The 144,179-nt window shown below is 41.6% G+C and overlaps 5 protein-coding genes across 16 annotated transcripts; 2 read left to right on the forward strand and 3 right to left on the reverse strand.

Moving 5' to 3' along the window:
* Positions 1 to 17,083: 17,083 nt before the first annotated feature.
* On the reverse strand, positions 17,084 to 26,248 carry LOC138211460 (progesterone receptor-like). 4 transcript variants are annotated; one of them, XM_069171378.1, is made up of 9 exons: positions 25,007 to 26,248; positions 23,885 to 24,021; positions 23,547 to 23,663; positions 22,726 to 22,869; positions 22,375 to 22,581; positions 21,646 to 21,790; positions 20,494 to 20,624; positions 20,189 to 20,340; positions 17,084 to 18,328 (listed from the first exon to the last, which is right to left on the reverse strand). In XM_069171378.1, the coding sequence occupies exons 1-9, from the start codon at positions 25,885 to 25,887 to the stop codon at positions 18,164 to 18,166; spliced, it is 2,079 nt and encodes a 692-aa protein (XP_069027479.1). In that variant the 5' UTR covers positions 25,888 to 26,248; the 3' UTR covers positions 17,084 to 18,163. The 4 variants fall into 4 exon arrangements, with proteins under 4 accessions (XP_069027479.1, XP_069027476.1, XP_069027477.1 ...); XM_069171375.1 differs by having other exon boundaries at positions 22,375 to 22,584; XM_069171376.1 differs by having other exon boundaries at positions 22,723 to 22,869.
* Positions 26,249 to 27,400: 1,152 nt separating this feature from the next.
* LOC138211239 (moesin-like) lies at positions 27,401 to 36,689 on the reverse strand. The gene is made up of 14 exons (XM_069170985.1): positions 36,606 to 36,689; positions 35,676 to 35,759; positions 35,502 to 35,597; positions 35,204 to 35,326; positions 34,467 to 34,618; positions 34,272 to 34,355; positions 34,039 to 34,185; positions 33,482 to 33,578; positions 31,247 to 31,410; positions 30,978 to 31,108; positions 30,632 to 30,792; positions 30,118 to 30,210; positions 28,876 to 29,109; positions 27,401 to 27,565 (listed from the first exon to the last, which is right to left on the reverse strand). The coding sequence occupies exons 1-14, from the start codon at positions 36,687 to 36,689 to the stop codon at positions 27,401 to 27,403; spliced, it is 1,815 nt and encodes a 604-aa protein (XP_069027086.1).
* A 3,408-nt stretch (positions 36,690 to 40,097) lies between these two features.
* Positions 40,098 to 49,582, forward strand: zc4h2 (zinc finger, C4H2 domain containing). Of its 2 annotated transcripts, XM_069170469.1 has the most exons (5): positions 40,122 to 40,368; positions 41,067 to 41,238; positions 42,432 to 42,604; positions 48,263 to 48,425; positions 48,852 to 49,582. In XM_069170469.1, the coding sequence occupies exons 1-5, from the start codon at positions 40,316 to 40,318 to the stop codon at positions 48,963 to 48,965; spliced, it is 675 nt and encodes a 224-aa protein (XP_069026570.1). In that variant the 5' UTR covers positions 40,122 to 40,315; the 3' UTR covers positions 48,966 to 49,582. The 2 variants fall into 2 exon arrangements, with proteins under 2 accessions (XP_069026571.1, XP_069026570.1); XM_069170470.1 differs by lacking the exon at positions 48,263 to 48,425 and having other exon boundaries at positions 40,098 to 40,368.
* A 3,228-nt stretch (positions 49,583 to 52,810) lies between these two features.
* Positions 52,811 to 56,366, forward strand: LOC138210987 (ankyrin repeat and SOCS box protein 12-like). The gene is made up of 4 exons (XM_069170468.1): positions 52,811 to 52,896; positions 53,090 to 53,413; positions 54,032 to 54,560; positions 54,648 to 56,366. The coding sequence occupies exons 2-4, from the start codon at positions 53,129 to 53,131 to the stop codon at positions 54,791 to 54,793; spliced, it is 960 nt and encodes a 319-aa protein (XP_069026569.1). The 5' UTR covers positions 52,811 to 52,896; positions 53,090 to 53,128; the 3' UTR covers positions 54,794 to 56,366.
* LOC138210984 (rho guanine nucleotide exchange factor 9) lies at positions 55,668 to 102,299 on the reverse strand. 8 transcript variants are annotated; one of them, XM_069170461.1, is made up of 14 exons: positions 102,076 to 102,299; positions 99,106 to 100,790; positions 95,484 to 95,610; positions 95,287 to 95,396; positions 73,572 to 73,751; positions 72,381 to 72,470; positions 71,074 to 71,274; positions 69,188 to 69,367; positions 68,601 to 68,833; positions 67,466 to 67,595; positions 65,848 to 65,979; positions 63,142 to 63,385; positions 62,736 to 62,804; positions 55,668 to 60,351 (listed from the first exon to the last, which is right to left on the reverse strand). In XM_069170461.1, the coding sequence occupies exons 2-14, from the start codon at positions 100,714 to 100,716 to the stop codon at positions 60,176 to 60,178; spliced, it is 3,483 nt and encodes a 1,160-aa protein (XP_069026562.1). In that variant the 5' UTR covers positions 100,717 to 100,790; positions 102,076 to 102,299; the 3' UTR covers positions 55,668 to 60,175. The 8 variants fall into 8 exon arrangements, with proteins under 8 accessions (XP_069026562.1, XP_069026560.1, XP_069026561.1 ...); XM_069170459.1 differs by lacking the exons at positions 99,106 to 100,790; positions 102,076 to 102,299 and having other exon boundaries at positions 95,287 to 95,393; XM_069170460.1 differs by lacking the exons at positions 72,381 to 72,470; positions 99,106 to 100,790; positions 102,076 to 102,299.
* Between the last annotated feature and the right edge of the window lie 41,880 nt (positions 102,300 to 144,179).

The following is a 144,179-nucleotide window of genomic DNA, read 5'->3' on the forward strand; positions in this document are numbered from 1 at the left end:
CCTGGGAGAGGATCCATTTTCTTTCTCCCTGCTAGTGGCATCACAACCCCCCTGCTGTGCGAATGTGAAATATCTCTGCTCGCTGGCAAGGCTAAGGCTGGGGCAGAGGCAGAGGCGATACGGACTCTGTAAATTACCCAACACCTCCCCTTCTATAATTCTCCACTAATTGTCTGGAAGGCGCTGCATTCAGGTGTGGAATAATACTGACCGGGTGGCGTATTGAAATTCCACCACTCTGTTCCCTGGGGTCACATTCACAATATGCAGCCCTACAGAGCTGTGAATCTGGAGTTTAGCCTTCTGCATGAGGTAATGAAGAGCCGCACGCATTCAGAGGAGTTCCTCTTTTACCGTGATGAGGCAGTGGCACCTTTGAGCCTATTATGGCAGCACTGCTATGACAGGTACAGATGCCTGACTCCCAGACACCCTGAACTTTCATTACAGAGCACCTCAGAGGAGGTGCTGGAATCATAACAAGGACCTTTATGTTTCATCCTACCATGCCTGAGATAGAATTCCAATAATAACAGGATGAGAAGAGGAGAAAGGAGAAGAGAAGAGAAGAGAAGAGAAGAGAAGAGAAGAGAAGAGAAGAGAAGAGAAGAGAAGAGAAGAGAAGAGAAGAGAAGAGAAGAGAAGAGAAGAGAAGAGAAGAGAAGAGAAGAGAAGAGAAGAGAAGATGGAAAGGAGAGGAGAGGAGAGGAGAGGAGAGGAGAGGAGAGGAGAGGAGAGGAGAGGAGAGGAGAGGAGAGGAGAGGAGAGGAGAGGAAAATAAGCAAGACAATAAGAGAGTGGGGAAAAAAAGAGAAGAAAAGATTTTGCATGATAAAGTAGCACTTAACAAAGGCTCCACAGCAGACCCAAACAGACTCCATAGCAAGACTCCTTTCTATTGTAACCCTACTATTGAATGTATGGGCACCATGTGGGTATGCATGCATCCTCTACCACAAACTCCCCCATGATGACTAATGAAGTTGACACAGGGCTTTCAACTATTCATGACTTGAGGCCTGAATTATTTGTTGGGTTGATGTAAGCAGGCAAACTGGGTTTCCAGCGATCAAGCCCTGAAAAAAAAAAGAAGAAAAAAAAGCTGTCCCCCTCTGTGGGAATATTCTGACTAGGCAAGCCTTTGATTTCAAAAACACTGTCTCTGTTTCCTACATCAGCCCCTCACGGTTTACAGCAGCTCCTTGGGGTGGACGCTCCATGCAGCTGTGGGTATGTGAGAGAGAGAGACATGGAAGCAAAGGAAACGAGATGGAAGAGTCCAAGCTAAAGCTCATTATGCTCCTTGCTTACAGGCGTTGTGTGGATATTCTATTAGCCATATCTAAAGTGTAATTGTACCATTGGGGGGGACAGTGTTGTCGGGGGTGCCAAGCTTTCTCTCAGCGACTAGCGAAGTGTGGTAATCTCACACACCATCTCATTACAGTTTAAACCCCCAGCAGCTGCTCGCATTAGACTTTTATTACACGCTGCCGCTCACAGCTGTGCTGGCATAGCCCTGGATAGGATGGTGAGAGACGGGAACAAAGACAGACAGACACTGGGATTCCTGCACAACATTTGGCTTCCATCAAAAAAGTGGAAATATCGAAGCAGAGGGTTGTAATGATCCTAACAGCCTCTCAGTGTGATAACTCCGCGCCCCGCCTCTACCCCAGACCCTAAACCCAGGCCAAGGACGGTCGCACAGATGGACCCAGTCAAACCCAGTCAGATTGGGATTCAATCAAAACTGCCAGAGCAGTGGTCATGCAAAAGCTTCACGTAGGGACAGCTTTCATAAGCATTAGTCCCATTCTGGAAACAGTATGGGGCGGTGGTACTCTGTTATCACAACAAGCACATCTGTTTTAAACAAATGCGAGTGTGTGTGCATGATTAATGCACTGCTATGCATGAAATACAACCAATGTTCACAACAATGTGAACAACTGTATAACATATAGCTCATAATGTGTTTTATAAACGGCCTCAAGATTGTTATGATCTCGTTCTCCCCTGTTGCTCCGGAAGATTTTAACACTTAAACTAACTTTACTTGAAGGGATGTGCAGAAGATTGACATGACATTGTCATCAGGAACCAGTGAAACAGCCAATCATAACAGCTTACACTTCACACAGCAGCGTGGAGTTTAGAACATGCATCCCTCTTCCTGATCCAAGGCTGGTTCCTAATTGGATCAGTGGGAGGAAGGTCTGCCTGTGATTGGTTGTTAATATTGTGGGAGGATTAAGTTTGGTGTTATGATAAAGGTTAGGTAATTTTCCTGTCAGCCACCGTCCTACGATTCCATCCAAACTGTCTGGAGGCGCAACATCGGAACAATTCTGACTCTGTAATTGTGAGTCGGCTACTCCTTGTCTTACCTTAGGGCTGTGATGATGTGCTGTTTTCTTGCTTCGATACTGTCATTCATTTTTGGCTGCAATATATATTATTCAACAAGTATTGTGTAGCCAGTGAGGAAATGTCCCTCTTGAGCTACTGTAGGTTCAGCCAGGCGTTGGCACCTCCTACTTCCTGGGTCACCCATTAGGCAGGGTATAAAAGCTGCACAGAATGAACTGCTGTCAGCCTGCTTTTTGCTTCTGGTGTCTGAGTGCTACCTAAATGGTGATCTTGGTGATCTTGGTGATCTTGGTGATCTGGGAGATCTTGGTGATCTTGGTGATCTTGGTGAGCTTGGTGATCTGGGAGATCTTGGTGATCTTGGTGATCTTGGTGATCTGGGAGATCTTGGTGATCTGGAATTTTTAAGGTTCAGTCTTGAAGTAAAGCTTGGCTTCTGTTGGTCACCTTTTGTTTGTTTGTACCCCTGATCCAGCTCCTTAGGCCCAAACCAGGTGTTAGCCTTCCTAGATGGAGGCATGACGTTCAGGCCAGAAATGAAAGCCAAAGCTGTTTTATTTTTCTTTATTTCTGTGGTATTGTTTCGTTAGATGACCTTTGTTGGTGTTAGTTTCCTGTTCTTTACTAAACTGCTTTTGGTTTCTTCCCCCAATAATTTAATTCTCATAATAGTGTACTTGAGTGAAGGTTGATTTTCTTTTTGCTTTTAGAAATGCTTGGGGCTGGCAGCAGCGTGGCTGCCCAGACGGTGGTGGGTCTGGTGACTGGGCCTCTCACCTGCTCCTCACATTCTCAGTTGTGTGGTTGGTGGTATTTTCTTTTTTGTTTTTGCACATCCTTCCCAGTATTTTCATACAATTTTGTATTGTTTGATGTGTGTAGAGCACAGGAACTGGTGAGGGTCCTGTCCCAGAGTTTCCCCCTCCCTTACTGTCCACAGCTGCGGCCTACACTCATCATTGGCATTCAACTTATGTTTTAAAGCTACATTATACAGTGTTTTTATTGTTGTTTCTTCAAAATTGTATTATATAAATTGCCCTTTATTTCACTGTTTGTTACAGTTTAAAAAAAATGTTTTTAATAAACGTTGTAATATTGGAGGAATCTGTTGTCTCAATCCATTATTTTCTGTCACTTGTGGCTCTGTGGTTAGTTTTATCTAAAAATAAATAACTCGACCCTGCAGTGAAGATGGCCACAATTGGAATTCTCTTCAATTCTTTTCATTTTTAACTCGAGACCAGATAAAACAAAGTGCAATCAGTCTGCCGTTTAAACAAACTAACACCTCTACAGTTCACTTTGTTCATGCATCGTTGCTAACAGGCTAACCAGCTAGCTCCGGGGCTAACTATATGTTCTAGCTGTTAATGAAGTAGTTCAAGTAAACAATTCAACAATTAGTGTGGCAATGAAATGTGGCTTTTCTGTTTTCTGGTGCAATGTTCCTTAACATCAACCAGGCCAGCATCTGGGGGCTTTGTTAATTTTTCTGGCTTTAGTGAGTCTGTGTGTGGGCTCACATATTAAATGTGACTGTAGTGATCTTAGGAACTGTGTCGTTTTCCTGTTACAAGAAAATAAAACGTTAAAGCTATAAAGCTACTTGTGTTAAAGAGTAACAAAGTATGTTAAAGAGTAACAAAGTTTATTTCCTTTGAAGATAATCATTGATTTAACACGTTAACACAACCTGAGATATACTAAAAATAGGAAAGGGTTCTTGCTGAATTGACCTGAGAATTAAATGTACATACTCAGGGTACTGGCCTCTAGGACAGGGCATATAACGTACTAAAAAAATTCCATATTACCTGGCAGAGAGAAGAGTACAAACCTTGTGGATGAGCAGAAAATCACTTAAATGGTGAAGAAAAAAAAAAAAAAATCATTTAAATGTTGAAGAACAAAAACTTTTGTGACTACACTGCATGTCAAGAATGCTCTCCAGGATGTAGGCGTACATGTTTCCTTGTCAACAATCAAGAGAAGACTTCATGACCTTAACCTCGGAGGATTTGCGGCACGATGCAAACCCTTGTCAGCCTCAGAAACAGAGAGGTCAGGTTACAGTTCAGAAAAACAGACAAAAGGAGACCGGTAGAGTGGTGGAGCAAAGTTCTATGGACGGATGAAACCAAACTCCACCTCTATCAAAATGATGGAAAGAGTAAAGAGTGGAGAAAAAAAGGAAGCAGCTCACGACACAAAGCACCACGTCATCTATCACACATGGTGATGCTTCTGTTATGACTTGCACATGTATGACTGCCAGTGAAATGGCACAGTGGTATTTATTGATGATTTCACTGCTGATGGAGGCAGGGCAGGAGAATGAATGCAGAGGTTTACAGGAGTGCGCTCACACTCGGCCAAATGCATCAAAACTTAAAGGACAACCTTTCATCATTCAGCAGGAAAAATGTAAATGTACAACCAAAGAGCTCTTCAGGGTGGAAGAGGTGGAACAACCTCGACTGGCTGAGTCAATCACTTCATTTCAATCCAACCGAGCTGTATTTTATCTGCAAAACAGGCAGGAACTGAAGGTGGCTGCAGTGGAGGCCCGAGAGAGCATCACCACGGAGGACACTGAGTGTCTGCTGACGTCTGTGGGCTCAGGACTTGGACTGCAAAGGATTTTCCACAGAATACTAAATACAAATATTTTGTTTGACTTCACATGTATCTGTTCGGTTACTTTTGAACCACTAAACTTTGGGCGCTATGGTTCTATTTTAACAACCTAAATGCACATCGCATTTAGGTTGTGTCCAAATCTATCTAATAAGGACAGATAACCTGAGTCCAAGACAAGACGCATGGTTTAAAGGAGTGGTACTTGGTGCCCTAATCAATCATAGGTGTGAGTAACATAAAATAAACCAACCAGAGTGTCATCTCTCACTCCCTTTAAAAGCTTTGCCGGATTGCTATTATAACAACAGATTTACCAAGCAGTATGAAAGAACAACTCTTTGTAGAGGAAACAGATCTGTTAATGTGTAGAGTGAGAAGATTGATGTACACAGTAATACTCTTTCACCATGATCCTTTTATATTTGATCATTTGCATGATTGTGCGCTGCTGTATGTCCCTGTGTATTTAACAAGCAGTGTTTGTGCCATGTTCTTCCGCCTTTGAAAGGCGCATATTACTCCCCAAATAAAGTGCCTTTAGAGTGATAGTAAAATAGTGCGCCATTGATTTAAGAACAGGTTTTTGTTGGTCAATTGTGAAATCAGATGCACTACCTGACCAAAACCAATATGGCAGTAGGTGCTCAGATGGGTGCTTAGAGAGTATGTAAAAGTGGACATAGCTTCCAGGTCTGAATATTGAGGCCAATGCGGAAGTTCCTTTAACTGCAATACCACTGAGGACCACTGGGGGCTGGTTCCAAAGAAGTTCTGACTCTAATACAGTTGCATTCAACTACTCTCATGAAACTCAATATGTCATTATGGTGTCATTGACTAAGGTCAGTCCTTTTTATTAGTGTTGTGGCAATCCATCTGAAAATAGTTCCATCATTAATTAGATATTAGGCTTCAAAAAGCAGTATGCTTAGGGGCATATCTATTTGATTGACAGGCCTGTGGTGCAGTCAGGTTTCCACAATAGGTGGGTGGGCGTAATGTCCTCAGGTTCCCAATCAGGTTGAGTCAGATTCACCAACCGCTCCGCCCCAGCTCATCCAAATATGGTCACTTCTGGCTCCAAATTGGCAAGATGGCGACAGCCAAAATCCGAACTCAAAGCTTCAGAACTGCAGTGCAGAAACTAGTGGTTGACGTCACGGTCTGTTGTCGCTTGGATGGGCACAAGTACATTTGCTATTTAATACAGAGGGGCATTTCAAGCAAAAATACTGCTAAAAATGGACTATTCTGCTGCTGTGGTAGACCTAAACCATTCCTTCTGTTTAAACAGTACAGGTATTGATACACTCAAATTAGAGCACTTTTGTGTAACATCTTTACTTTATTTAAAAGTGAATAAGCCTGAAGAACAAAAATGTGTGACTTTCCCAATACTTACGGCCTTGACTGTAGAGTCACAAGGGAGGCAGAACAATACAAACTTTATAATGCTGATATTTTTGAGGGATGGTTAAATCAAACTGCTATACGTCACAGGTGTTTTTGTTGTTTTGTTCATCTGTCTCTTTGTATGGATTTGTATGGATAGTCTCTGTGTGTGGCTGCATGTCAATCTGCGTGTGTGCACACTCATCTTTATGTCTCACCTTGAATTCACTGTGAATGTGGCACTCTCGCAGAGGACACTGGGACACAGAGCCCAGCTGGGGAGGGAGATGAGGCACAGCTGGGGATAATTAAACCCAGCACTGTCTCCATGAAGGGGCCGGGCAGCCAGGCTGGCTTGGTGTCCCCCAGACAGAGCAGCTTGGAATTGAAACTGCACACACAACAGTCTCCCTTTGCTCCTGTTCCCCAGTCCAAAGAAAGAAAAAAAAACAACACAAATCTGACAGCAGCTCAGCAGTGGAAAGCCAAACACACAACTAAAATACACAATTCAACTTTGTTGTTGTGTCCCCAAATTAAACAAAAATAATCCTACACACTCATTTGCACTCATCTCCTCTCATCTGTGCATAGCAGTGATAGACAATGCAAAGTCGAAGCATGTGAGGAGATAATTTCAAGATAAGAGCACTGATAACACAGAGGTTCGGTGTATCAGACCAGGCCAACTTTATCAGCCCTGAATTTGCCTTGGCTCTATGAAGCTTGGAAGCCGGCCATATCACAACCAGGGATTGCCGGCATCAAACTGGGGCTCAGGTTTGTCTAATTTGAGGAATGCTTTTTCCTGTTTCTCCTCCACACGGCTGATTCATTTACAATGGCACTGCTCTCTCTCTCTCTGAGCCTCGCTGGATTCTCTATCATTGGAAATGAACAGGTTTACTTTGGATGTTGTGCTAGAAAAGCGAAACCCTCCGAATCGCTAAATATCTTTTTAAAACCCTGCACAGCATGCCAACTCAAACAGTTTTAGATTGAGTGAAGTTGACCTGCCTGCTTTTAAAAAGCCTGTACGTGGTGCGATGATAAACAGCACTTTCCAAGAACCATCAAACTCCTCGCTGTTGCCAAAGCTGCCGAGGTGGATGACCTAGCGCGCGAAAATTGCGGCATGATTAATCAGGAAAGGCTCGGGAGGAACGTTCTGCCGGCTGTGCCTGCGCTATCACCACTGTTTTCACTTCCCACTGTTTGTTTGAATAAGTTGGACTGTTGAGCGGATTCATTTGATTACAAAGGCACTGAGTTGGCTCATTAATGATGCTGTTAATGGCGTCCTCCATCATTCTGGAATCACTATGTTGTTGCACAAGCAGTCAATACAACGAGCATTTCACCGCCTTTATGAAGTTACACTTTACTGGTCTGTAAAATTTCACTGCAGACATTTTATTTGCCACTTCATGATAGCTGTGCTTGAAATATGGGCTGCGTGGAGCATGTAGGGGCATCTCCTCAATGTATCTCGCTCGGTTGTAAATAAGCTTGTCTCCCATCTCTCTTTACCAACTATTGGGCTGTCTCATTGCAACCTTCACCTGTGTTTAACTTTGTCGCCTCTCCCATAAAAAGAAATGCATTAGTCCAGCGGGAGATTATTAGCTGTGGTTAGGTCAGTTATTCTCTGATCAGAGCCTCAGTGGTTAGTCTGAGAATGTGCAATATGTCTTCATTACAGAAATCATTATAATGTATTCCTCTGTACTAGAGAGCCCTGATCACAGCAGTTGTAAGTGAACAGCTCAAGGATTTTTGATTAAATCCCAAGGTGCAGACTTTGATGAAACGGGCTTCATTGGCAGTGATATTACCATTTGTTGCCTGAGCTTTCACGAGAAATAAAAACTTAACAAAGCAAATAAGCTCCTTTTCCATTGCAGTCAATTCCAATGACAAGCAGGGACCTCATAGGAAGATGTGTCAGTGCCATAAACAACACACACAGATGCAGACACATTGAAATTACAAGACTATATGCACAGTGAACAGGTAGTTACACTGAACAATGAAAGTCCTAACATGTGCACACACCGTACCGTGATCAGCCAGGCATGAGCTGCAAAATAGACTGGAATCATTATCAAGCAGATTAGGAACAAAACTGATAAACCGTGTAAGCAGAGCAGTTCACAAACAAGTCATTTCTTTGTTTATTTGGACTTCATATTTACTCCAGTCTCTCAGAGCAGCAGAGAATGACACTCATTTCATATCTGGTAACTATTCAGATTAGCAAACATACTCTCCCGCTTCAGTTGCCTTTGCAGCAACGATAACAGGGCTCCCCTCCCTCAGACACACCCCCCCCCCCCCCACACACCTCCCAACACACACACACACACACAGTGCAAAACAAACATTTTAATTTAAGTGTGTCTTCATGTCTGCAAAAGGATCTTTAAACTGAGACCTAATAAATGCTGCAAACCATGATGGATGGCTGAACAACTTCATAGTCTTCTTCCTGCCTCGATGGAGATAAGTTGTTCCTGCGATGCTTCACGCATTGTGACGTTTCCTTCGGGTTCTTGCAGAGAGGGAACTCACTCCACCCCTCGAATCCATCAGGCTTTAGAGGGAGGCTCTATACAGCTTGTTAGAGCAACACATATGACCATGTAGGAGCCCTAATGAGCGGGGAGCTAGCCGGGAGAACCGTGTCTGGACGACAGAGAACATAAATCTCCTGTCCTGCTCTGCACCCTCGGGGCTGCACGAACACTAAAACTGTGTGTCTGCGTGAGTCCACAGAATGTGTGTGTGTGCATGCAAGCGCGCGCACACACACATAATGCAGATGACTACAACAGTATCCCCCTGGGAGCCTCATCTACTATCGTTGAAAGAAGCAGGTTGTCTGAATTATGATCTAACAATAGTGTTCCACTCTCACTCTATAAATGAGTCCAATACGGCCATATCTATCATTACCACAGGACTTGCCCTCAACTCGCTTCTTTTCATTTGGAATGAGTTTTGGAAATCAATCCAGGCAAACTTTGCTTTGCACAAACCTCCCTGCAGGTTACGATTAGTTCCCTCTGTTTTCAGATTCCCTACACATAAACTGCAAGTCGGTGGCACTGATCAGATTTACTGTCTCGCTCGCTTCCTTCCTATAGAACTGTGTCTGATAGGCCTATCTACTATATCTCAGAGATATAGAGTAACATGTATACTGGCTGTATTTCCTGAGACAGGCCTTTCTGCACTTTACAGGACAAAGAAACTGCATTGAGAGGTGTGTAATAATGAAGGTATGAAACTCCATTAAAGTATTGATTTGTGGGTGAAGTTTACCCGTTCCACTGTGCTTCAAATAAAAGCTGTCTGGCATTAGACGGAGAAAGAGCGAGAGAGCAGAGAGGTGTGGACACTGTGCTCGCATGTGTGCCACAGGAATGTATACCAGAGTGTGTGTGTGTTTGTGTGTGTGTGTGTGTGTGTGTGTGTGTGTGTGTGTGTGTGTGTGTGTGCGTGTGTGTTTGTGTGTGTGTGTGTGTGGGGGGGGGGGGGGGGGGGAGAGAGAGAGAGAGAGAGAGACAGTTTATGTGTGAGTTATATAGCCTTGGGGAGCTGCTATGGTCATATTTTAATAACTCGCAGTATGTTGGATTATGTACTGTGGGCTTGTAATATCACACCGTCAGGGCAAAGCCCGAACAGATTCTCTGTTAGCTGGCCCTTAGCAGGAAAAAAAAAACACATATCAGGGGACTTGCCAAAACATTGTTTTCAGTTCTGCAGCACTTGTGAAAATGTGAGCTCCCACATGATTCCAGTTCAAAGGTATGCCTTCGTCGTTTTGTCTGCCTCAGCACGCGGTGCTCTCTCTCCCAGCGACAATGAACAGAGCTCCAGGTTTAATAGGCCTTAAGTAGCACACCCCCTTTGCTGCCTTTGAAGAGCAAACACTCTCTCGCTCATGCACACACATATAGATGTGCGCACACATTGCTGTGTGAGCAATAAAAAACAGTGGCTAGTTCTCTCTCTGACACATCAAAAGGGGAACTGAGGGGGGTAATGTGTGGAGTGGAATGATGTGTGTGTGTGCAGGCCAAGGCCGGGATGCCATTCATGGTTGTAGTGTTGTGGCTTTAACTGCCGAAGGAGGCCTTAAGGCTGCGACTGGCAAGTTCTCTACAGTAGTTTCAACACATGGCCTGCTCAAATGCTGTTCGTATAAAGACGGAAAGAAAAGATTTGCTGCAACGTCTTTTTTTATTTGAACAAAGTGCAGAGTTCGACTGTATGAGTGTCATGTGCCTGATAGCAGCACTATGACTTCTCCATTAAAGTCACGTAGCCCTCTCTATAAAGCAATGAAGATCATAAACAACCCCGGCAAACATTGTGACTTTTGACAGGGTGAAAGTGAAGCTGCACTGAGTGTACACACAGCATGGGTGCACGTGTGTGGGTGTGTGCTCACACGTAAGCACATATGCATGTTTCTGTGTCTCACTGGAAGCGATCATATAACCCAGGCACTGAAGGAGAAGGGGAAAGTTACAATTAGCCTGCCGCTGAAAGCGAAGCCGCATCCTATAAGGCATGTTTACGCTTTACTCGCTCTGTAATTACATATGTCGTCTTTTGTTTTCTATTTCCCATAAAGCGAGAAACATAATGAGGGAAAAAGCTAATTTCTACACAGCACCGCGTAATACAACACAGTGGTGCTCTTTTTTGTCTTCAAGCTCATTTAGGCCTCGGAGAATGTCTGTGGGGGTTTGAAATGAGAGGAGAGGAGAGGAAGAGAGGACTGTAAACAGGGACATTGCTTCTCCTGATGGGAAACTTCTGTTAAGCTGTAATGAGAATGCATAATGACGCAAATGAGTTTGATGGAGTTAGACATGGCAGCGCCTTCATTCAGGAATATGAAACCCAAAAAAACCTATAACAACCCCCCCCCCCCCTTTCTTGTTTTATTCTCTATGATATCCATTTCAAGCCATAAGTGCAAGAGAAATGTCATCATTAAATGTTTAAGGCAACATGTTTCATTTTTTTCACAGCCATTCCCAATAGGGGGAGACGATGAAAAGGCAAGTACAAATGACAAAAAAACAAAGACGAGGAGTGGCTGCTCCTAATGGGACTATTTTCAGCAGCTGCATTAACAAGCCTGTTTGATTTCCTTCGCCTAAGTGAAGTTGTCAGCCCATGTGTCCGGCGGGCTATGTTTAGGACCTCTAAAAGAGCTGTGTGTTCTGGCGCCGGTGGATAATAAATGCTAAATAGTTAACCTTACGTCTCTTTCCCCAGTGTTGCTCTACGGTCATTCTCAAAACAGACCGAGGCATCCTCCTGAGCTGAGGGTCAAGAATCCATCAGCAGTAACATGCGTTTCCACACCGGCTCCGTGAGAAACAGTCCTGAGGGGGAATAGGAGAGCCGCCTGCGGTCGCGGTGAACGACTCTCAAAATATCATAAAGCAACATATTGCTCTCAATTGAATCTCTTGTGTTTCAAATTAGGTTAAAATACTTGTACCTCTCTGAGTGGGGTTCTTTATATATGCAAATGTGTGAATACTGAATTGTCTCCTTTCATTTCCATAATGTGAATCATGAATACGCCTCAGATTTGCTTGGTTGATTTCCAGCTATGCTCGGAAACAAAATCCATATTTGGCACAGTAAAAAGGCGCAAAGATGAAAGTTTTAATTTTTTTTTAAGGAATACCACATTACACACACACACACACACACACATTAGACACACATAGTATGTGCACGAAAACACACCTTTCATAGACCAGTGTGTTGTGAAAGACCCCTATGATTGTGGATTACTTCACCATGACTGTTTTGATGAAAATGTATTGCTTCGTCCTTGGAAATGTGGCACAGCAGTCGATGCGGTTCTGGGGACATGGAAATACTCTTGACTGTGAAGTCAACAGACTAAAGACGCTCTTCGACTGATGAAACAATAGAAGAGGAGGAGGGCAAACATTCTTCTGCCGAGTCGGCATTATTGGATTTGGATTGTAACATGGTAGTATCAAGTTAATGCTGAGAGGGGCCTGTGAATATCACGTCGGAATCACAATAGACAAGGACCGATTGTTATTGCACCACACTACCATTAATAATTCAATCATTTGACCCGTGACATGATTTCCCGTAAAACAATATTCATCCTCTGAGGGCTGATAGAGATATTTGAAATCTATGACTGTGTGTGGTGTGTGTGTGTGTGGTGTGTGTGTGTGTGTGTGTGTGTGTGTCCGTTTTGACCTTCGCAGTATGACACAGAACCGTTGCCTGAGGCTGCAACTACAAGTATAATATTTAGAAGGGAGAGGAGAAGGAAAGAAAAGGTGAAGAGAGACAAGATATCAGAAAGTGTGTACCGCAGCTGAAGTGTGCTGCAGCGTTTCCCCGAACTAAAGATGTTCATCCCCTAAAGGTGCTCTAGTAAGCATGGTACATAAATGGATGGTCTCAAACAAACTATGCACTTAAAAACTGAGCAGTACTCTAAGAGTTCAGCTGAAATTCAGAGCGATGTATGCAGAGTGCATTAAATATAAAAAACACAGGGTGAGAGCAAGTGGAAACAAAACCCCAGTAATAACATAACACATAGTTTTAGGGATCAGTACTGACAGAGAAAGCGCTATTGTTCCAACTTACAGACACAAAGACATACACACACATGTAGATGAAAGGAGGGACGTAAATGCACACGCAGCCGCACGTACACACAAAATAGCAACACGCTCACATGCATGCGCAAGAAAAAAGCAAGGGTGCCATCTATCAGGCTGCAGTTGGAGAGCCTTGGAAGGGGAAATCTGTCCTGTGATGGCTGTAAATGAGGGCTGTGGCGGCGCTGTCACATTGCATTTGGCTGGGACGCAGGAGCTATGAGGGCCTATGAGGGGCTACAAGGAATGGACTCTGTGTACTGATATAATGAACTTGCGGGGTGGCTGGAGCATGGGCAGACACTGGGATTCTGTCACAGCTAGTGGTGCTCCACTGCTGCTGGCGTGGAAGGAGGGAGAGGCAGAGAAAGAGAGGTGGGGAGGTAAATTGAGTGCAGCAAAGAAAGATTGAGGAAGAGGCAAAGGCAATGATCAAGACAGAAAAACAAGAGAATGAGAGATAAAGAGAAGGGCCGGGAAATCACAGGCAGCCCTGCAGAAAAACACGGAGCTAAATGCTGTTGGAACCAGTGAGGCAATGCCGGTGTTATACCAAAGAATATTTACTCTAATTAGAGCCTGCTAATGTGTCTCCAGGTATAAAGGCTGTTGGTGCTTTCCTGAGAATAATTAGAAGCACAGGGCTTGCATTGTCCAGGAGAGCTCCGTCAGAGCTCCCTTTGTACATCATTAACAGTTCACTGACAACAAAAGCAGAGTTAATAGAATGTAATGTGGTCTCCTCACCCATCCGTTTGTTCAAATGGTCATTAGGGGAATGCAGAATAATTCCTTCCTTCTGTGCTTCAATACAAAACTCAGTGACTCCTCCCTCCTCCCATGTTCCCCTCTGCATTTTTTTTCCAAAGTGCTTGCCTCCATTTTCCTCGTATTCCCCTTAATGGAGAATTTTCTGCAGCCTGTGTCCCACATATCAAGATGATAAACATGATTTCATGGAGCGTTACAATCATCAATCTTTGTAAAACACACGAAATCCTCCATAAAAGAATTAAATCTGTTTTGGAGAGACAGAGCCAAATGTATAGATTTACAATTCCACACTCAAGTTCCCCACCATGTTTTAATGCATCATAAACACTTGGTGTTTTTTGGTCTCTGTTCCAATAAAAACAGAGAGCGCGGGGGTGTAATATCTGGAGCTGGGGGAAATTAAAGCTGAAGTTCCTCTCCTCCTCGGTGCACTCCCAGCTCACACACACACACACACACACACACACACACACACACACACACACACACACATACGCACGGTTAATCAGCAGCCCAGAGAGAAATCTAAGACCACATCTACACCCAGTGGAGGGAACCTGATACAACCACATCGTCTCCCCTTCCCACATTCCCCTCTTTCTCTTAATCATCAACACACACACACACACACACACACACACACACACACACACACACACACACACACACACACACACACGCACACACACACATGCTCCTGCTGATAAATTAGACGCAAGGTTCAGTATGATTAAGTAAAGTTAATGAAGACTGAAAGTGATCTGAAACATGATAACCATAGAAGGGAAGTATTTGTGGCAACATCAAGACTGCATTAGAAAACCAGTGGACACTTTTTTTTCCTATTTCTGCCTCTGCTGCTATTTCCAAAAGTCCTTTCAGTGTGCGGTGACAAACATAACCCTTCTGACTGGTGGAAAAATAAATCATACTTTCAAGTGAAGACAAATGCCTTATCCGTTGGGAGTAGCCGCAGGCTATAGTCATAATGGCCTCTCTTTCTCCGGCTCCCTTCCTCTCTCTTATTTCTCTTTCTCTCAAGGCGGGGAGTTTCCCTGAACTAGTTTTAAATGTCCACAAACCAGCCTTACGCAGCATTAAAGCTGGTTCAGGGCAGAATCAGTAGCAATAATACATCCTCTTTAAGACTTATTTTATGATGAACTCCAGGATGGTGAGAAGCACTTGAGTTCCCCCGGAGGCAAAATGGCTGCTCAGCAGTTTTTGAGCAAACAACAGAAACCTCATCAGTCAAATCTTTAACCATTAAGACACAGTCATGCAACACAAAATCATGGATTTCCTAACACTGCAAGCCCTGCGTGTTTGGCCCGGCTCAGGCCTGGTCGGGGCAGACCAGCTGCAGGAGTCTGTCTCCTCTCCTCTCTCCCCTCATCTGCTCTCAGTGCTATCAGGTTGCCACTCCTCCTCCTCCAGCCCATTACACAGGCCTCTTTATGCTGTGCTAAAAGCTGCTCATGTTCAAACACTCCTGGGAAAAGCTCCTTAAAACATGTCAGGATGAGAGGCCCCTGTCTGGTAAAATATTAATAGGAAGTTAATTGGTTGTTAATGGACTGGTGCTTGGGTAGGAATCACCCTCCATTAGGTAGGCCACCGAAACACCCCAATCAGAGGTGTCATCTTACCACCTCTACAATCTAATTGGTTTCCGGTCACTGTAGCTGTGAGTTGGAGTAACCTAGTGTTAAAGACATTATTGCTTGAGTTTTGTGTAAGCTCCAGTATGAAGTATTGTTCCCCATGTAAAGCATATTTCCTTGTGATTTTGGTATTAGGGGTGTTAAGTTACTTTGGGGCCAAGTTTTAACGACCTCCACTTCTCTGTTAATTGTGCACTGTTTTCTTTTGGGTCATCCTCACTCATATTGTACAGTCTTTTTGTGTAAATCTTCCCTTCATCTACACATAAGGAAATAGTTTGAACTTTTGTTTTTTGCATGCAGGGTAACTACAGCTTTCTGTGGTTGCCTTTACCCAACAGGAAAAAAATTCCCCTTCTGCTAGAGTAGACATGTAATATTGATGCAGAGCCGACTCGGAGAAACACAGAAATCAAATGGAATCTAAACTAAGTTCAAATGTCGACATCAACACATACATTTTTGATCATTGCAAACCTACAAGACGCCATTCCTTTTAAAGAAAGCCGCAGGGGCATGTGTAGCAAGGAATATATTTAGAAATAAGTGATATTTCAGCGTCTCTTTCAATCCCAGCTCCGTTCAGCTTCAATTCATTTATGAGAGGGACAAATACTTGTTGAAAGAGGTTGTTCAGGAAATGGGACTTAAAATGGCGGTAGAGGTTACCCAGACAGACTGTTTTTTTTTTTTTTTTTTTTTTTTTTTTTATAGATTGGGCTTTCAAATGCACCATGTAACTAAAATAAGCCAACTCTTAACGTAATGTAATTTTCTCTCAAGGTCTACAGACAATTATACATTTTATAAACTAACAAAAAAAAAATCTATACTTTGCCTCATATCTATGTTTTTTTTTTAATGGAAAAGATAAAAAAAAAACAATTCTGATTTAATTTACAAACCTCTGCTGGTTGTATACTAAGTTAAATAATTACTTTCATATTATGTATTAAGTTATCCAATCCTGAATCCTGCTCTTTTCTGTATTCTTCATTTACTGTTACCCTTTAATGCAATAAGGTCCACTCTCGTGACTCGGACTATTTAATGGTAACCTCACTCGAACATTGAGGGGATCCGTGTCCAATTACATTAAGAAGCAAATGTCAATGGATCCAGCAGATGTTGTCCTACACTGTTACCGAATGTCGTTTAACTGATGCAGGGAACACAGCCACCACTAGGTGGTGTTCAAACACAGGCAGCAATTTCAGATGAGCAGACATGGGTGTTTCTTACAGGATGAATTGATTAAATATATCAGCTAGGTCTCCCACTATGATCAACTGAGTGATGTGTTCTGGTTTCCTGCTGTGATCTATTACCTGGCTGGGAGGAAAGTGGAATAATCCTGAGAGTGGGGAATGCAGTGGTGGATGTGTGATGTTGTCATCTAGCCAGTTGAATGCATCGCAGACTGTAATTAATCAGGCTGAGAAACACATGAATATAACTGCATAATCATTAACCTGCTCTCAAAAGAGATCATGCTGTAATTATATTTCTGCTAAAAGGAAAAAGCGACCGAGAGGCAAACACTCACGCTTCAGTTTTATTTTTTTATTACATGTTAAGCTATAAATGTTGCAACAACAGAGCAGATTCTTGACTGGATCTTTAACGCTTAGCAAAACTGCAATAAGCTACAAGGAATACATGATGATACATACCAAAGCATTTGCAAAGAACACTTTAAGAAACTGTAGAAACAGTATGAAATGTCCACTCTGGAAAATATTTTACTTGAATAATGTTTTGCACTCAAAAACTTTACAAAATGTCACCGATGGTGTTAGTCGACTGATGAGTCATTGGAGTATTTTATCCATTTACTGCCTTCCTTGTTTCTAGTGTGACCTTTTGACATCGGAATTCATAAATATACATCAGAAATTGGCATTACTGCAGTCACTGGCACCTTAAAATTGTGTTCATTTTGATGACACCTAAAACTATTATTTCAATATTATTTTTTTTATAGATGACAACAGCTTTCAGAAATGTTTTTATATGCCTTCAGGCGAAATGGCTTTGGTTCTTAGCATGCATGTCACAACCGATTATTAAATGTCAATCAAATTTGTTTTTCATCTCAGACGCACACAATAACATTCATTGTGAAAAAGCCATTTAAAATGTCATACTACTGCACACAGACAAGCTATGGAGATGTGAGCTGTGTAAACGTCTTTTTTTTTCTCTACTGTCTTACCTCTCAAAATGAAATAATGCCTGTCATCAACAATGAATGTGAAGAGCTGAAGATTGTACATGGCAGGAGGTGGACCATTCATCAGCTCGTGTGGAGAAATGCATGCAAGTGTTTTAATCAGCTCCAAAAAACATTTGATGTGTGTGATACAGCGAACAGGCAGTAAGGTAAACAGAGTAGATGTAATTAGATTACATAACACTAGAAGAATGTGCTGTCTTCCCTTCTGTTAGTGTCCACTAACAGAAGTGTGTGCCGCTCTCCAGGCAGGCTCCTTTCATCTCATTAGATAGAACACTCTTTCTGGAAGTGGTCGAAGAGGGGGCGGGGGGTGAATGGCGGTGGGGCTGGGGGTGGTTGGGGGGGGGGGGGGGGGGGGCAGAGCCCTAAGGACAGTTGCGGAGTTGCTCCCTCTACGCCGTGTTGTGGAAAAGAATGGGCTTGACCATGCCTGAGAGAATCTTGGGCACATGGACACTCACAATCTCTGAGATCATCTCCGGGAAGTTGACATGCATCTGCAGGGACTGAGCTTGGATGAACAGATCGTAGGTGAACTGGTGCAACTTCCTCACAATCTGAGATGAAGAGACAAAAAAAAAAAAAAAAAAAAAAAAAAAAAGAAAGAAATCTGTGAGAATTTTCGCAACAAAAATGATTAAAAAAAAATAAAAATAAATGTGTACAGGGTTGAAAAAGAAAACACAGTCTGGCAATAAAAGACATAACAAATGACACTGAAGCCTGTCTTTTGACACGGGCCTTAAGAGATAACATCTTTAAAAGCTAATAGTCAGAGCTCCGCAGTTAGGGTAAAGCTGAAAAGGTTCTCAACCGAAAGTCCTGATCAGCTCTGGTCTTCTGTCTAAAGGGCCCTGCCAGACAATCTCGAGCTGCCCTCCATCTCATGAGGCACAAAGCTGAGCATTTAAGTGTAAATCCACAGTGACAGACAAGAGGCTGAAACTGCCGCAACTCAGGAGTTCTTCTGGTCATGCCCATATCAATGAGGTTTCTTCCTTTGTCAAGTCAGTGAAGTATTAAAAGTTCAAACTGCATTTAAGGAGGAAAGTGGTTGGTATACACCCTCTAGTGGTTGCAACTACGGAGGCTCCTCATTCATGACTCATGTTTTAGCTATGTAGGCGTAGTTTTGGTAGTAATACAAATATAGCCACATAGGGCAATAAACTGTTGACTATAACATACACTATGATAAAAATGATTGCTAAAATATTTGATGTCAGATTCTCAGGCCTTCTGAAACCTTTATGTTGATGGTAGTGATAAATATATTTTTAAAAACAGACAACTCACAGCACATCCTGACATATCCATATGTTGTTCAGATAAAAAAGTGTAAAATTAAAATTAATTTCAGGTTCTAGTAACTTTATTTATCTTGGCTACAGGATATTCCCAGATGTTGAAGCTAAACTAATGATGCAAAAGAGAAAAAAAAAACACATCATGACCCTTTAATTTGGTAACATACATGAAGACATATCTCACAAGTCTGTTGTTTGTAAGTGAGAATACTTTTACCACTTTTCTGGCCTCTACTTCAAATTAAATAATATATAAAAATGGAAAATCACTGTCAGACTGTTCTTCATTAAATCAGATAAAAATACAATTCATCTCATGGTTTTTAAACTGTAAAAGTCTGCTGCTATCGTTCTTTTAAGGTATTTGAATAACAGTCACGTTGACCTGATAAAGAATAAGTGTTTCTAAGAAATAGTTAACTATCCACAGATGGCTGAACCAATAAAAATGATATGCAGTATTATTTCAATGGCACACAATTTTATAGTTCAAATATTAAAAGACAGAACGAAGTCAGTCAATCGACTCAGTCCTTTTATTGTTTTAATTTGCCCTGGATTTTATCTGGACAAATAAAATCTGGTCAGGAACCTGTCTCCCTTCCCAAATAGGACAGAGAGCATGTTTTGTTTCTCTCAACGGTTTGAGTACGGATGGAAAAACTCACAGCGTTTGTGGGTTTAAAAGTGAGAAATAAAAGCTAAAACACGGACGTACATGCAGAGCAGCTAAAGTTAGAATAAAATGAAAAATAGCAGGTGTAACACTCCACTGTCTGCTGGCGGAGGCAGTACAGAGACGCTGAAACAGCATCCAAAGTGGATGTGTAACCCAGGTTATCATTTAGAAAAAAAATACAAAGCTATTACTTATGTCTGGATGTTTGCAACTTCTGTTTGCAAATTAATAAAAATAAATGATTGCTTGAATTTTAAATGTAATAATAATTTTAACTATAAAAACGTCTTTCCTAGTTAGTTGGGAGGTGCACTTTGATCTCCATTATTTTCTGCTTAAGTAGGTCTGTGACACGAACTAAGATGACATTTCTATAAAAGTTCAGTCACAGTATGGTGCGTTTTCATGTGTAATGGAGTGGCGTGTATTACCGACTGGAGGTAGTCCAGCAGCTGCGTGAGCTGAAACAGTCTCTGTGTCCGGGTGGTCTCTCCGCGGTGGCTGGACAAGCGGTCCAGCTCCTTGATGTAGGAGGTCCGCAGCTCATCAAAACAGTGCTGGCTCTTCAGGCCCTCCACTGGCACTGTAACCACAAAGCCAGAACACAACAATAACTCTCACAGACTTTATCCATCCCATCAATTCTCTGAAGTATGGCTGCACTCTAATGTAGTCATATTTCACTTGTTGAGTTGACATTCAAGCTATTTTTTAGACATAGTCCCAACTGACTCACTGATGCTGAAGAGGACCAGGGCCTTCATGCAGAGGAACTCCTCCTGGGTAACCTTCAGCATGCAGAACCTTTGGGAGAGCACCTTCATCCGCACACAGTGTTCATACATACTGGACACTTGCATCCGCTGGCTGTGTGGAAGGGTCAGGGGGAAAAAAAACAGCATGAGAGGGGAAGAAGGAGCACAAAGTGTGACAAAAGATGAAGTGTGAAGCCAGGAGAGGGTTAGACAGAGAGAAATATAGAAAGGAGAAAGACAATTAATGGTATCAGAGACAAGAGTGGAGAAAAAAGAAAAGAAAAAGCAGCCGAGGTGAGGAAAAAAAAAAATGAGTTAGATGGATAATAGAAAAAGAGAATGACAGAGAGGCAGAGAAAAATGAGGGTCAGCAACAAGGGCAGGCATATCCATTACCATGCAGGTCAGCAGCAGCCCAATAGAGTGACAGAGGTCTAATGCAGGCGGAATGAGTGTTTTGCTAATGTTGCACAAAACACCAGCCAATTGAAAGCTGCTCTGAGGGCCTGTGACCGGCTGCACAATCCTGAGCCTCTTTTTGCACAACACAGTACTGATAAGAGACAGCAGTATTATTTATCTAAATCATGTACAGTGATTGGTAACACAAAACTCTGCGTTCAGTTTTTAAAGTACAAAGAAAAGACAAAAGACGGGAGTGGAAGTGTCAGAAACAGTTTTTGATCGAGGCTGGAAGGTTGCGGTGCAAATCATAATTTATAAAAGTGAAAAAAGTAACGTCTAAGTGCTGGAGCGGATCTTGAGAAGTGATGGCTGGTTTTGTAAAGATAAAATGGAATAAATCATTTGAGGTGATCCCTCTGCGGCCACATTTATCATAGCAGCACACGCTTGTTTACGTTCTCGCCTAAAAAGAGACATTCAATCTTCAGTCTTCCTCTGAAAGTCTGTATCCCACTGAGTCTTTCTTTCCAGTCATTTTGACAGGCGAAATCTAATGAAACTAAAATAAACAAAAAAAAACTCCGTGATTATTACAACTGATTAGGCCCAAACAAACGTTCCTTTGTTTGTTACACACACAGTGTCGGGTTTGGCAAACTATTCTTAACTTGTGGATGTTAAATTTCTGGAAAACTTGCTGGGTAAAGTAAAGATTATTTGTGACTTACTCATTGAAGACCAGGTCTGGAGCAAAGTAGAGCATGGAGCTGTTAGTAAGTGTGTAGGACCTCCAGCCCAAAGCAAACACCATCACTCCCATCCACGACAGCTGAATTACTGACATCTGATCATCCACATGGAGGTCCCGGAAACCTGTCAACAACAATCATCTTTATCAAAAGCATAAAACAAGTCGTAAAACATGATACAATAACCATTATCCGCACAATTTAATTCATAAACTACTGATAACAAACAAACAAACACTGCACAGTATTTCCAGGCTGACATTCTTGGCTTATGTAAGAACATATCCCCCTCTAGTGGTTAATACTGGAATAAATTGTTTTGCATGGCACAGAACTCGCTGGAGCACTGTAAGTTAAACTGGTTCAAAATTCCAGCACGATGCCATCTTTTGACTAATGTATTGAGGCTTTTCCCAGTTTTTAGAACAGACTTTAGATACATTTCCTGATTGCTCAATTGGTCATCTGAGTGGCTGTGAAGCTTATTTTACACAAGTGAAGCTCCTTTCTGCGTGATCCTTAAGGCTCGCTGAGTGCTTACTCAATATTGTTGACAACCCAACCTTCCTGTGTTACATTTTGCAGGAGATATAGATGGTTTGTCTGGCGATAAAGTGAACCTGAAACAACTACAACAGCAATTTAATGAACAAGGCCTGTTCATAAACACCTACTTGCATATTGTTACCTTGGCTCACACTCGTTTACCTGGTATTGCCTTGGCCCAGCGTACCACTGTAACCAGCTGTCTTTCCCCCAGCTCGTTGAGGCTGGTAAGCAAGGACGCAGGGCTGTCTGGCTGCGCAGGGTCGTGTCCGGCATTGACCACAGCTGGCTCAATGGCCTGCAGGATGCTGAGCAGGGACAGGCAGGAGCGCATGGTTGGGGGAATACGGAGAGCCAGGGCCTGCGATGCTGCTGAAGATACACAAGCCAGAATGATACACAAATCAGAAGAACAGCAGCAATAAAAGAAAGTATCAAATCTTTTATTGCAAAAGTATTCTTAGTGGTGGGTTAGCGTGATATTTGCGCTTGCGTGCCACTAATCCGTACCACCTTGAGCCCTGGCAGCTGCATTTCCAGACTCCAAGACTACATCTTTCTTCACTGCCCTTTCTTCTTTCTCTCCGTGCCCCCAGGCAGCTGGGTGCAGCTCCTCCTCTCCGTTCCTCGTCTGTCCGGCTCCCTTCAGCCTACGACCTGGTAGTGGCCACACACAATACGAGACAGAGGAGCGAAAAGGAGCCAGGAAGAGTCAATTACAACTTGTTTTGTCTAATTATTAGACAATACATAACTGAGAAAAAAAAAATGCACCTACTACAAATGGGGCTATATCAAAACCATGTCAGAAAGTTTTTGATCATTGGCCACCAGGGGTGAAAAAAAAAAAAGAAGAAGCTTTTTTTGACCCCTGTTGAAATAAATTTGCAACACTGTATTCAAGCTGGAACAGCTCTGACCAGTGAATGCAAGACATCTAGTCTCACATAATTAGCCTTTTTTTCGACTGCAGTTTGCCGGTTCTGGAGAATGGACAGACTGCATCCATATATGTTTCTGTTATAGGGGGGGGACCCTTGTTTTTTTGCATTTCTTACATCTAATCACAGTCATCTTGGAAGTTCAGGATGCAAGCGACATGCCCTTGCAAAATAATGTCATTTTGCTGGCTCGGGGGTTGTTGATGTTTCTTGTTGCTGTCGGGAATTTGAAAATGGTCACACACACACACAGCAGAAGGGGAGGAGAATGTCAACTGAAATAATCGGCCAATGGCATGTTTATGCCAACATTCTCCACGCGGTGAGACAAACTATGAAGTATCCTCACCCCATTAACCAGACACACACTTTTCTTTCTCCCTTATTCTTTACCTTTTAGACTCATCCCCGACATGAAGCACCTCTTTAGGCGACACGAAGCACAGTTTTTCCGCCTCAGTTTGTCGATGGTGCAGTCATTCCGGCTGGCACACAAGTGGTTCTGCTTACCTGGAGGCACACAAAAGTCCTGGAGGATGAGGAGAGCGAGTTCAACAGTGCCTAGGCTTCCACTCATAGCAACGATATGTGGGTGTTTGCTGATAACAAAATAACTGGTCCTTATAAAGTCAGGTCACTGTGCCCTGTCTGCATGAGAGAGCAAGTGGGTGTAAGAAATTAAATCAGTGGACGATTCATTGTGTGTGCGCGCCAGAGTGTGTCACACCCACCTGCAGCGGCCCTCTTGAAGAATACTTTGCAGCTGCCACAGGTGACCGCTCCATAGTGACAGCCCGAGGCGTCGTCGCCGCACACCTGACACACTCTCCTGTCTGACAAGTACACACCTGGAAAAAAGCCGTCATGCCTGGGCATACAGACAGGCACAAACATAATGTTGTTATTTATGTTGTTTTTAAAGGATTCAAAAATGGCATACAAACAGTTGTGGCTCTTTTAGCTAGAATAAGCCCATCAAAGTATGAAGGCAGACAGTCAAACAAACATTAACATAAAACTTGGTTCACTGGGTCTGTCTTTACAGTGTTCAGCTGGCGGTTAGGACATTGAGTGTCCTAATTCCTTAAAACCAATCCATTTACCCCTCATGACTGACTGCATGACAACAAGAAAAGTCACTTTCCAGACAATTAAAACTGAAATTAAAGAATGCCAGAGAGACTTTAAAAAAAAAAAAAAAATCAGTAACTGCCAATAAAACATCTTCTTCCATCAACAGCAGGTGCCGTATTTCTTGCTTATAGCGACACTGATACATTAACTCATACTGCGTAGACACTTGGGTAGTTCGTCCCAGCACAAATTTCAGAGATTTCTGGAAAGGCGGCGATAAGATGAACTTTGATTCACTTTAGCTTCATGCTGAAACACTTTGTTGGCCAAGGCCAGCTGGAGCACATGGGGCTGTTAGAGCACACATGATTTATTGCTGAGCAGAAACTGAACACACTGGGCTTCTACAATGTATCAATGGAAGTAATAATCATATAACATAATAAGCAGGTTTTTTGCATGGCGAAGTCCAAAGATGCCCTGTGGCCCTTTAAAGATATGTAAAGAAATTAAGTATGAAATCCAGTTAAACAGTGCACCTTCCATTATAACTGAAATTTTTAATAATCACACTACTCTAATAGAAAATGACAAAAGGCTTGATGGAAGCCACAACACACACGCTCACGCTGCAACTGCCCTTTTGTTTCAGGTTGGAGACACATGAGAAAGATGAGTGTGAATGAGTGGCACAAAAGAACGTGTGTGGCAGCTCTGCTCTCCTGACCTGCTACAAATGAAAGGAAAGTTTCAACAAATCGTTCAAATCTGGTATTTACCTGAAAGTGCGATCTGTGCAATCCACCCAAACTGAAGGTTCAGTCTTGATAGTGGAAAAACTGGTTTGCGCTTGAGGAGTTGCGCTTGAGTAACTTTCCACTTGGCCATAGCTTTGTGCCATCGCTGGCCGTATACCACCTCTACCACCCTGATCACTCCTGCTGTACCAGGCACAGTGACATTCCTGCCTGGATCCAAGGGAGATTTGCCCGCAATTACAATATTTACGCAACAAATTATGTCCGCCGGATTCGCCTCTTTGCGGCTCGGATCGGTCGCTGAATGCGCGCTCATTTGCGCACCATACACCCGGGGACTCTCTATATAGGCTTGAATTGGCAGAGTAGGCAGGATACGATTTCCAAGGTACGACCTCAGCCACAAGAGACGGCGCGGACAGCTCTGCCACCGGGTTCATGAACAGATTTGATTCCTTGCAGACATATCTGGATATCACCGAGCCACGCGTCAGCGTTTGCGCGCTGTCCATTTCGCCCGATCTGAACAGATCCATGCAGCTCACCTGCTCTATGTCATGACACACTTCTCCAAAGTCGTCCTCTCTAAGACTACTCTCACTCGGGATGTATCTGCTGCCTCCTGAGTTGATATGTCCAGCCGTCCCTAACTCCGGCACTCCGCGGTAACTCTTGCCCACAGTGGGATCGCAGTCTGCAAAGGCGCTGCTGGAGCACTGGTTCATGTTATTATTATTGAGCGGAGCGGAAACTGAATCCAAACCCAAAGACACTGACACTGCTTTACTCAGCTCAGAAGTCGGGCACGCGTAGATATCAGCAGTATCCAACCGATCCCTTTCATTCATTATAAAAAGGTTTGATGTATCTTGTATGTCGGACAAGCTCGAGCGAAAGGCCATCTCCGGCTCACGTCTTGGAGTCAACGCAGTGCGCTGGGGCACAGAGAACAAACAAAACAAGACTTTCCAGGCGAGAAAACGCCTACCCAGTGAGACGCCACTCGGGTGTCTCAGCAGATGGGTAATTCAGATCAGTCGACGACGTAGGTTGCACAAGGGAAGGACGTCCCGTCAATCTCGTCCACGAAAGAAGGACTAGTGAACTTTTCCTGTCCCCATTTCCAACGCCGTAGCTTATTCCCACGTAACTGAAATGCACATCCTGAGTAACTGATAGAAATCGCGCAAGAGGACGTTGACCTTTGACAAGTCGACCGGTTTAGTGAACTGGCCCGAATGTAACTTATTAGCTCAATTGAAAACCTCCAGTTGCTGGGTGCAAAAAAAAAAAAAAAAAAAAAAAAAAAAAAGTACGCATGTCTCGCGAGAATAGCCACGAGCAGTGTACTATAGCACACCATTGTACGACAGGTTGCTGCCCTGCTTCTCAGTGGTACCTTGAGTTATGGCTGTTTCCTGCTTATTTTAGTCATGAGCTCGCTTGTAACGTCTAGCTCACACAAACAATTGTAAATGCAGGATAAGTATAGCCTGAATAAGGCGGGCTGCACAACCACTGATTTTCAAACAGACAAATAAAGATGTAAAATATATTTAGCCTGGTATAGGGGTGGTCAGTGTAGGGTCAGCAACAAGACAAGGGTGTAGAAAAGTCAACTGACTTTCTGAAGACTTTTATATTAGATTACATTATTTAACTATTATCCAGTAAAAAAAAGAAATTAAAAAAAGGACAAACATGATTTTTTGTTAGACAGTCGTTGCTGAGCTGTTTAAACCCTCTTTTACGCAGGGAATGAGAATTCACTCATGCAGTGACAGGAGATGAAGTTAGAGTTCACCAGGAGCAGTGTAACTTTTTATTTACTGTTTATTCATATTACACACTTGTATCTGAACGTGATAATTGGCGAGTTTGCTTCATTAGGCCTGTTGAAGGTGAAAGTCTCAGGAATGCGCACAGCAAACTGATTGTGTTTCTCTGCATTTTATTTCTGAGAGAAAGAAAAAAGGATTTCACATTTAGTTGGAATGATAACAATTGCCTTAAATATCATTGCTTCAATTAATCAACATTGATAAGTTTTTCAATAGGGCACATTGAAAATGCAATTGTGTGTAATCAGACCTGACAAGGACAACAGCAAACCTTTTCATAAATGAGAGCAATATGTTCGTTTTTTCCCCCTGTGAAATTAAAAATGTATTTCCAAGGACAGTTGTCATTTGTTTTAGTCACTTGTTTACCAATGAAATCATATCATGAACATCAAAGCACAAGAACATATAGTGTATAATATAATTTGTCATCATATTCAAACAGTTATTTCAGGTTGACTTACTATTTTTGATAATCTGTGTCTGTATTACTACACTACAATCTCTCAGTGTGTCCATTTCTTCATCTACCCTGATCTCGCCTTCAGTCTGAGAGGGCCAGCAGCAGATTGCTTCACATGGACTCAAATTCATCAATGCGTTGCTTAGTGTTGCCCTGACGTATCTGACGAAGGGTCTTGTATTTGTCACGGCCCGCTTTTACATTCTCAGCATGTATCAGGTCATTGTGGGTCTTTTTGCTCTCGTCTACAGCTCCAGCCAGCTCAGCGCTCAGGAACTGAAAAAGAACACAAACATACAGTGAATAAAATCCTCTTACCTGAGACCAAGGGACTATTCAGATGCCTCATCCCTCTCCCCTACACTCCCCTTAATCCCATCTGGAAACACTCTATTGTCCGTAGTTATTAAGTCCATTTTTGTGTTGAGTCATCTGTACCACATCAAATCTTGTTTATGGCTGTGAGACAGACACCATGCATGAGATTTGCAACTTGAATGGAACTCAAAAGAATGATAATGTCGCATCAGTGTTTAATTATCTAAAGTGCACTTATTTCTGGTGAAACACAATTTGTTTTGTTAATTAAGCTGACATCTTTTCTGGAGAGTCAAAACCTTTGTATAACTATGTCAACAAACAGCACAGAGAAAGAACCAAAACACTTTGCAAATCTTTAACAAAACAACAGAGTAGAAAGTGTGATAAAGTCCCAAGTATGGAGGAGGTCAGGTGTAGTTGGATGGAACAAACACAAGACTTTCACCTGCTTGTCTGGTATTCAAGTCTGTGAGAAAGCAAAAGTCAATGTGGGTATCTTTTAGGTCATTTTTGTAAGTAAGGTACAAAACTTATTTAACTTATTAAAGTTACTTCAAGTAACTTGTGTAGCATGTAATGCAACATACCTAAAATGACCTTTTTTTTTTTTTTTTTTTTTTTTAACCCAAACCATGACGTTTTTCTAAATCTAATCACATGGTTTTCGGGGGTCAAACCTATAGCACCTACACACACCCTCACACCTACAGGGGAAGCAAAACGTGACATTGATGATCGTGTTGTCTACTGACAGGTGTATCAAACACTAGATTCCCCATCTTAGTTATCCTGCTAGCATGCAAACAGTTACTAACAGTGAAAGTCATTATAATTCATTGATTGGTATGGGTATCATTAATGTTAATTAATATTTCAGTCTTGTCTAAAATAGTGGAGTGCATAGCAAACAGCTGACATGGTTCATAGAGCAACGGAGCCAGAAATGTATTGGCATGAGGGAAGTTTGTTCCTCACTTTAATGCAGTCTTGTTTTGTTGGATCTATCATCTACAGTACTCAAGAAAACTGGCCATTTACTTACTCTCATTAGTTTCAGCACTTAGCTGGGGTGATTTCTAATTTACAGAACACTATTCACAGATCCTGAAGCTTTTTAATTAGAAAACTGATGGCATTTTGTGATTCATTTGTCTGCAGGACAGGACTCCAGGACTGTTAACCTCCATCTGGACATGACCTCTGACCAGAAAGTGATAAAGAGATAGGCAGACTGTTTAATAAGACATCTGCCTACCTGATCTTACCTTGAGATTATTCTGCAGTCTCTGGTTCTTCTGAGCCTCTGTGACTCTCTCCTCCTCGCTGCGATCTCGGACCATGCCTGGATAATTCAGCTCAGCACTCGCCTCTGCACTGCTCTCGTCCGTTTCGTCGTGCTCGTGCATGTGAGGATGGACTGAATTCTGGATGTGGACACCCGTGACTTTAGTCTTCAGCTCCTCTTTGGTTCGTTCCAAATCAGCTTCTACCGTCACCGCCTGTCAACACACACGACTTGCAGTGAAGCGCTGTGGTTGGATATTTATATAAAAGTGGCCCTGTACATTTCTTCGAGAAATTGATATTGCCTGTTCGAAACATGGGACAGCCCATTCCAACCTTACAGAAAAAACACATGCATTTCCCATATTTTTCACATGGGACACGTGATTTCATGTATCACATATGTTTACCACATGTTCAGTATTTGATAACATAAGGAAAATAAGTGGAAATGTTTTCACATGGGAATCTACATGGGCTTCACACATTACACCATGAAAATGTTCCAAAACCACGTTTCACATGTGCACAATCACATGTGCTCACGAGTTTTTTCACGTGAAATTCACGTGATTTGTCTGCAAGCAAAAAAGCTCTGTGCCACGACACTAAACTAAATAAATTGTCTTTTTGAGAATAAAGGATAGCAGGATGGTCTTTAGTGACATCTGACATTTTTACCTCTACATGTATTTAAAGGAGCTTTAGAAACTGTATCTTTCTTTCTCTGTGAACATTAGCGAATACATAAATAAAAACAATACGATGGTGAGTCATTTAAGCAAGCAAGCCTTCCATTTCCTGTTAAATCCCTTTAGTATTGCACTCACTACATAGTTGTCTTGTATGAATAGTTATTTCTCAGCATTAAGTTGTGCGCCAACAGTCTCCAACTTCATTAGAAAACAGAAATAATAAGTACTTTCATATCATGTGGACACAACACGCAAGTTCAGTATCGTATTCCTTATGTATATGCTAAGTTGGTTTGCATTGTCTTTACATGAACTCAAAAAGTAATTTTTGCATTTACATTTAAGTTTTTCCTTTACCTTTCAGGGGTTGAGGTTTGCTGTATGGTTGGCGCAAATACAGTGACATGGTTAACTTAAGGTTGATGCTTTGCTTCAATTTTACCCAGAACTAGTGTTAGAAATCCCTCTTTGCTCATGTTTGATTCATCCTTTCTCTCTTTTGTGGTTCTTTCTTTCATTCACACTCACCCTTTTCTGCCATCTTTTTGCCTCGTCGTCCTTTATCTTCTTGGCGTCTTCCAGCTGTGAGATCTTAGAGGTAAGATCTGCTAGCTCAGTGGCCTATACAACCGTGGACACAAATGGAAAGAGAGTTAAGAGTGCTCCTGATCTCAGGTCATTGTGCTCTGGTTGTGCGTGCAACTGTGTCAGAGAGTGTGAGTGTGAGTGTGTGAGTGAGTGAGTGAGTGTGTGTGTGTGTGTGTGTGTGTGTGTGTGTGCGCGGATGTGTGTGCATGTGCAATATACTGCATGTTTATAAGCAGCACTAGTGCTCAGGTTGATGTCTTTCAACTGAAACTGATCTATTTTTCTGTCAAAGAAAATAATGAATTTAATGAACAGAATTGTTTCTGACTTTGATGACTTAATCTACGAGTCACAGCAACAATGTAAGTGAATTGAACTTTAAGATTTTCAATGCTTTATGTTAAGAGGAAATCCACTTAAAATGAATGAAAAGGTGTGGTGCATGAATAACTACCAAGCTTTCCTGGTTCTTGATCTGGGTTTTAGAATGGTGTAGCAGGGCTGCTTTTGCCTCCACTGCAGCTCTGCGGTCCTTGTCCAGGCGCTCTGCCTCCTTCTGAGCAATTGTTCTCTCCTTCTCTAACTCGAGCGCCCTACGAGTCTGCTCCTCCAGCTCTGAAATGCCCATGCCCAAAAAACACATCCAACACACGCCCATCAAACACATCCCAACATGTCCACATACTATAAGCTTTACAGCAACCCTGAAGTCAGAAATGTATTGAGATATCAAGCTATACTTTAACAGAATTAAATAAAGCAAAAGTTAAGAAACATTTGTATTCAGAAAGTTGTCAGACCATCTTGAGCTCTTTTTGTCTGTTCTTCAATCTGTCTCAATCTCTCCATCAGCTCCATGGTCTCATGAGCAATCTTCTCTGTTTCCTTCTCAGCGTTTTCTCGCTTTTTTTTCTCACTCTCGAGCAGAGCCCTGACAGGAGAATTGTGCATAAATACACATCTGAAAAAAAAACTTTATCTCCTGACAGTTCTTTCTTAAAGCAGCAAAGCAGCGAGAACACAGTGTAAACTGTGAAAAATAAGCCTTCATTATTTTGCCCTTCCTTACCTCTCCTTTTGCCTCTTGTTCTTCTCCTCCCTGGCTTGGGCCTTCATCTGCTGCACCTCGATGGTGTCAGGTTTACGTCTGCGCATGTACAGGTCATGATTCCCCATGCACAACGCCAGGATGCGTTTGTTGATGCGAAGACGAGGCACATAGAAAACAAAGTCCTGGATCAAACAAGAATCAGCGTCAGTGATTGCCCAAGGGTTGATTTCTGATGCGTCATTAGTACATATGATCTGTTTTACAGTTAAACATGGTTTAAAATAATCCAAAAGGATACATTTGTTTTTTTTAAATGTCATTAATTTCCCCTAAACTCTTGGAGTAAACTCCTTAAGTCTGTGCATGCAGTCAGAAGGCAAGTTGGACCGAGGGACTAAACTAATGTTTGCAAATGAGATCAAGTAGCAGCTGCTCTCATTACACTGCTTGCTGTAATTTATGTATTTGGACAATTTTCACCAGTTACTAAAATACAGGATTTTCTCACACCTCCTGTTTACGGCCCCCGTGAACAAATATGAGCAGACATATCTTTGAAGACGTATTATATCTGTAGGATCTTGTACGTAGTTGTGAAAATGTTTACTTAAAAGCTGCTAATGCTCAATAAATTGAGAAGGAACTCTAGGCAGGCCGCTCAACAGAGACTGCCCTCCTTGCTGTCTCTGAGCAGCTTCACACTGCTGGAGCAGCCTCTCTCCTCTGTCCTGATCCTTCTTGGCCTTTCCGCTGCATTTGACACAGTGAACCATCAGATCCTTATTTCCTCCTTCAGGACCTCGGTGTCTCAGGCTCTGCTCTCTCCCTGTTCTCATCCTCCCTCAACGACCGCACTTACCGGGTAACTTGGAGAGGATCTGTGTCTGAACCTTGTCCTCTCACTACTGGTGTCGCTCAAGGCTCTGTCCTGGGTCCCCTCCTCTTCTCTCTGTACACCAACTCTCTCGGCTCTCTCATTCACTCGCATGGCTTTTCCTACCGCAGCTATGCTGATGACACCCAACTGATCCTCTTTTTTCCCCGATCTGAAACACAGGTAGCCGCACGAATCTCTGCCTGTCTGACTGACATCTCTCAGTGGATGTCCTCACACCACCTGCAAATTAACCATGACAAGACTGAACTACTTTTCCTTCCAGGGAAAGGTTCTCCCACCCTCGACCTGACTATTACCTTTGACAACTCCGTGTTAGCCCCGACCCTGACTGCTAGGAACCTCGGTGGAACACTCGACAGTCAACTCTCCCTTACTGACAACAACACGTTCCTGTAGATACATGCTGCACAACATCAGGAGAATACGTCCTGTTCTCACTCAGAAGGCGGCGCAGGTTCTGGTCCAGGTTCCGGTCCAGGTTCTGATCCAGGTTCTGGTCCAGGCTCTGGTCATCTCAGGTCTGGACTACTGTAACTCCCTCCTGGCAGGTCTACCTGGTAGTGCCATCCGACCTCCGCAGCTCATCCAGAATGCAGCAGCTCGACTGGTCTTTAACCTCCTAAATACACTCCCACTACTCCGCTCCTCCACTCCCTTCACTGGTTACCAGTAGCCGCCCGCTTCCGTTTCAAAACATTGGTACTTGCGTACCGTGCTGTGAACAGATCGGGTCCAGTCTACATCCAGGACATGGTCCAACCTTACACCCCAGCCCGTTCACTCCGCTCTGCTTCTACCAATCGGCTTGTTGCTCCTTCACTGTGAGCTAAACACTCTACAAAATCACAACTGTTTGCTGTCCTGGCTCCTAAATGTTGGAATGAACTCCCCAACGACATCAGGACAGCAGAAAGTCTGTACATCTTCCGCAGCAAACTAAAAACACATCTCTTCAGACTTTACCTTAAATAGTAGCACTTAAAATGGCATTTACTTATAGCACTTTGTAGTTTGGTTTTCTTGAAGAAATTTGTACTTTCTTGATTCTTGTTGTTCTGGGTTTTGTACCCTCATGGTTGAATGCACTGATTGTAAGTCGCTTTGGATAAAAGCGTCAGCTAAATGAAATGTAATGTAATGGAGCAGCTATGTAATCCCATCCACAAGCATTATTAATTGAGTTAAGCTAAAATAAGCTCCTAGTTCAACATACCATGAAGTTGCACAGAAAGGCATTGTGTTTGTCTGACTTAAATTATGTAAAACTACCCTTTAATACAGCCTGGCAGCAGCAAATACATATACTGTGCTTTTTCTGTACAGTAGTTACCACCATTAATACTATTTTTGCATACCGGAGCTTTCTTGTCAATCGGCTTGATGACGAACTTCTTGTCATTGAAGGAAATGTTTCTGATCTCACTCCAGGGGAAACCAATTTTTGGGGTCATCCTGTAAAATATTGGTATTGTTTATCGTATGGTGGTGTCTGGTGAATTGTTAGTACGTTAGCTTGTTAAAAATATGAAATAACACAAGTTGGAGAGCCGACAGTTATTTTGCAGATCTATGAGGCTGAGGCAGTTGTGCTTTGAGCTAAACACTAAAATCAGTGAGTAAACATGCTCACAATGGTGAAAACATGTTCACCATTTCAGTCTAGCATATGAGCATGAAAGAATTTACCAATTAGAACAAGTACCAAAACACAAAGTAGTTTTTGAAGGTTATGTTTGAAAACATTGGACAAAAACTTTCAAAGTCACACAATATCCAAAATCACAGAATCAATCATCTGGGGACAATAAATGTCTGGACAAAATGTAATGGTGATCCATCCAGTAGTTTTGGTGCATTAGCTGGCAGACAAATTTGGATTTATAGAAATCTGAGTTCTTGAGCTGTGACCTACTTGTCCTTTTTGTCATAGATGTTCAGCCCCAGCGCATCCACTCCCAACCACAGCTCAGATCCTTTCTTGTTCTTGATGTTGAAGTAGTTGACCCCATACATCTCCAGGTCCTGGGCTATCTTCAGGTACTCCACCATGGCATCTTCTCTATGGTGTAGAACAGTTCAATGAGATACAAAACTCCTGTTTATGTAAAAAGTGCATCATTGCTTTCTGTTGTAAGACTGCAGTACCTCAGCAATCCTTTGTGCTCCTGATGCCACACCTGGATTCTTTCCTCCCACTGATTCTTGTTCAGCTTGTGCTGCTCCAAAACCCTGTTTTGTTTAGGTTTTTTTTTTTTTCCCCCAGTAAAGAGGATACCAGTTAGAATTCAGATGAATGAAAAAGGAATTAAGGTTACTACTAATCTGATCAGGATGCACTACCTCTGTGGCAGCAGCTTCTCTCTGGCCAGGTATCCCGGTGCGTGATAATCTACCTTGTAGTCTCCTTGTTTGACCTGAACCGCATACGAGGCCAAGAGCACCGCAGTCTCAGGTGGACAGTAAATGTCATCATTAAGGATACACTCTTTTACCTAAAACAGAGAATAAACACAAACATGCTTGATGTAACACACAAGTCCCTTATTTTCTATGATGTTTTCTTGTGTTGGTGTTAACATGTCTCACAGAGAGGAATGCTATGTCTTCTAATATTTATCTCGTGCACCTGGATCAACTTTTTTGTGCGCATGTACACCCTTACGGAAAACCCATAAGGCTTTACAGATGCTGCGGAAATCACCCTGGAACTGGTCGTTAAGATGGGTTCAACATTTTGTTTTGACGGATTCCTCACTTAAGATTGAGCCTATGGGGCAGCCTTCTTACATTAGACACACTATTACTTACATTGTGTCCGCATGTTTTTAAAGAAATGTATTATTCCTGTTATGTTAATGCAAATATTGCTTCTGTCATCATTATTATGGCCTTAGCATCGATTTAAAAGGTGTGGCTTCCTTGCATGGTATGAATAACACGTGGTGCCATTCAGGAAATGACTCACAATAACTAGGATAATTCATTATTACAATCCCATGTCTCAGTGGTGCAAAGTGACAACATGAATTCATTTTAAAAAGCCAGTTCACTTGTTAACTGATGTACACATCTCCAACCTGCAGAAAGAAGAGGCGCTGCGTTGCTTCCTGGATCAGTTCATCACCGACATCCTCAGGGTAAAACTTTCCCCTGAACTTAATCAACAAAGGGTTGTCCCTCTTAACATCTTGAGCTGTCACCTGGGATTGACATCCCACATCGGAGGGATGCCAGAGGAGTAAATACAGGCTAATTAGTCTTAAAGTATGACAAAGTTGCAGTAGCAGAACCATCATTACAATTGCATCTTCATGCAAATCAAAGGGAGTCAAGTATATCCATCAAGGGATGTAATGGTGCAAACTTTCAGCTCACCCTCTTGTTCAGCTTGAGCCAGGTGGAGAAGCTTTTGCTGTCCTGATACTGAAGGCCAAAGAACCATGTTTCTCGCAGCCCGATCGTCTTCACTATCTACACACATCAAGGAATACGATCACAATCACACGTGTGTCTGTCGAAGCACCTGTTTGATTGTAATGCACAGTGTACCTGGTCAAAAAGCTGTTTGCCAGTCGTGCTGGGCAGAATGGCAAACTCCAGCTCTGCGTCCATGGTTGTAACTCGGACATTTATCTGCCGGAGAAAACACTCACACTCAGATACAGGAGGAAAAGGTCCCCTGCTGTTCATTCATCTGTGTTTCTGGAGAAGCATCAAGGAGCAACAACTGGGTGGGAAAAAAAAGAGCACTACCAAGTCTGCAATAACATTGTTTGTTTTTTGAAACGATGCTACATTTGTTGGTTTCTTTGACAGCAAAATGACCAAAAAGAGTGTTCCTTACATTCTTCTGTTCAACCAGGAGCATCCAATCGCAAGAGGTTGGTGGGGACTATAATCAAAAAATGAAGCCCACAGTGTATTTTAGAACATAAGGTTCGTTCCATGACGCATAAGTATTAATGATGGGTCAAAACTCTGACACCATACACAGAACATATTTGCAGTTGTTGGTACAAACTGACTTTTAAAATAAAATTTAAAAAAAGCAACATAGAGGAGAAATTGTTTGCTCCATTTTTCATAAACCTTTCAAAAAAATGTGTTAAGGTTTTTGTTATTTATTATAACTCATAATAATATTAATGTAGCACAGTTGTTAGTCTTGCTAACACAATGTTTCAATTAGTACTTCTAAAAACTGAGAAAGGAAAGCTTAATTTTGCTGTTTTGTTCGATGAGACAACACTGCAATGATTCCAGGAACACTAAGGCAACAAATCAGAAACATCTGGCTTACAGACATTGCATCTTGATATGTGCTGCCCTAACGTTACTTATAAAGTTTAAGAACTATAGAATAATACCTTCTAATCAGAGCAGGTTCACAAATTTCAGTCAAGTTGGAATATAAATGTTCAAACCACACATGCCATACAATGAAAATCAATACATATACAGTGTACGAAAGCTACTTACAGTTGACATTTGTCTTTTTCTTTTCTGTAGCCGCGACACTTCTTCAGAAAGGAGCCTATAGTAGCTTTTTCTCTGCACAGTCATATGAAACTGCTTGCAATACCTACAAGGATTATACTGAATGAGAATGGACCATTGTATTGTTCCCAAGCACTTCTCGTCTGGTTAATCTTATGACAGCCCCGGCCAAAATGTTTTAAAGAGGCAGCCCTTCACTTTCTGTGAACACTTCTCCTTCAAAACTGATTAGTTTTTGACTGTGTATCATTTATGTAGACAGGATTTTTGTTTCTCAAACTTATGAAGAGACAAAATCAACAATAACGCAGCAGCACCTTATGTTCCTGTGGCCGTGAAGGTGCCATTTAAAGATTATAATCTAACAATCCTTTCAATTGATGTTCAAAGCAGATGTTGTTATGGCATACAGTGAGTTGGGGTTTAATATGGAGGTGATTACTTCACCAGCAAATAAACCTCAGTGAGGAAAACATGTTGAATTAGTGCATTTATTTATTTTCCTTGATTGTTAAAAAGTAACTTTAAAGTATCAAGAGTAAATTATCTTCAGCTCTACAAATACAGAACTAAAGATGTTTTGTATGGAGTATGAATTTGAGCTACTTGGACTTCACTTGGACTTTCTCGTTTTATATTTCTAGGGGCTTTGGGCTTTCTTAGCTTCAGATCATGGCAAGACTGAACGTTTCTGAAGAGGCAGTGCAGGGCACTCCATAATGCTTTGCAGGAAGTAGAGCTGTTATAATTATGGTGCAATCAAGCAGACCAAAAGTGACCACACTGTCAGAAGATCAATACATCAAGCCATAGAAAAATGTCTCAGTCTACAAATTTAACACAATTTGTTAAAAAAAGAATGCAAAACTTAAAAAAACCCGCAAAAGTCCAAATGCTTGACTAAGACATACCAGCATTTCACAGAGGCTGATGGACAAAAGTCCTTTTTACTAACTGATTTGAGTTAGAGATTGTAAGGAGACAGCAGGAGACAAAAAGATCAAACCCACAGTGAAATATGATGGTGAGAACATTCAAGTTTGTTTTGTGTTCTGTGCAGTTAGACACTTGCACCGAACAGGCTCCATTCTTCAGAGACAGGCTCCACTGTCTGCTTTGCATATTTGAGCAGATTGATAGTCCAGCAGGACAAAGAGCCCAAACACACTTTGAAGCTTTGGAGGACTACATGAAGACCAGAGAACGGTCACTATCCTCCACAGTCACCTGATTTCAGCCCAACTAAACAATTATAACTTGAACTAACTTGAAGACTGAGTGGGCCAAACATCGAGTCAGCTTGAGTACTGTTGCTGCCATAAAAGCAAGATTCATATACAGTGGTGTGAAAAACAAGGGATAAAAAAAATCCAAACCGACATGGCCCTGTGTGAAAAAGTGTTTGCCCCCTCCTGTTAAAACACAACGTAACCCTCGTGTTGTCCTCGGGTCAAAATGACCCGCAGCTGTGTTCAACCAAGTTCTATTTTATTTCTATATTTTTATATTTTTTGGGATCATTGGTCATCATTCTTTAAAGAAACCCTCACAGCCTCCTTGTCACCAATGATCCCAAAAAACATGAAAATAAAATAAAACTTGGTTGAACACAGCTGCGGGTCATTTTGACCCACAGACAACACAAGGATTAACTGTGGTTTATCACACCTGAGTTCAGTTTCTCTAGCCACACCCAGGCCTGATTACTGCCACACCTGTTCTCAACCAAGAGATCACTTAAATAGGACCTGCCTGACAAAGTGAAGTCGACCAAAAGATCCTCAAAAGATAGACATCATGCCGAGATCCAAAGAAATTCAGGAACAAATGAGAAAGAAAGTAATTGAGATCTATCAGTCTGGAAAAGGTTATAAAGCCATTTCTAAAGCTTTGGGACTCCAGCGAACCACAGTGAGAGCCATTATCCACAAATGGAGAAAACATGGAACAGCGGTGAACCTTCCCAGGAGTGGCCGGCCGACCAAAATTACCCCAAGAGCGCCGCAACGACTCATCCGAGAGGTCACAAAAGACCCCACAACAACATCCAAAGAACTGAAGGCCTCACTTGCCTCAGTTAAGGTCAGTGTTCATGACTCCACCATAAGAAAGAGACTCGGCAAAAATGGCCTGCATGGCAGAGTTCCAAGACGAAAACCACCGCTGAGCAAAAAGAACATTAAGACTCGTCTCACTTTTGCCAGAAAACATCTTGATGATCCCCAAGACATTTGGAAAAATACTCTGTGGACTGACGAGACAAAAGCTGAACTTTTTGGAAGGTGTATGTTCCATTACATCTGGCGTAAAAGTAACACCGCATTTCAGAACAAGAACATCATACCAACAGTAAAATATGGTGGTGATATTGTGATGGTCTGGGGCTGTTTTGCTGCTTCAGGACCTGGAAGACTTGCTGTGATAAATGGAACCATGAATTCTACTGTCTACTAAAACATCCTGAAGGAGAATGTCCGGCCGTCTGTTCATGACCTCAAGCTGAAGCCAACTTGGGTTCTGCAGCAGGACAATGATCCAAAACACACCAGCAAGTCCACCTCTGAATGGATGAAGAAAAACAAAATGAAGACTTTGGAGTGGCCTAGTCAAAGTCCTCACCTGAATCCTATTGAGATGTTGTGGCGTGACCTTAAAAAGGAGGTTGGTGCTGGAAAACGTGTGGCTGAATTACAACAACAACTCTGCAAAGATGAGTCGGCCAAAATTCCTCCACAGCTGTAAAAGACTCATTGCAAGTTATTGCAAACGCTTGATTGCAGTTGTTGCTGCTAAGGGTGGCCCAACCGGTTATTAGGTTTAGGGGGCAAACACGTTTTCACACAGGGACATGTGGGTTTGGATTGTTTTTTTCTCCCTTAAAAATAAAAACCTTCATTTAAAAACTGCATTTTGGGTTTACTTGTATTTTTGACTAATATTTAAATGTGTTTGATGATCTGAAACATTTAAGTGGCAAACATGCAAAAAAATAAACCAGGAAAGGGACAAACACTTTTTCACACCACTGTACATAACACTGCTATATTAAGTTAATGTACATGATTTTACTCATTATTTTTACAGTTTAAAATAACTCCATATTATGCTGCTTTGTAATACATCAGTAATTAAAATCAAGCATTATTGCAAATAACATGGCACACTTGACAATGGCCAGTCTGACTTTTACTGTTAATAGTTCAATACTGAAATCTTCAATGCGTTTTCCGTTTTTGATTGTAGGACTTTTAGAGTAATTTCTTCATTGTAATGTTCCTTTAACTTCTTCGGAATAATTCTCTCTCCTAAATGTTACGATACAATCATCAACATCAGTATTTCAGCTTGTCCTGTTCCTTCCGGTGTCCTGGAGCTTTGCGGTGAATTGTAATTGTTGCATTTGATATGACTTGCAGTGTGGAGTGCGGCTATTTCCATCACGGTGTCGCACAATTGAAGTGGAAACTTTGTACCTCCGTTATTGGGGGGTTGCGTGTCGCTGGCTGAAATTCAGCCTCTCGCTTCGGCTCGTTCGACGCAGCCGCGGTTTCCAACGCTGCGGACGCGCGCTCGTGTGTGTGCGTGCTCGTGTGCGCGCTCGCGTCGGCTATTGTGTTTTTATCAACAAGGAGACCACTGGGGCCTTCCGGCTAACTGAACTGGCCAGCTGAATCACAAGGTGCTGCGAAACCATGGCGGACGAGCAAGAAATAATGTGCAAACTGGAGAACATCCTGGAAATACGGTAAAGGTCGACTGGTGATGAAACGTAATGGTTGCCAGATGTTTGGCACGTCCTGGGAAACGTTATCTCGGCTAATGTTAGCCGACCGACAGTGAAGCCCCCTCGGCTTCGCTTTTGTTACTGAGCTAGCTCATGTTAGCCTGCCTGCTGCGAGTCCTCTCTTTATAAGCTGTTTTTTTTTTTTTGCAGTTCTAGTTTTACATCAGCTTATCTGTGACAGGGTTTGGGAAGAGGGCTAAATGTGAGATTCATACACACGAGTTAGGGGTCAAATCGCATGTTGGAGCGTACGTGTATAAACATTCCAGATGTGGAGTAACAAAATGCCAGATGTGCGCCGCTAATTGTTGTTTTGTGCAAGCTCGCTACTGAGCTTAGCTTGTCTGTTAATAACTAATTAAACAGGAGTTGGAGAATGATGTTTGTTTGCCCAAAAGTGTTTCTTACAGCAACACTTTTATATAATAATAATAATGCTCGTATATATCATAAATGAAAGTACACCTTACATGCATTCATGGATGGAGTCAATGAATTGAATTGGACATTGATGCAGGAAGTTCTTACCCATTCAAAGCACTGTATAATAGATGGAAAATAATGTGTGTTTTTAGACCCTGTTGTTGTGGGGAAGAGAAATCTGTGTCTTTTGCTGAAACCTGACAGCTGGTGTCTTTTGTCTGCGCCACTGTCTGCAGGAATAAGACTATCCAGATGCAGAAGATCAAGTCTCGTCTGAAGATTGAGTTCGAGGCTCTGGAGTCTGAGGAGAAACACCTGAAAGAGTACAAACAAGAGATGGATCTCCTTCTACAAGAGAAAATGGCACATGTGGAGGAGCTGCGCCTCATCCATGCTGATATCAATGTGGTGAGTGGGGGCTCAGGCTGCACGATTGTGGATGAAATGAGAACCACTATTTTTTTTGTTTAGAATTCAAATCATGATTCTTCCTAAAGATTTGGTTTCAATATCAATGTTTAGTGCAGCCATTTACCTGATACAGAAGAAAACTCAACAAAAAAAAATCAAATGACGTCTGATACAGGACCAATCATATGCTGAGTTCTGCCGACCTGTTCAGAATTACATTCACCTGATGAGATGTTCCTCATATTTCAGCCCATTTTGTCTCAAGAGTTTGAATTTCACCCATTTTTTAATGGCCTAAACTGAAAGAACAGTGAATGAACTATCCAGCAGTGGCAATCACTTCTGTTTAAAAATGTATGCACAACTTCTCACTCAATAATGACCCTTCAAATCCAATCGAATTGTTTTATCTGCACAATTTATCATCATTGATGAATCTTCTACTTTGCCAAATCATAACAGTGTCTGACAGTTTTTCTTGTAGCTGTGCCCGGTCCTGCGAGGTGCACGCAGTTCTCAGCGGGCGGGCAGAACTCTGCATAACACTGGCACATCAACTTTGGACAATTAAAAGGGAACGCACTTCTTTTTTATCTTAGATGCAGCAACTTCATGAATCTAACATTGGCCCTGAAAACAATCAATTTCAGTCTCTTGTCTTGTTTTATTAAACCCAACCTCTAAACAGCTATTTTTCTGTGCGTTTTCTTTTTCTTTCCTTCTGTTCCTCACTCGCTCCCACTGGGTTTCTTTTCTTTTCTGCTGGTTTCTGCTGCCCTGCAATACGCGGTGTAACACTGCTGTTGTTCGTTAAGGGGGAGTCTGGGAGCGCTTGTTTTGATGCAGCTGATGACCAGAATGGAAATGTGGCAGAATCCATGGCATTTAGAAATGAGATTGAATAGGGGCATGAAGAGAGATTGTGATTTTAACATGACTAACTGCGCAGCCGTAGGGCTACTCTCATAGATGGACACCCTGTATAGACAAAGTGAAATTGTAGTTCAGCATTTTCAGATGAGGACAGTTTCACAACCGCATCAATAACCGCAATGTATGATAAAGATCTGATGAATGTTTACTGTGCCTGTACTCCTCCAGTTATTACTCTATGTTAGGTGCAACCATGAACAGATCACAGTGAGTGTTTTATACGCATATTTCTCAAACATCAACCCCCGTCTTTTTAGATGGAGAGCACCATCAAGCAGTCGGAGAACGACCTGAATAAACTGCTCGAAACAACACGCCGCCTGCATGATGAGTACAAACCCTTGAAGGAGCATGTTGATGCCCTCCGGATGACTTTAGGCCTCCACAGACTCCCTAACCTCAACGAAGAAGAGGAGAAACTCTCTCTGGAGTCAGTACACCCGCACCCACACACACACACACACACACCCACACACAAACAAACAAACAAACAAACAAACAAACAAACAAACAAACAAACAAACAAACAAACAAACAAACAAACACACACACAAACAAACAAACAAACAAACAAACACACACACAGACACACACACACACACACACACACACACACACACACACACACACACAGTGCATGAAAGATCTGCTGAAATTATTTTAAACAGATGTTGCTAGATGCAGTTTTAGTTCATTTACAACCTTGTTTTATGACATCTTAAAATATAAAATGTTCTTGTTAACATTGACGTCTTTACTGCCTATTAGGCACACTTATTGTAAGTTGGAAAACATAGACTGTATTTGGGACTAAATATGAAAAAAACATTTTTTTTCAACATTTACTGTTTGATATACTTAAGCATACAGTGAGTAGTTTTCATTCAAACTTGACTGTCAATGTGCTTTTTTCACATACACATTGTCAAAATCCTATAATCCACAAACACAAAGTACTCTCATTTTAAAATAGTGTTTTTAAGGCACAAATACAAACATCATCTACCATGTAATCATCCAGATTCTCAGACGTACAGTAAAAGACAAAGACATTAGAACTTAATTTCTAGTGCAAAAGGAAGGTGGAAAAAACACAGCAGCTTGCAGACTATCTTCATGTTCATGTATCATTGTGTAGTAACATTTAAGTAGCATGCTTCACAGAATGACAGATCATAATTTTGGGTGATTTGACACCGTTACAAACAAAAATGTTATTTAAAACAACTATTTACGCATTCAAATTGTGTACCATGAAAAGCCCTAATTTAACCAGGCGTAAAGGGTTATTATGAGAAGTTACTTTTATTTATAGGTGATAAGTATCGATAAATGTAGCGTATGCCAAAAGAAAAAAGGCTCAAAAATGAAACCGTGTGGAGCTCGAACATGTAATCAGGGACTTTGAAGATGTTTCAATAAGAGCCACTTTGGTGCAGTCCTTTAAATACCAACCCATCGCTTCAGTCTAATATTACGGATACTTTGATGTACTATATCAATATTTAATTACAGCCAAGCGGTAGTAGCAGCAACATGCCCAAACTGACTGCATCGCTCAATAAAGTATAATTTATGACCCCGATGACACACAAAGCGATGAGGCAGCAAGGGAATTCAAACTTGACATTGTTATTATTATGCTGTTATCATTTAAGACTCGAGCAATGGAAGACAGTTAAAAGTGGATCTGTTTTTGGCCTGTGTTTAACTTTTTTTTGCGAGGAGGACAAACAGTTTTCTGTTTGTTATATAATTTTGAAAAGTTAAAGAGGAATTTGGTTGACCTGTCGTTAACGGGATGAGAGGACAGTCTTATTTGAGATGAATCATTTGACAGAGGGAGATCAGCCCACTGTAACTCATTGTATTTTCATTAGCTGGGGAGTAACGGTAAAGAAATGAGGAAATCCTTGATTAGATGTGCTTAGCTCTACTGAGAAGTTAGTAGAGGTTTTTCTGCGTCACCTTTTACAGAAAATGGTCACACAAATAAATGCTGTACAAACAAACAACACAAGATTAGACAAACAAGTAAGATACTACTGAAATAATGAATAAGAATGTCTTGAGTTGCTTTTTAAAAGCTTCCTCTGAATCAGTAAAACAAAGGGATATTGCCTTCCTTTTTGGTGTTGCCACTCCTTAAACCCAATCTGAGACAAGTGCCAGGCACCACCAACAATCTCTGTTCTGAAGCCCTGATCTGTAAAAGCTCTGAGATATATTGGGGTGTAACTCTAAAACTGACAGAAAGCCAATGCAGTGGTTTTAAAATAAGAGTTATATCAGGTCACTTAAATTAGTTAAAAGACTTGCAGCTGCGTTTTGGACTGATTGCAAACAATTTAAAGATGATTTGTTAAGATGGATAAAAAGATAATTGCAATCATCCAATCGCAATAAAAGAAAAATAACGTGAAATAAGCAGGAATAATTAGTTCCACTTCCACCTCTGGGAAAAACAGATCTGAACTTAGCAATGTTCCTTAGATGAAAGAAGGAAGAGCAAGTCAGCTGGCTGACCTGACAATCTAAAGACAAGTAGTGATCCAGGATAAACCCAAAGTTAACCAAACTAGATTTAACAGCAGAGCTCAGGGACCTAAAACAGTGTTTGATCCTTGGGCTGGTGCTATCAGGAGCTATGGTAAGAGTTTCTGATTTGTCATTAGTTATATGTAGAAAATTACCAGTCAACCAAAGCAGTGAAGTGAGCAAGTAGATGAAGTTCATTTAGCTAAAAAGAACAATAAAGCTGAGTATCAGCAAAATACAAAAGTTAAGAAATGTTGTTAAAATTACGTATTAGTTGTCCAAGAGGTAGCATGTGCAAGCTAAACGTAAGGGCTCCTAAAACAGATCCCTGCGGGACACCACAAGGCAGGACAGCCTTTTCTGACATCTAATGATTAGTGGAGACAGAAGGTTAGAAATGTTTGGCTGTCTAAACTCCATATATAAGGATACTTGGGTATACACGGTTTGTCTTTGATTTTCTTGTTCAAAGACTTTAATATCTCCTTCAAATGTCCACATTGCACCACTTTTCTTTATTATTAAAGCAGTGACTGCTTATAGAAATTGATAGACGGGTGGTTTTGGATCTGAAGCATCACTATCTAAGGCTGAAGTGCAATGTCCATTTGAGCAAGTACATATTAATTTGTTAAAGTCCAAGAGGTTATCATGTGAGCACACACAGAATACATTTTAATACTTAAAGTTGCAACAGTGAACAGCACAATGTTGTAGTTCGTGTCTGTTTTAGAAGTTGATTTCATGGGTGAATCTGGACATTTCTGCCTTTTGCTGAAAATGTGGTTTAACCAAAGTAATTCAACAGTAAGGATTTACTGAATTTTCCCACTGTGGGATTAATGAAGTCAATCTTATCTTATTACACAGACATAAATATGGTTATGAAAAGCAAAGTAATAGTTTTACTGGTAGTTCTTTTTGTAAGGTTATGAATAGTGCCGTATATTGGAAGGGAGCTGTTTTATTGGCTGCTGTAGTCGTGTGACCATTTTCGTTGAAGTAGAGATGATGGTACACTAGGTCGTAAAAATCTGGTTCCTCCTGCTTTGTAAAGACATTTTGGATCACATCATTAGATCATATTGCTCAAATGTCAAGGGCGAACAGCACTTCTTTTTCTTTTCATGACCATGGTGTCAACATGATAGACCTAATCCTTCAAAGAAGACAAGCTGGTGCTGAAACCAGAGTACGATCAAAAATGTGTAAGACCTTTGGAGAAGTGAAAGTTGACACACCCCAGTCAGGAGGCAGTTTATTTACTACCGTGCCGTTGAGTGAATATCGTTTCCGTTTACTGTTACTGCCATCTCTGGTCTGAGGTATCCAAATTCTTTTAATATTAGTCTGATTTTCATCTTGAGCAGGTTTTTATAGCCCCAATGTCAGCTACTGGCAGGGACTCGTGTTACTGGAAAAACGTTTTCCTCAAATGCCATGAATCCATTCACTTCCACTGTATTTAGGTGTCTACAGGAACAACTGTAGAGATCTGTAAACCATGGCAATTTAAAACAACACCACAGTATCTGTATTCCTAGATAGTATAAGGAATAAATAGGAAAATATGTTCTTATGATTTAGGTTTAAGTGCCTTAAAATGTAGTAGTATCAATGGCTATTAGAGGCCAGCCTATTTTGTTCTTAAAACTTGGTGGTGTTGTGAAGGACTTCTGAATATTTTCATATTTAAAGAAAAGTATCTGATAAGTATTCTCCTGATGAACTGGTCATCTGGCCTGTTCATAAATTCAGGTCCAATGAAATTCCCCCTCCGCTTGTCCAGACTCTCCGGCTTCAGAAACTGGTTAAAACGGTGGTGACGAGTAAACCCATTTCAAGCTTCACCATGTCCCTGTTATCCACAATATTGGAGATACATCAGGGGTCTGACAAGTCGACTCCCAGCAGCACAAACTGCAGGCTCACATCCATCAACAGAGGATGATAGTACGATTTACTCGGGAGCAAATCATAGTTGATGGTCCGAGAATTCAACAGGGACATTTTTGGACTCGGAGACTGTCAGGTATACCAAGTGAAAGCTTCGTTAATGTCTTCATCCACATATTGCTATTTAGGAAAGTGCAAAGGGAGTGGAAGGAGCCTAATACATGGTGCTTTGAATCTCTAAATACAGAACAGCGTGCCACTTGCCAAGAGGCCGTGTAATGGTTGACTGGTTTATTTATAATATGTGCGATTGATAGCTGATAGCACTAAGGATCACGTTCTTGTTTTGGGTACCCTTGAACAGTTAAAAACGGACTTTTCTTTCTTTTCTCTTTCATTGTATGGACCAAAATACAGACCCAGTTTACCTGTAATTATTCCTCATTCACAACACGAGTCATTCCTGCTGACCTTTTGGATAAACCTTCTAGCCTGTAAGCACATAGGGAATCCAAAAATGAATGCTAATTTTGTTGTTTGTATTATTTTATACACCACAAATGAAATGTTTTCATCATGAATAAGAGGCTGTGGTTGTGAAGAAGAGTGCTGAACCAGTGCTGCTCTATATGCTGAAAGCGTCGCTGGCAGGCTGGCTTCTCCGGTCGGCTGTATATTGTGTGGAAGTTCATTTCTTGCCAGGTGGTGGTCATTTCTCTTTTCCTTCTTGATAACTTGCTCCTTGATGTTCTCCCGAGTAGATGATATACTTTCAAAGTTTTGGCATGTCACTATTCAGGTTTTGTTTTTTTTGTGGGTTTATTTGCAGGTAGAACTCACCACTGAGAGGGATTTATGATGTTGGGTGGGGGAGATGTTAAAAACATCATTTGCACACATGTCTTGAGTAATTGTACTTAATAGTAATAGTTCCTGCTGTAATTGTATTCCAAAATGTGATGGGGCAGTTTTGGAGAAAATTGAATCACACCTCACAGGGCTGCGGGGTGTTGGGTACATTTTAAGATGCTCTATGAGGGTGATATATCGGCAGAAAAATGAGCACTATCCACCTCAGTAATGGCAAAAAAAAAAATCCAACTCAAATATTAACTAAGATGAAAATAAGAATAGCGCAGACTCCATATCAACTAAACGTGTATTAATTGATTTATTGTAACGTGTGGTGCACGTGAATAAGCTTTAATGTTGTCTGCATCACGGTCACAGGAAACATAACACATTAAATTCGCTCTGCGAATGCTCAAAGTTCGACTCTATCGCAGACTTATTTTGAGAGAAACCAGAGTAATGAAATGGGATATCACTTCTTTTTTTTTTTCCTTCTCTTTTTTGAAAATGGGCCAGTCAGGCATAAAGTCCAAGGCCACATTTCTTTCCCAGCTCTCCTGCCCACACACACAGACACACTTGCATGCATGCAAACAGTCTCACAATGACTGTGCTTTTACACAAGAAGAGAATACTCTACGATAATGTCCGTCCATTTGCGTCTCCTTTTTATTTGATTTCACTTCTCCTCACCTCGTGATGCATAGTGTAGATAGGGTAATCTCAACTGTGATATGATTCACAAGCTTTAAATAGGAATCACATTAAGCCGGGTTTCTCTCTCTTCCTTTGCTTTGAACAGTTACTTTGAGAAGCAGAAAGCAGAATGGCAGAAGGAGCCACATGAGCCCGCCATCCCAGAATCCCTTGCTGCTGCCGCGGCAGCAGCGCAGCAGCTTCAGGTGTCCAGGAAGCAAGATGCCCGCCAAACAGCCACCTTCAGACAGCAACCACCACCTATGAAGGTATTGATCCAACTGACCGAGAACAGCAGCACAAGATGATCGTGGATGGTCTGATGTAATAATAGAACGGCCATTATCATTTAAGCTTTTAGTTGCACTTTATTAGGCTGCATATTTTATCTTTATAATGACAAAGCATTGAATTAATAAGATGTGATTGGCCCCTACTTGTGCCATATATGGATGTCAGAAATAATCTTCAGTGTAAATGCACAGTATGTAACTTCTGTTGCTAGGTTCTCTCAAAAAGACAAAAGATGCAACGTAGGTCTCGTCGTTTTTAGACATTTTATTGCGGAAAAAGTTGCTACACCTGTTAAATGCAATAAAAAAATAAGCTTAGTCAGATGCTAACTGCTTGTGTTGCTTCCTTTTCTCTACAACACAAGAACGATTGCTTGGTCTAAATTCCTCCCCTCTCTCCAGGCCTGCCTGTCCTGCCACCAGCAGATCCATCGTAATGCTCCCATCTGTCCGTTATGCAAGGCCAAGAGTCGCTCCCGCAACCCAAAGAAGCCCAAGAGGAAGCCAGATGAGTAGATCCTACTCACACCTTCAGCTCCAGTAGGGTTTAAAGGCAACTGGTCCAATACACTGATCTAGGATCAGCCATGTACGTTTCTCTACATGACTGAAATAACAGGTCTGTGCTTCCGGACGATTTCCACCCAGTCCCCACTTTAACAAATTGTCTTAGTAACTTGTTCATAATCTGTCAACAACTGATGGAGGATCTGGTGATGTCATTATGTTGTTTGTGTTTGTCAGTGTTTTGGATGTGTTTATATGTAAGTGTATGACTTCCATAGTAGTTTACTAGCCCCTAACCGTTGTAACTGTATTAATGCAAAAAGGAACCTGTCCAAATAATGTTGCCCCTGTTGCTATCGTTTATTGCCTTAGATATCTCCTGTTTTGCAGCGCATGCCTGCTGCCACGGCTGTCTGTTGTGTAGCTTTTTTTTTTGTGCCAATATAAAATCTAATAGATTTATATTGCAACGCTAAATACAACACAATGTTGTTTTAATGTTTACAGTGTTCAAGTGACCACCAAAACTGGAGGGAAAAAAAAAAAAGGCCAGACTCATTTGCTTTGAATAGTGTTGCGTGTTTTAACTTTAATACGGTGATAGGAAAATAAATTGCTGTTTTGTACTAACCTTGTTAGCATGTTCTTTTTACACCCAAAACAAAGACGAGACATTTGTCTCTGTTTTTTTAGTAGTGTGAACGTAAACACAGCTGCAGCTGAGCAGGGCAAATGGGTGGGTTTTGCACACTGTTTGAAAATACTGAGGTAGGAATATGTTTGATTCCACCACATCAATGTCCCTTTCACTGCATTAGTACTGTGCCTGTCATGTCTGCAGCTATCTGTCTGAAAAAGGACAGCGAGGTCTTGCTAAATGAGTTCCTGTAGCGTTTTTGTCAGGGTAACCCCTCATTTCATCTGTTGCCAGGGCAACCCCACGTTCCTTAGCGGTTGCTAAGGCAACCCCAGGTTGCTGTGACCCGCATATCTACACTGAAGTCGTTCCTCCCATATCCAGCGAGGGGCATCGGAGGGCTTTGGGAGAGTTTTGCACCAACTTCCCCCGAAAGTGTCCAAACCTGTGACGGAGAAGGAACCCGAGAATCACTTTGATTAATCCAAATAAATGTGAGTTGGCAGTTTGGCAGGTTTTCCGCTCAGTTGACTTGCTCTTAAAGTCTGTCCCTCCAGTGTGTGTTTAGTCTGCCCTTCAGTGTTGGGAACTGCAGTTGTGTCTTCTTCCTCCTGATAAATGTGTCCAAGGCCAGAGACGCCTGTTCCCGCTGGCACTCCGCGCAGACGGCGGGATCGTGGCGCTCCACCTCTGCAACCTGTCGCCAAAAATAAACAGGCGGAGGCCGGACATGAGGCCTACGAGATTTTAATAAGTAGAACTGAGTCACACGAGCATGTTTTCTAACCGGTCTCGTCCTCTCCTTGAAAGTTTGGAGTCTCAGCATTGTAATGAGTTGAAGGGGGACAGGTCGGTCTTCGGGACCTTGACGGAGGTCTTTCTGGTGCGGAGGGACGTTTCTCTCCCCGTGACCTCTGAACTCAGCCCCGGCTGCAACTTGTCTTAAAGTTCGGGTCCCGCCACGTCCATTTTTAAGTCTTCTCCTGTCCTCTTCAGGGGACTGAAGCTTGTCTCGGACACGAGAAATCATAGCTTTGCAACACTTTGTTCTCGCCTCCTCCTCCTCGTCCATTTTGTACATTCGTGTTGTGTGTGCTCAGGTTTAACGTGACACGGAGGCAACCGACGCCACAACGTTTAGTGCGTTGTTAATGGCGGCAAAGTAAGCGATGGGCGAGACAATACATGAACCAACCTTGTCGGTAATGGAGCAACTTTAAACTACAAACACGGTTGTAAAGATAATGGCTTTCCCTTTCACAAAGCAGTGTTTACTCCCTTCTTTCTTTTAGTGTTCGCTACAGCTGCACTTCCTGCCATCAGCGCGTCTCTACCGCCACCTGGTGGTCAACAACGTGAAGGAGCGGCAACACGGACACCAGTGGCGTTGCGCAATCTGTCTGTATGGCTCTGTGGTGGTCGAAGTACTTAGTCCTCGTGTATCTTAAGTATCAATATTGTAATGTAAAATACTCCATTATAAATAATAAAAAAAAAAAAGTCCTGCATGAAAATCACACTTGGTAAAGTATTTGCACCCAAATGAAGTTAAAGTATTAAAGTACTGGGTTGGTCCCTCCGGTTGATAGCTACATATAAATTCATTCGATTATTAATATTGAAGCGTGTTTGTTATCATTCGATTTTATTGAAATTCATTCAACACATTTTACAATTTATTTAATTTCTTTTATACATGCATCACCTGCCCAATGCAAAGCAAAACAACTACAGGTTTGAAAACACTGCATGTAGTAACCTTAGGCTTACACGTATATAGCTTGTGATTTATTGGTTTTTCAATAAGTGGCTGGGATACAGCCCCACCCTCTTTACAACAGACATGGTTCACAAGTCACGGCAGGAAAAGCACAAGTGTGTAGAATAACATCAACCATGGCTGCATACCACTTAGTTTTGCCAGATCCTGAGCCTGCGCAGATAGTGCAACGCTGACTCTGATGTGGTTTACTGGAAGCCCTAATGGAACATTTAATATCATTAGTTATACCTGTCTATTTGCAGCTTTGACAGGTCAACATGTCTGCCGCACAAAGAGTCTGTTGTGCTTCAAATTAAGAGCTGTTTTTATCTGGAATACATCGATGATAATAGAAAAGAGAGAAGCAATACAATTTTGTAAAATACAATTTTTTAGAAAATGTAGCTTTAAGTCATGATATATAACATAATGATTCCGTGAGTACCTTTTTCATCAAAGACATTTCTAACATGTCAGCAGGAAAATAAGAAATATGTTGTAATAAAAAATAATGAGGGCTTAATTCCCTGAAACCACTTCCAGGGCCTGTATTGTTCGTAGTGGCTCACTCTCATGTTTTATTGGGACACTTGAAAACAATCCTTGATGTTGTTAGTGAGGCCAAAATGCCTGCTGTGAAAAGGCCAGATGTATTTCGTTAATTTCTCTTTATTTGACACTGTTCTTGGTGATTCAGGAAGCTTTACATTAAAAGCAAATTTTACATGTCCACATTTAATGGTTCTGTTTCTTTGTGCTCACACTAACAAATAAAACCTTTCGGTGTGTTTTGCACAATGCTGGGAATGTGGACTCCTGTGCCATCTGCTGAAAGAATGTGGTGTGTCTCGGCTTGCCTTCTAATCGTGGGGCAGTATGAAGACATGGGAGGGTTTGGCAGACAAACAGCTGACTGGCTTCTCCTCTAAAGCTTTTGACAGTCACGCAGCTGACGCCCACTAAAATGGCTGCCCTGGTGTAAATCAGGGAAGCGGGGTGATAACAAGACGCGTATAATACTCTACCTGCCTTTCCCGTAAATATTTTGCACTTATCTTCACACTGGGAAATATAGAAATACAGCTGTGGGATATAATTCCCGTGAACATACCACACACTGAGCCCAGACGGAGACACACTGATGTCTCAGTTAGAGTCTGTCTTCACTGTGTATGCAGGGGAAGACAACAGCACAGCTGCCAATCAATGAGTGTCACAATTCTATCACCTTTCTAATTATAAACATCAGTACTGACTCTCCCAGAATGGAAGTTTAGCCAGGCTCATCTGTGGCCTAAAATTAGCACCCCACTATCCACCCCCCCAGAAAGGAGCCCTGGCCTATATCAGTTAACACACACACACACACACACACACACACACACACACGTAACATACTACACTTTTCACAACTCCTAACTGCTGCGGAAGTATCACACACGTCTTGGAGGACCTTTCTTTCTTTCCTTCACGTGACTTATAATGGAGTTTTGAAACTTTCTGATATCTTTGGAGACACCGTCAACAAGCGGCAGTATGAGGTAGGCGTCTCGTTGCAGTAAATCATCTGTGTGCTTCTGTTGACACACTGATTTGTGTGTTGTTTGTATGTTAATGGTAAGCAGCTTTCTGATTCAGTGCCATTGATATTCTGGAGCGACCCAATGACAAAAGCATGTCAGCCGCGTGCGAGTGTGTGTTTGGGTGTATTATCGTCTCTCTCTGCCACTGCAGATGGAGGGCTTTTGACGTGCTCTAGCCTGGAGTCACGGTATGGTTCTGGGCTGCGCTGTCAACATGAGTTTGATGGACATTTCTAAGATCTTCTCCCTGCTGCAGCCTAAGGAGGAGGATGAGGACAACGAGCAGTGTCAGGCCCTGAACAACGCCGTGAGCAGCGACAACGTGGCTCTGCTCTCTGAGCTCCTCTCTCAGGAGGATTACAGGAAGTCTATCAATGCTCGGAGTGGGTGGGGGGTCCCCGTCACCCCTCTGCGCACCGCTGCTGCTCTGGGACACCTGAGGTGCCTGGAGTTGTTGCTGGAGCACGGTGCAGAGGTGAGATGCAGGCAGAGCTTTTTGTTGTGCAGCTTTCAGTTGAAGGTGGTGAGATTGATCTTTGAGTGGGTGTGGAGGGACAGCTGTGCCTGCTGGTGGGTGTAATGGACTAAAGTATCCCACTTAATAACCTAAATCACATACTGCACTCAGCCATCATGAATTTCATTTAAAAAGGCAAAAAGGTGTCCCTTTAGGTCTTTTTCATTTATTCAAAATGAAGAGTTAGAAATAAGGTGTGGGCTTTTCATTACATTTTATACTTTGGACATTAAAGCAGCAGTGATGAATATTTTAATATGAACACTGGATCAAATGTTTAAGTGTAGCCTAATATGAAAGCGGCCACTAGTGACAAGCCCACACCAAGTTATTATGCAACTCTACAGTTTGTCTCAGTCCTACAGTCATTTAAGCAAGAGATTTGAATCAGCAACATACTTTCTGATGTCCACCTTCCCACCCTGAGCCGGACATCGTTGTTGGGCAGCAGTAGGCTACTTCTTTATGTTCTTGGCTCACCAAAACACAGTTTGTCCATAAGTTTCTTATTCTGTTAAAACCTGCTGGTGTTTTTTTTTTTTTTTTTTTTTTTTTTTTTTTTTTTTTTTAATGCAGGTAGACAGTTTGGATGTGAAGGCCCAGACGCCTCTGTTTACAGCTGTCAGCGGGAAACATCTGGACTGTGTGGTGGCCCTCCTGAAGGCCGGAGCTGACCCCAACGGCAGCCAGTACAACAACTGCTCCCCGGTCCTGACTGCAGCCCGGGAGGGCGACGTGGACGTCCTCCGAGAGCTGCTGCGGTTCGGAGGCGAGGTGGACGTCAGGCCCAAAGTCCCCGAGTGGGCCTCCAATGCCACAGCCTGCAGGGGGCCCCTCTACATCTCAGCTGTTTATGGACACCTGGGCTGCTTTAAACTGCTCCTTCTCCACGGGGCCAACCCCAACTACAACTGCACAGATGAGAAGATGCTGGCCCGGATAAAGCAGCCAAAGACAGTCCTGGAGGTGTGTCTCCGTTATGGCTGCGGGGTGGAATACATCCAGCTTCTCATAGACTTTGGGGCAGACGTGTACCTGCCGACTCTCATCATTGACAAGACTACGAAGCAGAATGAAGCTCTGGCTTTACTGCTCAAAGAGAGAGGTGAGACACTGACAGTAGATTCATTGTAGTGTGGATTACTTTAACATGTTGCTTCACCTTTGTTTGTCACTTATGTTTCTGCACCAGTTTGTCCCAAAACGCTGATGTCGCAGACTCGACTGGCAATTCGAAGATGTCTTCCATTTGCAAACAAGGAGCCTGTAATTGACAGCTTGGACGTCCCTCTGATCCTGAGGAACTACTTGAAGCACGACAACTCAGAACTCATGTGACGCTTGTGTTAGCATCAGTCGATTGGCCAGTGCCTTTTTTAAAAAACATTTTTTTTTTTTTTACCTCAGTTCTCGTATTCTCATGTCTGGGTAGCTTTTCCTCATTAATGTTGGCTATGCAACCAATTTCAGTGTGTACACGGTGCAATGAAAAGTTTATGTCGGTAAATTTAGCTTTACAAAACTCATAGAGTTGACTTTTAGTAACACTGGATAATCCCGAGGGCCTCCATGTTGGGAAAGCTTGCCTGTCCACGTGAAGTGTAACACCACGGTTGACCACTAGAGACCACAGTAGCACTGCACATTGTGCTTGTCCTAACTCAAAGCTTCTCCTTTGCTGTTGATGCTGCTCAATAGCGCCTTTAGCTCTCTCACAGGTGACCTCACACAGTCGAATATAATCTCACTCCATTTATTTAGACATCCAGACACAAGTGAAGTAAGAACACACACACTAACACACACACACACACACACACACACACACACACACACACACACACACACACACACACACACACACACACACAAAGCATCACACCAGGGTGTCTCAGATCTCCCCCTGAAAAACAGTCTTTGGACTTCAGAACAGCAGGAAGTGAACAGCCTACATTTCCACACAGCCAACTGGGAGCACACATTTGCACAACTCTCATTATTTATTGATTATTAGCAGGGCTAACATTTATGGTTGGAAGTTTTTTGTGGCTTGTGAACACTACCCTGATCATGTGACCCTTAAATATTCCTTGCGTAATAGACCCAGGAATGAATGTGTTAGCTGTTGGGAATGGGCCCTGCAAACAGGAGGTGATGTCACACGACAGGAAACCCAGCACAATGCTCGCACTCACACACATCGACGCCTCAGTTCTGTAGAGGTTTTATTTTCAACAAAAGTACAGCTATATTAGATATGGATTTATTTTTTTTTACAGCGAAGTACAACATATTCCCAGTGCTTCTGATTACATCAAAACATATAATGTACATACAGTTAACAGCTCCACTCTCCCATTCACAGTTTCTGGATTGAATAGGCAATATTTTTCATTTCTACAACAAATAAATCCAACTCAAAGGCCAGCAAGAAAGAAAATGACAAATATTTGCATATGGTGACGAGGGTTATGGATACCGTGAGTGAGTTTTTCTGCGATAGGAAACAAAACCCAGACCTCAAACTACATGGTAATATACAATGAAGAGTTTCCAAATGTGGGATGCCAGTCTTCTGTCGCTGTCATTGGACACCACATGAACGTATGGCTCAGTGAAGACTTGTACCCTGACTATTCTGAAACAAACACAAAGACTGCGACTGCGAGGAGTTCCTACTAAAGATGTTGCGATGCTAAACGTGAGCGATGTGCACCCTGGGCTAAAAGGAATGACATCAATGTGAGCAACCTCTGATGCATTCAGTTGACAGTCTGCTAACTTGGCTGTCTTATGACCGGAAGAAAAAAGAGAGAGAGAGAAAAAAAAAAACAAAAAAAAAAACTGCACAGAAGGCTGTCCTCTCAGCTCCCAGTACAAGGTCAGATTGAATTATGTAAGAAAAATAAAACCAATATATACATCCTTGAAACAGTGTGGCCAGAATCTAATACTGCTCTTAATAAATACACGTGAGGAATTCATTTGTGATGTCATGTCATTGTACTTCAAACAATCATCTCTTAAGTAGAAACAAGAGCACGATATGAATTGCAGTGAAGTACTGTGTGTGTGTGTGTGTGTGTGTGTGTGTCTTCAGGATTATGTTTATTTTTAGCTCATCCCGAGAGGTTTTCGAATATATTCAGCTCTTCTGCTCGACTACAAATCTATACACAAACACCCATGATCAGTGCTAACTTCTATTTGGTTCACTGTTGTCATAGAAAAAATTATACCCGTTTTGCCTCCGCAGATATTCCAAAAAAAAAGAAAAAAGACCAGCAGTCATGACATGACAGTGCGGGTTGGACTTGAAATAAAGAAAATTAAATCATGTTACAGTTGATAGTACCCATTTTACGTGGGCAAAGGGAACATCAGTGCCTTTCATCATCATCAGTTCAGTCTTTGATTCAGCATGAGGAAAAGATGTTCCCCCCTGGACAATAAATTAAAAAAAAAAACAGAAGCTATAACCTGCGATGTGTCGTGAGCGGGAGACAGGTGGACAGAGAAAAGAACTCCCTTCTTGTGAGATGGCATGGTGGGTGGGGGGGTCGTCACGAATGAACGGTTTGGGGAAACAATTTCAGGTGGAAGTTTAAATGAAACTAAACAATCTGTTAAGAGTTGCCTTAAGTCTCATGCAAAATATTGGATGCCACAAGCATGCATTTACCTGGTACTGAGGTCTACCGCACGCTAGAACTGGAACAACATTCGTCTCCAACGCAAAATACCAATATCCAAATATATGATCTGTTCTTTTTACAGTATTTACAGTGTGTAGCTGATAAAGGTAAAATAGATGATTCTTCTTTTGATTCACTCTTACTAATAATATACTTTGAAATGTGAAATCTAACTTGACTAATGAAAATCTGTTTCCTACTATATATTCAAATTAAACCATCTTTTGGCTTGTTAAATAGATAACAATAAATGTAGCTTCTAAACATCTGAAATTAGAATAAAACTTCTTTTTGTGCAATAAAACTGCTGCTATGTTAAGTGTGAGAGAATATAATAAGGTGTTAGAAGTGTTTCAGTCAGACAGCACAGTATCTACTCATATGGAAAAAAAAACAAAAACAAAAACAGGCCTGACCTCTAAGTTTCTGTCCGAGTGGATCTCATGCACCGGGGAAAAAAAACCCAGAGGAATTCCCAGTGTGTATGAGACAGGGAGAGAGAAAGGAAGAGAGTGAGAGATGCACTGAAGGGAAAATACATGACTAATTCAAATCTGCCTGTGAAACTGAATAGATAATCACGAGTGGAATGCTGGAAGGCACTGTTAGATAGCATCTCTCTTCTCCGCAGCAGAACGGGCCAGCAAGTGCGCGTGGTTGTGTGTGTGTGTGTGTGTGTGTGTGTGTGTGTGTGTGTGTGTGTGTGTGTGTGTGTGTGTGTGTGTGTGTGTGTGTGTGTGTGTGTGTTTGCCTGCATGCTTGTGTCTGTATGTTGGTACTGGTGGTAGTGTTGAGTAGGGAGGTGGAGGTGGAGGTGGTGGCGGTGGGACGGGGAGGAGTTGTGGGCGGGGTGGGGAGCGTAGCACGGGACCTGAGGTTATCATGGCCTGGGAACCATATCTTTTTGTTGTGCCAGACGAGGGAATAATCTTCCACAACAACCTCACTGGGAGCCGTCTCTACAGACACCAGCAGCCAACTCACCCATTTCTCAACTTTCTTTACTGAAACAGAACATAAATTACATAACATACAAAGCAATTCTAAGGTCTTTTTTTTCCCAATAGGTTATAAGGCCTATAAGAAGGCAAACAAAGGACATAGAACAATATATAACTCTTTCATATCACGTCGTAGTGAATAGTGAAGATATATAATGATATATCACATTGCACAAGTTGTCATACTGTATATGTACTGTCCATCAGGTAATAATTCAACACAAAAATGTACTCCTGTATCTGAGGTCAAAGTAAGATCACAAATCATGGACAGATGTCTCACTTACATTCCAAGTGTAGAAAAGAATACACCTTCATAAAGCGTGTAAATCCTCCTCCGGTGCTCAGATCCGTCTCCTGTCTACCGCCTCTGTCGAGGAGCTCTCAAACAGCAGCTTCGGGGGGGACTTCGTTGATGAAACAAATCAATGTGATCAGGCCCCACTCCCTTTTGTAAATCACTTAACGGCGCCGCCGCAGCTAACTGCCAGAACATGGATCAGATCTGGAGAACAACGTGACGGGGCGGAGAGCCAAGGTTTGAAGCTGCAGTCTTTAGAGATGCATGAATCTGCATGCTACACATTAAATTCACCTTTCTGTCTGCCTACGGTACTCGCTCACACTGCTGCAGTGGACTTTTTTCAGTACGGACATGAATTTTTGTCCACGTCACTTCTCATTAATAATTTTTAGACCATTTCCCCCTGTGCTGGTAGGCCTCTTACTGTAGCATCATGTTTGTATCGCTTGTACTCAAATCCGAGGGAAAGTACTGAATATGCGCTGTGCTTTTTACAGTGTGAGCAATACAAAATTATCAAGTTAACTGAGGAAGTCTTTACTTTTACAGCAGAAAAAGAGATAGTATTTAAGACCTTGGCCAATGCATCACCTTCGCTTTCAGCACTCGTTTCCGGAGGTAGGCGGTGCTCTTTCCAAACACCCAGTGAGCTGCCAGCACAGTGCTACAGGGGTGGTCTCTGGGGAGAGAGGGGAGGGGCTGCGACACGAGGCAGGTGGACCACAGCCTGCCTATCTCCTGCTCCCAGCTGTTACATCTGAGCGGCAAGCTCTCCATCAAACGCCACGCACAGGCCCTCGGTGTGATCGGATATGAATACCCTGTCACAAGCGGTTGGTGAGAGGATGTAAATACGCTATTGATGTTCCGACGATTGATTTGTTCCCTGACCCGTCATATCGCGGCCAATGGCAGGTTTCCAAGAGAATGAAACTCTTCCTCTGAGAGCCAGCGACTCACAGAGGCTGAGCAGGTGGATGGAGAGATAGAGAGGACGAGAGGGATGCGGAGACGGAGGCGAACGCCGACTTTGTGAGGAGAGGTGGTGTTATACGCTAGAGAGACGAGCAGGGAGCGAGGTGAGTGAGGAGGAGATCCAGATGCAGACATCAGTAGAGCGGAGATGGCCGGATCAGCCTGTGATCGGCGGGGGGATGAATCGAACGACAGTCGAGCTCGGCAGGTCCTTCGCGCACTCGCAGCCGGGAGCTGAGGTCGTCACTATTCAACCTCACATTCAGAAGTATGCAACACACAATCTCACATAGCAGCAAAGCAAGATCTCAGCTTTAGGACACAATCATACTACCGGGAACGACCTGGCGGGGCCTGGTGTTTCTTTCCAGATGAACAAAAAAAATCATTGAAATCATATGACAATCTCAACAACTCCAGGACATTCAGATGGCGTGATTATGCAGAATCCAAAGGGAAAGAGTTTGTGACAGTTGACTGAGCTGGAGAAGCATGATAACTAATAACGTTACTAACATATATGAATTGTAAAGTTGTATTTTTTTTAATCAATTTTTCTTTAAAATCCAAGTCTTCAGCCCTCTTGCTGCTTCCAGTCGCGCTCTATATTAACATTGGTCCTTAACTTCGAAGTCTCTTGTGTGTGTGTTTGTTTTTCATATTTTTCTTCGTCATGGGACATAATCATCCAGTGTTTAGTGCTTCTAAGAAAAATAGCTGGTCCTTCAGAAGAGTCTGTGTTTCTCTATTTCTTAAATGGAGCTAATCTACTAAAATTCTGCCAGAAAGGAGCCTGGCCTCTTTTGGATTGACTGAATTCAAAAACCTCTCCTTGTGCCATGTCCTCCGTTACCTCATACTGCCCCGCACTGAGGGGGTCCTGGGGGGGCGGGTATGAGGGGGGCGTGCACCTGTTTACACCTAGGAAGGCAGGTGCAAAGAGAGCAAGAAGAGGAGGGGGGGGGGGGGGGAGTTGTGAGGTGAAGACAAGGAGGCAGTGCAGGGCACAAAGCGAAAAGAAGGAAACAGAAGGGAGGTGGATAAGCAAAGAGGAAACGTTATCAGTATTGGATCTGAGACAGACACAACAACACAACATCGAGTCATGCGTCCACACACAACAGGCACAAAGACATACAAAATGAGTCATTGTTTAACATTCCTGCATATTAATCCTGAGATATGATACAGTATGATCATATGATGGAAGCTGAATTGAGAGAAACTTGGAATTCAGCTCTTGCAATGACACAAGGGAGACTTCGGATGCTATTCAATCAAACGCCGTCGCAGGCAAACAGGGGAGCCGACAGATTACATCCGATACGATGATGACACCAGGCATTTGGACAAAGGGACACGGTTCCTCCGTTTTTGTCAACAGCACATTTGTTTGAATAGCACCCTAGACACTTGAGAAAACAATAGCGCCAACAGAAAGCTGTTAATATGCATTTAACTACAGTCTACGATTAGCTACAGTCTACAAGCATCACAACTATGCTAGTGTAATTCATAAATAGATACAATATTTGGTGATGAAATATTCAAAAGTTGCCATGGCATCTTAGAAAAAAATGAAAAGATGAGAAACAGTGTCTTTTGTTTCGGGTATTTTGCCAAACACTGTTGTAGCAGTTAGAAGGGTTCGGTCTATTTGTGTTAGTGGGGCCTGTTTATCTTGGATAGTCAAGATAATGCTTGTAAACAGATTGGACTGTGACTGCATGCTCCAATGCCAACGTTAAAACACAACGCCTCCCAATGCTGCTTAGCAGTTGCCATGGCATCTTATTGTGCTAGCTCTAAGGAGAACTCTAATGCATATACCTTTATCATTTTCAAACCATGTCCATACAACATGGCCCTCTTTCTCAAGATGAAATCTATAAATGAATCTGAAATTCAAGAGAGTACTTCACCTTGTGCCAGCCTTGTACACATACAGCACTTAGAAACACACAACATTTACTCGTGACAGACATCTACAGGGATCCTAACGTCAGAGAGAACATTCCAGCAGTGGTCATTAGTTCATTAATACCTTAATGGATGGTCATGCTTATTGTGAAACTGGCGAGAACATCAGTAATGGCCAATGTACAAACATCTAGCCTAGCACTAAAATGATACCAACAGTTAGGACATGGGGGTCCTCTGCCTTTGATGCTCTGTCATGAACTGGCTTCTTGAAGAACTCGTTTGACGTGTTCTTCTGTTACTGAGATATCGGCAGGCGTTGATGAGGGTCAATTTGTCGCTGTCAGACTTTTCAAACAACATCACATAACAATCACAAAATTGTTAGAAAAGATGGAATTCTCCTGACTTCAAGGTGGCATGTTGCGCTGTTGTGCTCAACGACACAATACAAAGTATGCCTCTATTCTCTTATGTGTTACATGCTGTTAGGGCTGAATATCATTCCACAATTTTGAAACAGATACCGGTGTTGATTAGACACCTTGACTTTGACACAGGTTCCTGAGCGATCCTTTTAAAAAAACAACAATAACTATTTTATCGATTCCATTTGAACAAAAACAATCGTACATAACACTCTACGGTCCAAATCTTTATTTTTCATGCAGTTTAGAGGGGGAGAGAATAACTCACGTGTTTTAAAGGAAAACGTGTTAGTATGGATGTAGTCTTTGGTATCTAAATTTGGTACCAAATGAAAAGGCATTTTTCGGTGCTTAACAGTGCCAAAGCAATTCAGTCAGTGCCATAAAAGTGTCCAAGGTTTGTACCCAGCCCAACATGCTGTATTAGGAGGTGAAGTTCAGTGTCAACGCGTTGTTTTTTGTTTTGATATGGAAATGGAAATGACAGCACCAACATCCACCCTAACTTAGTAAAAGAAAAAAAAATTCAAACAGCTTTCTGAAGTATTACATTGTTTCAAGACAAGCGTGACACAGGACCCACATGTCATAAACACTGGTATCTTCCTTTAAACTCAATACTTCATGCAAACAGCCCTCTGTCTTTTCATTGATGCTTAACAGATGCTTTACAACTTGTATCACGTCATCCTCATTTATGGGCTTACAGACATTTAACTCTGGAAAAATATTGGAAGTGCTTTAGCGAGAAGACACGAATCCTCTTGACTTTTCTGGCTTACTGAGTACAAGGCTAATCTAGGTCCATTCATAAACAAAGTATGTGCTAAAAAAAAACGTGTGAAAAGTAATAAAAGAGAGCAGGTTAAGGGAAGAGTAAACAGCGATGAGAAGACAGAGCAGACCAGCGAGGAAAAAAAAAAAGGGAAATCACCTGATATCTTCTTGTTGCCTCACCTTTCTGTTTGGTCACCTTTCTCACTGTCATGGCTGCCTGTCGCTTCTGGTACTCAGAGATCTCAAAACCTACAAACAACAGCAATATTGTGTGTTAGACAGGTGTTCAGCACAGGAGCCCGCAGATCCATTTCAACTGCAAGAATTGCCTTTTACTGACGCTGAAGAACAGACGGTTTAGCTTTTCAATATAAAGCCCAAGCAAAGAACAAAATCTGCCCCGCTCTTAATAACGTGCTGTAAGATGAAAACACTGGCTGAGGTTTTAGTGTTACATCTACTACACACGTAAGTTCCCCCTCCAGTGTGCTTCAGCAAATATAACGTGTGACTAAAGCTCTGACGCCCATCGTGAATGAAGCTGGTGGTTTCCAAACCGGGAGGTGCAGAGAGGTGTGTGACTAACCGATTTTCTCATCCTCCTGCACCATCTTCCTCTCCTCGTGGAAGGCCCTGAGCCAGCGGATCTTCTCCTCCGGCTTCTTGGCCAGGAAGATGTGGATCTCCTCGCTGTCTTTGTTGCACAATTTAAAGGCGTTCTTCACACTGACATTGAAGTCGTCGTCACGCCCGTCTGTGGCGTCCCGCACCTCGTAGCGGTCCATGTCGATGCGGCCCTTGTAGTACAGGATGTCCCGGCGTATCAGATCCTGATGAAGAGGAGGGGAAGATGCCTGTTAGTGTGTGCGTGCTGAACCTTAGAGGTGTCAACAAGCATCCTTCCCTTGGTACCCTGAGAGTCTGTCTTATGCAACCCTTCCCATCTGCTGCCCAAATATACAAACAAACACCTTTCACACACGTTGCAGGATGCCATATTTCTCAGGAAATCTGCTCGTCGCTTCATATCACAATAAAGGTAGAAAGTCATATTTCAAAGAACGGCATGTATACTAGTTTATCAGGGACACCAGTACAATTTAATGCACAGCCACACAACACTGTGATAAATCCAATCTTTGCAAAGCTTAAAATGATCAGCTTTTTACCACAGATTGCGTCAGATAGGTGTTTATTCAACTCAAGTCATTTTCTTTCTTTAACAAAACAGCTGGAACGAGTGCACACTGTTTTTGTAGGTCATCAATGACTTGGTCTATTAAAAAAAAAAAAAAAAAAAAAGAGTAAAAAATGTCACTCCCACTTAATAACTTTTTATAACTAATAATGTGGTTGTTTTTTTTTTTTCAATCAAAAGCCCAAAACCTAAAGATATCTCATCTACTACAATCATAGAAAACCAAGAAAACAAACAATTATTCACATTTGAGAATCTATGTTTCTGAGAAAATGATCAATCAGTGATCAGTATTCAACACAATCGCTGCTTAACTGAAGAACTGCTAAAGTGGCTAACTGTTGCAGCTGTATTGGACATCATTGTATTATTAACCTGGTATTACCAGATTCAAATTCACTGCGTGAGCAGATGGGTGTGGCCACGCTTCACTGAGGATTGTTTCCAGTCGTTGCATCCTACTGGCTGTAGACCTCGGGTTCATTTAGAAACTATTGGAGCAACCTCTAACTAATTGGCATTGACCACCATATGACATATGTTGTGCGCCGAAATTCACCAAGCTGTAAACAACAGAGATCCTCCCCCAGTGTGAGGATTGTGCAACGTCATGTTGGTAAATGACCACTGCAGACTTTTTCTTTTTTCAATTTGAGGCATCGTTCGCGTTCCGGCTTTAATTCCTCGATATTTGCCACAGCTGTTCGGATTGCTTCATTTAGCTCTACCACCATCGGAGCTACGTTCCCCCGCTGTTTGCTGATTGGTTCGCTCTTCAGAGTACTGAGCGAACATACATGCGAATAAGGTTTCCAGACTACGATGACAGCAAAGACCGAAGCTGTGAGCAACAAGTGGGCGGAGTCAGGCTGTCGTAGCATGGGGTGTTTCTCATATTCTCTCCACTTAAACGAGTCCACCGCCACGAGCAGCTATAACACACGGTGTGTAGGATAAACTAGAGGGACATAAAGATCACTGACTAACAACAGTATGACAATATAAATGTGAATAAAAATAGTTGTGATCTGACATGAATAACTGATGATTTTCTCCTTCAGTTCAGAGATCGAAAAAAGTGGAACACTCTGCATGTTACTTCCACACGAGTACATCCAGCACAAACAACTTTAACTAATGCAACTTTTATAATTTGCAGGGAAAAGATGGGCACTTAAAACAATCCTCACTGCGACCCCTCCCTCAGGATGAAATGAACATCCTGTCACACTACAAGGTCAAGGAAGGTAAAAACAAAGAAAGTATCAGGAGTCTTTTAATAAGCGTGCAGAGACAGATGTGCATCTTTGTGCTGATAAGGAAGAGATGAGAGGAAGTGTGCTCTTAACACACCCCGAGGGCGGTTGGGGGCCATTACACATGTTGTACTGAGGATGTTGGATAAGCAGGAGCAAAACAAAGACTGGAATTTATAATTTAGTGTGTCTTGGAGCCGACTCTAGCCGGTGGACCAGAACAGCAAAAACACATGGTGATCTGCAAAGCAACTGGAGTTCATGTCTGGTGTTAGAGATGTTCAAATGTGATAGAGAGGGGGAAGATGAGGAAAGGGGGATGGATAGAAAAACAGAAAGACAGTATATCTGTGTCTCTGTTAGTTTTTTCTGTGTTTGTGTGTGTGGTCATGAATTTTTGTTCCTCTGCGTGCTTGTGTGTGTGATGAGGATGCAGTTATTCAGCCTCTGTGAATGTTTGTATCTAAGTGTCTGTCTGCATTTGTGTCTGTATCCCGGTGCATGTATTGAGTTTAGCCGAGCGTGCAGATTGGTCTGACAGGAGAGCACAGCCTTGGTGCATTAGAGCCCAAACTACCATCGCTCCTTTTTTTGTGAAAAGTGCCGAGGACTTGAGCGCATCTTGTGCTGGTGCGTCCCATACAGCATTACGTAATCTATTTTCAGCCTTTGTCTAGGCTTGTAAGAAGTCCCATTGTCTTCCAGCATCTCTGTTGTGATCCAACAACTTTCAAGAACACAATCTGAGGATGTATTTTACCTGATCAGCTTGTTTTTTCCACAAACAAGTCTTCAAATACAAAGAAGAAATTAAACAAAGAGAAGCGAGAGCACCTACCTTCTTACAGAGGACCAGCTGGTGATCAAAGAGGAAGAAGACTCGCTGCTGACTGCGTCCATACGGCTGATAGATCCATGACAACTCCCCAGTGTAGATGAGCTCCGAGCTCCTGTCCAAGATATCATCCCCCTGGACATAAACACCGGAAAGCAGTCAGCAAATGAAAAGTACACTCTTCGTACAGTAAAAATCGCTTTACTCATCAAACTCAGCCTGTGAAAGCAGTTACACTGAATAATGTCCTCTGTGGTTCTGAAAGATCTTTCACAAATTGGAGAAATTAAACCTGATGATGTCGCAATTATGTCAACAGGGTGTATCAGCTTGGCTATCAAGATACATATTATAAAACATGGCTGTTTATTGATCAGGAGAAGGATAACAAAAGATGCTAACAAGTTGCATTATGGGAAATGTAGAATTCAACTGGTAACTAAAAGTCATTAAGTCTGCTGGATCAATTTTGAGCATTTTTTTTAATGCAAGTCAAACTACATATCTCCCAACTTTGCAATATAAATTGCTTGATTGCTCCTTTAAAGGTGCAACATAGGATTGGTAGTTTAACACATGAATAATAATAAATTAAGAAATAAGTTATATTAAAAACTAATAACTAATAATAATAAAAACTAATATTATCCACACAATGTGGAGAAATGGCAGTCTTGACGTTCTGTCAAAGTCATTTTTGTATTGCTTTGCAGGGATATGTACTGCTCGCCCCGGCTCGTCCTGTCTCCTAATACCACCTCAATAGGCGATAGTGAGTCACTGCAGCGTCCAGCCTACCCTCAGAAGAAGTAGCACATCCTCACCTCTTGTTCTGATCAATGGAACGGAACAGCAAACAAACCTCTTGTCCAAATGTTGCTTTTCACTGCTGGAGTTGGCACTTTGCAAGAAAATTAATGAAGTTTGATTCTGAATTTGCGATGTTTGTTTTTGACTGATTTGACAGCTGTTAGGTTAGGTTAGGTTAGGTTAGGTTAGGTTAGGTTAGGTAGTTACTTTATTAATCCCCGAGAGGAAATTTTTTCGCTACAGCAGCATACAGAAGCAATAAGATAATAATAGAATAATAGAAAAGCAATAAAATAGCAGTAAAATAGCAGTAAAAAATATAAAATATAAAATGCACAGTATATATCTATATATATTATATACAAACAACCAAGAAACACAGTCAACAGTGTTATTGTTGTGTGATGGATTTTGCCAGAGGTGAGTTATTGTACAGTCTTATTGCGGTCGGCAGGAATGATCTCCTGGATCAGGAATGATCTCCTGGATCAGGAATGATCTCCTGGATCAGGAATGATCTCCTGTATCTGTCCTTGTGACTTTAATGCTAAAGTTAGCTATGTAACGATAGCTAATAAAGGTAACTAATTGTATAACGTTACTGACAATTAATATGTTAAGTTAGCTGTTTGTTGTAAATCATCTCATTGTGTATTAAACTGAGGCAATTTTATGTAGCAAACAAACCAGGCAAGTCAAGATGCCCTTTTCAGTTCGTTAAATAGACCAGCATTTAAGGGGTTAAATGAGTCATTTGGGGAATAATAAAAGTATAAATAAACGTTTTCACAAAGTCCATAAATGCACATACCTCCCAGTCCAGGACCGAGGCTTGCCACTGAGCGATCTTGTCAATGTTCTCCAGCCTCCTCTTCCTCTCGTTGATTTGCTGAGTGACGTTCCGCATTACTGCCAGGGCTGCTGCCACATATCGATAGTCACTACAGACACAGCGTACACATAATTACTCCGGGGTGTTTAAGGGTAGAGTTATAGCTCTTGGAGGTTGGCCACTCAAAGACATGTAATGTTGCAGTCGTGAATGATACAGAGTAGCCTCTTAAAGACAGGGTTATAAACTCAAGCAACAGTAGTAAGTCTGCTGGAACACGCTGCTATTTAATTCTAATCAGCCACTACCTCGGTTCACAGTTAACTGTGCCTGCGTGTGTGCTAACTGAGCTGTATTTATCCCTCTGGCTCCGATGTGCTACGGATCCAGTCGACACTTTGGAAGATAATGTGTGTGTGAGACAGTGTTGTGTGTGCTTGTGTGACAGAGACAGGCCTATATCTGGCAGATCCTCCGCTGCGCCTAACAGTCAAACACTGTGATCTGGCAGGCCTCGCTGGCAGAGCTGGCACCTGTCCCTCTCTGGCTGAGAACGCGTGGTTTGTCAATGACCTGGAGCTGGCTGAGACAAGCTGAATCACTTACACCATGTTTCTGTGGGTTTGCACGTGTGAGTTTGCACATCTGGAGGCTCACGTATGCATCTGTGCATGAGAGCTCATCTGTAAATGTTTATATTGTCTGCTGTGAATGCGGCGTGTGGAAAATGTTGATTCTTGTATGTGTGCCAGAAAAAGCCCCATTTCATATTTAATCTGTAAATCTATTTATACACACAGTTTTGGGAGATATGAAAATGATACGACTTGCTTATGAATATTAATACTGCAGCATGCAGTATATTTTCAATACAACTAATATTCCTTGATGAGATATTTCCTCCCAAAACATTGATATAAAGCTGGTAAAACAGTGAAAAACAACATTTGTTTCAGTTCTTTAAAGGATAATTACCGCTTCTGCAGAATAAACCCAACACCTGCAACAACTGCATTACAACACAATGCATCTGGATGCATCAGCAGTGGCTTCTTTTTAGAAACAGCAAGACATTCAGTAGATCGAATGTGATCTCGGCCACAGCGTACAGTACCTGTGCTCCTGTGCGGTGTATTTAAGAAGCTCAGCCAACTGGAGAGGGTATTTGCAGATTTTCTGGACAGGGGTGAGCAAGAAGCCGTCGATGGCAATGTCAATCATTTGCTGGAGGAGGCGACAGGCCTCGAAGAAGTGCTGGTACCTGCCATCCCTCATCAGTTTGCTGAGCTCCATACAGGCATCCAAGTGGTTGTTACAGTATTCTGAGTAGATCCAGAAACCATCTTGCTGTAGTGTAAAGGAGGAGAGAAGTACACGATCAGAGAGGATTACAAGTAACGTGCTTAATAAAACATGCAGGGAAGAGGACTGCCGATGTGCACAAAGAGTGGCTACAGTTTAAAAAATGTTCATCAGAGCTGTTTCCTCAAGATCATGACTTAATTAACTCCTAATATTGCGATAAACGGTTTGCTGATGACTTAATTATCCCCACAACTTAGATAACAAGATAATTAAGTTCAGATCTTGAGATAACAAGTATGAGTAATAAAAGCTGCACTTGGCTGGACACTGTGCGCAAGTCGATTTATTTTTAACCCTCACTTTTTATCAACTGTGTACACAAAGGAAAATACTCACGTGTTCTAAGAAGCATGGCCCGATTTCAGAGAGGTGCGGCTCCTCTGTGTTGTACTGTTTCTCCAAATCTCTGACGAAACCCATCTGGAAGCGGTAGATGTCCTCAATGTTCCCAAAGATGACCTTCAGCTGGTCGTCATTAAACATGTCCACACGCTTCCTGCACTGGCGCAAGTAGCCCTGCAACAACATGGTTACAACTGTGAGGCTTTGTTTTAGTTTAGATGAGATAAAAAAAAAAAAAGAAAAAAGATCCTGTATCATGACATGGCTGCTTGTAGTTAATGAAATGCCCTGAAGCTGTGGCACTTTGTGATGAACATCTGCGGAAAGTTATCCATGTTTTGTATCTTGAAGGTAAGCTCGGTCTAAATAATAATAATTCAAACAGTGAATTCACATAACTCCATCTGAGAAGTGTGACATTTATTAATACAATAATTACATAACCATTGCATTCTATCAAGAATCAGGAAATTATGAACACCTTAATGTTATTTTGACCTCAGGTGAGCAGCAGTTTTTCTTATGATTACCTTTCCCCTATGACTGTCTTGTCATATCCGTTTTCTAAACTGAGATATCCATGAACGTCACTGGACTTCTTCCCTGTGCATGTGCCTGAGCATGTTTATGTAAATGTGAATGATGCAGGACTCTCCCATGAGCAAGAAGCGTAGAGGTGGTGAGGGAGGTGAAATTTACGCTTTATTGCAACTATTTTTAAACATTACGCTTCACCTGGAATACAAACAGAGGGTACACAGAGGATTAAGGAAAGATGATTAGATAAGCAAATTTCCACTCGGATCCACCCAAAGTCAAACTGCTGCAAAGGTAGATTGTTATGTATTTTCACATGACCGCTTTGCACACATGCAACGGCGCCAGGTGACAAACAGCTTGAAGCAGCTTGAATTTTTCTGCCAGAAAAATAACTGGTAGCTATGAAATACTGTATGTAACACTAGATTGTATTCTTACAATCACTTATCTTCTATCCCCATAGTCCTTTATTTCTATTGCATGAATTATCATGCAGATTCAATTCTTTTGTCAGTACTCACGTGTAATCACTTAATTTGATTTTTAAACAGGTAAATAGGGCCAGTTATGCTTACAAAGATAAAACTGTTTACAGAGGTAATACCACTATAATGAATTTACACATCTACAAATAAATACATGAATAAGACTACACTGTGAAGGGACATCATCCCGTGTAAAACAGGCCCATACGTACATACAGAGTATTTAGCTACAGACATACACAATCTGTGAAAATCCAACATTTTAAAAGAATGGAAAATGATGTTGATTCAAAAGCAGTTGTAGGCATATTCAAATGTTGTATATTGTATATGGGATGTAGGTGTATCCAATTGATTCAAAATATTATGTTCAGATTTCCAATTTAGATTTAGCTTTGGCATTTTGTTTTGTGGCTGTATAAAAGGCTTGCGGTGCTAAAAATATAAGAAATGCCAGGGATTTTTGTTTAATTTTATTAGGTGTGAATTCTAGCTTGTCACTTCAGCATGATTCATAATATCATGACAAATTTAATCTGGACTGCCAGGACGACTGTGTACAGCTGACATATTGTGGTTTTGCATTTTACAAAAAGCACATTATTTTTGGTCTGTGTTGCAATCGAGAGAAACAATATGCCTGAAATAAAAGTGTGAATGTGGGAGTGTTACGAATTCATTCTAGATCCCCGTGTTGCATCAAAGAGGCCGCTTCTTCTTTTATAGACGTTTCCGTTAATTCAGCATTTTACCACATACTACCCGTCCTGCCCTGACTGAAGGTATTAAAGCAGAGCCTGGAACAGCAGAGTGTGTATTCATGGGTGTTAGTGGATGTGTGCACATGCTTAGTACCTCACAGATGTCCTTGAGGTGTTTGATGTAGTGTCTCTCTGTGCTCATGATCTCATTTATGACGTTGGCCCTCATCTGGTCTCGGTTTTGGAGGGGCGAGCCCAGACACAGACAGTCATTGGTTGGATCCAGGTGCCCGTTCTGCACCTCGCTGGTCCCCTCGGCTGGCTCCGCTCCCCCATCTTCCTGGTTCACCCACAGCTGAGGACAAATACATTCACACACACACCCACACACACACACAGCCACATGCACTTGAATAAGAAATGTGCACTCTTAAGTGTTAAGTGTAAAATCTGATGAAGAAAGTATTAGTAAACAAATCCATGTATGATCCTCATCATTGTTATCATTTGGTATTTATGTCAGTAAGTTTTTGCCTTAAAACTGGTAAAAGCCGGTCTTCAGTATGAGCATGAATGCACAAACCCACACACACACGACATACATGGACACACACCTCACACACACACAGAGCTTTATTTAGAGGGTCTCTAGTAGTTTGGCAAGTGAGTAAGACTCTCGGTCCAGCACGTCAGAAAGGGAAGGTACGTACTGCCAAACACTCCAGAGTATGAAAAAAAGCCTCTTTTTAAAGACTGAGGATATTCTGAGGATTTTCAGTGCCCATCTTTGGCCCTGTGTGTGATTCCAAAACAATCTTCCCCGCTGCACACACGCATGCACACCACCTCACGATTTCCTCACACGCACTCATCGACATACGCTCTCACTCGCACACAGGCCCACATACGTAGCGTATTCCACTCTCGCTCATAGAAAGGGCCAAGTGAGCGTGGTTTCAGATGCCCAGCAGCCAACACCTGATGACACACAGTTTGCCAAGAGAACATCAAAGAACCAATGGGTAGAATGCCAAACACAAGATGAGAAATGCAGCGCCACAGACAAGCAGAGTGACGGGTGGTAGAGCACTGACTGCAGACGAGAACTAGGAGCGCGGCATTAAGACTGAGAAATAGTCAGAGTCAATAGTAAATAAAGTACTGAAGTAAACGATCCACATTTGAAATAGAAACCATAAATGTTAGAAAGAATAATTATTCCAAAATCTATCTAATTCTATGTGAATGCATCTGCAGAATTTTAGTAAGAAGACATTTCACATTAGTTTTACTTTTGACTCATCAGTTCTGCCTCTCTATCGACCCCGCTGAAGAATGATGTGAACGTCATGGGTACGTTAATGTTTGGTAATGTCGAGGGCACGTTGCGTGGACAGACTGGAGCGGGCGGGTGGGCGGGCAGGCTGGATGGGTAGATGAAGCTGGGAAAAAAAAACGCACCTTTGACGTGGTGTTTTGGAACCGTGGAGTTGCTATGGGGTTGATATAGAAAACCTGTTTTGTTTGGGGCTGAGGAGGGTGGGGTTCCACCTTGGAGAGAGAGAATGACAGAACAGAAAGATACTTTTTGGTTGACAGTCAGTCAGCCTGTCTGCCCTGCCCTCTCAGGAGTGAACATGGAAGGGTGGACGGGTGGGAATGGCCATGAGGAGTGTCTGTGGGGGGGAAGGGTGAGGGGTGCTCTGCTGTTGGAAGCCTCCACCTACTTCAACGATGCTAATTCTTCTTTAATGAAGATACAAATCCATTCAAAGCATTTTTAAAGATAAATAAAAAAATAAAAACTTAAAAAAAAAATGTATGTAAATTAAAATGTATTAATTTATGTCTGATATCATAGTTACATAAAAAAACGACATCTACACCTCCCCCCTCACTAAATAATTCACAACCCATAAATATGCAAATATTGTTCAATTCAAAAGACTATTTACTGGATACAAGATGATTCAGATTTAAAGTTGCCACATCACACTTTTCTGAGCTTCCAACTGGACCAGGACGGCCTTCAAAACAAGCTGAGATGTAAGAAATCACTCTCGTAAATACACTGTATACCTGAGATTTCAGGTGATCTCTGAGAAACTTTCATTTCCTCTGAGAAACTTTCAATATGTCTCCATCCAAGAGGAGTGCGATTAGAGGATATTAAAATTTGAAGAAGTGTGGGACAGCATGTCGTAGCTGCATCAAACCTGTGTGATGATTTAGATGAACTGAGATTCGGGTCATGTTACCACGTAACGTGAGGATGTTGTAAACTCGTTTGGATTTCAAGGGTAGGAGTTGAAGGTGATGCCGAACTACAAAGGGGGGGCTCATCAGCATCTTTGTCTCGTTGTCCCTGAACACCCGATAAAGGCACTTAGCTAGCTGTTCTCTGATCTCCTCAGTGTTATGGATTATTAAAATAAAGCATTTTCTAACTGTGTATCTGCGGAGCAAGCTAATCATTGTGTGTGTTTTGCGAATTTGTGTTTGTGTGCATGACAGAATGATTGTGCGAGACTACCTTCCAGAATGTGTGTTTATTATCTTGTGTGCATATGTCCATGTGCCTCCATTTCTGTGTGTGTGTGGGTGTCTGTTGTGTCTGTGGTCGCTGGCCAGCCATGGCTGCAGCTAACTCACCCGTACAAAGCTGGCAGGGAACCATCCTTCCTCCTCATCAATCTGGCCCCACCACCAGTCTTTGTTGGAGGCGTCCAGCACCTTGATGACGTCACCGGCCTTAAACGCCAACTCCCGGTCCGCCATGGTCACATGGTCCCATACCGCCTCAGCGTTGACGATTGAACCTCCACTTATCAACTGAGGAAAATGGATGGAGAGACAGGGTATAGCTTATGCTTTATTCTCTTTACACGAAGACACAGCTGTGGGACACACCACGACACAGGAAGGAACAGATCAATACGATACAGACCCACGTGATCTAAAACAGCACATAAACCAAAAAGGACACTGATTGTAATACAGTTACAGCTCTCATTTTGGCCGTAATTTGTGCGAATCCTTGTTGTTAAACCCACTCAGATTACTAATGGATGCAAATGCACACCCTCAAAGCCAGGGCCCACTGGCAGCTTAGGGATTGCATTGCAAATAGAACAGCACAATAGCTAACACAGACCACAGTGCAACACAACAAAATACAACAACACAAAAAAGGCAGAGCCATTAGTGGAGAAACAACACAGTGTTCAGAAGCACAGCACCAGTCTCCACACAGGGACAGTAATTGGCCCATTATGACATTAGAATAATTACATGTGTTAATGTAATATAAATGCTGAGGAGCAAACAAATGTGAAGGGATAATCTCCTTTCCTTCACACTGTCACTGGGGTTTGTTATTTTATCTGCAGCACAGTCTTCCACAAAACGTGGAAGGATGACTCATCAAATCTTTTCTATTGATTTCAACATCATGAATAAATAATGTGGACATTATGCGACACTGAAAGCAAACGTTTAAATTGTACAACTGTGTGAATGTACATGAGCAGAGTATTATAGGGTGTGCATCAACTGGGTATGGTAAAGGCATGGAAGCAAGTCAGGTGATTCTTTAGTATTCTTTAGGCGGTTTGGAGAGGCTAAAGGTTGTTCTCATTAAAGGACAAGAGACAGGAGACAATGTTCTCGCGACAGACCCGAGCCTGACATCATCAATCTACAGCCTCGCCATCTGTCACCCCGACGACTTTGTTTTGTTGCCTTGAGAAATGCACACCCATGCACACGTGCAGCCACGCCTTTCACGTTGTATGCGTTCAAACTGTGTATGCATCAGTGGCACGGTTCCAACTGTTTGTTCCAATTGTTCTCTCCACAGTAGTGTTCATCAGAACTCTCCAGTCCAGAGCTAACCATGCATCCCGTCCCTGGGGCTGTGGGCAGAGCAGCCAGCGCTAACCAAGCCTGACAGGAAATGCTCCGGCTCTAGGTAAGGAGTTATCAAAGGCCTGGAGACAGGGGTGTCACATGGATGGATACAAAATGAGTTATTTGCGTGTAAGACCTTTGCATAATCAACATCAAGCTACTGTTATTTTTTTTTTTTTAATAATTTAGCTAATTGTGCTTTTTTTCTTTGATAATTAAAGATTATTTTGCCTCCTAAAAGATAATAAAACCTTTTAAAACCTAGCTCATCATTCTGGCACAAAAATGCTATTCTACCTTCCTGCTGGTGCAGTGTGTCCACGAGGAAATGCAGATTGTGTGCGTGTGTTTGTTTGTATTCATCCAAACCCCCCCATGAGGATCTAAACTCTCAGACTCAGCAGCTATGTTGGCCCTTCAACCTGTAGACAAGCCCACTTCCCTGAGACAGCTACGGGGGCTATAAGACAATCAGTGCAGAGGAGTGAACACAGGGAGGGACGTCCATGCCTGGAAGGGAAAGAACAGCCGTCGTCATGGTGACAGATGAGGATGCTTCACTAGTATTGACAAGATGATGGGATGAAGCAAGGACACTTCAGGATGCTCCAGAATATTTCTGTGAGTAGTCACACACACAAAAAGTGACCACTGCGATATCTCTCTGTTACGAAACATTAAAATGACACACAATGTTTGTCTGTGCACAAATGCCTCTGCGTGCAGGTTTTAGATCAAAGATGTCATTGAGCAGCTTTATTCAGTCAGGCATCACTTTGGACGGGGAGCTGGGGTAGCAAAATAGCTGGAGCCTAGATCTCAAAGCTCTCCACTACAGGAAGAGAGGAGGATTACCGCAAAAACATGTGTCACGCTGTCATGGAAACAGGGCCAATGGATATAACTCAAAAACGTAAAAAAAAACAAAAAAACATTTTTGTTTCAGGAAAAGTACTTCAATTTAAATCTAATGTATCGTTTAATAAAAAAAAAAGCATGCAGGAGTAACGAGTGGAAGGTGAATCCTCTTGATCATCATCATCTGCTACCAGAACCTATGACTGAAAGAGCACCATAGAAGAGCCCATAGCGGAGATGAGCCTTGACACTGAGGTCAGCCATGCTTCTTGCCCTCTCACCCCCCCCCATCCTCCCTCCAGCACCACTTCATTTTCAGCCTCATTCACTACGAGCACAATCTCTCTAGTCCCCATCAATCTGCTGTAATACAGGCAACAGACAGAAAGAGCGAGGGAGAGACAGATAGAGATCCATTCACAGCCAATGTTCCTCCCTTCTCAACTCTCTCCTTCCCCTCATCCCTCCATCCTCCTAATGAGATCAGTACTGCCCTCTCCAATATATTGCATCCTTTTTCCCTCAACATGTCTGAATAAATTAAAAGCATTACATAATCAATCTTTCCCGTTCCTGCCTTCGCACAGCCCCATACCTAGTTTGATCAAATGGCATACAGTAAACACACAGACAGACACAAACACTGAGAGGTCCTGCTCGTCACACTCATCATTACCTGTGTGTCTACCAGCTGTAATGACCTATGTCATCATTACGGTTACACTGCAGTTACAACATCAAAGATCAGAGGGCTGAGCAGCCGTCTTTAAACCGCAAAACCTGTATTTGGGTCAATGCAAATGAATGCAGAGGAATCAGGAATCTTTCCCAGTGCATATAGATTTATGACAATGCTTTCTGTTTCATGTTCCATCACAGACATGGAGCCTGACGGGGAAAGATGTAAGAAAAGAAAGCCGATTCACTTGCTTATATCGCCTTTGCAGCACAACACATCAGCATTCACTGCACTGGCAGATCCACTGCATTCCAACATCCTCATCTGTCTCTAGCCATAGCAGAGCTGCACCACAGCACCTATAGCATCCCTGAGCACACACGAACACGCACACACACACACACGCACACACACACACACACACACACACACACACACACACACACACACACACACACACACACACACACACACACACACACACACACACACACACATACGCCTTTAGCCAGCCTTACCATGTTTGTGACATGTAACTGTTCAGAGAGTGTATGCATGGAGAAGTCCGGTTCATACAATCATGATAATTGAATCCCTTTCCGAAGCAGTCGAGTGATGGTCCTCCGCAAGAGCTGAGTCTGAGATGTCAAGTAACAAGGTGCTGTATTCCAGAAAGAGGCTTCTCTTTCCGACGCACCGAGTGAGTCTCGCGGTCCGTCCTCCCTGTGTCTGCCAACCCGGTTATGTAATACACTTATACCCCGAGTCTGGGAGCCAATCAAAGATGCTCTGCCTAAAACCGGTGAGAAATATACACACATCGTCACACACTGTTGTCTCGCTCGCGCACACCATCTGCACATTGACACTTCTGACTGCACAGCATTTAACAGAACTCTATTAGAAGGCACCTGCCCTGGAGGAATCACAAATGTGTGAACACTTGGGACGTGTGCAGGACTCAGATTCAAAGAGGAACAACAGATAACACCCACTCAGGATCTCTCACACACTACTTGCCACGCTCACACGTGAACACACACCTGTGTTATCACTGCTTGCCGTGCAAGCCGTGACCACTGCAGTGCACATTATGATCTTGTGACATTATATGCATGTTTACAGTCCTGTGGGGTCTCTGCAAAGGAGGATGTTTATGCGTTGTAACACAGTGATGAAAACACCAGCCCACATGCGGTGGCATGTGATGGAGATATCTGTGTTCGTAATGCATGGCTGACAAACATTTCTCCCTAGACCTACACCTACATCTACCACTTAACTACACACACACACACACACACACACACACACACACACACACACACACACACACACACACACACACACACACACACACACACACAGAAAACACACAGCACTTAGCTTTGAGTGCGAGAGAGGACGTACAGTATCTTCAAAAAACCTGGCCAGTCTACCATCCCTATTAATAGGACTGTCATGGACAGCTCTGGAGAAGGCTTTTCGCATATCTATTTCTGACATTCATTCAACATTCATGACACCTGCCTCCAATCCTTTATTCCACCATGGCACTGCATTTGGAAGAAAAGGAAAAAAGGTGTTTTTTTTTATGTGTCATCTGCACCTGACAAACCTTTTCACTCTTTGGACATTTCATGTGAAAGAAATATATCGATAAAATTATAAATTTTTTATTAAGCACTATTTAGAGAGTATGTGTAATAATGTGTGGGCTTCAGAAACAGGTTCCATACTGAAATGGTGCAAATGGGAGAAATAAGAATAATGGGGGTTATGAAATGGGAGCTGAGTTTAGCTGAATCTAAAATGGGGGAAACCTGGAGTGACGGAGGCCCTCCTTTATTAGGCCTAGCCCTAACTGCTGTTGGCTACAGCTCAGTTGAGATTAACAATGATCCTCCAGAGTCTGTGATCAGCAGCAAAAACCTCACTGGCACCGCTATTTGCTAGAAATATCACATTTACTTCTGTGGAGAGATCACTGCACAGCTATTAGCTGCCATATTGTGGATGTGGCTACAGTGTATCACAATAGAAAAAAAAAAAACAAGTCCTGACGCAGCAGTAGGCTGTGGTTTAAAAAATACGCCATCAGATTCATTTTTCATCTAAAAATCAAATTATCATTCAATAAAATTCATCAATGCGCATAATCCACAAAATCCAACATGGAGGAGAGGGGAAGATCGACGTGGGGGGGAGGTGGGGGACATGTTTAGCCTATATGCGGGGAATATGAATTTCCAGTCACCACAGCAAAGGTATAGAGCATCACAGATCTGTATCCGCACAACTACGACCACCACCAGACAACACTATCTTTTACAAACGGTGAGAGGACACAAGACATAACGAAGGATTGGGGAGTGGGGGGGGAAACAGAAATACATTATGTTGTACCAACGTCATTCATTTCAACGCGTAGCCGTGATGGAGCGCCGGGTGTCCCCGCTCTCGACCAACGCGCACTGCCTTTCTCTCCTCTCCTGTTTGAAAGAGTGGTGCGCTGCGAACCGGGCCCCAAGCGCAGATCCATTAACGAGTACCGAGGAAGAACATCAACAGCACATTCACAAGCACCAGAACCGCGATCACCGTAAACACCGCGCAAGTCTGGACGTCCAAGGCCATGGCGCAGCGCTGCGGGCCGATGATGAGATGTGGTCTCAGTTACGGGAGGTATTCAGCTCCCCCGTCTAGACACGTAGCCTCAAAGCGACCAAGAAATCCACCATTACAGTTAGGGAAGAAATGAAAAAAAAAAAAGATGCCCCTAAGTCTCTTCACACTACGCGATGGAATTCATAAAGGCACGGGAAGAGATGCATCATCCTCACCATCATCATCGTCATCAGTCTGCACCGCGATTTCTCCCCGCTAGTCAACACCTGCCGGTGTTTCGCCTCTTCCCTTAAGCCGAGCGACTCTCAGGCCAATAGATTCTCAACGCAAACAAGAGAGAGGCTGTGCGCAGGCTGTTCGCAGCTGCCGAGCTGCCTTCCGGTGAGCGGGGACCAGGAAGATCGGCTGTGAGCCTGAGAGGCGGTCCTGTGTTAATAGTGATCAGCGTTCTGCTGCTCGACTACCGGCATCAGCCATCACCTAGAGTCGGGGGAGGGGCACAGCCAGCCCATCGCTGACTACATCGACCACTGAGACCAGAATCATAACCTCATTCATCTCCCACCCCATCAAAAAATATCGTGGTGGTGATTTATCATTTATCATTAACAGCCAGCGATGAAGGAGAATAAATGTCAAAATAATGGATGCATGTTCCTCACAGTGATCACCATCGTATCATTTTATTGGCATAATGTTCGCCTTTTCTGCCAATTTATCTGTGGCAACCCATTAATCAGATACACTATGCCCAGCTGATATGATATTCAACCAAAGGTACACTCTGTATTGCCACCGGTGCACCACAGAAACATCACTGATGCAAGCAGCAATCACTTAAAGTACCATCTCTCAGGTATTCCTAGGTTTCTCTATAGGATCAAAGATGTTTGATGACCAGTCCTGTTTAAGAAGAGAAATTCTAGAATCACTAGCATCAGTATTAATCAGTAATTTTACACTAACTCAAGTTATCACATTAACAGTGCTGTCACTATATTGGTCCAATGTGCAACTACACTGTACAGGGACTCAAGGTACAGTATCATAAACTATCTTGCTGTAAACATTTTATTGCCAAATTTGTCTTTTTTCACAGACGAGCAGTCTTTTTACTTTTTTAAATTTTTTAAATGTATTTTTCTTTTCTTTTAGAACTTTAACAAAACACAAAACCTCAGAGATTCAATCTTGATCCTTTTTAAGGTAAACCGAGTGTGATGCAGCTGACTGTCCTACCTCACAGGTCTACCTTACATTTCTGTTGTCTGATGCAGGTTTCAGTTTTCTTTACTATTCATTAATGTGGTTCAAAGATAAAAGGAAGCTAATACAAAGAAAGACAGGAGGTTCATTACACAACAAGCCAATGCTCTTACTCCAACTATTTATATGAAGACATTGATGCTAAAAAAACAAAACTGGTGATATAAAGAGGACATGATAGCGACATCACTTTTGTGGTTGCCATTATGGCATTTCATTCTAGTATATACAGTTAATTAAAAAAGTAGCAGTTGCAATAGATTTTTAGAATTGAGGATACCCCTAGACTTAGAGTTTACATATTACACATTAAGTTTTGGGACAAACTAAAAACTGAGGAAAATGTTCAGAGACTGCTCCTACTGTCTCTCAGCACTGTGACGTGAACGGAGCAGGAGGAAGCTGTGACCTTCTTGTGTAAGTATTCCAAGTATCATCACTTGATCAACATCAGCCCCTGATTTACACATGTTTTGTTTGGGAAATTGGCAACAAAGACCCTTGATTTCCCTCCTGGAAATAATATTATATTATCTTAAAACGTTGAATTTGGGTTTGGCAATAATCAACAGAAACAAATGGATTTATTAGTAAAAAGACAGGCACGCGTCCTAATTGACAATGTTGCTAATGAAGGATCTTTTCTTGTTTTTTACACAAGTGATTCTAACTTGTTAGAAAGGTCCACTTTCATACTGCTGTTGAGATGCTCTTAAGCCACCTGATAAACTTCACAATGCACTAGTGGAGCTGTTCAGCGGCCAAAAGATCCAACTGTAACTATAGTAGCAAACTGTGAGCGTAAAGCTGTGTAACAGTGTGAGTGTGCAGCAGGACACTGAAATAGGGCGCAGAGCTCAGCATACTCTAAAATAAATAAGGTACAGAAAGGCTGGTGGAAAGGTGAAACATGCACAGCTCCAAACTTCTGTCATCTAAACTTAACTAAAAGAAAACTACACTCAGTGTCTGAACTCTAATTTATGAAATGGAAAATATATTCACAAGCACTGAGGATTTGCTCAATAATTATTGTGCACTGCATTTCCAAGACCCTAACAAAAGTGAGCTCTACTATAATGCAGTAATCATGTGATGCCTTCGACCTAGAAAGATACGATGACACATACTTTACAAAAGAAACAGAAATAAAACATGGCAACTATTTCCTGAGAGTCACACACATTCAGAAACCAATATAATGATATAATATTGGCCCAGTGTAATTTAAAGGAAACAAATGAGCTGTGTGACGTTGGTATTCCTTCAAACTAATGTTTTATGGTGGTGGGTACTAAAGTTGCAGATTGTTGTGAATAGTCTGATCAGTTATAGAGAGAACATATGTAGTCTAGTCAGCTTGAAATCATGCTGATTACAACAGCAGGCAAACACAGCCTAATGGCAGAAATGAAGTATCAATATATCAGATGAAACTACTCGTGCAGCTGTTCATTCATCCTCAATATGTTCACAACTGTCATATTTGAACCAAAACATTGCGCTAAACAGGTTGTAGTTAGCACTAGTTTAGTCAGGTTTTTACACTAAGAGGAAATCGGTAGGTGGGGTGTAACTAGCAAGATGGTGCCGGCCAATATCCGAACTCGAGGCTTCATAACGGCTGTTCAAAAAACAATGGGCAATTGACTGTTGGTTGCCACTTTGTGGCAATCCACCGTGACATCACTCATTGGTTTGTGAACTGCCGTTTTGAAGCTTTGACTCAGGCATTTTGGCCGTGGCCATCCTGGCTGTTTGGAACCAGAAGTGACCATATTTGGACGAGAAGGTGGAGCTGGGGATGAGTGAGGGGTGGATCAGATTGAAACCGAGGTCACTATGCCCGCCCACCTTTCCCAGAAACCTGACTGCATCACAGGCATGTCAATCAAACCAGACACACCCCTGAACATACTTCTCTTTATGACCTAATATCTAATAAATGATTGAATTATTTTCAGAAGGACCACCAGAACACTGATCAGAAGGAGTGAATTTAAGTTACGACGGCATAATGACGTGTGGAAAACATTTACTGACTTAGTATTTCATTAGAGAAACTAAAGCTGTTTGAATGGGAAGCTATTGGAGACTGAGGTTTTTTGGAGCCAGCCCCAAGAGCCCCTCAGTGGTATTGCACCTCAAGGCATTCTGCTTTGGGATGTCCATAGGGCCAACATAGACAAGTGTAGTTGTGGGTTAATATATTTTCGCTAAACTATACCTGTTTGGAACATATCGAGCATATTGATGAATGGTAGCAGAGGGGATCATGTCTTCTGGGTCTTTCTATGAATGTTTAGACATTTTCTGCCCACAAAGAAACTGACACTGGAATTAACTGGAACTGTTGTGAATCCAAGACCACACCTGATGTCCTCTCCAAAGGAGCATGGAAAGAACATGTTAGAGTCACTATACAAACCTACAGGAGGAGAGTGTTTGATATTCATATCATCGTTTTTCAGTGTCGTGTTCCTTTAATGCTCAGTGTTGTGAGTGAGTGGACAAAATGGCCTTAGTTCCCATCTGATGCACGTGTTTTCCATTGGCATGCACATCATTATTTTGGCTGCTATAATCTCAGTGATACTCAAGGTGAACATTGTATTACACATGAGCGCATCCCAGCCTGCAGCACTTGTCCTGGTGTCGGGGCCTCTCATTGTTGGCAGATTATGAAATAAGCACAACATGATTGTGAATGAAATCATGCAGGAGAATCACTTCAGTACCCATACTCCCAAACCAGTCACCACCTAGTCAACCCTTCAACACACAGGTTCACACACCCTCTCCCAACGACAGTCTTCACATTCAGCTGAGAGCTTTGGGATGGATCAAAAGATCTCAGAATAAGTTTAAAAGAATAACACCAAAGGATTGCAATATATCAGTATTTTTAAAGCCATAAATAATTTCCAGAGCACTTTCTGCACATACATGCTGATAAAAGCGATGGCTCCTGAAAGCCAGGCTTTCAGTGAGCAGAGAGCAGTGCGAGGCATCACAGCTGAGATATGACAACCGTCCTCAAACAAGCTTTTTTTTTTTTTTACTGCTCTGTGCTTGTGTGCGTGCATTTGTGTGTGTGTGAAACACAGAGTGAGCAATTACATAAGCCTGCCCTACCTCTGTAGGCTCCCTCTCCAATCTTCCTGACATTTAGACAACAAAGGTCACATCTGAAAGTCTAAATCTGCACAGACACCAATGCTAATATACTCATACATATCCAAGTGGGAGGGAGAGCTCGTGTGAACAACAGGATATCTCCCACCAGCAGAGAATTGCATGTTAAATCTGTCAGAATTTAATCTAACTGAATGTATATTACACACAGAAAAAGCACATACACAAGCGCATACAGCTAATTCATGTAAGTAGCATCATTTTCAGGGCTGTCATCATTTGACTAACGTGAGGTAACAGTTCCTGAATGTTACTTTTTTCGATACAAATTTTAAAAGTACAATTTAAGAAAAAGAAAATTACATTACACATTATGGTACAAACCTTTACAAACCTTTGTTTAGAGGGGGAGAGGTTAAGGTTATTTTGTATAGCTACAATTTACAGATGTCTTCTAAACGCCTCAAATGCAAGTTATTGGTAGACACTACAAAGAACCAATGTTCCTTAAGTGGCTCACATGGAAACTCTCACAAGACGCTACGACTTACCAATATTCCCTAAACAAGTCACATGCTGTCAGTAGAACCTACTACGTCTGCATACAGTGAAGCCTCCGATTATGGCAGCGTACTCAACTAACACAGGTATGTAGCCAAAAATTGGAAGTAAGAAGTGAAATGAGTTATCCTAATGTAAGCCGTGCCTCATCTGAAACCAAGTTATTCTATTGATGTGGGCGGGTCGCCCAAGTTGAGGATGGGAAATACTGTGGCTCACTGATGCTGAGAAGATTTATTGTTGCTAAATGGTAGTTATGTATATGCATTTTAAAACAAAAACATGTTAGTGTGGATATAGCTTAGGTACGGAATGTGATAAGGTATTTCTCGATAGTTTATGGTATAAAACAAATTTGGTCAGTCCCATAAAAGTATCAAAGTTTAGTAACAAACCCTATAGACACCATTCTTTTGTTGTCGTTTGAGGCTACTGATAGCTTACAATCAACCTAATATCTTTGAATTTGACCATTTCAATGCCCACAACCTTGAAAAGCTTCTAAACAGTCTGAAAATTATTAAAAACACTTTACAATATAATGCAGTCCAACCTAACAACAGCACAAATTACTGTGGAGCTTCTTAAAAACTTCAGTTTTCTAAATGTAGATTAAAGAAAATCAGAAAAAAGTAGCAAGAAAATGACCTATGGTTGTGTATTTTCTTTATCACCATAAGATGTCCATTACTGCAGCCACTGCACCAAAGTGACAGTCATATTCCTGATCTCACCCTTCACCCTGTGTCATGTGAAAATGAGCCAAAACCCCTTCCACAGAAGCAGCTGCTAACCACTTGACTGGGACATCTTTTCCCTGAGAGAGAGCTACTCCAGTGCAAATCGGCTACTGTGGTCCAATTAAGCCAAAGGGAGAAAATCATCTGCAAATAGCAGAGGTCGATCTAATATCATCAAACCAGACCCTGTCCAGACCTGAAACGTGCCTCGGTGTCCCGTTAATCGATATTACAAACAAATGTGAGAACAAAGCACCTTCTTTGAACCAGGTAGGTTCAATGCTGCCACAAAAGCATGATGTAACTGTACCACTGCCACAGATCACTGATTTCCAATTCATGCCGCAGGGCAATCTCTGTTCATTACAGTTAGTAGTATGAAGCTATGATATAGGCAGGAAGCTTGGGGACTTTAGGCAGCAGTCATTTGCTACAAATATTGACATCACCCATGACTGTCACACTGAAAAGCACCTCCTACCTCGAGGTAAAAGACAGTAAAAATACTCCAGACCCTTCCTATTTCTTATGCACTAGTTTAATTCCATCCCCAGTCAGAACTGCATGTGTCATACTCTCTAAGTTTAATTCATGAAACATCTCATCTCTATCTGAAGCCTTTCTGTGAAATTTTGCATATGCAGTGAGCGCTGCTGGACATCCATTTGTTATACAATTAAACTGTGTCGAAATATAATGAAGAGCCTGAATTCCACGAGGCGCCTCTTTAAAACGGGCACTGTTCATTTACTCGTCTGAGATCAGCTCTTTGAGATCTTCTTGTTGTTGTAATTGTTGATCTACTTTGAGGTCCGTACTAACTTACTGGCCTCTGGCTAACCGGCTCCGTCTCTAAAAAACCTCCTCCCTGAATAAGACTACAAGTTCCAGTTCGAGCAAATGAATCTGTTTGTGGTCAGTAGGTATTCAGCTAATGGGAGGCCAAGTCCACCACACCCATTTCCCCTACAGTCTGCTCCAATTCTTTTCTTCCCCTCCCATCCCCACGGCAACCACACTGACTTCCTGCTTCCTCCCAGGCCTTCCAGCCACAAAAGTGGCGTAAAAATAGTTCGCTGCACTTTTCCTGAACACTCTTTTGTCATCATTGTTCAGACATCAGCTGTTTATTCGTTTAGCTCAATTTGGCTTTTCATGTAAAGTCAAGTCAGCGGGTCAGAAACAGAGTAAGATAGATGAGCTAGAGGAGGGAGGTCATGCCAAGTAGGGTGGAGAAATCAGGGTTAAATATGTTGTACATCTAAAGCAATATCACAACATTCCTAGACCTAAAGGCGTCAAGAGAAATATTCCTGGTCATGCATTACGGAACCACGGAGCCGGCAAAAACGAGTTGTTATTTAATGATAAATCAGTGCAATATCTGTGTGTTGTGGAGACTGTAGAACACCATGAATCTGCCCTGCGACTGTTCTGTGTGTCAGCCCCTAGTGAGGCTGCATAACATTGTGCAGTTCCAGCAGAACTGAAGACAGAAAGTCTTTGAATAAACACAGGCTGAACTCAGGCTATATAAAAACTCTTGTGGAATAAAAACACGGTTTTGAAGACAAGCTTGCAGTAGAGATACATATAATTTTAAACAAATTTAAAGCTATAGTGCTTGAATTTTACACAAGCGTCCATTACATTAAAGCCCTTGCCAAATGAGTTCACACAATGCTGATTAGCCCTATCGCTGCCAATAAATCTCTGGTTATTTTACTGTACACTATATGCAGGTTTTAAATATGGTGTCTGGTGAGACATTCTCATACTGCTTTTATACTGGAAGTATAGTGGACATGCTGTGTTGAAAGAGTCTTTACACCAGAAACATCTGCTGTATGAGCCAGCTAACTTCTGGTTTGGCTAAGTTGAACAGGGATGAAATAATTCAATTGTTTGGCTCTTGCAGAATTTCCAAATGTTATCAGACCAAATGGATCAAATTCTGACAGTGAAACGAGTCAATCTGCAGAGGTTGGGATGCTCAAAACACAACATTTTATCCACCGTTTTACAGCCCCAACAGTCGCAGCAGTGTAAGGTACTGCAGAGCAGATGAATTAAGCACATGTCGAGTTTTTGTGTTTTAATACTGTGCATGCCTCACCTGTTTTAAATACACCTGTGATGGAAACTTGTGATTCTACTTTGAGTGAAGGAGTTTCATTGTGGCACTAATAAGATGAAAACAGATAACTGAAACTCTCCTTCTCTATCTATAATAATCCAAATAATATTGTAATCTCTTAGGCAAACTGTCAGTGTTTTGCTAAGCTAAGCAGCTGCTGCCTGTAGCTTCATATTTCTCCCACAGACTTGTGAGTCGTGTCAATTTAAATAGTATATTTCCCTAAACATGAAACTATTTATTTACAGATGACTGAAGAAGACAACAGTGTATATTTCATCACATTACAGTTTAATAAAAAAAACATGTAATTAAATGATCATGTTATGGTGCTTTGTTTATACTTTTCCTGCATACTTTTATCAGCATTTTTTATTTATTTGCCATCTTTGTCCCTGAACAGTGGGCTCCTTTATTTTTGCTATTGGCTCCTCAGTTTAAGTCACCTCCTTGAAGCATCTCAAGAGTAGAAGTTACATTACTTTAACAGTTTGAGATTTCTGTAAAATTTCCCAGAGGGGAACCAATGTTTCTAATAAAACACACTGTAACAAGCTCCCCAAACACAGCACTGGAGCAGCAAGAAAAGGGAGGCATTAAAGAAAACTGTTGAAAACACAGTCTCTTCTTTTATTTATGTTTCTGTTCAGCATCAGTGCCATTGTGTACTTAAATAAAGCCCTCAGATTGGTCATTTGAGACCCCAGCTGTGGCCTGAGGGATAAAGTAAAATGACCTATGGTAGGATTTGGTTGGCTGCTTAAACTAGCGCTGCTTTTCTATGCTTTTTCTGTGCTGGTTGTGAGTGTACAGAGCGTGCTCGCTAGTGTCATCATTCATCAGAGCACTGTCTGCCACCTGAGGTCCAAAACACGAGGAAGTATGGGGAGTACTGCTCTCCTATTCTTCCTGAGTTTTCTGACTACTGCATTTCCGTGCAGACTTTGCTGGGATGTCTCTCCAGGAGTAAAATATTCTATATTTAGATGTTTACTGTAATATTTCTTGTGAGGCTACATCAGAGAGAGCATTTGGCAATGAAGAGCCCACTCACCCACTCTAATCAACTGTCATGCCCACTACAGTAGATGCTATAGATGTGCAACTATAAATGGGGTGAATAGTTACAAAAACTCCACCCGTCCCCTGAGCTAAAACGATTTTACATTCTCACTGCCTCCTCGCCACAAAAATGCAAAAGCAGAAGAGCAGATTGAAATGCAAAACTCTGCAGTGAACCCACATTTAAGTGAAGGCATGTTTGGCATTCTGTGTTTCTCAGCACCTTGCTTTTTGTTGATAGGTCAGTTCCTGCCATCAAAGACTTCGCAGACTCCATCTGATCCATCCTGTAAAGCATTCACTAACAAGCTTACCATCTAAAATATATGACTACACATAGGCATGGATGCACACAGACAAACGTGCATGCTCTTATACTCACACACACACACACACACACACACACACACACACACACACACACACACACACACACACACACACACACACACAACGGGCTGCAGGAAGCAGGCGTTTTCACATGCCTGGAGGGAGGAAAGGAGGAGGGGTGGGGGGGCAAGGTGAGGGAGCATAGAGAAAAAAATAGTAGGGGGTTGGGGGTGGGGACTTGATGTGAGGAGAGGCGAAAACAGAGATGGAGGTGATGGAGGGAGGGATGACGAGTGCTGAGGTCAGGATGAAAGGGAGGCGGATGGAGAGGGGGAATGAGGAGAAGAGTACAAGGAGCAAGGGGGTTGCATAATACGTGTATGTGATGGAGGGTTTTCTCTGATGCCGCATGTGGTGTAGCAGGGAGCCAGGGAGGTCAGCGGCAGAAAGTTAAGCTAAATAATGTACACAAGAAGTGGCAGCTGCCAGAAAAATCAGGCCCATCGTTCACAGAGTCCTGCAGGATACATTCTAACTAGCAGCACACTGTACAGGCAGTTAGCTTCTGCCTCATTATTTTAAGGCAGGACAAAGAGATCAGGGCTGGAGCTACGTATTTTATTCGGACAACAATTACTCAATTGGGTCCTTAGTGAAAGTTATTGAGATTAATGCCCTCCCCCTCCCCCACATACTAATAAAATAAACCAACCTATTGATCACTTGATGTGTCATTGTTGGTACAATTGTTCTGAGCTCATGAAAATGTCCAAAATGACTGTATTACAGTGCAATCTACATGAGTGTGCTTACTACTCCTATCAATGAATGGAAACACTATTCAAATAAAAAGATTAAGTAAATGTGAATTGTTGCAAATGAACAGAGTGCAGCACATTGATGAGCAGAGGGAACCAACAACCTTTGTGAGTATTTATTCCAAGTTACATCACTTGATCAACATCAGCACCTGAGTTACAGTACATGTGTATTTGTCAGCAGTGATATGTGTGCATTTGCGATTTCACCGTGGACCTAAAACTTGAGCAGAGAGCACACATCCAAATTTTTATCAAATTTTGTGGGGAACAAAAAGAAGTGGAATCTGGTGAGTAGCTGTGGTGGGGAGCGATGATTGTGTGATTGTGTGTGTGAGCGTGAAACTCGTGTGTTTTAAATGTGCTGTGAGGTTGCTGTCATGTTGGACAACTCACATCCCGTCGTGACAGTTCGGATTGTTTGCCCCGATGGTTTTCCCTCAGACGCCTCAGAACGTCACAGTATAACACGTTGTTGACAGTCTGACCCTGAGGGACGAGTTCACAGTACACAACCCCAGAATGTCCAAGAAAACCCACCTGGTTGTGCTCCGGACCTGACACGCCGCCTTTGTTATTGGACATTGACAATTTGCCCTCCCGGAAACGCGAATGTCACTCAGAGCACCTCACCCAGCTCATTGATACATTACAGTAAACTTTCGGAAGCATTTCAAGGGTCTCTGTTCCTGATTTCCTGGGTTTGACACAATATTTGATGTGCGCTGTCTGCTCAAGTCCATGATGAAATGGCAATTGTGCACGTACAAGTGGGCACAAAAATGTGTGTAACACAGGTGCTGGAACTTGGGATGATTCATTTGAAGTTTTTGATCTCACCTTGTATATTATTTCTTTGAAAGTGCTGACCATGAATAAAAACCATAATAAAGGTCACGCAATCTACAGTATCTACTTTTCTTTATTAACAACTATTTTTGTATCTTTGAACTTTTGCTAATTAGGTCATTAATGTAACATTAATGTAGCCACTAATTCAATGCAGTAATTAAATTCTGAGTTTCTTGCAGAATTATTATTTGTCTTATATTGTCACTTGACTGCAAACATATAAGGGGAATATAGATCCAGGAAGTTGTAGAGCTACTTCCAGGTGCTATTAAACAATAGCAGGACCTGAGCCACTCAACTTCATACCCTGCATTGTACTGTAGAGTAAGTAGTAATAAGATAATTAATTATACAATTATCAGTTATTACTGTATTAGAGTTGAGTTATCAGTGGAATTAAAACACACATATAAATTCCACACTTTCACTGGGAAAACAAAACTGAAACACAGTTTTCCCTGTGGGGTTTCTACTTTAAGATGCTGCTGTCAGATAATGATTGATCATCAGATATTACAGGGTGACTGTGTTGACTTAAGACCAGAGAACGCCTTGACCCAGAGTGTCTCCCTGTGAAAATAAACAGTGGACAACACAAACAGTGGGCACTGATAACTGCAAATCAGCCAGGGAAAACTATCCCAACTGATAACTGATAAGTGCCAAAGTGGCCTTCAATAGTCTCACAGCCGAATTCAGTGTATCTTGTGGAAATACTGAAACCATCCACCAGTATGTCCCCACTGTCCAACAGTGGCAGCAACAAAACATAGTTTAAGAGAAAATGCTAGAAAAACTGCCCGGGTGAGACGTGAGCTCCAAGAAAAGCACAAACACAAATCTGTGCGTGCACAGGCCTGCACGATCTGGCAAAATGCAGAGTATAATGTGGAGATTCTGTAAAACAGGATATACCAGTGAGTCAGATAATTAATACACACCACTGTTCTTCCATTCCCAGGGAACATGCAGCCATCTGAAAAGCGGAAATGGCTTTCGTAGGGAGCAAAGGAAACTTTCTCTACGGTTATATAAGCGCAGGGCCCTGAGCCTCTCTGTCTCCCTCCACGTAATACACACACATACATGGAAGCACGGAGTCACATGGCCGTGAATACATTCTGAACGACTACACACACGCACACACCTGACAGGCATGTAAAGCCATTCTTTGGAGGAAACAGCCTGGGGAGGCTCTGACACAACCACCTGCTCAGATTCAGCCAGTGGCACAAATATTTAACAGACCGCCTGCCACATCCCACGAAACAGCATTAGCTGGTGGCTGCAGTAAGTCACAGCAGATACGAGCCTGCACCTTGGCAGGGGAGCAACAATGAATGAATGCTGATAAAGGATTTTAGGTCACCCGTGGCTCAGAGTGTGAACTGTACATGCATGCAGTTATTTTGACGAAGAACTATTCCCATGGTTTCTATCGCAGGACTCGGAAATAAAACCTGGGGTGAAACAAATGCTACACATTGTGTGTTTGACAGAGATATCACGAGTCGGTGTAATTAAGTTGTCAATGACTCATATATCCTGACAGAAGAATTCAGAATACACCGGATACATGTGAAGAGTGTGTATCATAAGGGGCTTACAGGCTAAAGGACACATATCCAAACCAAATCTGTGTGTGTGGTTGTATTAAGAAATATAACATGAGGGCTGGTGCTTCCCAAATGTGTGTGCTTAAGGAGTCGTTCAACCCAGCACTGTCCTTTTTCATCACAGAACCTATTATTTGCCCAACTAGCCACTGCCTGCTGACTCATGCGTAATAAATAGATAGCATTGCATAATATGATTATGACCAGACAGACCTAGGTTGGCCTAAACTTAATCATATAAGATTTCTGTTGAAACTCTTAATCTGCATGAAGCCCTTAATAAGACAGTCCCCCTTTCTGACAAGTTGACAGCAGAGCTTCAGGCACAGCATTAGTAACACACAGGAAACTGTCCTCTCATCTGCATAGGAATTAAAGGCTGCTCCTGCCATAGCTTTGTCAGAGAATAGAAGAGGAAGAGGAGAGGAGAGGAGAGGAGAGGAGAGGAGAGGAGAGGAGAGGAGAGGAGAGGAGAGGAGAGGAGAGGAGAGGAGAGGAGACTGGGGAAAAAAATCCATTTAAATGAAAGGGAGAAGAGAGGCGTCAGCATTAGCAGTTAATCCACTGCAGTGAGAATGCTTTCTCTCTGCCTTTGGCCTCTAGGCTCCAGTAGTCATCCTAACAGGAAGACTGTAACATACACTCTGCTGTATAACTAACAACAGATCCAACCATGACGACCTGATGAGATCCATAGTTTCCACCATCTGACTGCACCACAGTCATGTTAACATGTTAACATGTTATGTCGTATCACCGTTGCCATGCAACTATGCAGTATAGACATACACGCATATGTTGCTGTAGGTGTCTCTTATTGCTTTTTATAATGAGTGATATCAAATACAATGACAACAAATATATATTTTGAGTCTGCTACAATCGAACCTTCCTCACCATTCAAACACACAATTATGTGTCCATGTGTCCTACCCCCCAGGGGAGGGCCACGACACAGCAGCTCTCTTCCCTTCTCTCCCACCCCTTTTTCTCTCCCTCACCCACACACTTTCTCTATTTAGCTCACGCTTAAAAAGGCTGCCTAAAGATAGAAGCAAGAAAATGAACAGGAGCCAGCGAGTGTCATGGCAACAACGTGCAGCGGTTCACAAACACTATTTGGATCAGCAAGAAAAAGTTATAATCAAAGCAGAAATGCAGTAGTGTCACGTCTTCAAAGACACGGTTTATAAAATGTCAATGCAAAGACATTCAGGGATTGAACGATCAGGGCTCATAATCCAACAGTTTACAGCATCACTGTTATTAAAATTGACTGTTTATTGTACTTTATATACTGTGGTAAATCCTCACTGACTCCTTGTAAATAGTTTGAATTTGAGTCCATTTAAAATTGAAGTAGGAACACAGCTTTGCAGTAGTGGACTGTAATGAATATGTATTCATATTTTTGAATGAAACATGCAATGAAACACCCTCACAATGCACTTTAAAAAGAATAAGCAATGTGGTACTTAGTAGAGATTCAATTTAATATAATGAAGTGATATGTGAATAATTATGAGTCCAATGTATTGTGGTTCTGTTGGTGTAGATGGTGGATGCAGCCCCAGAAATGTTCTCTACCCTGTCAGGATATTTTAGAAAAACTCTGTCTTCTTCCACTGGAATCCCCGCGAGGCCACTCGCACATCAAAGCATCGATTCTGAAATGCTTGGTTTCACTTCCTGAGTAGTATTACTCCCAACATACTGACAAAGACACGTTCTCGTAGACGCTTCTCAGAGATTCCAGCACGCTTAATGTCATTCCTCCCTCTGCTGTGAAAGTTAGTCAGTTTGTCTGCATGTGCACTCGACAGATTAAGCGACACATCTGAAATGCTTCGTGCCCAGTTCAGGGTGAGTAATGGCCTAAGAGTACAGCATGACATTAGTCCACATGGCCACCATCTTCACGGGTCACTTCCTTCATTATCTGATGAAACACTGACCAGTGCCTTGTCATCTCCATATTACCAGTATCAGTGTATCAGTATCAGCTATTTATCAGTCATACTTCAAATCAATTTCACTGCGTATTCTATTTTTTTCACATGTACTCTGCTTTCTGTATCTCTTATCTATATCTATATGTGTGTGTGTGTGCATATATATATATATATATATATATACAGTGGTGTGAAAAAGTGTTTGCCCCCTTCCTGATTTCCAATTTTTTTGCATGTCTGTCATACTTAAATGTTTCAGATCATCAAACAAATTTAAATATTAGTCAAAGATAACACAAGTAAACACAAAATGCAGTTTTTAAATGAAGGTTTTTATTATTAAGGGAGAAAAAAAAAAAATCCAAACCCACATGGCCCTGTGTGAAAAAGTGTTTGCCCCCTCCTGTTAAAACATAACTTAACTGTGGTTTATCACACCTGAGTTCAGTTTCTCTAGCCACACCCAGGCCTGATTACTGCCACACCTGTTCTCAACCAAGAGATCACTTAAATAGGACCTGCCTGACAAAGTGAAGTCGACCAAAAGATCCTCAAAAGATAGACATCATGCTGAGATCCAAAGAAATTCAGGAACAAATGAGAAAGAAAGTAATTGAGGTCTATCAGTCTGGAAAAGGTTATAAAGCCATTTCTAAAGCTTTGGGACTCCAGCGAACCACAGTGAGAGCCATTATCCACAAATGGAGAAAACATGGAACAGCGGTGAACCTTCCCAGGAGCGGCCGGCCGACCAAAATTACCCCAAGAGCGCAGCGACGGCTCATCCGAGAGGTCACAAAAGACCCCACAACAACATCCAAAGAACTGCAGGCCTCACTTGCCTCAGTTAAGGTCAGTGTTCATGACTCCACCATAAGAAAGAGACTCGGCAAAAATGGCTGCATGGCAGAGTTCCAAGACCAAAACCACCGCTGAGCAAAAAGAACATTAAGGCTCGTCTCATTTTTGCCAGAAAACATCTTGATGATCCCCAAGACTTTTGGAAAAATACTCTGTGGACTGACGAGACAAAAGTTGAACTTTTTGGAAGGTGTATGTTCCATTACATCTGGTGTAAAAGTAACACCGCATTTCAGAACAAGAACATCATACCAACAGTAAAATATGGTGGTGATATTGTGATGGTCTGGGGCTGTTTTGCTGCTTCAGGACCTGGAAGACTTGCTGTGATAAATGGAACCATGAATTCTGTCTACCAAAACATCCTGAAGGAGAATGTCCGGCCATCTGTTCATGACCTCAAGCTGAAGCCAACTTGGGTTCTGCAGCAGGACAATGATCCAAAACACACCAGCAAGTCCACCTCTGAATGGCTGAAGAAAAACAAAATGAAGACTTTGGAGTGGCCTAGTCAAAGTCCTCACCTGAATCCTATTGAGATGTTGTGTCATGGCCTTTAAAAAGGCGGTTGGTGCTGGAAAACCCTCCAATGTGGATGAATTACAACAACTCTGTAAAGATGAGTCGGCCAAAATTCCTCCACAGCGCTGCAAAAGACTCATTGCAAGTTATCGTAAACGCTTGATTGCAGTTGTTGCTGCTAAGGGTGGCCCAACCAGTTATTAGGTTTAGGGGACAAACACTTTTTCACACAGGGCCATGTGGGTTTGGATTGTTTTTTTCTCCCTTAATAATAAAAACCTTCATTTAAAAACTGCATTTTGTGTGAAGTGTGACAAACATGAAAAAAAATAAGAAATCAGGAAGGGGGCAAACACTTTTTCACACCACTGTATATAAACGCAGTAACCACATGAATCTGTGTTTATGTGTGTGTGTGTTTAAGGGGTGTGTCCAACTCACTATGTTGACCTGTAGTGGTTCTGACCCAGGTCTTAGCATCCTCCTCCTCCTACATCTACCAGAACCTCCGGATCTCAGACGCACTGACGATGACGACTGACCCATGTCTGCTGGAGAGACACACAAACAGTCAGTTGAACAAACACACATCCATCAACAATGTACATATTAATGCAAGTCAAAATATAAAATGATACCTGATTGAGGCAGGAGCAGCGCCAAGGCAGTGAGCGTGCTGGGGGGCAGGGGCAGGGAACGACACCGCTGCAGAGACGCCCTGTGCGGGGGCTCTAACGGTGACACACCCGGGGGGCGAGACAAGGCCTAGAGGGTACTGAGTAGTTAGGACATCGCCTATATTCTTATACACTGTTCACACCCTCACACACACAAGGTTGAATGCACTTACTCTCCTGCCCTTCACGTTAGGAACAAAAAAATCTTCCTCACTGTCTTGTCCCCTTTTTTTTTTTTTTTTTTTTTTTTGCAGTGAATTAAAGTATTTCACATCCAGCAAGTCTATTCTGGGGCATTGGTCGGTGTACATGCCCTGCAGCAAACCATGAGAGACTATACATCATGCCAACCAGGCGGTCTCTCAGGTTAAAATGAACTGACTCGGAGTTAGGGCAATGAGAGGTAGAGCTTATGGGAGCGATGAGGCAGAAAATTGGCCACAGAGAAAGACGGAGGGTGAGGGAGAGAGAAAGAGAAGCCACAAAGAAAGAAAGAAAGAAAGAAAGAAAGGGTGTGAGAGAGGAGAAGAAAAAGAAAGGGATAGGAGCAGTGAGCTGAGGGGGAAAACAGCATCCAGAAATACAGGCCTCAATAAAGGAGGTAGAGCATGCAGGCATTGTTGTCGCTAAAAGTGAGTGGTATATAAATACCGGGTTAGTACTGGGCTGCCCTTCAGAGTCTGTAGTGTGTGTTTGATTCATTATGGGCTTGAGCTATATTTATCAGAGTTGGTAGAGACTACTGGTGAGACTCAGCCCTCCTACTTCAATTTTTTTGACAGCAAGATGAGATACATTTATGTGCACTGTATATACATACATTTACTTTGTATATCTGTCTATGTGGGTATATTTATAGGACTGCTTTTTTGTCAATATTTATATGTTTCAGTGAGTTTATGCATGAACGCCTGAGTTATTTTAACATCTTACTCTGTGTTGCAGCTCCGTGGACTGTGTCTCCCTAGTAACACTGGTCTCTATGACAGAGCAAGGCCTGGCAGCCATCCGTCTCTGCCCTGGAGAGTGTTGCATGCTGGGATCAGGCCTGCGTCTCCGCCGGGACAGTGAGCCGACCTCACTGTAATGGCTGTAGAGATGTCGGTCTGGGTTGGGCCTCCGCAGGTCCAGTACGGCTGAGGCCGGGCGAGGGCGTGGGTGCAAGCGCCTGTGAGGTACAGAGGTCTTCTCTGTGCTAGAGTGGGGCCCGGCTGGGCCCGGCTGTCTTACACTGCAGCCTGTCTGGCTGGCAATCTGCTCGCACAGCTGTGATTGGCACAGATACTCAGCGGTTTGGCCCAGATAAAGGTGCAACAATGCATTTCTTGTGTAGGGAATTGGGAAAAATGTCTCAGTAGATTCAACAAAATATAGCTCACATTTCATTTTAAAAGATTCTACGAGCCATAGGCTCATGTTCCTAATTGCAATTCATTAGTAGCAAATCCAGCGCCAAGACTGTTGGCAGTTAAATTTCAGAGATTAAAGTACAAAAGGCAGGTGGATTTAATTTTTTTTAAAGTTGGTAATTATGGAGGATTTTCCAAGGGACATCACTTTGCCTAGATAGTGATTTTCAGTCGCATATGCTGGTGTGATAATGTACAACTTAGCAAAGCTCAGTGTCCACAACATTCAAGTAGATGCTTCCTACTTTTGGTTGCCAATGATAAGCACCGTTAACAAACTTAAAATCTGACTTGATGACAGGCCAAGCAAAACTTAGCTGTTGCATCAATCAGGGAGGAAAAACATGCTGCTGTCTGCACTCATCCAAAGATTGTTTATGCGGTCAATGAAGCATCACTCTGTAACACCACTGTACTATCGGAGAAGGCTGAGTGTTTCTATTGTACCAAGAACTCCCACAGAGACTTCTCGAGTAAAACAATCAGCTGATCACATCAAGTTCTGCAGTCAAAATCCTCCTGTTAAAACTGCATTCATGTCAGATTAAAAAATTAAATGGATCAACTGTGAATTTTAAATCAGGGGTCTAGAGCAAGAAGCTATTGGATAATAAGCTGTGCCAAAGTCAGTACTGTATCTAAAGGTGTATATACATATTTAATGAACATGTCTTTTCTTCTGCTGCATTTATGTTTATTCTTACGAGGTACATTTAGTACAGAATTCCTTGAGATGAAGTTCTGTCCTATTAGGGCTGTAGTTGCAGGTAATAAACATTAATCAGGCGGCCACTCAAAACTGTACCTGCCTCTATAGCTGACAGATTTCAGTTGGAACTTTTGAGCTTTAGTTGTTTAGAAATGTTGTCACTTTCAAAAGTTAAACTCCAACTAGAAAAATGCTCACTATGGGGTTTACAAGGATTTAGATTAAATAAGTGAATGCAACACTGTATAAAACTGGATTGGATAAAATGCTAAATGCTTCCAACCCGAGTTTCAAAAGCCTAAAAAAAAAAAATCCTAAGACTATGCTTTTTGGAAAAGGATTCAATAATCAGTCACAGTGCATTTCTGTCCTTTTTAAGGCTCAAAGTACACATTTAGTCTCAAAATCTTCCAGTCACTTTTTCCATGTCATATACTGTACTGAATGTATAATGTTAAAGATGAGTGTTTCAAAAAGAGACAACTTCTGTCTTTTTGTCCCTATATATATATATATATATATACATATATATATATATATATATATATATATATATATATATCCCTGCCTCCAATTCTTTTCATTTAGGGGCCTCAGTGCCTTCAAAAATGAATGTGTCTAACCCTTATTGTCAGACTGAACGTTTGCACCCTTCTCAAAACCCCTGCTCCTAAAGCCCTTGCCTTTGCATAATAGACCCCTATGAAAGTGTGCTGAGTATTGAGATGTCATATCTCATTTTGTCATTACGAGTCCGGGCTAACATGTCCTGACTCGTTGGTGTGACTGGAAGGGAGATGACTAATTCATCCAATGGAGTGAAAAGGGAAGGGTGCTGTCATGAAGCGCAGACGTCACCGAGCTCTAGGGTTGCCGCAGTTACACAAAGCCAGCTCTGTGGGAAACGTAGGGTTTCCTCACAGCCTACATTAGGTTGGCTGAGCAGGAAAGGACAAACTCCTTTGGTATAGTGTTGTGTACCTTTGTAATTACTATTTCCTCTTTTCTCCAACAGATGGGGCAAAAGGACAACGGCAGAGTATGGTGCCCAAATCATGTCCTCCCTGTCTGGCGCTCTGAATGTTTTTGTTTCGCCCTGACCACCCTGAATGTACCACACCTAGTACCTACACATCATGAGGAAATGAGTAACAGCGCTGCTACCATTTACATTCTAGCTTGCTGTTGATGATTTTAAGAAGCAAAAGAATGACCATGGTTAAAGCAGTTACATTCATGAAATTTTGAGCATTTATGCAGTAATTACGTGACGCATGCCTCTGGCAGTGTTAATGATGTGGAAAAGCCTGCAATGGAATGAGGTTATGGCATAAATATGCAACACATTATAAATGAAAATGCTATTTTCTAGGTAGAAACACAACCGTAGTTTAGCAACCTAAATTACTAACTTACTGAAATTCAGTTGATTAATACAGCTCATTCTCTAATTAAAGTCACGTACCTTAAATATTTCCTCTGTGGAATCTGTGGATGCCGGTACGCTATTGGTTGTGCTCTCTTTATCACTTTGTTGTGATTGGACATTCACTTCCTGTATCTGGTGGGAGTCAAGTGGAGCATCTTTGGAATCCTGCTCATTTCCTGTCTGTCCCTCTACCTTTGCCTCTTCACACGGACAGTTCAATTGATCCCTTTCAACCTGTGCTTCTTTTTTAGCCTCTGTGCTTGCACCTGAATGAGGGATATGATTCTCTACTATAGCTGTGGACCTGTGGTTTGTCTCTCTGTCAACAAGTTTGTCTGTAACCTCATAACTCTGAAAGCCATTGACAGCTCGAGATCCTGGGCATGCCCTGAAGGCTTTCAGGACCACCGTAGGGGATCGTCCACCTGTCACAGGTGCTGGAGTCTCGCTGTCAAAGCCGCTGGAGTGTGAGAACTTAGCAGTCACTGGTGATGATGGGATGGGCTGGGATTGTGCAAGTCCTTTATTGTGGCGTGTCAGAGACACACTGTGGATGTTGTCCACTGTGCGCTGGGGGGCCCGTGGGGAGCTCATCGGAGTCCTCTCTCCCTCTGGAGGCGAGAAGGAGTGTGATGTTGTTCGCCACTTTCTGGCTGTCTCTGCTACACTGTTGAAAAATTTGAACAGACCACCAAAGTGTCCCTTGGTGTCCGAATGCTTTGGGGGCGGTGGTTGAAAGTCCCTGACACTCTCGAAGTCTACAGAGCCATAGTCTGAGTCCATGGTTTTGTCCAGTGAGTGAAGCTCAGAGTCAAAGCTCCTTTCTGAGTAGACAGGGTTTGTCTTCCCCAAAAGGGAAATCCTCCTCAGGTAACTCCACACATCTTTGTGCCTTCTTCCTCCACTGTGGTGGTTCCTTGGGCTGCCCTTACTGCTGGGCTCTTCACAACCTGCAGTGGTTTTGTTGCAGTTGGCTGAATTGTTGTGGCTTCTTTTAGTATAAGAAACTCTTTCAGAAGGTTTACAACCGTTCTGAGTCCCAGCCTCTCCCATTACAGTGGGCTGATGGCCATCCAGAGGAGCTGAGAAGTCAATGTCTTCGAATGAGCAGTCAAATTCTGCTGTATGGCCAGCATATGAATGCCTCTTGCCACGGTGTCTAAGTGTGCCCCTGCTGGACTGCTGAGGAGTCCCAATATCATGGCAAAAAGACTCCTCATCCAAGAAGGAGCTAGTGAATTTGGCAGTGGACAATTTACCTGTCTTCCCTCTAAACACAGCGGGGGATTTAAGCTTCTTAAAGGAGCGAACTTTGTCGGCAAATGAGAGTTTAGGGATGCAAGCCTCTCCAGGCAGGATCATGGAGTGGGGTCTCCTCTCCAGCTCGGAAACAGCTCTCTTTCGGTTCAAGATCTTCCAGATACCCCCTGTGGCACGGGGCCTCCGATTGACCTCCTGTCTGTCCTTGACAGGGGTCTGAGAAGAGGCAGTCTGGGTCTCTCCCTGCCCCTCTGCAGGCCCAGGCCCAGTCTCCTGAATATAAACACTCCCGGTCTCATTTTCCACATCCAGAGAAACATTATACACTCGGTTGACAAACCCATTAGGGTTGTTGCTCTCAGGGGCAGGATTGTCTGTCTGTTCCATCCTCTTTCATTCTACAGTGTCAGCTATCAGTTCCAATGGACATCATGTTTCTGGCCTCTCTCTTTCTCAAACACCTGGAGGAATAAAACCAAATTTTTATTTGGGAGTTTGACATTATACTGACTGCCTTGTCACTTTATATCAAGCTTATTCTGTCATAACTTGTTCAGACTGCCTGTAGATGTGTGTCATAAATGCAAAATATATTATATTAAATGTGAAGCATATGTAAAAAGCTATATTATATCCACACTGCAGGTCAAATGTGCAATAATAAGTGATACAGTGCTACTTAAACACAGTGAGAGCATTGGAGGTGTCATTCTGAGATTCTCAAAAGGAATTCTGTACCACATGTCAACACCCAACGCCCCTTCCCTCCCTCATATTTGGGGGAGGGAATAATTATCCAAAGTAATTATTTGAGACTCAATCCCTGTCCACCATTAAAATCAGGAGGCTGTGTTGTCATGGAAACACTCACTACAGAGATACCTGGTTATTTCAGGCCTGCTCCAACTCAGATTAAGCTTCTTCTGAGGAAGAGGATGCTCAGTGGGGCTACCTGACCACATGTTAATTGCCCCCATTTTGTAATCCCTTTAATGTATGGAAGCATTTTGTGTAATTGCGGCCTCTGGTATGCACCTCTGTTGTCACATGAGATCATAACTACTAAATATGTGTTTCAATTAAACCAGCCTTTTAGCAGAATGTCACACTTTATTTTATAAGCTGTTTTTTTTTTTTTTTTTTTTTTTACTGCTCATCTTTTCAGGGTAATGTTTAAAGAAAGTGACTATAAAGCCTTCCAAAAAAAAGTGCAGAAATGTCAGGCATAGTCCCAACACCACTTCTTATTTTAGCATTTAAATGTAACCTGTGATGTTTCTTCGTGTTACTTGACTATTAATATTTTTGTTCAGCCTACTTGGTGGAATATGAACAATTAAAACACATATAACCAAGGTATTTTTGTTGTTTATGAATTTCATTCTTAACAGAAGACTTGCGCACCAGCTCAGTTCCCATGTAAAAGCGCAGATTAAACCATCTAACAGACTGATAGACAGCTTTTTGTTGCGTCTAACAGTTATCATTATGATAATATGTGACGTCATTAACATGGGTTTAAACGCTAGTTTATTTTGTTAAATTGCTTTGCAAGTTATTTAGGCAGTTTACGCTTCGTGGAAAAAAAGGCAATAACGACTTAAGTGTCAGTATAAGTTCGCTAAAAGTACGCCTTAAAATTCAATAACTTCAGAAACTCGCTCAATAAGTGATAATAAATGAGCTGTACTTTCCTTTCCCCTTTACCTCCAAAAGTGAAGTTAGCTGGTAAAGCTGTTAACTTACCCGCAGAAAACGTCCCTCCGGTTTAAAAGTTCATCGCCGCTGCCGTCCTCGGAACTTCAACACCGGCTAAACTTGTACTTTCCGGGGTTTAACTTCTCTCCATGAGTTGTGCCGTGGAACGCGACTCCTCTGCGGATCCCATGTGTGTTTGGCTTCTTTCGCCCCAAAACTCCGTCAGCTTTCATCAGACTTTGAGAAACTCCCCCGAGTTGGACAGACCGGTGAACTCTTGCCCTTAAAGCTTCTGCAGACGCCGACACTCTGATTTGTGATAAAAGCTCTCACGCAGACAGAGAAACAGACACAGATACGCACACACACACACACACACACACACCAGCACACCCTACACACACACACACACACACACACACACACACACACACACACCCTACACACTAAACAATACAGACACTGAAAGGGCTTTAATTCTGTTAAAAAATAATAACAGCATGTTCAGAATAAAGGTTTTAAATATTACATGAACATTATACTGGATGTTTACTGCGCTTTTAATCCGATTTATGTCCTTCACTTCATTGAATCCCAGTTTATTTGCCTTAGCTGTTGTAGCTCATATTAATGTCTTATACTTACGTTTTTTTCTCTCTCTATCTCATTTGTTGAATGTATTCATAAGAAAGCACTTATAATTTCTAAAGAAACATCAGTGAAAACAAGTGATTGACTGAACTCTGGTCTCACTCGCTGATCTTCCTTTGGGATTTGTACTGAATGTGAAAATCCTTCTATTGAAATGACACAATGGGGAGAGGGAGCTCAGGGGGGGAAACTGAAGGAATTCACAAAACTAAACAGCTCCCGAGCTCCACGGCCATGAAAGAGGAGATGGTGGAAGAAGGGGGCCTAAATTTAAACATTTCCTCTTTGTCCTGTTTTGGGCCCATTGTCATCGCATGGCGTTCTCCCTTCTGCACAGGAAGGAGTGGATCTGACATCAACGCTCTCAGGCTGACAATGCCAGGAAGTCTGTCTGACTGTATGTAAATATCTCTGTGTGTCCATGCTTCCCTTGCTTGCCTGCGGAGCCGCTCTCTTGCTGCCTGGCCCTCTCCCTGGAGCGGCTTTAAGTACTTGAGGGTGTAGCAGTGGTAGTAGCAAGATGGTGATTTACATGCTACACTTCCCCGATAACTCATCCACAACTGTCATGGCGAATTACAGCAACCTCATCTTCAAATGACCTCTCCTATATGATGAAGCATCTTTAGTCTTTGGTCTTCAACCTAATATGCTTCTTATTTATTTATAAGCATGCACCTTTACTCGTCTGTTTCAGGTTCTTGCCATTTCTTGTTATTTTTCCTCGTAGTTTTGTGTTGACTTTCTGTTTGTTCCTCTGCTTGGCTTCACACTCCCGCACTTCTTCCCTCCCCTCCCTTTACTCACTCACATCCTCAGAAACCCTGAGCAGTCTTCCTGCTGTCCCCGGGCCGTCACAAAAGACATCCTGGCTCAAATGTTGCAGCTTACAGTTGGCTTATGCACACATAAAACTGGCCTCTTATCTTTTAGAAAATAAATTCATCCAAACAGTGTGAGTGAGAGAAAGCAGAGGGGAACAAAAAAGAAAAAAAGAAGATGAGTGATGAGAATGGAGGGAGACAAATGACAGATTTATAGACTCTCAGACATGTGTGTCTGAAATGATAAGTTTTGTTGACGTTTGGCGAGCCGTGTACATTACAGCCAGTTTACTTTGTTACCTATTTACTGTGAGTGTTGAGCTCTTTGAAATGATGTCATTGGCTTGTCGTTTTCAGAACAATCGACCTCTTCCTCCTCTTCCTATGACACGGTCCACACTTGTGGGTTTGGGGGGGAAAGATTACACGGAGACAAACACTCGCTGAGTTTAAGCCCAGCTGTAATTATTTCACCAGCCTTTGTCAAAGCTGCTGAGTGAAAACAGGCTGCTGTGAAAAAGCCAGCCAGACGAGGAGGGAGGGGAGCAGGGGTGGGGGGAGGGTGTGTGGGTGTGGGTGTGTGTGTGTGCGCGCGTGTGTGTGTGTGGGGGGGGCAGATATGTTGTGATATCAAATGAAAGGCTTAGTAAAGCCTGGGAACTGGATTCAGGAGGTGTAAGTCATGTGAGAGCAGCTGGGAGGTCGCTCACATTTTGTGCAGGTGTTTGGGAACACTGAGGCTGCAACACTGTGTAATTTCACTGGATGTTCTTAGATGGGGAGATTTGCTGAGTTGGAGGGAGACGCTGATGAGATGTCGTGAGCGTAAATACACCATGGCTTCTCCTACACTGCCATGTTAAAGTTCTCTGGTACACCGCTGCACATACAGTGGAAGATTTTTTTGCCCACTTTTGATATAAAAAATATGTCCAGGTCTCCTTGCCTCCGGCAGGAGAAGTGAGTTTGAATTATACTGACATTCCTGACATTCCCTCTGCACTGACCTGCATACTTGCCTGGCTTGGGTGCACATGGTACTATGCCTGTAACACACACACACACACACACACACACACACACACACACACACACACACACACACACACACACACACACACACACACACACACACACACACACACACACACACACACACACACACACACATTTGAGCCCATCCTGCTGGTTCACACTTTGACATTTGACACTTTGATCCCAACTGCAATCAGTTTGCGGTAGTCAGTCAGTTTTTTTTAACACACTTACAGACATGTGTACCAGCTCACCTAGTACCAACACAGACAGCTGGAATGTTAACGTGTGGAAAGGCCTGAATGCATGTTGGTGATGGGACAGTTTCACAAAACAACTTATCTTTCAGCCATCTGAGACACAGGAGTGTGTGTGTGTGTGTGTGTGTGTGTGTGTGTGTGTGTGTGTGTGTGTGTGTGTGTGTGTGTGTGTGTGTGTGTGTGTGTGCAGCTTTCAGCTGGGGACTTTCAGCCATTATCAGGATGAATCTGAAAACAGGAAGGCGGGTTCCAATAAACAAGACGACCGGAAGACAACCACAGTTCTACTTCCTGTTTTAGAGCAAGGGAGGAAACCGCAGATTTTTTAGGAATTCAAATCCGAAGCAACTTCAGATAGACCATCTTTATAAAACATGAAATGCTCTTTTTGAAAAAAGAATTTCATATGTGGTTTTAGCGTTACACATTTGTAGCTTTTCTGTTTTGCGGATGTCAAAACTCAAAAAGATATTTCCCCTATTAGTCCTATATTTGTGTAATTGTTTATCTTGCGCTGTATCTCGCTATTCAGGCCCTGAGCTGAGCTGAACTTGGCTGTGTTTGTGGCTCAGTAGCAGTGGCAGAAACGCAGCCAAGCACACTGAACACCGTTGCCTCTCATCTGGGTGCTTCCAGCTTCTTTGGAGAGCGAAGTCTCTGAGTGGGAAAAACCCTGTGATAAAGGGTGGGATTATAGTCAGCTGGGACGGGATAATTTCACTGAGAAGAACAAAAGGAGATGAAACTTTGCAGATCATCCTGCGTCTCTTCAGCACAGTGTGTCGGTGTAGCTGAGCAGAGTAAAAGGGCTGAGATCTGAGGCGTGATAGTGCACAATTAGTCGTGTGATTGATAGGATTCCACATTGAAAAAGTTCTTTTAGATTTGTCTGTTTTCTCTCCTTGATGAATGTTGACCTCTGACCACATCATTGTCTCTGGTCAGTGTCCGCCGTGATACTTTAGCCATGGAAATCAAGCTTTAGCCAACCCAGTTGTTAATGGGGATGGAGTAATAGCCATATTACAAGGCCTATCAATCATCACTAGATCCCATTCTTCTCTCTGGGTCTTTTATCGTGTCCTACTTGGTTAGTGTGAAGCCTTCTTCCCACTCCCTTTCTGCACGGGCTCTGTCTTGTCTCCAAGAAATGGAACAAATAAGGGTGAAAGGCTGTCATCGTAAGCTGACTTTGAACAAGTAGAGCAACCAAATGATTAATTCTCCAACAGTTCCGGGAAGTTTCTCCAATACATCCGCTATTTATCTGCTAGTTACGTATTTGGTAAATAGCCTACTGTCCAGACAAAATGATTTGATGGGAAATGTTTGTTAATGTTAGCTTCAAGAATGTATTGTATTTATTTTTGTTTGATGGCATGGCACATCTTAGATTACAAGGGCAAAACCTATTTAAGTACAGTACATTGTAAATTCACAAAATCGTATTCAAAGTGTTCAGCATTAAGCAGTAGGTCAGTTGTTTAAATGATTGTAGTGCAAGACACCAGTATTTAAAGACTCTGTCAAATGAACAGACACTGTGTGTTTTGGAGTGTACATTTACTTGTGTCGCCCTTTAAACAGACACATGTATCCTCACCATTACAGGTTGTAAGATTTGCGAAAGATCCAGCAGAAATACACTTGGGTGAAGAGAGCCATCTAGAGGAATCACTGGAAACTGTTTTCAATCTAATTTACCAACAGGATGAGGATGGCTGTTTTTCCACATGTTGAATTTCACATCTTTAAATGCAAAACGCTCAGATAACATTTTTGCAGACAACGCCGCACGTCACTGAAATGTGCTGTCACTTTACCTGTAAGTACTCTTAAGTGTGTGTGTAAGCATCTTGTGTATTGCATGTTACATACCAATCTGCAGTTGAGGGCCTCTTCCACATGGTGGCACTCTGGCTCTGTCCAAGCCTCTGACTGCTTCTCGCAAGTTGAAAAAGTGGATTATAAAATAATCCTTTATTATTAAAAATCAGATAGAACATGCATTTGAGAATATTGTCTATTTCAGGAGTAATACCACACATGCAATTTCAGTTTTCAGGGGAATCAAACTGATAGAGTGAAAGTGGAGGAATTGATCTGAAATGACAAAATGAAATTGAGCAAATTTGCTGTGTGGATTTTAATTAACTACTAGAGTTCCGAGATTTGGTTCAGTCTCTCATTGGATTATTGGCTACTGTTAGATAGCTTCAATAAGAAACTGCTACCAGACCCGATAAAGGGTTGTGATTGTGCTCTGCACCTGAATTTAGGCCCACTATTAATGAAAGAGGAGCCTTAGGGCTTCGGGGTCCTCACTCGGTAATGCAGGTGTAGTTACATGTACAGTAATTCCACAGAAACAGCCAGAATTCCTGGCAGCATATGTGCTACTAAGAATTCTCTCTATCGGGATTCAGCCTTTAGCCGTGTGTCAATCAATGGATCATGGTCATATTGCTGAGGCTGTGACCACAGATACATTTTTTGAGAAAATGTGCCTTGGGCTAAAAAGTAATTTGGTGTGAAAATAAAGAATTAGACCTCGGAGATGTGGCTAGCATTAGAGTTCGATGTGATTAAAGCTACAGGCATCGATTGGATCTCTGTTACAAGGTACCAAGCCTTGGGATGTTCTGCAGAACAGCCGAATCGCTCTATTCAATTTCATGATTTTCCACTGTAACACTGCGAGATGATTTCATTTGCTTTCCACTTTTGCAAAGAGGTTCAGTAAAGAAAAGCATGATCTCACACTTGTGCCGGCCAATTCCATAGAATCCAAGGATGCCTAATTGATACAAGCTAGGTAATGGCTTGGTTTAAATTAAAAACTACAAGTCAAGTGGAACTTTCTCATTTAATATTCACTGAAGCACATCGTCCTTGCTTAAAGGCTTTAAGAGGCAAGATAAGAGGCCTTTTAATCTGTATATGGGAGACATAGCTCTGTTTCAGCTCTCAATTCCAATCAGTCAAGAAGAGGATAAATCAGTGGAGACAGTGTTCATTTGTGTTTATGTGTCCCGTATGTGTTTATCCATTTTATACCTGGGTGCACATTCATATTTTCCTGCCTGCTGATAGGCAAGATAAAGAAGTATCCTGGCTATTAGGAGGACAACTGTTGAAGAGGTTAGAGCCCAGCACTCCAAGCTGAAGCCACTTTTGCTTTTATGTTAGCAGCTGTCCAAGTCCAAAATGGCCAATTAGCATCATTTCTCTGCTGGTGGTGTTAATGTTAGTGAAACAGAGAATGAGTGTGTGTGTGTGTGTGTGTGTGGCGGGGGGGGGGGGGGGGGGGGGGGGGGGGAGATGCTGACAGTACCGGGAGCAGATGAGGTGGAGACAGCCGAAATAAGCTGGGAAATAAAAACATATTTCCATAGCATGGAAATCAGACAACATCCACCATGACAGAAGGTGAATCCATCATCTGCAAAGGAAATAGATTCTATTAGATGGGTCCCGCTGGTGTGTGAATATACACAGAGATTGTTTTTATGGTAATAATAATTGTAATTGCAATGTTTCTGAGTCCTTTCACATTAATTATACAGTGTAAAATACTGTTTATATATGTATATACGATATATGGCAAGAAAGGATAGAGAGAAAGAAAGAAAGAAAGAAAGAAAGAAAGAAAGAAAGAAAGAAAGAAAGAAAGAAAGAAAGAAAGAAAGAAAGAAAGAAAGAAATGTGTTATCTCTGCATATTCAACTAAGTAAAGATGCATGTGTTATATTATTGAGAGTGAGATGAAGACTGATTTCTCCCCGGAGACTCCTCCACTGATCTGTGTCTTAGTGTTTCAGTCTGATCTTTGCCAGGAGGTAAATGCTGTTAGAGCTTGAAAGATTATGCATGCATTATGTCTTATGGGAAATATCCGATATTCACTCAGAAACAGCAAGATGTTTTAATCAAACTTTCTTACAGTCTAATCAACGCAAGTCAAAGTGACATAGTATGAATGCTAAAAAAAAAAGTAAATACGGCTCATTTTCAACTCCTCCAATTTTGATAATCCCCAAAGGAACACGTTGCTTTACAGGGGACAGCCAGTGCAGCTCATAATTTCACAAGAACGACAAACAAACTTCCTCAACCACAAGGTCTAAGTGAAAGAGATGACATTTCTCAGGTTAGATGAAAGATTGTTTTGTGTCTTTTCATCAGGATTGATAATGCTGCGTGCAGTATTACATGTGGGCGGCTTTGGTTGCGACTGAAAAGGAATATAGAGTCTGTTTTCTGACCTTTCATTCGACTACCTAGACCTCACCAATGGATTGACATCAATATCACTGTGTTGTCTGAAAGAAGAACTAAGAAACACAAAAAAACAACCTCACATCACCTTAGTGACAGAGTCGGATTGTGGATAATATAAAGCAAACAGTGGCGCACGGGTGTAAAAACACCTGCATGACAAAGGGATGAAGCTGAAATTAAAAGGCAATGCAGATAAAAAGAAAGAAAGACAAATCAAATCATTTGCAATATGTAAGTTGAGCATCCTCCATGGTCCACTCTCAATCCGAGGCCATGTTTATTCTTATTTTAGGTCCTTGCATGTTAAATAATCAAGCACTCCTCATGCTGGGTTTATTTTCATTTGATTAATTCTAATGTGGCTTTGCCCAGGCTGTGATAACAATGAGGGTTGCATGTCTCACTGCCTCCATCTGTTCTACTAGAACATGTCTGGGAACACAACATCACCAGAACACCAGAACGGTTAATCTGCCTTATTTACTTCTCCCAATATGGCTCCTTTGTCACACACATCATTTGTCCTCCAGGATAAATATTTCCCCAGCGTCGGTGCTCACTAAATGTTGATTTATCCTCAGCCTGTTAAACCGGCCAATCTGCATATGGCATGTTTGTGTTTTGTCAGGATGCATCCACCGTGACAATATATACTATAATTATCATCTAAGTGTGGCAGCAGAGCTGGAGTCCATTCATTGGCATGCACAGACCTGTGTGTGTGTGTGTGTGTGTGTGTGTGTGTGTGTGTGTGTGTGTGTGTGTGTGTGTGTGTGTGTGTGTGTGAGAACTGAGTTGTCATTTTGTGCTATGGACTGAAGATATCATGCCTGACAAAGGCTGATTTAATAGAAGAACAATTGAATGTTGTCTGATTTCGTTGTAATGAACGAGATCTCGACTCATTTTGCTCTCAAAGGGAGAGATATAAGAGGGGAGTCAGAGGGAGAGAGGAAGAGATGAAGATCTGATTCGCCATCTAGCTATTTATGTTGCTGAAACAAAGAGAATTTGGAGCAGGCCATTTAACTTAATGCTCTCTCTTCTTTGCTAACGGTCTGAAGATAATTAGTATTACTAATCAAAACACTTGTGTCTCCTCTCCCCTGTTGTGTCATCTTCCCCCAGGGCCTTTGTAAACTGTCTATTGCTATGGAGGCCACTCAATTGTTCCTTTTATGTTTCCATTGGATATACATGAGCACAATCTAATGTATTTCCCATCTGCGCTATTTATTGCTGCAGCCTAAATTTACTCAGTTCGTCGTTCTGGTGTGAGTCACCAAACACCACCTAAAACCTCTGAAGTCACCACCTTATTTTCCTGGTCTGAAGTCAAATATATCAACCACTCTTAACTGACAGATGTGAGTTGGATAGATGCAGGTATCCAGCATCATCAGGAGAACCAATCATCACAGTAACTGATTAGTTGTCGGTGGCACCATAATTCAGAGATGAAAAATAGGTCAGTTAATTAGTTAGTGAATTCGGATAATTGCTTATCATTTAAATGATTTATAAAAACGCCAGAGATTTGTTTACTTGTCTGTATTTCATCTAATGTTAAAAAGGGGCTGCAACTAGCAATTATTTTCATTATCGTTTCATCAGTGTGACACATTTCTATAATTCTATAAATCAGACAATTCTACAAAACAGTCTCAAATGTCTCAAATGTCATAACATTATGAAAAGTTTTATTCTGAATATGTTCAAACATCTTGTTTTGCCCAACCAACAGTATAAACCTGAGGGACATAATAAACGTGATCCAAATAATGTTTGACATTTTTGTGTTGTAAATTACTTCAATGAATATTGGATCATCAGAATTGTTGCTCTTATATCAAATTCCTTTTGATGTGGAAGGCACAGCGCTGTCTTTTGAGCTAAATGCTAATCTAAGCAAGCTAACATGCTATCAATGACAATGCTAACCTATCAATGTTGGCTGGTATAATGCATGTTCTTAGTCTGGCATGACACCATGTTAACATTTGCTAATTTAAACATCTGTGGCAAATTTCATAGTAATCCATCCAATTGTTGTTGACTATCGGACTTCCAATTTATTTTGGAATGTAGGCTACAATTAAAGTTCACCACATGAATTTAAACCAGGGTGTTTTTGCTGAGGCAACATTGATAACCACAGAGACCCTCATCAAAAAGCAAATATACATAAAACAGAACAGCTATAAATATATAAATGCAGAGCAACAAGATGAATTGACAAGCTGCTTGAACTCAAAAGGACAGGTAGCAAAACAGCTGGTTCCTTTGAAAGCGGTATCTTTGTTGAGGCAGCATTTCCCTCTTGATGACACTCAGGATGGTGGATTTGGCAGAGAGGAAGGAAATGATTGTGTGTGACTTCATCTCAATAAAATACTGCCTGTCATGGATTATAGATTAATTAGTTTGTCTTTACCTGAGAGCAACGAGTGGAATCCAGTGGTGAAAAGACCAATTTTACACATCTCTGATTAAATAGTGTAAAATTACTTTTTAGAAATGTGAGCCTCATGGAAATTGTGAAGTTAGACTTACTGGGCTGTGCATTTTGAGGTTACAAAGCAATTTCTGTACAAATATAGAATACATAATAAAATCTTTGTCTATATAAAATGAATAAGAATTATAATTTAAATTAGAAGAAAATATAATTTGTGCCTACAAAGATATCTCTGACTATATGGGAGACAAGGCTTATATACAGTGGGTACGGAAAGTATTCAGACCCCTTTACATTTTTCACTCTTTGTTTCATTGCAGCCATTTGCTAAAATCAAAAAAGTTCATTTTATTTCTCATTAATGTACACTCAGCACCCCATCTTGACAGAAAAAAAACAAATGTAGAAATTTGTGCAAATTTATTAAAAAAGAAAAACTGAAATATCACATGGTCATAAGTATTCAGACCCTTTGCTGTGCCACTCATATTTAACTCACATGCTGTCCATTTCTTCTGATCCTCCTTGAGATGGTTCTACTCCTTCATTGGAGTCCAGCTGTGTTTAATTAAACTGATTGGACTTGATTAGGAAAGGCACACACCTGTCTATATAAGACCTTACAGCTCACAGTGCATGTCAGAGCAAATGAGAATCATGAGGTCGAAGGAACTGTCCAAGGAGCTCAGAGACAGAATTGTGGCAAGGCACAGATCTGGCCAAGGTTACAAAATAATTTCTGCAGCACTCAAGGTTCCTAAGAGCACAGTGGCCTCCATAATCCTTAAATGGAAGACGTTTGGGACGACCAGAACTCTTCCTAGACCTGGCCGTCCAGCCAAACTGAGCAATCGTGGGAGAAGAGCCTTGGTGAGAGAGGTAAAGAAGAACCCAAAGATCACTGTGGCTGAGCTCCAGAGATGCAGTAGGGAGATGGGAGAAAGTTCCACAAAGTCAACTATCACTGCAGCCCTCCACCAGTCGGGGCTTTATGGCAGAGCGGCCCGACGGAAGCCTCTCCTCAGTGCAAGACATATGAAAGCCCGCATAGAGTTTGCCAAAAAACACATGAAGGACTCCCAGACTATGAGAAATAAGATTCTCTGGTCTGATGAGACCAAGATTGAACTTTTTGGCGTTAATTCTAAGCGGTATGTGTGGAGAAAACCAGGCACTGCTCATCACCTGCCCAATACAATCCCAACAGTGAAACATGGTGGTGGCAGCATCATGCTATGGGGGTGTTTTTCAGCTGCAGGGACAGGACGACTGGTTGCAATTGAAGGAAAGATGAATGCGGCCAAGTACAGAGATATCCTGGAAGAAAACCTCTTCCAGAGTGCTCTGGACCTCAGACTGGGCCGAAGGTTCACCTTCCAACAAGACAATGACCCTAAGCACACAGCTAAAATAACAAAGGAGTGGCTTCGGAACAACTCTGTGACCATTCTTGACTGGCCCAGCCAGACCCCTGACCTAAACCCAATTGAGCATCTCTGGAGAGACCTGAAAATGGCTGTCCACCAACGTTCACCATCCAACCTGACGGAACTGGAGAGGATCTGCAAGGAAGAATGGCAGAGGATCCCCAAATCCAGGTGTGAAAAGCTTGTTGCATCATTCCCAAGAAGACTCATGGCTGTACTAGCTCAAAAGGGTGCTTCTACTCAATACTGAGCAAAGGGTCTGAATACTTATGACCATGTGATATTTCAGTTTTTCTTTTTTAATAAATTTGCACAAATTTCTCCATTTCTGTTTTCTTCTGTCAAGATGGGGTGCTGAGTGTACATTAATGAGAAATAAAATTAACTTTTTTGATTTTAGCAAATGGCTGCAATGAAACAAAGAGTGAAACATTTAAAGGGGTCTGAATACTTTCCGTACCCACTGTATAGTATAAGATACTCCGCAATATCTTTGGTCAGCTCCTACTCTGCCAGGAATGGAGTCGTGACGTTCTCAAGGTTTCTTTCATTGTGAAGTCTTCGTTCGATAAAGTTTCACCGCTGCCACAATGCAAAGGCACTCCGAGACTGTCAAATCAATGGCTTTACAGGGGGACTATGTGTCCTTTTGATGTTCTTATATCGTGGGTGTCATGTCAGCGAAAGTTTCTTGCTTTTCTTGTGCTCTAATTTACTTTTCAACACCTCTATTTGTCCAATACTGAACCTTCCTCTCTCAAGAAATCCCAGCTCTTTGACCGAGATCTCCAGTTGAGCACAGCTGTCAGAGAGATATTCCTTTAACATATGCTGGACGTTAGGTGGATAACTGCAAAGATCACTGGTGGAACTACCTGCGGGTTTTTCTCCAGGCCTTCTACTCTGGGATCCCATTACAGCAATCTAAACTGATACAAGCCGAGGTATCAACAAGTCATCCCTTCTTGTCAGACTCTGTTCTCTTCTCCTCTACCTGGTCTTCTAGTTGTGCAACACACGTGTAGAAATGTTTTGGCTTTCAGCCCTTAATGCACTAAATGTTGATATGAAAAGTCACAGAATGGTTTCACTTTTAATCACAGATAATATTCTCACCTTAAGCCAAGCTCTCTGATGGCATCTGCTGTTCATACCCTCTCTAAAGTTGCCTTAGTGATTTAGAGTAAATCTCAGGCCTCTGGTGCTCCACTTCTCACCCACTTGACCTCGGTTACGAAGCTGTCGTCGAGAAGGTATTGTCCGCATTCTTCTTTTTCCTTCAGTGATGTGCCCGACACTGGTCGCGTTCAGCATGGCAGCCTCGTCGCCCAGTTTGTTGTGGAAATTCTGAAATAAAGATTCACAAAAGAGAACTTGTCTGTCTTGGCTTTTATCACAGATGCAAAGTGGGACCAAAATGTCACAGTCAAACGGACTTGACAAAATGGACCCAGCAGGAAGAATACTCTCACAATTTATTGTCCCTCGCTCCACTCTGCCCCAGTATCAGCAAGGCAAGCTACGTCTAACAATGTGTCCTCATGTCTGCAAAGAAGGCACAAATTCTAAAGCAAGGATGCTTCCCTCACAAGAATTTAAGAAGGTGGCGTTGTTGTCTCCCGATGCACAAGCACATTCACATATTGAAGCATGCAAGTACAATACAATAAAGCATAAATAGGAGAATAATAGATTTTCCATTACAATGGACTTCTATTTTTTTGTCATGCACCGCTGCAACAAGACAAATTCCTTGTATATGAAAACTTACTAGGCAGTAAACCTGATTCTTACATTACCCATGCAAGCAAAAATTCAAAAAGCTGGACAAGACAGTTCTTCCTCTTTTGATCTCACAATATCCAGAATCCATTGCACTTATTGCATTCTGTTTTCTTACACGACCATATAAAGCCAAGATGTCCCCAGGTGGGATAATCACTGGAGCTGCTATAGGCCTATACCTGATGTTTGAATCCATAATTATGTCTGCTCACCTGACAAATGTACACACATCATTGCAGGGATCAAACAATTGATAAACTATATTTGTAAATTAGGGAAATTATGCATCCAGCAAGTTTCTATTGTGAAGTATTGTACACTGTTATTATTATATTATAGTTTCTTCGAGATTATTAAAGTCAGTACACATTTTAACCGTTCTGTTTTCAAGCTTTGTAGTATGCTTGAATTTGAATATAATCTTTGAAAAATGCTTGTTTTTCAACATAATCAGGTCTTTCATCTACAACATCACTCATGTAAACCAGATACTGTATCTTTTCATATTCATTAATTCATCTCTTAATATTTCAGAGGAAACAGGTCAGTCGTCATACTTGTCTGTTGTCTTCCGGGTTTTGGATAGGTGATCAGTCAAGACTGTATAGGTGTCTATAAATAATAGTGATGCTTACTTTGGGATGTTGTTCAGAACACTGAAGATAATATATAACGTTGTGTATACAAAGAGGACATTCCTTATTGACTGCTCTTCTAAGTTGCAGTGCAAACATCCCTTCATAATATAGAGAATTCCAACATTGTTCTTATGTAACATTTTCAACAGTTAAACCAGCATTAGCATAAACAAGCCACGTGTAGATTAGCTCAGCCTCTGTATAACAACATTAACAAATCAACCAAAGGCAGTGAAAGGCTGCATAAGTATCCATTCAGTCAGAAATATCTGAGCTGTGTATAAACCCGCTTACTTATGTACTTATTCTTGCTATTTTGAGTGCATGTGTTTACACTGGCAAGTATGGCAACATGTAGTTTAGTATGAGCACTGAATGTAGCAGTTTTATTGCAGGTTACAGATTAGATACCTTTTTAAAAATGCAGGAGTTTCCCTACGATTACAACACGTGTTGTGTTTTTTCACAGTACATAGGCCACTATAGCACCACTATAGGCTTTATTTGACCAATATTTATGATTATTACTTTTATGCTGGACAGAGCATTTTTAAATAAATATTATAATGATAATAGTCCAAAATTGCATAACAATGCAGAGTTTTCAGTCAAAAGTGATGCAACTATTTGAATTACTTCATCAAAATAATGAAACTTTTTTGACAAATGCGTTAAACTGGACAATCAAACGACATAGCCAAGAGCTTTAACTGGTAATGTAATGCATTAGTTATTTATCTTGTAATTTAATTACATAATTTATTTTCATATAGCCTAACACATTAGGCTACTCCCCAACACTGACTATAATTGCCTGGATGGTGTACTTTTAAGAGGCAAAACGTTGATTAATAAGCTCTGGGCACTAATTACTCTTAGTTGTCTCCCTCTTGACTGAAAGGAAGGGACCACCCATCTATTTTAAAACTGCTGAAATTGGAAACTAAGGAAGCTTCAATTGTTGCAATAACTGTGTGATTTCCAGACACAAATGTTTTTTTTATTTTTTTTCAGATGTTGTCGGACATAAGCCACTAACATGTGTATTTTGTGCATAAATCATTTTGGGCAAAAGACATGTTTATTTCCAGGTAAAGTGAGCAAACAAAGCCGGCAGGTATTTTGGCGGGTGATGTATTTAAATGTTGCAGTCGTCATTTCAGGTAACAGCACAGAGGCCGTGCGCGATTTGGGACAACTCCTCTGTCGAAAGTCACCCATTAAGCAAGTCAAACTTATTGCAGAGTTGCAACACAGCTGTCGTTCTACTCACAGTTAGTCAAAGACGCACACAACTCAAACCACTTGGTTTGCAGAAGGGACACTGACCTTGTTTACTATGATGGAGTCGGCACTCATCAGGCGTTCAAGAGGTACGAGTTTAACGTTTTGTAAAACTTGTTTGCTACTAAGTAAAAGTGCATCGTGCTTTTTATTTATTTATTTATTTTTGTGACTTCACTTCAGTAAACAGCTGTATAGTATCCCACTGCAGCAGGATCTATTATGTGTCCAAACTGAGACGCACGTGACACAGGTGACACACCAGCAGTGACATTCATATTTACGTTGTGTCATCGTGATCTTTAACCTAAACACTTCACCTTCACAGCAAACAGCCTGAGTTGTTGTGTACAAATCCAGTTTATACAGTGAATTCATTTGGAACAAAGCAGCTGTGCTCTGAGTAAACCCAGCACCATCGGAGCTGTTAGTACATTTTATTTTCAGCAAAAAGTCCAAAGAGTCCAATAATCATACTGAATAATAGACCTTGAAAAAATTAACAGCCACTGCAGTAGTTTTGCATAAAGGCTTGTATGTTTGAGGTGTTGTATTATTGTCTTTTGGGATTTCACAAAGCTTCAAGTTGAAATTTTCTGTTTTCAGATCCATTATAAATGGTTTTCTATCCAAATTACCAAAAGGTAGAGAAATGGACAAATACAGCAAAACACACATCAGACTCCTGTCAAATCTTTCTGCCTATTTAAATGGTTAGATTTAAATTTGAAATATCTGACAAAAAAACTGTCACCAATATAAAAGAGGTGAATTTATTTTTTTATTTTCAAAAAGACATTTAGAAAATTCAGATAGAAAATCTGTTTACAGAAACAGAGCTATGGTAACTCTGGACAATTCACATCTACAGAACATAGTGTGCACAGTTTTCACCAGAGAAGCAGTCTGTGTTTCTTCAGTCTGCAGTGTGATCTGAGCCATGACCTCACTAAACAAGGGCTCCTCCTCCTCCTCCTCCTCCTCCTCACACATCCCGGTTTAAACCCCGGGTACGCAGCATTTTTAACCAGCTGCTAAATTTCATTAATGTATTCCGTAATTAATGCCATGTGGCAATTATCTAACCTAATGGAAACCTCATCGACAGAGAAAATCAACATGTTTGAGTCCAAAGTATCTGTCATTTAAATTCTATTTGGGATATACTCTGTAATGGAGCCTGTTAATGGTAGCTCATGAGACCTTGGAGTCGCCATTATTTATAAACTGTATTTAGTTACTTGAACATGATGAACTCTAAATGTAATGAGATTTGATAAAAGATTCAAAAGGTTGTGGATTTGATAAGTGGATTTCATACAAGAATCGATCAAATTCTATCAAACCCCAATCCTACACACACAGCATTCATCCAATTTTCACCTAGTGGATTTTAGCCTCTATAACTCTGATAAATCTGCTGTCATCACCTGATAAATTGAACGACAATTTTTCTTAAAATTTTAAACACCATGTTTGCTAAAGACAGATGTGCTGAGAGGTTGGTGGAGACCAAACTAGAGATACTGAAAAAAAGAGAACAAATAAAAGAGGTAGACGCAGATTTACTAACAAGAATACAATATAAAACAAAACAAACAATCTTGCTTGGCATTTATACTTCTTAGAATTTTTTATTTATTTTGTTTTGTCATGTATAACCCAATCGATTGGATTGGATATTTGAAATGATCTTCTCAATATGGTCATCAAACACTTTTGACAAAGATACGTTATAGAGGCTGTTTTTTTTTTTTTTTTTTACAGCTTAGAAATAAACTTTACTGTCACAAAGGTCATAGGGAATTTAACTATTATAAGTAAAAACGCAAATATAAATGTGTCTGTATATATATGTATTATTACAATTATAGGAAAGCTTAATTAAGAAAAAAGTGTCAAGTATATTTAGAATGCTGCCTATAAAAAAAAAAAAAAAAAAAAAAAAAAAAAAAAAAAAGACATGGATATAAAATGAATGCAGCTGTGCAAGACAGCCAGTCTGACAAGAAGCACAGCTTTTCTGCATCATAAACATCTTGGTACAACACAACTTAGTTGTATTTTTCTGTTTGAGGTTGTTTGATCCTTGACTAACAGTTCCTGCAAAGATATTACAGAAAACAGTACCAGATGGGTCCTTGGTTAAGTCTTTCCATAACTTACTTTTCCCACCCTCAGCCATCTGTAAAATTAAATAAATAAATATGTATGTAAAAACATGAGACATTAACTGAATTATATATTTCAGCTGGAACCAAACTAGTTTGCATTGCATGTCATATTTTATATGCTGTTCTAAAGATCTTAATCTTCACTTATGATAAATTTATATTTAAGTATATCAAAATAACTACATAATGAGTGCAGTCACTGGCAAAATATCTGATGTCACCTCCACTATGCAAACCACATATTCTTTTCTCTAGCAGGCTGGTTATGAAATTCATGCTACAGCTTTATTCTGAACTGCTTTTTAAATGGATTGAACTTTAATCAGAAACACTTTTTTCCCCCCATCAAAACATGTGCTCTTTAGCTGTATTTGGCTGTTAATGTGCAACAGGCACAAAGTAAATCATGATTCTTTGCTTTTAGAGTTTAACTTTTGTAAATGCAACGACTGGAGTTTTTCTGTATATTCAACTTGGTGTGAATACACTTTTAACATTATCTAAGGTACTCACACATTAGCTTCCACTCGACTGCAATGCTATTAAGGTAACTATTTTATCTGTGTCAGGGACAGGGTTATGTTCAGAGCTACATTGAAAAAAGAAAACAATGAGGTCATAGTTTATTAACTTTCTAGCAATTTCACAAACTACTCAGCAACACAGAAGACATCGCTTAACTCTTCACATGCTGTGTCCAGCTGTTCTGCTCAGCTGTGAGTTATGTGAATGTACTGCAAACAGTGTTGAGAGTATTGTAAACAATGGAGTTAAAGTGTGCTGTGCTGGACAAACTATGTGATGACATCAGTTACAAGCCAATATAGGCCGATATAATCAGTCGGGCTGTAGTCTTTTTTTTTTTTTTTTTTTTTTTTTTTTTTTTTAATGTCTGTGACATTTCTGTGGTCAGTAGTGAGTAGTGGTTATACTCGTGCCTTCAGGAGTAGTTAGAGCTAGTAGCAGCAGTTTCCTTTTGTGTCATTTCCGCTCCAATTGGAGACATGTCAGTGTTGTGTTTGCTCCAAGTGCAGGTATTGACATGATGCCAAAGAATTAATTTACCTCACTTGAAAACATTATTATTCATGAGCCACCTTTTGCAGCTAAAATGACTGATCATCCAAAAAGCTGTTGAGGGCTAAGCCTGGATCAAAACCGAACAAGACGGTGAGAATGACTGTGACTACCGATCCCGGGAGACAAAGCAACCTTGATGGGTTTCAGACACTTCTGGTGTCTGACAGGGTTGTTTGGTGTCTCCCTTGTGTCCTTATTCATGAAAGTCCTCTCAAAAAAACAGATCAAACTGGCCTTAGTGCTCCTTGTCCTTGATAAAAGAAAATTATATCTAAATAAAATATGAAAAACGAGCACACTTCAAAGTTTTTGCGTGCTATTTATTGTCAGATACATGCACGGTACGTGACAGCTGGAGAGGCAGCATGTGTGTATTTGAAACAAGAAGAAAAAAAATTGTTTGCTAATTTGGAATCTCATGCATATTCAGATATTAAGGTAGGGCAGCCTCACACTTGAAGATGTTTCCGAATGTTCCAGCTTTACTCATCTGTCACAGACTTTGTACTGCACAAGAACTCTACTGGGGGAAGGTTCATATGTTTTGCAAAAGACTCCTTTCAACACGCGTTTTTGCCAAGCCATCAGCCTCTTAGCCAACTCGGCTGTGATATGGCTGTTGGAACTTGTGCATAATAAGAAAATGGTCTTAAGTGTGAAAATATAATTATTCCTCATTTAGCCAGTCTTCTAAACTCATCAGTACACGTTCTACCATAGAGGATAGGGTCGTCCTGCAGCTGCTGTGATTATGTACAATATACACTCATTGTGTGCATATGAATAAATCAGCTGCACGTGTGTTTGGGTGCGTACATTTGTATGTGCGTGTGTGGGTGTGTGCCCCTCTGAGACAGGATTAAGTGAAGATAGAGTTTTTCAGAGTAGAACCGATCTCCGCGAGAGACGGGGCTCTCTGGGCTCTTAGTGCTGAGCTCCAGTTCTTCTCCTTGGCATTTCCCTCCCACTCCTTGCAGCACCCTGCTTAAAAACTGCGGGGCCTTGGGATGGAACCTGGATACAGTACCGTAGTCTTCAGGGTTGTGGTTTCCATTTGAAATCAGCCTGAAACCCCTCTTTTCTCAGAATAGCAAAAGAGAGAGAAAACTGCTAATGGATAGATAGAAGGATATATAATACTTGCGCATGCTTCTCCTGATCGCCAGCTTTGTGGGTGTCAGGCTTTTTAAAAACAGCAAAGTAAAAGTGAAGTTTTATGCACAGGCGTGTGAAAGATGAGCAGAGCGAGTGTAGAGAATGTCCCTGTCATATTCGAGTGAATACCCGTGATGTTTTGTTTTTCATAACCCGACGTCCGTGGGAGAGTGAAGGGACAGTTTTTTTTCTTTTCTTTTTTCTTTGCGCACAGAGCAAAATTGCAGAGACAAGCAGACATTACCTTGCAAAGTCAAGACCCAACATTTGCAATGTGTATTGACATATTGATTTTCCTTGGCAGCTATTGGCAGAAGGAGTAAGGAGGATGGGGCTGTGTGTGCGGGTCCGCAGGAGCTCGGTGAGATCCAGGCAGCATTATGCACACCAAGAGAATGAGGCTTAGCATATATTGAGTGTTTATGCTGCAGAATAGAAAGTGTGGAGCACCTTTGCTTAAACTCACTGACTGTTAAATTGGGCTTAACTAAAAATCCCTCTTACACAAACAGAAAGTGATCCACAGGCTTTTTTTTTTTTTTACCTTCATTTTTTTTTTTTTATACAATCTTTTTCATGTGGGCATTTTTGCTTTACATGAAAATATCTTGGCATATGTGTATATGAAAAAGCTCAAGAATGAGTAGATGAACGATAATGTGTTGAAAGAGGTGATCTGGAGGAGAGTGAAGGATATCCATTGTTTGTCTTCTTAAGGGCAGGGCACACATGGGGGACAGAGCTGGAGTGTATGTGGATTAGAGTGAGGCTCTGTCCTGAATATATAACCAACCCAAGGTCTCCTCTCCTCTCCTTCTCTACAATGGCCATTACAGGAGTTGTGAGATTGTGAAATATTAACATCCTTAAAGTATTCTTACTGGACATCCTTTTGATGTGAGGAAATAACGAGAATAACAAATGGCGAGTGTGTAGCTTCTGCAGTTGGCTCACGTTTCTTGCCTGATGTAAAATGGGTCAAAGGGAGAAATCATGGTTCGAGATGCATATTTTATGGGTTTGTTATGAGTTTGGATGGAGATAAGTGGTGTATGTCAGAACATATTTTGATACATGATGGAAAAAAACACTTCAAAGATAGACGTACAAAATAAACCAGAGAATAGTGCAGCGTAACTTAAATGACAACAAAGTACTGTATTTTTTTTTTTTACAGGAAAAATACATTAGAGTACATTTCCCTTTGGAGTACTGGAACAGTTTTTCACTAAACTAGACTTTGTAGTGAGTGAAATATCAAACAGACTAAATGATCAAACGGCAACAAAAAAAAAATAATTAAAAGCACAAGCAGTCATTCATGTAGCAACAGGACTTTGCTCCCTCAGCTCAGGTTCGGTACTGTGTCATGCTTTGTAGCTGCATATACTCTCTCTTAAACACCTGTTTGTGTGCCATGCATTTCAATCTGCTTGGTTCTCTTATTTGCAGGCAATTATGAGCTTAACTCAGGAAATCTGTGCTTTGGCTGGCTAGAGCACGCAGTTGGCATAAGTAATAAGGAACAGGACCAATCGTGTCAAATCTTTTTTTTTATTGTGACATGTCCAGCAGTCTAAATGAATGCATTAGTTTTGCAGGATGACGAGGGTCAAACGGTACGTTTCCAGTATGCCCGCCTCCGTCACTGACCTCAAGCTGATAAGAGTCGAAGGAAATGATTGCGTTCGATTTGCACCTCGCTGTATGTTGCTTAGGATTGATTAAGGCTCAGCGACATATGTTACTGCACACAGATAAAATGTGTTTCTCGACTGGGCTACGGGGTTAGTTTGAATGGTGTAAATCAGGCTGCTAATCAGACATACAGTACACAAAGGTTTGAGAAAGGGGAACTCTGAAAAAAACAAAAAAACATTTTCCAAACTATTCAAATATAAACATCTTGTGCATTTTGAATGTTCATTTAAAGACATCATTTGTGAAATTCTCTTTCTTGCTGAGAGTTAGATGAGAAGATTGTTGCCACTCATCTGTCCATGAATTAATCTATGCCAGCAGCTGCTTTGCTTAGCCTAACATAAAGACTGGAAAGATAGGATAATATCTAGCTTGGCTCCGTTTGAAGATAACAAACGCAGCAGCACCTATGAGGCTCACTATATAACAAGTTATATCTCATTTGTTTTTACAGATTTTGTTACCTTTGGTCAGAGGCAGGTGAGGTGCTCCCTCCTGTTTCCAGTCTTTATGCTAAGTTGGGTTAGTTGACTGCAGGCTGTAGCTTCCTATTTACCACAACGCATTCTGAGTGCTATTGATCTTTTCGAGGGAACAAGTGTATTTTCCAGAATGTTGAACTATTTGCTTTAAGGCTGAGATCACAGTTCGGCGTTTTCTTTACACTCACACTTCCTCACAGTGGGTAAGAATGGTTGCCTTAACATGCAACACTATTACAGTACAGCACCGTGGCTTTATTTGAACCCATCTCTCTATTTATGTCCCTGTCAAATAAAACATCATGCAGTTAAGCAGGGATGTGTCAGGTGAAACACATACACGTCTCTGTCATCTGTTAGTGCCTACTGCGTCTCTTCATGGGAACACACACACACGTAAACAGATGTGCACAGTAACACAAGCTGAGAAACTACCGCATGCACATGTAACACATTGCAGTTGTATTTCAGTTGGTGCTGGAGGGCTGATGGTAAGACACAGCTTAGCTACCCCCAGCTGAGCAGGCATGACTTCGCCTGAGTTTTACAACTAGCCTTATTGATTTACTCATTATCTTCTTCACAGGCGATCCCCCTGTAGGGGATCAAAGGCCATCACTCTATTCTCTTTTATTCAGCTCTGTTCCAGAGCCCATTCTGACCTCCCTGAGGCCCCAAAGAAAAATCATTCTAAGGGGCCCTTCTACCTGACCATGAGCCACGGACACCATTTACCACTGCGACACAGTCACACCCGACACCCCATTGTTCCCTCTACAAGTCGTCCCTCCTTTGAAACAGTTTGCTCCATACATCAGGAGATAGATCAGGAGAGAACACACGTTTACCCGAATGATGCTCCTGCAGTTCACTCTCATGGTGTTTTGTTATTTTTCTTTTTGTGACCAGAGGGATAGTTCCACTTCATCCTCTCATCAAAGTGTTAAACATTGACATTGTGTAATTTGTTGGGCCCTATGCAACCTTTATGTAACCCGTGCAGTGAGTATATGGGCCTCCCGGCTCTGCTCTGTTCTATTGCAAAAGAGAGCTTAATATCATGGCACTTTCACTAACAATAACAATATAACAATATTTTCCCAGTGACCCTTCATGGGATGACGATTAGTTTGGTTTTATTTCAATGTTTTGAGATGTTTAACACTGAGACATACGTTTTAACCTTTCACCAAATACGTATTTGTACTGAAAACAGCTGGCACCGTTGTTTATGAATTATCCAAATGAACCAGAAAATGAGATTGGCAGGGTTGGAAATTGCTCGCTATTGACTATATAGTGCACTGCATTAATGTGTAAATTTATTAGGGCCGCACCTTACTAATTGTTAGTTCAAGCCATTAGTCAACAAGTTTTTGCATGTTTATGATATTAATTTAAATATTTATTATTGAATCAGTCATCAGAAAATGCTTTAAGTTCCAGAGCTGACGAAGATTGTTATCTGTAGCATTTGTAAACACTGTGCTGCATTACAGAGAAATACATAATCGTAATAATGAGCTCTTAAAAAATAGCTTTTCCAACAACGTGCATGAAGAAAGCTGCCTGTTAGCGACACTGATAACGACATACTCAGTAATGATTCTGTATGTGTTGGAACAACCAGCAATCAAAGACTGTGTATAAAAGTGAATGTAGCTTCCGGCTCTGAAAAATGTGGAAATGTGGAAGTACCTTAACCTGTGATACCACCGGGTGCCGCTAGAGGTTGGCTCCAAAAAGCCTCCGGCTCCATAGACTCCCATTCAACTAGTTTCACCAAATTCTTAGTCAATAAAATTTCTCCACGAGTTATCTCGCTTTTATCAGCTAAAGTCGCTCCTTCTAATTGGTTTTCTGGCTGTCATTCTTAAAATAATCCCGTCATTAATTTGAAAATAAGCCTCAAAAAGAAGTGTTTTTGGGGGCGTATCTGTTTGATTGACAGGCCTGTGGTGCAGTCAGGTTAAGGCTGTCGGTGGGTGGGATGTAGTATCATCGGGACTAGCATGATGGCGCCGGCCAAATTCTTAACTCGAGGTTTCATAACTGCCGTTCACAAACCGATGGGTGACGTCATTGCTGGTTCCTGCTTGCCAGCAGTATGTTGTATCTTAGCATAATAGTGTCTATGATTAGGCCACTGACAGATCATTATTATATTATTATTATTATTGTCTGCGGTAGGTACACTACTTTTTGCTAAGAATTCCACAATGCAGTGTGACTGTTTATGACTAAACAGCTGATGGTGTTGATGATTATTACAGTAAGCATCCGTAATGTCAATTACCTGCTCACTCTTGAGTCAACTCTTGTGTCTGTTAGGGGGAGCAGTGAACGAGTGAACAAGGAGGCGATTTCAGATTTCTACTCTGTTCGATAATTTCTGAAGCGCATAACCTCTGGCTGTCTTTCTACATTCCAGATTTTTACATTATATGAATTTTGATGCATTCATTGACAGACTCAGCTTGAGAATCAATGTGATATTCCTTTGTTTGTGCTGATGGTATTAACAGTCAGCACAAATCACATCAGGAAGGAACTGTGTCATTGTGCTGTAATTGGAATTATGCAAATAGTGGCAAGGCAGGACTTTGTAATAACCACACTTATTCATACATTTCCTTTTTTATTATTAGTTCACTCTGAGGCATGGACTTTTTTTTTAATCATTTATGTGGTATTCATTATTTTCTGTCGCCACCTTATGTTGCTTTTATTGTGTTGACTTGTAAACAGAAGGACATGAAAAAGCAAGTGCATCCTATTGAACAATGAGCAGGGAAACAAAGTTAGCAGTCAAAGAAGCTTTTCATGCATAAGTGTTGATTTCTCTGGGGAAGATCAGCAGGCACTTTTTCTCTCCCTCCCAATTCGATCCTCTCCTCCGCTGCTGTAAAGTTAGGCTCTGAAGAGACGGAAGAGAAATCCATACGTGTCTCTGTCTGGCCATTGATATTCTCCTTACTCTCTTCTTTTCCTCCACACCTCCATCACCCCATCTCTCCCTCTCTCTTGTTCATGCTTTCTCAGATGGTCCGCAGTGGCCAATCCATCCTCACGCCCTCCACTGGCCAGGTCAGGACATCCAATATCCCATGGATTCACACTTTCTCTCCCTCCCCAGCCGCCTGCACCCAAGGACCACACCAACAACCCACCCACTCCTACTCTCTGTCTTTGCTCTCCTTCAACCTCGCATCAATCTCACAATCGTCTCCCTTTTTCTTTTCACCTTCTCCACCCTCTCTTTCTGCTGAGATGTTTCTTTTTTTGCCCTTTTGCATTGTCTGCATCGCTGCCTATTTCTCTTCTAAACGCATGAGGAATACTTACCTGCAGGCAGAGGATCACATAATGGTCCTCCCACCCACTTCCACTTATGACCTCCACTTAGTCTGAATAATCAGAAGAGCTTTATTTTCCATCATTGTCTGTAACACATAAAGCTTTTGCTTGATAAAAGATTTTTTTTGTAATACTGTTTTTAAAATACACATATAGATGCAGTGCTCAGCGCTCTCATAGTACCGTAACACATCGCAGGAATGTGACTTTGTGGTCTCTCTTTATGGGAAATATGATGCAGGGTAAATATGTGGTTTGTAGGTCCACTACATGTTAGGACCTTTGTGCAGGGACACAACTAGCCTCTACCCAATGTGGAGCAATGCAGCAATGCTTTATTTACATGTTTATCTTCTGACTGTTCTTCTCGCTTTCGAACTCTAACCCCTGATAAATCTATAGTGACCTGGCCTTGCTTGTGTGCGAAGCTTGCAGAAACAAACTTATGACTGGACGACGAGTTGTGTTGTGAGCTAACATCAACCTAACTGTCGATGGTCAGTAAATGGCTACCTTTAAGCAGCAGGCTGACAACTTTGCACAAGATGTAATATGTGCCATTAAGTGCTGTAACATGTAATGAGGACTGATTTTTAGAACCTGTCCTCACACTGAAAAAGGCAACATTGGTTGACCAACCTATAGTTACCTGGTTGTCACCAGCCAGCCCCCCCACCCCCGCTGACAGAGAAAACTCAGAACTGGAGTTATGTGCGGTAACTACTAAAGCGTATTCATTTACTTCGTTCCTGTCCGCTCATTTCATTTCAGCTCAGTGTGATTATCGCTTATGCACAGGCCGTCTGCCTTCGGAGAAACACTGTGTGGGAAACCAGTCAATGGTGACTTATTTTAACGTGGGTAACGTATGTAACGTAGGTCAATTACGCAACATAACTCATGTTACAAATGTAACATTGGTTGCTAAGGTAACAAACATTGTTATTTTAACCAATAACACAATCTTTTTCTAAACCTTTCTGAACTGCTACCTTTTCACAATGTTAACCACACATTGCTATTGTTACCATGATGATGAAGGTCCAGAAAGCATATTGCTAGTGCTCTTCAATGGTCAAGTTACCTGTTCTGTGACTTAGTTGTGAGGACATGTTGGTCTTTTAGAGGGTGCTTAAAACGCTTATGTATTGTTTTGGGAGTCAGTGGTAATTGACCTGTTGTGTTGTTTTAATAAGGATTTGTGGGATTTTAGATATAGATATATAGATACAAACAGGTTTGTTGCAAAGGGAGTCAGGAGCGTAAAAGCTGAATACAAATAGAGAGAGTAATGACGTTGGGGAAAATGTGTACAGGTACAGTATTGCACATATAGCATATTGGACTGGCTGATAGTCATAAACCCACTTTATTATGGGAGATAGAAACAGCATGTCTTTGAGGTAAAAGCAGAGAAGCCTGCACTGGACTGTGTTAAAAGCACTTGAAAAATCAAATCAACAACCTGACAGAGCTATCTGCAGTTTTTAAGTGTGTGCACACTTGAAGCATAAAAAGTCTGGCATCCTCAACACTAATTCTGGCCTGGTAAGCGAATTGCAGTGGGTCCACATATTTGCCTGCCAAAACTGTAAAATGCTCTGAAACAATCTTCTCTAAAGTTTTCATCGGGTGTGAAGTGAGGAAAAGTTTGTAGAGGATTGTTTTTGTTTCAAAGGATTGGATGTCTGATATAAACAAAAAAAAAATGCTCTTCCACGGCAGCACCTGGTGTTTGGCGTTGCGTTTAACTGTAGCCATCATTTAGGTCAGGTTGTGGCTAACCTCAGTCTGTCGTAGCAGCACCCAGTGTAAGCAGCGGAAGGTGATAAAATTAATGTGCAATTTAATGTATACATAAACTCACACCTGGGTTGGCTGGTAATGCTACTGTAACAGTAAGGCTGCTACTTTGGGGGTAGTCTAAATAGGTTTCGTTAATGCAGCTACTTTCCCTCGGCCCGACATAGAGAGGAAATTAGACTGTTACACACTGCCACACACAATCTTGGTTGAGTTCCAGCGAAAGAATTAGGAAATTAGGTATAAAAAAATAAAAAAAACTAGGATAAGTACAATCACACAACCCAGACCTGATTTGGACAGTACATGTGTGGTACTGGTTGGCATAATATATAGTCGTATAAAGGAAATTAAGCAGCAAAAATGTCCTTATACTTTTTCTTACATGTAATTTGCCTCCTCGAAAGGTGATAGCATTCAAATATTGAACCTTTTGAGAGAAGGGGTCAAATTATACCCCATAGGGTGAATATTAAAATTCTGCACAGCATTATCCAGGCTTTTTAAAAAAAATTTTTTATTTAAAAGCACCATTAAAACTTCACTCACCTCCCTCCAAAAAAAAGGGGGTGCATCTCTTAATTATTGACATAGAGCCAATTTGCGTTGAGCGTGTCTCTCAGCAGATAATGATAATCATTATAATTGCTTGAAGCGTTTGTTTCATGCAGCAAAAGCAATAATGTTCACTCAGATCTTCCATAATAAAGGCTTTGGCTCAGCACTTGGCTTCCTCCAAGCTGTTACACAGTGACTGGACGTGAATAATCATTAGTGAAATTGAAATGCAGGGGTAAATACATGGCTGTGTCTGTCCTCTCCTCTGTACTGCCTGTCTCTTTTTCTCGGTCCCTGGGTACAGCGCCAGCGACTGATCAAAGACTGAGTCTGATTCACTCTGAATGATCAAGGAGAAGAGACAGGGAGCTCTGTGATGACTGAACATTGACGTTGTATCAATTTTAATCATTCTACAATGCGCGGCTGTCACATACGAGGTGTATTATGCACTGTGTCTGATCACCTGGGATCGAGTCGCACACGTTTTTATTGATCATGAGGGATATTCGTGCATTTTTCCATCAGGGAGAAGACATTTTCTGATCAAAAGTGCCACTGGCTTGAATCGACTGATTGCTTTGAAAGATCACGGTTTAAGAAGTGAAAGGGATATGTGTCTCTCTCATTTACAGCTACACTGGTTTAAATAGCTTGATATTGTGGGAGATGCAATTATTTGTTTTCTGACCAAGAGTAAGATGACACCACCATCTCACTTGCATGTAAACATTAGGCTACATTTAGTATGCGGATAGCTTCTTTAAAACTCAGTAGTTAACATGTATCTTGTTTTGTTGTCTTAAAAACCAAGGTGTAAAGACAAACAATAAAAACAACACCAACGTTGTTGGCTGCCATACAGTATATTCTATATATCTACCTTTTGGCTCAGACCACCAACTGTTTCCACTTTATACTCTGCTGAGGCTGGGTGTTGGAGAAGCCCTTGTATTTATGAGAAGTGTATCAGCCTCCTTATCTAAATCTCAGCAAATAAATTGATTAAATGTCTCATATTTGACTCTTTTCTGGAGTCTTGATATCAATAAGAAAATATTTTTGTGGTCTTAAATACCAAAACCAATCAAAACAAACCAATCTCCACTCTTCAAAAATATAACCACAACACTTTTGTTTTTGCTCCCATTTATCATGATTTGAAGTAAACAATTGAAGACTTGTTTCTAAATAAACAACATTGCAATAATGATAATAATGTGCAATCACCTTCTCAATCAGGTGGATGGATTATGGTCAAGTGCTCACTAACACAGATCATCTCATCTTTATGAAAAGAAATTGACAGAAATACAACCTTTTTGTACATAGAAGGCGCTAAGATCTAAGACTTAGATTTTTTACTTTAACTTATGAAAAATGGGAGGGAAAAGAAAAGTGTTGCATTTATATTTTTGTTGGATGTAGTTTTGCATCTCCTCTCTGAAGCTTCTCTCTGGAGAAGAACAGTCTGTGTTGTGTCTCTGTCGTCGAGGTGCATTGATATCAGTGTCCATCTGTTCTGATTGGCTCACTGTTTTCTGAGTGACGCACGCCCTGGCCAATCACAAGTTTTCTTCAGTCATGTAACTTGTTTGGTCTGATGAAATTGCTGCTTGATGTTTTCTTCCACATAAATGGTTGGACAGCAGGTCAGAGGGAGCACGTATACATGTGTGTGAGTTTGGGACATCATAAACCTACAGAAGTCCAAACGGCAAATTTGCTGAATATGGGCTGTGTGCATTTTTCTATGGACTGAACGACACTTTCACAGCATTTATAGCACCTAGATCTGCTTTATGATAAAAAAAAAATGAAAAAATAAAATAAAATGAAAACCTTTATAATGCGTTACCTTTAAATGTTGATCTATTTTTAAAAGTCAGTGACTTGACCTAGAACTGCTCCCATTGAGAGGCAGCAGGCCAAGCTAGCTCTGTCTGGAAGTAACAAACGGGTATTCCTCACGTTTTCAGTTTTATGCTAAGCTAAGCTAACTGGCTACTGGATGCAGCTTTATGAGAGTAATATCAGTTTTCTTATAATTCTTTGCAAAAAAGTGAATAAATATATTTCCCAAAATGATTGCTTGAGCAAGAAACTTGAGGCATTATTCCGTCCTTGACAACATCCACAAAATAGGAATACATTCATAGTCAAAAATAGTGGTTAATATTCATAAGACTGTCTGATTTACAACCAGTGAAGTTGTCACAGCGTGGTTGTTGCATGGTAAACAGATCACAGCACCATCGCAACAGAGATTTGAGGTGTTGTATTTCAGCGGGGAAAGTGGTTCTCCTGAGGCGACTGAGCCGTTTTGTTTTGGTTATGGTCGAGCAGTTTACTGTGTTCTACAGGTGCCATGAATAAAACATTCAGCCATGTTAGAAGAGGCACCTTGGCTAGAGGGTCAACAGTCCAACTGCAGCAGGAGAATAGAGGAGCAGCCCATCAGGAGAAGTGCGCCAAATCGCTGCTGTTTGATGGAAAAAGCTGCAGGGGTAAGATAGGGGGAGATTGGGTGCAGATTTAAAGCCCCATGGTGCATATCCACAGGTAAGCTGCTACAGGGTAATACCCTTTGTGGATTACATCAATATTGGAGCTAAACATGTAATCATACACTGAGGCCACACTCCGGATCCATGCGGATAACCTTCAGTCCCATCAGATCAAATTGCTTTATCCGGAAAGAAGCTTCTTGGAATTATTCAAAGGGGGAGCTGATGAACTTCGCAAAACATCTGAATTTATTCTCGACATGCATGACTGAGGATAAAGTTTTCAAACAAAACAGTGATTGTGATGCTCTAAGTTTTACTCGGGACGGCATGAAGGTGCAACAAGGAAATGCAGTTTAGAAACACTGCTCTGTTGTGCTCTGTTGTACTCTTATATGCCATGACCAGCGTAATCATTGAACCTGAGAATCAACAGAGTCTATTTAGAGCCCTCATCTCAGGCATGAAGTAAGCCAAATGGATTTAAGATACAATCCTGTAACTTTCACTGTCACTTAATTGCAAAACTACTCTTTTGATTAACTTTCTCCCTCGCACGCCGTCTTTCGCCCTCTGGGAAATAAGGGGGAGGGAGAAGGAAGGGGGGGGGGGCATATAAGACATGACTGACAGCTCATAGTTTATCAACAGCTGCCCAAAGCTCCTCTCTAACACAGCAGATGTTCTCTTAAGGATTAAATCTGCCTAAAGAGCATGCTAACTAAATGCAATAATGCTCTCAATCACTGCAGTTCTCCCTGTTAAAACATGATTAAGCAATTTACAAGTTTTTTTCTAGTTCCTGTTTGAAGTAATTGTTACTTGGTTAAGAGAGTGCTAGCATTCAGTGCAGACATGATTTTGGTTTAAAACAATAAGGGTGTGTCTTCTGGTTGTGAAAAACAGTCAGACAGGTCATGCAAGAGTCACTGCAAGAGGTAGATACGAGGGTTGCAGCAGTGTACTGTGATACCAATGGACCGAGATTCTCGCCGGCGTGTTACGACTCTCATCTTCGACTGCCTGCCAGACTAAGCAATCCCACTGAAAGATCAAAACTAATCTTCGAGGAAAGGCATTCAACATTTTCGAGATTCCTTACCCCCAGATAAAAAGTATGTCTCCCCTTGAAACTTTAATGCCTTACAAAATTTGATAATTGTTCATAATAATTCTGACGACACTTCAATGTCATTGATGATGATAATAATAATAATAACAACAATAATAATAATAATAATAATAATAATAAGGAATTACAGTATACAGTGATACTGTCATACCGTGATCTTTTCGGAGACGATTATTATACAATGAAAATTGCCCCTGATGGCAGACAAGCACTGTGCATGGCAACTCTGCACCACTGGTGTGTAAATGTGTGTGTAAATGTGTGTATGAATGTGTGTATGAAAGGTTGAATGGGAAACGGTGTAAAGCCTCTACTTGCTTGTTTTACATAACTGTATTTTATAGGTTTGATTTATCTATTTAAACTACCTTGTATTTTATGGCTTCTTACATAACTAAGTCTTAGTTTAGATTTGTGTTTCTTTTAAATTCTTTCAGGTTGTCTTTATATGCTAATTCGAGGACTGTGATAGAATCTTTGGTCCTGTGGTTTTATCCAAGTTTGTGAACATTAAAGCCCACTTCCTTCTGATTGGACAACTTCCAGGAAGCTTGCTGAGAAGCAAAAACCTACTGCTTATGAACCCTGTCTCATCCTCTTGTTGGTGTAGAAAATAATAATAAAAAAAAAAAAACAACTCAAAACCTTCTAATTAAGATAATTTCTCATTCTTAATAGGAAATGGCAACTTCTCAAACCATACATATTGGTTTGGAATACCTTTTCCTGAGCATCACTGCTTTTGATATTATAGACAGACTGAGTGGAGTAGGTGCGTCTCTGTACTTCATGGTGAGCTAAGCAGGTGTCTATATGAAAAAATAGTCTGATGTCAGCTCGTCATCAACTGAGAACTGAGATCAGTCTGAAGGCAGAGTTTTTTTTCTCAAAGGAATTTCTTTTACACATGTTTATCTCATTATTTGAGACCTGGTAGGAACAACCAACTCTAATACTGCTACATTATATATGACAGAAAATACAGAAAAAGTACAAGAAGTCCTCTTTAGTTTAAGTCAACTTGTGTTTAAATAGAAGTTTAAGTTTGACACAGTTGAAGCCAGGCACACAGAAACCAAAGTTGTCTCAACTGCTGAGCAGCTGAGATATAAAGGCAGCCTTTTCTTAATTAAAAGTACCTAATGTAAAAATGTGATTATACAATATGTAAATACTGGCTAACATAAAGCAGGAGTGGTTGTGACCTAAATTTAGTCGCTCTACATTTCTCATGCAGTAACCACCACGATTAACCAGTTTGGAACCAACATTTTCTTTCTAAATTTGTAGTCTGCAAGAGTCACATCATCAGGGTCACTTTTGTCAGACATGACAAAGCTCCTCCAGAGTCCCTGAAGACCTCATTCAACAGATTTCACAGGCTTATTAGTACTCTCCATCACTAGTAAACTGACCTTTATATGTCAATTCAGCGGAGGTACATTTTTCACGGTGTCGCTGGTGGAAGAAGAACTAATCTTCGCTTTCTAATATACCGCTGGGTACTTTCATGTAACAGTGCATCATGTATGTAAACCGATCCTCAGTTTTGTACAAAGTATTTGTCTGCAAAGTAAGTAGTAACTACAACAGTTAGTTATAGTATCGGTAAGCAGAAAAATATTTTACTCTGTATGCACAAAATGTACTTCAGTACAGCACCAGAGTAAATCCTCTTTAGTTTTTTTCCACCATCATGTTGATGTAACTCATTTTGGTAGAAAAAAGTCAGCCACTGCTCACTATATTCACTATACTTTAAGTATATATAGTTTGTATAATCTTTCACATAAGGAAGGGACAAAAATAGTCTTAATCCAACCAGGTATAGATTCAGTTAACAGCTGGTGATGATTGATCACCAGTCAACACTTCATTTGAAATGCCAAAAAGTTTGTCTGGGTATCGGTGCCTAGAGCTGATTGTAGTCCCAGGGAGGAAAATCAATGGAGGTGGACCATGTGGAGGAAATTTAAATGTATAGTATTGGTGTTCTGTAGCAATTTCAGGTAGGCGGAAGTTAAGTCAAGTTCAGATACAGAATGAAATGAACACTACATTTTTACGTTTCAATTTTTTTTATTTGATATTATGGTCAATTTTATGTCAGAGATAATCATTCAAATGGACAGAAAATAAATGTTCAGTGAAATAAAATGAACAGTTTTACCCTCAGGTAACACTCAGTACTGTATTCTGCAGCAACAGCAGAAATCACACCTCTAACTTTTTAATCACCCCCTCGAGAAGTGCAGTTGACCTGAACAGTGATGTGTGTCTGTCTGAGCGTGGGCTCCCCAGGCCAACCTCGGGTCATCCTGTCCGCCCCGCACCCCTGAGATCTTCTTCTCAATGAGTGCCGATGGAGTCTGGACATGTGACCCATGCAGCGGTCCACCCTTCCCCCTGGTCACAACAGAGGATCTACTCCTTCTCTAATTTACTCCTCTGAGCTTTGAGTGTGAAGTACACGCACTGTGCACACACTTGAGCACACATCTTCTTTTTATGGCATTACGTGAACTATTTACTCTGAAAATCTCCACATATTTGATGAAAAAAGCCATTTTGCTCTGTTTTTATGCCCATTTGCATTATACAACTCATCTTTTCTGTTTCTATCTCTTTTCACCCGTATGTCTCAGATAGGAATGTAATGCATTAGAGGCTGAGGTGTGAATATATGTGATGTGTCACAGAAGAAGAAAAACAGGCTGTTTTCTCTCTCAGTATCTTGCTCTTGTCAGTATTCATCTCGTGTAGATGATCCTGGGGCTGACAATATGTACAATGTGCAGACTGGTACAGGTGTGAGTGTGTGCGTTTGTGGTTGCGCCTCTGCATTAGCATTACTTTTGTGTTTGCAGATAAATCCAGGCACTCACCTTTGTTTATGCATGTCATTTCATGCATGCGACTGTGTGTTTATGTACCAGACCGAGCTAATTTGCATCTGAGTTTTACTGCCATTCAAATCATTTATTCCTCTCCCGGCCTGCAGCGTGGCTTCTGGCCTGCAGCTTTGTACCAGCAGCTGGGTTGCACAGCCTTCGGGCTTCCCCCACCAGCACTCACTCTTTATCATGCACGGCACACCGCTGGACTACTGCAGGCGCAGAGCACTTCATCACCACAGCCTGCAGAGAGAAGCAGAGACAGACTGGAAGATGGGCTCAGGGTTCAAGAAGACCCCTATTAGGATGTGGTATCCCATAGGCTGCCAGCCTCAGCTCCACGGCTTTACCCCTGTTTCAAATATAAGTTGGGAGATGATGGGTAAAATAGGATTTCCTCATGTTTTAAGATTATTGGCAAATTGGTTGGTGATAAGGTTATGGATCAACATTATTTTAATTCACTCAAACCAGCAGGCGTTTCCCTCTTTAAATTTAATCCTGAGGGGATATCTTCAGCTAACAGCTGGTTTCAGTGCCGAATTCTGTCAGAGGACATCTCAGCTGAGGAAATTTTTTTTGAGTTGAAACAGAGGGGAGCGGAGGAGGGAGGCCGTTTCCTGGTGTCAGCTCTAACTGGGCTGGGAGTATTCGAGCTTCTCTCAGGTACACCGATATCATCCCTGACTGCCTGCTGTGGAGAGAAACAGTTCCACTGAGGTGTCAGCTTTAAGTGGGTAGGGGAGTTTTGTCACCGATCACCTATCAGGATTTCACAGTGACTCCTTGCTGAGGTGTTCTCTGAGCCCACCGGATGTGGATCTCCATTCCTGTCTTTCCCTCCCCTCGTTTGTTTGTTTTTCCCTCTTCCTTTAATCTTCATCTGTTTTGCTCTTTATTTCCTCTCCTCACCTCTCTCAGGAGACTGAATAATCTCTTTCAGTATCTTGGATAATGGCTGCTCTCTATAACAGAGCTGTCTCTCCAATTCATCAGGTCTGACCTTCAGGGTGCATCTTGATGAGTGCCGAAGGTAATGACTCCGCTCTACTCCCCGACATCTGTACAAGAAAAATACCCATTGTGGTAAAAGACCATAATCAAATCAAGTTTGCATCTGATGTGATTGTTTGGTCTGATATGATTGTCACTGCGAGGATACGTACAGATAAAGTATTGGCTTTCTGTTGTGTCTTTATTAGAAGTTATGCTTTATTAGAAGTTATCCTACATACTCCTGGGCCTCTCATTTCATTTGCTCGGTCTAATTTTCACTGCATCTGAAGCGGGTCCTTTGGAGAGTTTAGAAATTCGACAGAGCGTGGCAAAATTAATTTGTCCATGTTTTCAAAATGTACATTAAAGGGTTACAGTGTCCCTGCAGGCATTGGGACTGGAGAAAAAAAAAAAAAAGTGGTGGCCGTGTAGCGGTGCAAGCTGATCTCCATAGAGACAGCTCTATTGTCTGTGTGTGCGTCTGCTCTGCTCCCTGCCAAGCCGCCGCCGGAGAGACAGAAGTATGAGCAGAGTCCCTGCCTCATAAAGGACATTCTCTATCCGCTCCTGGCTCTGGGCTGCCGTTCAACCGTAGGCAGGCTGCTTCCTGCATGTGTGGGTAGAACAACTCTATATCATCTGTTGGTTTGAATAGACAGCTCCTTGTAGAGCGGCTTAGTGTATGTTTGTCACAGACCCAGCCAACACATGTTTGACAGTGATCAAATGTTTGTGGTGTGTGTGGAACCTCCTACTCAAAGCGGTGAAGGGCAGCTCCACCGAATCAATACATATCAGTTTTAAGGGAGGAAAATGATGATAAATGGGTGAGGGGATTGATGAGCAATGGCCTGTTGTCTCCTGGCTGCGTGCGCGGTTTTCTCTGCACACACAGGTGCAGTCGTACATGTGCCTTTTTAGCATCTCAGCGGTTCTTAATCCTGATGAGCACGAGTCCTAATTGTATAGACAGGATTATTTGGGTGCAGGATTAACTGCGAATAACCTGATAGTTTGTCACCATGTTAGTGCACCTGTCCATCTCCAGCAGTGAAGAATAATTTCTTCCCCTGGAATGATCACTGATGGCTCAGACAGGAGTCTTCTATCTCTGAGTTAATGAAACCATCCTGACACATCATTCTCCCAACACTAACTTTTATCTCCTGTCCTCCTGCAGACTGCAGTAAAATGACCATTATTCTTTCTATGAGTGGGCCTGTGTGTGTGTATGTGTGTGTGTTTGTGTGTGTTTATGCCTTTTTACCTATGTATGCGTGAACAGGCCTCTCTATTCATCAAGATGTCACCTGTAATGGCTGCTAAATTAACCATGTGTTTCAGGGAGCAAAGCTGGCTTGATAAATCTCTGTGGCAGGAGGTGTGTGTGGTCCACTCCCATCCACCTCTACAGTGACCTTCCTCTAGTGGGGGATCCTCCACTAAGGTTACTCACAGTTAATCCAAACAGCATCTCCAAAGAAGAGGATTGTGGTCTGTCGATCAACTGCAGCATTTGTATAGACAGCAAAAGAGAAAAATGAACTTCCTGCTTCTTGTACATGAGTAAATCAAAATCACACTGTTAACACCAAAATCAGCGATAAGATTATCTAAGTCAACGGTACTGTGTGTCTTTTTGTTTTGTTTTCATTATTAGAGGTATGAAGGTTTTTTTTGTCCGTATTATGCAAGCAAAAAAAACTGTTTGAGAGCAGGTTTCTCGCACTGCAATCAAAAGTTTGTAAGTGAACTGAGAATTAAATCGTTTGGTTTGCCTTCTTGTTTTGTTGGTTTTGTCACAGAATTCAGAATTTTGCTCATGAAATTTCCCCTCGGGGATTAATAAAGTGTATAAAAGAAAAAAAAAAGAAAAAAAAGAAAAAAAAGAAACTAGACTCTTTTTCTGTTACAAAAAGTTGTGATTGCAAATCCGGCCCTTTTGGTTGCAAGTCAAAAAAATGTGGTTGCAAGTTGAGTTAGATGTAGTGGGCGGGATCTACACTCATGGAGGAGATGGGGATTTCTATTGGTAGGTTGGATTTGGATTCACAGTAATGCTGTAGACACACACCTCAGTCCCTCTGTAAACAGCCGTCAGGAGACGACTGTGTTGAGCCATACGGAGGTTAATTGAAATTATATTCCTCTTTTCTATTGAAATGCTTTTTTTTGTGGCAGCACGGCTTTCACTTTGGTTTTATTTGACATTGTTTGTGACTCGCAACCAAAAGTTTGTGAATCCTCCCCTAAATTTGCAATCAAAACTGAATCAAAAACACAAGTCTAGTTTCATAAACAAAATTCAGAATTATGTGACAAAACTAACAAAACTGTAAAAACAAATTTGTTTGCAAACCAAATTTTTTTATTTTCAGTTTATATATTTTTGATTACAGTGCGAGAAATTTGCTGTCAAAACAGGTTTAAAAAAAAAAAAAAAAAAAAAAAAAAAAAAAAATTTGCATGCATAATAAAGACACAAAAATACCTTCATAAAGAGGGAGGTTATACAATCACAGAACTTTCTGTTGGTCATTGAAGTAAAGATCGAAGTTTATTTAGTAAATCTGTTACTGAACACTATTTCTAACAATTACGCTTTGACTGTAAATGAACATCCCGGATTGACAGACTGAGGCCAGTTGAGAAATAAGCAATGGGTACTAGATGACATGTGACAGGTGTCACTCAGAGAATTATCATCTGAGTGCAGTTCCTCTCAGCTCTACATAGAGTATTAGTACATTTCAGCTCATTCTTTAAGTTTAATGACTCACTTCTTTAATGTTTTGGTTCTCCAATCTGATCAGCCTTATTTACAGCAGCAGGCAGCTCTTCACAGGTCCGCTGGTTCGGCATCACAAACTGGGCAGACAAAGTGACTTCTTCAAACATACAGTAATGTGGATTTAACATTTAGCTGCTGAAGAGGGAGGCATTACTTCCAGGAGCTGGTGGAGATCAAAGCAAAAGAAGAGTAATTTGCTTTGCTAACATGCTCACCATAAAAACTGTAAACATAAACATCAATCCATCCATCATCAATACCCGTTCATGGTCGGGAGCCTATCTGAGCTGATTATGGGTGACAGCTGGGCACACTGGGGACAGGTTGCCAGTCCATCACAGGGCTAACACAGAAAGACCGACAGACACCAGAACCTAACATGCATGTCTTTGGACTGTGGGACGAAGCTGGAGAAAACCCACGCAGGAACAGGGAGAACATGCAAACACAGAAAGGGTGCCGCCAACCAGCAGGTTCAAACCCAGAACCTTTTACCATTCAAATTTATTTCTATTTGACAATGTATTACTCGACATTCAAATAAATGCAAATGTCCCAGAGTTAGCTAAAAGGCTAATTTTCATCAGCAGTCTCTTTGTCTGATACTTTAAGGAGTCCAAAAATAATAATACATCAGGTTTCATCAAGGCAGCAAACATAACTAAAATTTTGCATTAATTGACTAAGCGTAGTTTATTAGTTTGGTTTATCCAAATTATAATTGTTTACCTCTGTATATATTATGATTTTGCAACATCACATGTGTGTTGTATCCACTTAAAATTCTGAGCTCACAGCCTGTTTTTAAGTTCTGAAAGAGAAAAAAAATAAACTTGAAGCAGATAAATGTAATTATACTGTGATAATGTTATTCAATTCAACTCATCAAAGATATGAAAATTAATAATGTTGCTAAATTCAGACTGCAAATGTATTTTCTTGCATTCGCATGCAAAAGAACACTTGTTGAACCTTGAGATTTATTTTATTCTTGGCACAATTTCAGTTTTCACTAAATGCTAATAATTTTCATAAGTTTCAAAAACTTAACAACTTTGTATCTTGGTAATTGCTTATTATTCTAAAATGAAAATATATATTTCAGCATGTACAATGTATGTGTGCTGCCATGCTCGTAAAACCTTACCTTGTTTATATTATTTTCAGTAAGATTGTGCATAAATATCAAATAATAGCTCATCTTCCACCAATCATAGCCTGGCTCATGTAACGGTGGTGACAGTAGTCGTGATTCCGGCTGGTATAGTTCTGGCTTTGTCCAAAGGAGGGGAGACAACGTTCCCAAATCTATGAACAGGCTTTTGAGGTAATGTCGCCATGGCACTGCATAAAATTGGTCTCCTGATGTCCCCCAGCTATTTTACATCTGTTGCTACTAACAAGTGTGTTACTCATCCGTCCTGGCCCTTCAGTGTACCAAACTGAAGAACTTAAGGTCATTAACCTTGACAGTAAACCATATAAAACACGGTTCAAGTGGCAGATAAAAGAAAGCCTTAATGAAAGATTGCACCAAGTTACAGAAGCTATGCGGCGAGCATGCTGACAGAGCGCACGGGTTTGAACCAAATGAAATATAGCAGAACAAAACACAATTCAAATGCTGTAATGACAGCGAGGAGGAAGACAGGATCAAGGTATTGCACTGTGATTATTTCCGGCAGTGCTTCAGAAAAAATGGGGAGGATTAAAGTAAAGGAAAACTAAAACAACAGGACCTGTAAAAGAGTAGAAAAACACAACAAAAGGAGTAGTATCCTGGGGTGCAGATTGATTTCTATCAGTTGGTACATAGACAGTGGCCTGCGGGGAGAGCTTATCTCGGCTCATGCTCTGTCTCCTACATTTTGATCCCACTGCTGCAGGGTGCGGACTGGTTGGGAGGAACAAAATAAGAGTAGTAGGCTGGATGAATGGACGGACGGATGGTTATGAATGATGAAGTAATAGTTTCATGAGTATATGGAGGGTGGAAGAGGGAGATGAATGAAAGAGGGGAAGTGAGGTTGAAGGGAAGGATATACTGCAAGGCTGGTAGTGGGGGATTGAGAGAGATGGAGCGATTGTGTCTGGAGAAAGTCTGATAGATAGAGGACAGTGGGGAACATCAGGAGAGAGGGACGGCGCGAAGGGGAAGAGCTTCCCTCTGCAGAGTAATCAGGCCATGATCAGCAGATGGGAGGGCAGGAAGAGAGGAACGAGAGAGGGACAGCTGGAGAAATGGAGGCGATAAAGCAGAGATAGGAGAGAGGGGGAGAGATGCAGAACAGAAGCATGGAGACCGGCCAGCGTGTAAAAAAAAGAAGAAAAAAAAAAAAAAGAAGAGAAGATGAAAAAACGCTGGAGCATAGATGTGGAGAAACAAAGGGAGTAAAAGAACGGACGCTGACAGAGAGGAGGATGATAAAGTGTTCACTTAAACAGGCTAACACGTTCACTGCAGGGTGGAGGGACAGGCAGTCACGTATATGCACATGATCAGTCAAATGGACAGAGGAGGAGAAAGAATTGTGCTCATAAGCTCGCTGTAACTCGACATGTTTTAACCTAAAAAAAAAAAAGGGACATTTTATGACTACAGCTTTGACAAATGTGGTATTAGACTGGAGGCTGGATTCCTGAGAATATTCCCCGTAAACAGATGCATTATTTGTTTTTTCTTTTCTCATTCTTTAAACTGGAATTTTCTCGATTTCCCTTTATATTAATTAGGGAGATCAGTGCTGATTCACTGAACCTGACCTTTCCTCCCAGCTCATTACTCCTCCACAAGTAGATCCAGTTCACCGTCAATTAACTAACTTTTAATGAAGAGAAGGGCTGTTGAGCAAGACCTACAACTGTTCTGGTGGTAATGTAACACACCACTACCTTTACTGCTTTTAATGACAACCCTATGAGCCTATCATCACACGAGAATATACAGCAGTTCCAAGAAGCGAGTAATAATGGTTGTGAAGGGCAGTCGCTTTCAGAGAAGCGTGTTGAGGGAAAATGCTCTTCCCTACCAGTGATAATGAATGTGCGCACTTAGATGTTAAATATCCATATTTTCCCTGCGACAGCTCAGGCAGACTACATATCGTGTGATGTTAAATGGCTCCTATATATAGGTTATACTTTGCATTACAAATGTAATGCAGCACTGTTATTTTTAAGCACCTCATGGCCCCATTAAAAAGCCCACAGAAATGGTCATTAATTGATTCGTTGATTCCTGAACTCGTACACGGCTAGATGCTTAACTTTGCCCTGTAATGTCATCTTCATCATGAATTATATACATGTAGATAAGCAAGTAGATGTTTAGCTACACTTCTCTTGTTACCAGATGGATTCCCATGAAATTTTGTTTAGATATCTGTGGTACTCAGAAGATGAATACTTTGGTGATCCTTAGACATTTTGTCTTGTAACACCATCAACAGTGGGTGTTTTTACACATAAAAGTCTGGACCAAGGTTCAGGTTTTTGTTCCAGTGTTAGGGCTATACAATTGATCCAGTGAATTTTGATTTCAAATTTCTATTTTCCGTGTGTACTAAAGAACTTCGCGTGACATATGTCTGTCCTGCAATCGTTACCTATGTGGGCTGCGTTTCCCTGCATTTGATATTGTTTGGTTTGTAGATGGGTGTGTGTCCGACGTCGGCATGTTGGTTCAGCCAGTCGCTTCTTCCTTTTTAAAGGAGAAGCATGAACAGATTAATTTTGTTGCCACTATACTGTTATTTTGATAGCCCCCCCCCCCCCCACCCCAGTTAGCTTGCTAAATTATTAGCCTCTGTGGCTTCTAGATGCTGTCCATGTTTCTTGTCGTTACAGTGTGTTTTCACGACTGTATGCTTTAACGCCAAGCATATGGTGAGCACAACTTCCCATGTTGTAACCTCCAAGCACATGGGTTCCCTTTTAATGCTGTTGTTAATTGTTTTTTTATTTTTTTATTTTGTAGATAATGGATTATAATAAAATTTGATTGTTTGAACCCAATAGGGCGTAGATTTTAAAAAAAATGGTGATCGGTTAAACCTATAATTCACATTATCTTGTTTATCTCTGTTTTCAGCAAGACTACAGTAGCAAGAAAACAGCCACAGTAAAACCCTACATCGACTGGTTTTGAAATGTTTTTTTTTCTATAGTTTGTGTTGTAGTTGGCTGCACTAAAGATCTACTTTGCTTTATCCAAACAAGGTCAGTACATCTGGTTTGCTTGCTACATAAAATTGCCTCAGTTTAGTATATAGCTAGATTCGCTAGTTTTTCTGTATTTACAGTCAAACGGAGCAACTAGCATGGCAGTGGAGTCATTTTTATCAAATTCATCAAACATACTTTTGAAACTTGAATCAAAATCGACTTGCAGTCTTTATCTACAAACATAAAGTTTTCTTTGCCCTACAGCTAAAGCAGTTACTTTTACATTTAGTGCACAATAGCTGGTCTGACCTTATTTGTCATCAAGGTGCTGCTGAAAAGTCTTAGTACTTTAGGCATCGTGACTTCAAACAATTCATATGTGTCCTTGCAGTTTCCTATATTTTGTTCAGCGCATCATAGCAGAAATACTGACATGTGCCCTTCTCAGGAGAGTAAATGAAAGGACATCTGTTCCGAGCTGACAAAAAAATACAAATTCCTGCCCTTGTTGGAAAGAAAGTAAATGAGGACATCACCTCTTCACCCTGAAAACTATTGACAAATAATAAACTTTAATAAAAGCTATGGTAATGTAAGGATTTCAGGTGTGAGATTAAAAAGCATGTGTCATGACTGTTATTTGTGTACTGCTCTCAAAAGACCTCGCATCGCCACGAAGAACACTCACCTTCTCGTCAAGGGCAGACTGGCTCTT

This window comes from Embiotoca jacksoni, unplaced genomic scaffold (genome assembly GCF_022577435.1).
Source record: "Embiotoca jacksoni isolate LCO1_2020_lvr unplaced genomic scaffold, fEmbJac1.0.p SCAF_5, whole genome shotgun sequence".
NCBI classification, from domain to species: Eukaryota; Metazoa; Chordata; class Actinopteri; family Embiotocidae; genus Embiotoca; species Embiotoca jacksoni.

Excerpts from the sequence above, each read along its gene's own strand:
- LOC138210984 (XM_069170461.1), bottom strand. The coding sequence starts at position 100,716 with ATGGAACAGACAGACAATCCTGCCCCTGAGAGCAACAACCCTAATGGG. Across the intron at positions 69,368-71,073 it reads ACCTCAAGGACATCTGTGAG|GGCTACTTGCGCCAGTGCAG; the intron begins GTACTAAGCATG and ends ATGTTGTTGCAG. Across the intron at positions 62,805-63,141 it reads GCAGGAGGATGAGAAAATCG|GTTTTGAGATCTCTGAGTAC; the intron begins GTTAGTCACACA and ends TGTTGTTTGTAG.
- LOC138211460 (XM_069171374.1), bottom strand. The coding sequence starts at position 25,887 with ATGGCCTTTCGCTCGAGCTTGTCCGACATACAAGATACATCAAACCTT. Across the intron at positions 20,625-21,645 it reads CCAGACCTGGTCTTCAATGA|CCAGCGGATGCAAGTGTCCA; the intron begins GTAAGTCACAAA and ends CCTTCCACACAG. Across the intron at positions 18,329-20,188 it reads TGCTGGACTACCTCCAGTCG|ATTGTGAGGAAGTTGCACCA; the intron begins GTAATACACGCC and ends TCTTCATCTCAG.
- zc4h2 (XM_069170469.1), top strand. The coding sequence starts at position 40,316 with ATGGCGGACGAGCAAGAAATAATGTGCAAACTGGAGAACATCCTGGAA. Across the intron at positions 40,369-41,066 it reads GAGAACATCCTGGAAATACG|GAATAAGACTATCCAGATGC; the intron begins GTAAAGGTCGAC and ends CACTGTCTGCAG. Across the intron at positions 42,605-48,262 it reads GAGGAGAAACTCTCTCTGGA|TTACTTTGAGAAGCAGAAAG; the intron begins GTCAGTACACCC and ends TGCTTTGAACAG.
- LOC138210987 (XM_069170468.1), top strand. The coding sequence starts at position 53,129 with ATGGTTCTGGGCTGCGCTGTCAACATGAGTTTGATGGACATTTCTAAG. Across the intron at positions 53,414-54,031 it reads TGCTGGAGCACGGTGCAGAG|GTAGACAGTTTGGATGTGAA; the intron begins GTGAGATGCAGG and ends TTTTTAATGCAG. Across the intron at positions 54,561-54,647 it reads TTTACTGCTCAAAGAGAGAG|TTTGTCCCAAAACGCTGATG; the intron begins GTGAGACACTGA and ends TTTCTGCACCAG.
- LOC138211239 (XM_069170985.1), bottom strand. The coding sequence starts at position 36,689 with ATGACTGTGCAGAGAAAAAGCTACTATAGGCTCCTTTCTGAAGAAGTG. Across the intron at positions 34,619-35,203 it reads AGCGCCTCTTCTTTCTGCAG|GTAAAAGAGTGTATCCTTAA; the intron begins GTTGGAGATGTG and ends TCTCTGTTTTAG. Across the intron at positions 30,211-30,631 it reads TCAAGAACCAGGAAAGCTTG|GCCACTGAGCTAGCAGATCT; the intron begins GTAGTTATTCAT and ends ACGGTTGTATAG.